This window comes from Diabrotica undecimpunctata, chromosome 3 (genome assembly GCF_040954645.1).
Source record: "Diabrotica undecimpunctata isolate CICGRU chromosome 3, icDiaUnde3, whole genome shotgun sequence".
In the NCBI taxonomy this organism is placed as follows: domain Eukaryota; kingdom Metazoa; phylum Arthropoda; class Insecta; order Coleoptera; family Chrysomelidae; genus Diabrotica; species Diabrotica undecimpunctata.
This window is the reverse complement of record NC_092805.1, coordinates 152,952,996-153,074,891: the sequence shown is the minus strand read 5'-3', so window position 1 is coordinate 153,074,891 and position 121,896 is coordinate 152,952,996. Positions and strand designations below refer to the sequence as shown.

Sequence of the window (121,896 nt, the reverse complement as noted above, 5' to 3'; positions counted from 1 at the left end):
AGGAGAATTAAAGAAATAAACTGCCACATTCCAAATCTATTTGACAGAACAAAGTCTGTCGGGTCCGCTAGTAATATATATAAGATGAAATTTGTTTCGAATATAATTCATACTACGTACACACTGATTTACTATTTTAATTTAATATTATGGATTGCTTTTATAAAACAGTCCAATCATCTCATATCCACGTATATTAAGCTCCACGTATTAGTAGACACCGCTTACTAAATGACTCAAACACGGGGAAAGCAAATCATGCGATATTATTGGTCAAGTCAAAGTTGTAAATTTTCTGATTGGTTCGAAAGAACCCATAGTGCAGAACGCGGATTCCGTATAAGAGTACCACCGCGGCTTTCACTGCACGTTGTGGTGAAATAGTCCTCGCACCGAGTGAACTAAGAAGTCGAAAGTGGTTTAGTGCATTACGTGCTTGGATTTATTATAACCTTTCTTCAATTGCCGATAATTGGTAAGTCTAAAAATATATTGAAATTTAATATTTAGTACTTTGTTTCAAATAATACAGATATTTTAATAATTTTGGGTAAATACTTTGTTCCTTATTGTACCTTAATTTATTCTTTAAATATAGACGAGGCTGCTAGTCGGACATTTGTAAAATTTGGAATTAACTAATTATATGATGATTGCAAATACTTTCATTCTATTACCATAGGTTAAAAAAAAATTAAAGTAGCAGCCACGACTAAAAACACGTTTGATTTTCTATCTGAGTCCTTTCTCCTTCATCTGCGGATAATATTCATCGCAGTTCTTTTATCATCTCTAGTTATTGCTAATACCTATGATTAGCGATTCATACATCAATAGAGTTTGATTTTAAAATAAGTTTATTGGTTTTCTCTTGTCATCATCTCCATACGAATATACACAGTTTTGAAAACATAATATTGATTCTGGGTGGGTTGTAATAACTAAAAGGGCTGTTAAGAAACTATTTTTATTGCTCAAGCTTTCAAATGTCATTACCCTCCTTTTCAGTAGCTACAAGAAGAAGTACCCGATAAAGTGTAAACAAAAATAATAACATTTTTTTTATCTTCACATTTATTTGTTATCTGCAATAATATTACAATAAGTAAATTTTGTAATTATTTTACAAGTAAGATGCAAGAAGTTGTCTCACGACAATTTCCTATTCATATTTTAATTTTAACAAAAATAACTTGTAAATTTGGAATCTACACAAAAAATATAAAAATAACTCAGTTTAGAAATCTTGTTGAAGGATCACTGGGAGTGTGTCGCTTTAGTTTTCGATTTGGTAGTTGCATCATATAGACATGAGAAATATGGGAATACGTGCTTGGCGGAGGAAGGCGATGGATAGCGAAGACTGGAGAAAAATTCTTGAAAAGGCTAGGGACCCACGTAGGATTGTAAAGCCAGAATGATGATGATGAGTGGCCTCATAAGGTTCGTTGAAAGATTATTCGGATAGTTTTCAAGCCTAATAGCATCTTTTTGGGAGCAATTTGTGATTTCTTTTTTACCAGTATTGACTTGAAGGTCATGTGTAATGAACTAATTAGGTACATACCATGATGCTTTTGTAACGACGCGTAGGACTTTCGATTGAAACGCTTCTATGACTATTTTATACACTAATACCTTGTTACGTAAAGAAGAAGTGATCTTTTACCTAGGAACCAGTAAAGTCTGCTAAGCTTCAGGCGATTCAGTTAATTGCTTTTACAAATATATGCTTTTTCCATGTTAGCCACCTGCCGAGATGCATACGCAGGTATTTGACATTATCTTTTTGTCGTAACTCTTGGTTATTTAAAGACACTAGCGAGCATGTGATTTTTCTATTAGTGAATTTATATGGATGGACTTGCTTATGTTTACCTTTATTCTCCATTTTCTCAGCCAAATTTGTATTTTGTTGACATTGACCTGAAAAGCAACGTTGGGGTTTGGGTGTGAAGCTTTGTCGTTTGCGTATGCTGCTGTGATAATATTGTTGTTCGTAGGTAGATCAGCTAAAAATATCAGATAGACTCCCAAAACACTCCCTTCTGGAACAACTGCTTTGATTGGATATAGACTTGTATACTGATTGTAATGTCTTACTAGAAAATGTATGCCGGTCATGAAGGTAGGACTTGAGGATAAAGAAATAATTTAAAAAAGAACTCCAAGTTTGTAGAGTAGACCAGTTTGCCAAACTCTATCAAAGACTTAGGAAATATCCAATAAATCTGCTAAACCGTATTTTCTTTCTTCTAGAACTTTATGAATAAAATTACAGACTCTATTTGCCCAGTGGTGGCATGTTGTTTTTTGAATCCAAACTGGAGATTAGGTATTAGTTGGCATTCTGCAAGAATCGGTAGTAGGCAAATATATCTTTATGACTTATTGTCTTCTGTAGGTTAACCTGACTTCGGTATTGCAATAATTTGTGCCACTTTTCATGGAATAGGGTAGTAGCCCGTTTTTAGGATTGCATTGAATGCCTGTGTCAAGTAAAGAATCTCTTTTTTGAACAGTTCTTTGAGGATTTTGGCAATAATCAGGCCGTATTAAGGAGACTTTTGGGGTTCAAATCTGATTGTACCTTCTGGTGAACTTTTTTGGTAGTGAATTTTTTTAACGGTAGGTCAAGTTATTAACAGAGATTCTAAAAAGTTGGGTCTCGTGTGTTTTGTCAAGGTCTGGAGGGTTTGGCTGAAGCACATTCACCAGATAATCAACAAACACTTCGGCTTTTTTTTTGTTGCTCCTAGCCCATCTTCCATTACCTATTTAAATAGGAGGGTCGGTTAATTGAGGTCGATTTAATTTCCGTGTTACCTTCCAAAGTTGCATACTTGGTGGTTTTCGTTACTGACAAGTTGTTCAGTTAATACTCTTAATATTCTTATATCCTATTTAATTATTATGATTATTTATTATGAGAATTTTTAATTGAGCAGTACCTTGTTTCGATGAAGTTTCTGACGTGAAGACAGGTGTTGTTGTTTAGTTTCTAACGGTCTGGTTGATGTTGACTGCCAACCTACCCCTTGTATTATTTTAGTAAATTGTTTTACAACTTCAACTATATCGCCGTATTTCAGAATAATTAAAGTTACTCATTATTGTCATATTCTGCGGCAAATTTTGAAGTATTGATGAAATATATTTCTTTAGTTCTTTGTTCAGGGAATACTTAAAAATACCCAAAAATAACGTACTTATAGTCCAGTATATGACAGTTTTCTGCTCAGAATTCTTTTTATGTGCATCGATTTTTAAAAAAATTTTACAGTATATAGAAACAAGCTCAAAGATCAAAATCTACTCTATGTGCTCCTTCTCTGGGGGTGGTTACCACCCCAGAGAAAAAATTGGGTGGAAAAAGTTTATCAAAAAAAATCATGCCACCTAGTCGCTAGAATAGTAAGTTTCAAGACAAAAACGTTGTTTTTGTCTTAAAAACGTAATTTTTAAAAAGTAAATATTTTGGATTTATTCATTACTGAAAATTTATAGATTATACATCAAACAAGTATGTTTTTAAACGGTTTTCCGCGAATAACTCCAAAAATTTAGATTTTATTGGAAAAACTGTTTGCATAAAAAATTAAGCTTATATAACAAATACATTTATTATTACCGTAAACTTTATATTAACAGACGTTCATAAAACCTTTAAAATAACTTCTGGTGAAAGTATTTTGCATGAAAATTAAGTCTGCTTATATTTATTGTGACGCAGAAAGAAGCAAACTCACCCTTCTCAAAAACCACACTGGTTGAAAATATTAGTTGTTCGTTCAGAATTTACTTAATTTGTATTCAAACATTACATTTTGGAGGTTTAACTGATTTAAAAGGTTTAGTTTTGAAAAAATCTCAGTTCAAAATGAAGACATTATTGTCGAAATTGCACAAAAAATCCCCTTTTTTTCAAAATAACTCAATAACTGATGAAGATACAGAAAAACTGCTTTAATACAAAAAAGTTGTTGTTTGTTAAAGATCTTAACTTTTTTTTTATTTGTATAAACTAAAAATTGAATGAAATACAATTGTATAAAGGTTGTATTCGCATGCGTTTAGTGCCATCTTTAAGCCCTTTAAGCCATTTAATATACGCCATTTTGTAGTTTATTTTAAAAGCTACGAACGAAGCCGAAAAATCGAAAAATTACTGGGCGCTTTTTTTTTAACTGGAATATCTGGTGGATCTCGATAAAAAAGGCGTATTGTCTCGTGATTATCGAAACTTTTACTCCGTTACATATCATTTAGCAACATTTATCATTTGGCAGCATATCAATTAACCTAAAAAGAAAAGTATTTGACTAATGCGTATTACCGGTCATGACCTATGGGGCGGAAACTATGACTCTAACTAAGACTACGGCTTCGAAATTAATGGCGGCACAGAGACGAATGGAACCGTCTATGCCTGGAGTGACGTTGCGGAAGCAAATAAGAAACGAAGATCAGCGAAGAAGAATGAGTATTGCTGATGTTGTGGAACGCATAGCCGAACTGAAATGAAACTGGGCAGACCATGTAGCGAGAATGCACGATTTATGATGAACGAGTAAAATTAAAAATTTGAGGCCAAGAGCAGACAAACATAGTAGAGGAAGACCACCTACACGTTAGGCTGACGACATCATGCGTATCACCAAAAACTGGTAACAAAGAGCGCAAAATCGTAAAGAATATAGGAGTTTAAGAAAGGCCTATATCCAGGTGTGGACGTGATAAATGAAGGCTGGATGATGATGAAGTTATTTTCAAATGGCTGTACAGGTGCTTGGCCAATACCTAGAATGTGTTTTTTAGTCTGATTATGTTTTTAAGGTCTCAAGTTTTCATGTTTTCCAAAAACTATAATAATTTTTATTTGTTTACTCACAAATAATTGAAACATAATGAAGTACTATTACCATTATATTTGCAATATCCGTAACTTATGCCGCTCAGTATATTATTCGGGGTTCACGCGGATGAATATGATAAATATATTCATTTATGATTATTTTTAGTCCCTCGTTTTGGTACATAAATTTTAATATGTATTAATAACCTCTTAATACATTCTCTTGTAAAAAATATTTCTGAAACTGGTTTTGTTTTTTAGTCAATTAAGATTAAGGCAAAAACCCGAAATATTGACGTTAGAATGAATCATGACATGGGTATATCACCGAAAATTAACATCCATTTTTGAAGGTCTTCTATCCTTTTACCTCTTTTTTGTACCGTGTTTACTGAAAAATTGGTCTGTTCGTAGTTGTCTTTGTTTGTTACAGGTGAACGAACTGCAACCTGTATATCACCATTTATTTATAGGATCTGTTTATTCACCACAAGATTTCCCTTCTTTGATTTCTATCTTCTATAAAATCATGTAGGTCAACTTAACTTAATTAACAGCTGGCCTGTACATTGAGGCAAACCATATGAAGTGACAATCTGTCACACAAACTAATCTGAGAAAATTTATAAAAACGATGTAGACATAAAAATCCAAAATTTTAAAATATTTATTTCTACAGGTACATAGTTGTTGTACTCTTAGTATAAGAAAGAAAATCAGATTAATATAATGGAAATTGACAACTTTGATATGATCCGTTAGAGATTGTTTATTTTGTTGTGATATCATTTGGAGATTGTTGACTTTACAGCAGATAATTTAAAATAATCGTTTAGGACTGAAGATGCGGAATAATAATTAGCATTAAACTTAAATTATGATTTATTCTTGTTAAAACTAGACAAGTTATTTATGAAATAGTCTCCCTTTCTAGATTGTCTCAAATCGTTGTCGTTAAGTGGATATTTTTCACAGTTCTTTCATTCTAAAACATGTTAAAATAGCTTAGAAATACTCTTTCAGTTTAAGTCATAATGATTTTCTATCAAATTTTCTTACATCAACTGCATTTTCTTGTTTTACTTGTAAACTCAATTTTGGTATGTATTATACTTTTTGTGCCTATCTTCCGTCCATGTACAACAAAACGTGTTGTTTTTGTCAAGTTTGTCTTGCAAGCATCCGACAGTGACTGTAAAATTATAAAGATAGAGTTTTTATCTATAATAACAACTTTTATTCGGATTTTTTGGAAGAGGTCAATGATTTTCGTAATCAAAATAAAATATTATTGGATCTTTTCATTTTTCTTTCTCCAAATCCAAAAAGGCTTTTGCCCTGAGTTTGTGAACTTGTGTTTGGCCGTGAGTGTAGACCTTTTTCACTTTTTTAACTGAATACACGTAGAGCAAGTATCTGTGGTAGCATGACCAAATCTCAGTATCAATTTGATGCTGAAAATATTCCAAAAAAAATATACGTCTGCCTTTTTCGTGGTCTTAAGCCTGATTATTTTACATTCTAAAAAGTATGTTTATGCTTAATTCAGAACTAAGGTACTGTCGGGAAGACGAATTTCTACGGTAATGTGAAGCGTTACATTTAAATCTTTGAGTGGTTCATACACAACTAATATTGTTATATTCCTAAGTACTTTGGATACTTACGGACATTGACTGTAGAAACGTACCTACATTATTTTTTAATTAAGTAAATCAGTTATTCAATTACGTAGCTGTTGTTCTATTATTTTTAATTTAAAGCTCACGATTCTTTCTTAGTTTGTTCAACCATACAATTTGTTCGGTAATAACAGAAGCGAGATTATGCAAGATGGAGGATTTTTATTAGTGATTCCATAAAACTACAATCTTGAAAGTTTTGCTAACTAGAGCATTAGATACATATTTATACGTATATTAACGTTTTTTTATAATCCGATAATTAATGAAAGTTAGTGCTAAACTGAAACAATCAAATTTTGTACTAATTGTGTACAATGCAGAACACCAGGCAAAGTTATTTGTATGATAAAAAATTTCGTAAATTTCGTATGTTTTTATTGTTATTTATTATTTCAATATGCTGTAGACTCCTTATTTAATAGTTTCGTTTATTTTTTACTATCCTGTACAAGATTTCGTATAAGACTATGCAAGACTTATATAAATTTCAAGTCTGCTTTGTACATGTCATCATCATCATCATCAATGATTTTTTTTTTGCCGCGATTACTATTGCCTTCCATGTTTGTCGGTCCTGCGCCAGTAATTCCCATTGTCGCACTCCCATTTTCTCTAGATCTTCTTTGACTGCATCTTTCCACCTTTTTCTAGGCCGCCCTACAGACCTTCTTCCCTCTGGCCTTTCCCAGAACACATTGTTTATAAGGTGATTGTCGTTACTGCGTATCACATGCCCTGCCCATCTGAGTCTATTGGCCTTTATATATCTGACTAGATTTTCTTTTCCGAATAGAGACTCTAGCTCGTTATTGTATCTGTCCCTCCATTCGTTTGTCACGGTGTCTCTGCAAGGGCCATATACCATTCGAAGAATTTTACGTTCCCACACCAGCAATTTATTTATTTCTCTTTTTGTTAGCGTCCATGTTTCGCTTCCATACGCGACTGCTGGTCGTAACATGTGTACATGTCCCATCCAATTTTTCATGCATGTCCTTTTATCTTTTTATGCCATCTTTATCTTTAACGAATTCTTCTTATGAATACCAGCCATGACTTATGTACCTCAATCTTTATACGTATGCAAGTTTGTTATTTTTGATTATTTATACGATTGCATTACTTTCTTTGCTTTTTTTTTCAATCATACCAAACTTTTTGTTTAACCTTTTATCTAATGTTTGATTTTGCTTCCATGTATCTAATTTTAGCTCAGTATTCTTAATAATACTACTACTCGCTTTAACCATGGATCAGAAAACGCCAGTGTATTTTTTTCAGCTCTACATGGTTATTGGACTTCCATCAATATAGAGTTTTTATCTCCCCTTATTCCAACAAGCTCTCTAATTTCATTGTCTGCTTTTTAATAATACCTTAAGGTCTTCCTCTCAGTAAAACTTTATTTCCTTCTAGAAATTAAAAGATTGTAGTACTCTATAAATGCAACATGTTTCTATTGCATCAATTACCAATTTTTTTTATTTAAAGTCCAGCTTAATATTTGCCTAATTCATTCTTAACTTAAATCGTATTTCTATTGTAACTTCATGCAATAACCCTTTTGCCATCTTCCTTAGGCTTCGTATACAAACTTCCTTCCTCCAATTCTTTTTGTGTCTTGCCATAGTATTCGCTTGCACTTTAGTGGCCTCTTGTCTAGGACGGCGGTAATTTTATCGTCCCAGATCTTCATGGGCATGCCCCTCTTTATTGGTTGGACATGAAGATGTTCTCTTGTTACCTCATTTCGTATCTTGTCTATTCTGGTCACATGTAGTACTCTCCTTAGATACTCAATTGCAATTTCTTTTTGTGTCTTTTAGTGAGCGTCCATCTAAAACATCCAAATATTAAGATAGGTACTAAATTGTATTATAAATGGTTTTCTTGACTTTTTAAGATTTTTCTTTCTTCGGTAGGAATGTACTATTAATTGCATGGTATATTTGGGCTGTGTTTGCTATTTTAGTGTTCATACAGTTTCTTGTATACTCCTACTCTCTAGTTGAACTCCCATGGGGAATTGGCATTAGTACACCTTCTACTCGTAAGCCATTATTGGCTCTAAACTCTTCGGATTCCACATCATCTTTTCTTACTTTGTTTCTTGTGTTTTTTTATAGGCTCATAATAGCTGTTGTGAGTTTGATGTTCACTCCTCTGTTCATTACGGTTTTGTCGATTTTTATCCGCGGGGTTCTGTCATATGCTTTTTCCAGGTCTATAAAGGCTTGACAAAATTTCGTGCTTGTATTTTGTGCATTTTGTATTAGCTACTTGAATGTAAATATGGTCATGGACGCTTCTTTCGTTCCTGAATCCGCTCTGTGACTGCTTCAGTTTATGCACTTCTTGTATTAGTTTTCTGTTCAGTACTCGTTCATATACTTTGTAACGGAACCTCATGAGGGTTAAACGTCTATAGTGACTGCAGTCTCTTCTGTCTCCTTTTTGTATATGGGTAAAATATTTTTCACTTCCCAGTATTTTGGAACCTTGCTTTCATTCCATGCTTTATTGCAAACTTTTCTCATTTTATTTCCATTTTCTCCCATATTTTTTTAGCATTTTCGCGGTTATCTTATCATAGTTAGCTGCCTTTCCTCTTTTAATCTTGCATATTATTTCTCTTATTTCATATATTGCTATTTGGTTTTGATTTTGATCCTTATCTGCATTTTCTTTAGTCTTGTCTAATTGATTATTGAAGTCTTCTTGGGTCAAGAGATTTTCGAAATATTCTCTCTATCTGTTCATAATATTTTGGTTCTCACAGAGGATGCGATCATCTTTATTTTTAATGTGCAATAAAAAAAATTTTGGTTGGTGTGTGATTTTGGTAATCTTTCTCCATTGTATTACCAAAATCCTTCTAGCTTTTCTTTTTTGCTTTCATCGCCATGTTTTTTATTTTTCCCCTGCTACTTATTTTTTTGATAGCTTTCTGCACTCTGTTTCCCTAGGTACTTCTGCCACGTATTTTAACTCTAACAGAAAATAAGTTTTTGTTAATCTCTAAGGCCTTGGTTTATGTGATATGTTTCATTAAAGAGACCACCGTATTTAGTAAAATCATGACCGATCTGTTTAAAATAATTAGTCATTCTGATGACAATATTTTGAAGATAATTCTTAATGAATTTGAGAGACTAACGTTTCTTTATAATTAATAAAAGATCTCGCAACCAGATCGATTTGGATATTTTTACAAGCCAATATTTCATAGGAAGATACAGTTGCAACCCATAAAAGATAATATTTACCGAAAAAAAAAAACTTAAGGCTTACTTTTAAACAAATATTTATTAATTTTTTTTGTTAAAATTTGAACTTTTAAACATTCAACTAGTGCATTTTCAATTTCTTAATGTTTATTAACAAAGCCACGGTGAATTTAAAAAAAAAAGGTAAACACTGACTCTAAAGGTCCTATAGAGCGTTTCACGTTAAGAAAATAACATTGCGGAGATAGGGCCATGTATTTCTTATGGACGATAGAAGCGCAGCGATGCCACGATGAACACAAGCACTATTCAGGGTTGTATAATTTGTATTTTCGTTTTCACAGACATGAATTAAATTAATGTTTTTTAACGTAATTGACCAAAAATGCCCAATCCAAACAAGAGATGAAAAGTGGGGAAAATGATTTTAATTAAATAAATAGTATTTACAAAAACTAACTTTATTTTATCTTATTTTAATTATAGTAACGACAGTTTATTTGTTTTTCGGTAAGAATATTATATACCATGAATCATAGAAATCAGTAAGAAATATTGCTTAGTTAAATCATGCACTTTGCCGGCTATTAAAGTTTTAAAAGCAAATAAACGGACCGCTTGGAATGCATATATCTAATTACTAATTGCAACTTAAAATAATACGGTGTACGTATGTCAGCGATTTTATGTCGTTCTCTGAGACTATATAATGATAATAAGGCTTTGTGGTTCTTCAGTTGTTATTCTGACTTTACAGTTAAATGTTAATTGTAAATGGAAATTCGAAAAATATATCGACAATCTAGTAAACCGCATGCCTGAGAGTTTTGGCAACACCGATCTCCATAAGGCCTAATGTTATTTTCTTAACGTGGAACGCTGTATAGGACATTTTATTATTTTTTAAATTCGTAAAGTAATGCCATCATTTTGAATTAAAATAAATTAACTTCATACATGTTGATTTAGGAAGTAGTCTGAGTTATATTTATTTGCTTAAAATTAGAGTAATGTTGTAAAGCTACTTTACGATATTAAGCATAAACTTTTTAATCGTTAAAATATTTAGTGATAATTTAAGCATTTCTCTTCGATTTGGTGTTTTTAGGAATCATATGGTTTATATCATCATATATATTGTTTATAAATTGTTTGTAAGTAAAAAATTACGTTTAATCTTTTGAATCTCTTGTTTATTACATATTGCTATCATCAAATTTATCAAAAGCAGATGATAGATACCTGTATCAGGGAGTGTCTTGGGAAAATCGTTACTTCAATGGTTTATCAATAAAAGCCGACCATACAATACGACCTTGCTTTTCATAGTTTTAAAAACGAACAGATCCTATGAGAGCAAAGCTCAAACAATTTCTCACTAAATTTAGCAAACAAAAGAAAACACGTTATGGAACTAATTTAAAAGTAATAAAATACTATTGGTAATCATTATAAAACGCTTCATTCTTAGATTTTATTATATTTCCTGAACTTTTAACAATATTAATTATACAAATATCATTAGTTTTTATTGATAATTATGTGGCAGACCTTGATGCGTAGAAAATTATATTGATGGTAATTCTTTAAATATTGATCAATAAATATATTCATCACTGTATAATGGTATGAAAGTGACGCATCTATTCTTATATTTGCTTTAGGTTTAAGGTTAAGTTTTCGGTTTTGGGAAATTCTACACCTGTACATAGTTTATATACTTTTACGGACATTCAAAACAAATATATTCTTCTTTCTCTTGAATTAAGTGATTATGGTTATTTCCCTCCATTTTTTCCAGTCCCTTGCTTTTTCTCTCCAATATCTCACTCTTATTCTGACAAGTCTTGCTTTACTCTTTCCAAATAATTCTTCTTTGGACGTCATCTTATTTTGCTATTTATTCTTCCTTTAGTATTGTTTTTACATTTCAGTTCTCCAGCATTCATATAATTTGAGCCATCTAGCTATTTGGGCTCACATGTTTGCGGTAACTATTGGTTTTCTATATATCCCTATTATTTATTTATTTGTTTTTCTTCTCTAAATATTCTCTGCAATCTGTCTTCCCCTCAAGATTTTTTTAAGCACCTCTCTTTACTAGATATATACTTACTTTTCTTCCTGCTGGTTTATAATCTACGTTTTATATCACCGTTGGTCTTATTATTGTCTCGTGAACCCCTAGTTTAGATGTTCTTGTCACATTTGTTGCTTTCAGTATTAAATTAAGTGACCCTACGCCTCTGCTTCCCTTCATTAATCTTTTGTTTATCTCTTTTCCATCTTTTCCTGTGTTCGCTGTGGTTACTACAAGTAACAACTTAGTTACTACTGTAAGTATTCAAATTCTGACACTTTTTCAAAACTATAGACAGCCTCTGCTCCTTTCATTTTGATATATTTGTTATTATTTGCTATATCTCCTCTCAATTTCTTATATTCCGTTTTTGTTTGGTTTATTGTTAGTTCTAGTAAGCGTAGTTTTGAAAATATTTAAGACATTTAAGTTGTATTCATTTTAATAAATAGTAACTGACAAACAAACAAAAATTTGAAAAAGTAATAGAATACGTTCAGAAACATTCAGCACAAAACAGTCTTAAAGCAGAACTGTTGATGAGTTTCCTACTTTAATTATATTAATGGATACACTGGCAATGATAAAAAAACCACTTAAAACACCCATGTGGAAAGTTTTAATTAAAGTTTATATTTATTATATTTGAGAATAATAAAAGCAAATAAATTATTATTTTAAATTAATATAAAGGCAAATATATGCCATTTAAATAAGATAAAAGAAGATCTTAAATCAATCAGTAAAATAATAATGAAGGACAGGAGTGAGAGTATGAGAAATATGGGGAGAGTATAAAAACATTAAAATTTAGTTACTTGACAATTGCATTATTCTCTTGTAGTTTTTAAGAATAAAGAAGCCACTCTAGTTGCGGATTCTGTTCTTACCGCAAATGGGGCGCAATGATTTTAATCAGGCTCAGGGCATAATATGGTAGATTGGGAAGTTCATTGCTTTGGGAAGGCAAGCTTCAGTTGAAGCTTCATTTTCTTAATATACTTGAGCCAAATACAAGTTTTCAAAAAGTCATGAAACATCTTCAACAGTGATAAGAGGGCTAATAAATAAAAAAGGTTACAAGAAAAGTTCCTGGGGCAAAATATATAACAGTTCCTGAAGTATCTTCCAATGCAAGTTACTGTTACCTAATCAACATCACAAATACATATTCAGATACAGGCTCTTCCCATACCGATCAAAAGACAACCATGTAATAATGAGAAAAAAAGAAAAAGACAATTAAGATTTGATTTCACGTACAGTGCGTCTGTGTATCCGCTTATACGTATTTCGCCCTAAAAGGGCTCTTTAGGACGGATATTCACAGTCGCTCTGAACGTGAAAATAAATATTTTCTGTCTTAGGAAGCAACTCTAACATGGCTCGTATGGACGCAAATAGCGACATCTGATATTAAAATCCGTAAACTAATTTCGTCAACAAAGATAGAGAACTGCTAAAGACGTTAAACATCGAAAAATTTCTATCTGGGACATATAGTAAGGGGAAGTCGATATAAAATAGTACAACTGATCCTTAAAGGTAAAATAGAGGGCCATAGAGGTGTAGGAAAAAAGAAGTTTCTTGGTAAAAAAACATTCGTGAATGGACACAGGATAACAAATGCAGGACAATTATTCCATCTTGCAGAAGATCGAGAAGCATTCGCAATGGTGATCGCCAACGTCGGATAATTCTGGTATGACACTCGAAGAAGAAGAAGAAACTAATTTTCAAAACCAAACGTTGATAAAGATGTTATTAGAGACATGGGGGAATCTAAAAATTACATAATATTGATTTACAACTAGGACAGCATGTTTACGTAAAACTACAGGCTGATAAGCTTAATTGCAATGCAGAAATCAGAAAAATAGCATAAAGAGTCATTTAAAACAGACTCTATTCCGAAACACATAGATAAAATATTCCTTGAAGCACATTTTAGCTTTAGAGCACAACACTCCAGCGAAGAACAAGTACTTAGACTAAGTTTGTAACAGCGGAATTCAATGAGAAACCATTCAGAGAAGCTGCCTTTCTAGATGTAAGCAAAGTCTTTCACAAAGTTTAGTATAATAAATTGACATGCAGAATGAAGGACAAACGATACGGAAATAGCAACAAAATACAGAAACGTGGATGTAGCTGTAAGAAACTTAGAGACGGTAGTGAATATAATACACGACTGATGTACCCGATGGAACATAGCCATAAATCCAAAGAAACAGGAAGTCAACTCATCGAAAAGAAAAGAGATAACCCAAAAGAGCAACTAACTGTGAGATAAAATCCATTCAATTGAAAAATGACGCTAAATACCTAAAACCAAGAATTACAGCACATGTAAACTCAACAGTTTAGACGACAAAAGTAGCCAGAGCGGCAATTCAAGACTTGAGGTAAGTGCGAGTACTGGAGATAAGGTTATGATGTTTTTCAATACTGAAAGCACAGAAGCCCAAAAACCAAAACATTAAATTGTATTATACCAAGTAAATAATAACGAACTTCCAAGCCAAAAAGTTTCGATCGCTAGAAGAAAACACTGTCATCAATTCCCGATATACAATGATGTTTTTCTTCTAAGACCCCCTTCTCCAAAAAAGTATGAAAAACAAAAAAAAACGACTTCGGCCATCAAAAAAATAAAAAAACGTTGACAAAATATCACAAACCAACCAAAAGAAAATTCTACTAACAGAAAACATAAAAAGTGTCAGATGAGTCCATCTTCTCGAGTCCGAGTATATGGGCCGAGTCGTTGAACTAGGTAAAGCCCAGAACATGTCTGTACTCGCCGCCCGAGCAAACAAAGCACTAGCAAGAATAAAGCGTCGCACGCTGTCCTGCTTAATTCAGCAAATAAATCATAAGAGAATTCTTTTTACTGGTACTTTTATATGACATAATTATGATAGTAATCTTCCACAGCACATTAGCGTGCTACATAGGGGGTGGAAAGAGTGGAGAAAAGGTAGTACTGGGAAGTATTATAGCTCGGAGAGCTGTCCCTTTCTTTACTCAGACCAATCTTCCTTAGCACAATGAATTGTTTGTCCGAAAGGCCATGTGGGTATGCAGGTATCTTCAGGCTAGGAGTACTACCTTTGCTTGCTTGCTTGCTTGCGGATCAGGGCGTAATAAGATAGATTTGGAAGTTCCTTAATAAGTTTGTAATAAGTTCCTTGGCGTAGGAAGGTTTTAGGTTGCCTAAATACTTTGCCAAGAGCAATTTAACAAGTCAAACATACAAAATCCTGTTATTCGAACTGATTAGTGCCTTAATACTAGTGCTTTCCAAGTTCTTACAATTGTTACAAAAAGTTTATTTATTTATTTTTTTGTAACCTCAACTTTACCTACTTTAAAAAACACTCATTGTATTTCAAAATATTTTAAAAATAAAAAGGAGGTGAGGTATTAAAGGTAATAGTATAAACCATGTGATAATATTCTAAAAAAGCTAATAAAAGTTATTTATCTACCAAGTCGGTAAAGTAACTCTTTATCGAACGAGTCTGATATTACGAGCATAGCGAGCAAGGCGAGTAACAGACCAGTTCAATCAAGAGTGTTTACTGACGTGATGCATACAAACATACAAATTACAAAAATACAAAAAAATACAAAAACAATAAAACACATTACCAAATAGTCCTATTTTGTGTAATCTTTTTATTGCACGAAAATACAAAAAATATATAATAATGAACAATTTGCATTTTATTAAAATTAATTGTGCTTAAACTGAAAATGTTTTATAAACATCATCATCATTATACAGCCTTCTATAGTAGACCCCAGACATCCCCAGACACCCCAGATCCCAGACATCTCAAAAGAGCACCAGTGACTGAGATCTAGAAATCCTCCAATACGATCTGCCCGATAAATTGGTAATTCCTATGATATACATAGGCAATGGACAACAAGATGGATGCCAACAGTAGAATCGGACTATATTAAGATATCCACCCAAACTCAGGGATTCATCGGATCAAATCTGCCCCGGTCCACTTGGGCAAGGCTTAATCGTATACGTACCGGATATGGTAAATGTGCTGATTCGCTGTTCAGGTGGGGTCGTGCAGAAAGTCCACAGTGCGATTGCGGACAATCTAGACAGACTATAAGCCATTGTGTTTCAGACTGCTTGAATCGTGCCTACCGTGGAAACCTCCAGGACTTTGCGGAATGTTCCCCAGAAGCAATTGAATGGCTATGTAAATTGGACATTAATATTTAGTGTCATTCATTCTATCTTTAGTGTTTAAATAATATATTTAATATATATGTATATATTATTGTCCATACGCTAAAAAAAAAGACCTTCTATAGACCTCCCCCTAATTTCTTTCAGTTCTGTCGGTCTTGAGCTTCATGCAGCCAATTCTCAGCGATTCTTTTGACGTCGTCTGACCATCGTGTAAGTGGTCTACTTCTGCTTCTTCTGTCAGTTCGTGATCTTGAAACTGTTATTTTTAGGGGTCCACTGGTTGTTATTTATTCGGGCCTTATGGCCCGCCACTTCAGCCATTTTATACGCACTATGGCATCTTTGACGCCTATCCTTCTTTTTATTTCTTCGTTTCTGAGACTTAGTCCAAGTAGCGAGCGTTATATTCATCTTTGGGCTATTCTGGTTTTAATACTTAAAGAAATTTTAATTTTGGACAAAATTAAAATTTCATATGAGAGTGGTGACAGATGACTTTTATATGATGACCGCTTTCGATTCTTAATAGTTAGTTATCAATATTGAATAATGACTAAATCGATAAATTAAATTTTAGTTTTCTGTTATTTTATAAAATATAATTACAAAGAACTCTTGTACATATTTTATTTTGTTTAAATTTATTTAACAATTATGCATTTTTCCATACATAAATAACCTTTTTCAGAAAATTAACATCCAATCGTGAACAAATACGAACAAAAACTTGTCTTATATAAAAACACGCCGAGAAAACCTACGCTTGATTTAAAACATCAAAACGATTACGTCCAGTAATTTTTTTAAAACTCAGTATTTTTGTTGTTTATTTTAAATGTTGTCATAATTTTTTACATCTTCAATCGCCATTAGTTCTTTGTAATCGTAGTAGTTCTGCAGAAATTATGAAAAAATATGACCACGGTCTACTTAGTCGGCTCGATGTGGGTCAACGAAAGTCTTCTGTTTCTAAACTGATAATGTTATATAACGGACTAACAACATCGTAGCTATCCGGTGCTAGCACGCTCGACCAAACGGTGTCGAAATAACATTCATATTAAGAAAATAATACCGAAATTTTGGTATGAGTATAATGTAACTGGTATATTAGCAAAAATATTGTTAATGATATGGTTACTAATCGAAAATTTGTGACATACTTTGCAAATCATGATAAAATGTATATTTAATGGTTTTAATTGACTATTGCTTGATTAAGTGTTTATAAAGGAAAAATCAATATTTCATGAATAAACAGATATAATTTATTATTAACTAAATCAATAAGAAAATGTTTTACTAATCTTTCTATATAGAAAACTAATTCTAATAACAAATTAAACTTGGCAAGTAATTTTTAGAAATTGAAGAGTCCTTCTTCTTCTTCTGCTTCTTCTTCTTTAGTACTGGCGGACTAATACCTCTATGAAAAGTTGTCACTTTATCTTTTGCGCGGTCGTCTCATACTTCTTCTACCGATTGGTGACCTATCTCTTGCTATTTTGACGACACGAGTCTCCTCCATTCTGCTTATGTGGTTATTGCGATATATTTTTCTAGTTTCTGTCCATTTATTTATACACTGTACGTTACATTTTCTTCTAATGTTTTCACTTTTCTTTCGATCTCTCAGCGTATTTTCTGTAATTCTTCTCAGTACTCTCATTTCAGCCGTTTCCAGTAGCCTTTGCGTTGTGGCTGTGTCGGGTCTTGTTTTTGAGGCATATGTCATTATTGGTCTTACACTGGCTTTATAAATTCTTGAATCCATCTCAAAGTTAATTTGTCTGTTTCATCATATAGTGTTATTAAGGCATCCTGCCAGTCTATTTGCTTTTTGTACTTAATCTCTCACTTCTTTGTCCAAGTCTCCATAGCTGGACAGTATAAACCCAAGGTATTTTATTTCCATCACTTGTTCAATACTGATGCTATCAATTTTTATTTTACATCTGGTTGGTACTTTGCTGATTACTATTAAAGCCATATCTGCGAAATTAGAGAGGAATCAAAAATCATCCTAAACGTTCATTATTTAATCTAGTCGTCAGAGATTTGACCACTAAAAATCATACGATAATCTGAATTTTACTGAGAATGTAAATTTTGGGACCTTAAAAAAACACAGAAAAGTTTGATGTTGCCAACCCCAGGATTCGCTCTGAAACCCTCTTTGTAAATGGGGAAAACGGAAAATATGGGATTTAGCAAGAATCTGTTCGTTTCTGTAGAAAACAATATTTCAAACAAGAAATGTAACTGAGGTACTTTTAAATAAAAATGTTTATTAGCTCTTTTTTTGTAGAATGAACTGTTCTCCCAGAAACAACGCATAACGCCACCTACGATTTTCTCAGTTACACGTGTAAAATCAATTTTTGGATTTTGCAATTTTTGCATTTTTCCGCAAATATAGTTTGTTTCTTTCTCATTGGATCTGTAACATTTTTTTTTTAATTAATATATTCAATTATTTCTAATCCCTTTACCCCTGTGGATGATACGCCGATGGTCGTATTCTCAAATGGGTTGTTAAAAGTTATTGGGAGACTACCTCAAAATACAGAATAACCGACTTATTAAAAACGACTGTTTAGGTAATCCTCGGTTAATTCCTTCCGGCTCTAAGGCCGGGTTCCTTTATGATAAATTTGTTAAATATCGTCGGAGCACGTAGAAATGTTTTTCTATAATAACCTAATGCAAAGGATTTCATATTTCATCACGTTCCTTGCTAGAAGGGTACCGTTAGTTTCGATGTCGTTGGAATCTTTTTGTCTTCTTACAAATAGATACAGGCTGACTGTGATTTTTACCACCCTTTTCTTGGGTAGTTTGGTAAAATTTTAGAGGAACGAACTTACTTCTCGGTGGGCACTCGTTGAGAAAAGAACTACTTCCCGGTGGGCATTCGTCGAGTAAAGGCGCTTTGCTCTTTATCGTCTGTGTGTCACTTTATCTGTGCATTTTCTTTCTAAGTGTGTATACACTTGTATATTTGAGTTTTTTGATCTAATATCATATTAGATTAAATATTGGTATAGAGTAGGTACCTTTAATTTTAATAACCTTCAGTGCTTGATACAAGTAAAGTATTATAGTAAATTTAATTAACTTAAGTGAAATAGTGCAGCAGTTATCAGGAATTACTGTAAGTTACCATAATCTTAGTATATCCACTTATCTAGGCGAATAATGTGGTATTCTATCATATTTTCTTTCAATCATCTGGGAGAATCTAAGTTCATCCATGTCTTCACCTGTAGTTGAGAGTAACTACTGATTTTTACTCTTGTTTACAAGAGAAGCGTCGGTCGACCACCTACAAGATGGACTGACGATTTAAGAAGACTAGATAAAAACTGGATGAGAGCGGCGCAAGATAGACGGGGTTGGAAACATGAGGAAGAGGCCTATGTTCAGCAGTGGACTCTTGAGGCTGGATGATGATGATGATGATGACTGATTTTTACATTCAATATTTTCTTACCAACTTTCCATCAGCTACGAGGAAATTTCAATAAACATAATTACGAACATTTAGTTCTCTATCATTGAATAACAGTGCGAGATAGATAATTAACTTAACCAAGTGCGGTTTGGTTAAATTTTTATTTCGGTAACCTTTTTGTATTCTTGTAAATTTATATTTGAATAATTTTTGTTATTTGCTATAATTGTTATACATTGTTCACCCAGTGTCTCGAGATATGCCATTAAACAGCAAAGAGAGACCTTTAATCAACATTGGTTGAATTTTTTCTTACTCACTATCAGGCTCTCTTCGCTGATAATTGAACCTGTGCATTATTAGATTGTTGTATTTGTAAAGGTACTATTATTCATTTTACTGCTTATTTTTATGTGTACACCACCATTTCATAGTTGATGGTGTATTTTTATTACTTGTATGTACTTTTTTACCTTTAAATATTACTGTACCTTTGACCAGTAGAAAGATCAGGCCGATTAAGTTTCGTAGGTAAGTAGATGGACGGAGTCCACCTAATATATTTATTATTTGTTTATGTAGAGTGTTGACCAAATTTATTGAATAGTTAACTGTTGAGATCTTTCCTTATATTTGGTTTTAGAAACAAAATATCTTTCTTTATTTCTTTTCTTTTCTAAGGTTTCTTAATTTTCTCCTTAAACCCCAAAAAATTAAGTGGCGCCATGTTCCCTATCTTATCTTATCTTTGGTAATTTTACCCATCTATCTTTTTGTTTATTTCTGTATCTTTTCCAATATCTCTTATATTATCTTTACTTATTTGGTCCGTTGGACCCATTCCCGGTTCCAAAAGCTAGTTTCGAACCCACGACTCGCTCTCCACCAACCATCTGGCTGCCGTCCGCAGTGTCTCCATTGGTGACCTTTCTAGCATCGTCCAAAATAGGTTTCCGAGGTTACAGATCAATAAAATTTATTACTTCCATTGACCGGCGCTGTAGAAATTACATTTATATAGCCTAGTATGAGGCAAACAAATATGAGGCATTTAAAATATGCCTTAAAAACGCTAAATATAAACTTTCACATTACAAATGATCTTCCAGTACGGGAAATGCTTTTCCGAAGACGGCAATGCGGGAATTTGTAGCTAAAATTGTGTAGTTTCGAAAAGCGTTTTTTGCAATCGAAAAGCAAGAGTTTTAAACGTTTAAGATCGTTTGTAATGTGAAAGTTTAAATTCAGCGTTTTTTAGGCATATTTTAAATGCCTCATATTTGTTGCCAAACCAAAATCTCATGCGATAGGTTCTAAAGATTAGGCTTTAATAGAAATTCCATAGGGACCGTCCAATGAAAGTGATGAATGACAATATCGCCTGTCGCGGCAAGCGTTGTTTCTGAGAGAACGGTTCATTCCATAGAAACTGTCAAATTTTTTTGCATATTTTTGAAGTCCAAAAATTGATATTCTCAGGAACATTCAGCTTGTTGGTATGATCGTTGAGGGTCAGTGGCATTTTTGTCTCTGACGTCTGGAGAAATTATATACTTATCTATCATCTAACGATATATATATTTATTTTTATGTCTATTATTTTTATTTAAAACTAACCTTAATTTTTGTTTGTTAATACTCTGTAAATATTTTACTCAGACGTACCATCCAATAGGCAATGCAGCGGTAATAACAAGGCGAATGGGCTAAGTATATTTTCAGTACCTATTAAGCTTACTATATAGAACTCTTTTAGTTTCGGACTTAGTTTAATATTTTTTAGTGTATCTTGAAATTAGTTTTCTCTTTATCGACAGTAATTAACGGTTTGATGTATTTGATGTATACTCACGGTAAATTCTTGGTCCTGCAAGTTTATTATTTTTCTTTTATTTTTTTTTATATAAGGTTAGGTAAGATTAGTATCCATAGACATATAATACAAATTGACTGACTGTTGCAATACAGGCCTGCTCCCTCAGTGTGACAGAGAAAACTGACGCAAAGCAGTCCCTGCAACTCTTTCTAATGGACCGGGTTTATCGACCAGTAACTCTCCCATTGTTCATTTAGATAACATGGAAAAACGCGCCTGTATTGCAACAGTCAGTCTATTTGTATTAAATGATTTAATAATAGAGATATAATACAAATAGATTAAGCGCTAGACATATAATACAGAATAATTAGGGAATAAGGGTGAAATATTTGCCATTGAGTTTCCTAGGACCCGCCGGTATACACAACTTTTTTTTGTTCTTCTTTTATGAGGAGGGGGCTGGTAATCCAAATTTTCGAAATATACCTCGGTCCTAGAAGGTGAGAAGAACTGCCTTCCAGCCTCGGTTATGCAGGATCCTCCTTCCTCCAGCGAGGCCACGATGATATCCGAGACCGCACGCCGAGGTTGTTCGGACACCTTCGCCTCAATGCCAGAGCTAAAAACAACGTCCTGAGCTGTGAATTACTGGTCGGATCTCCCTGATTGGGACGCAACATTGACATGGCATTTACCGGATCTCTCATTCACGCAATATTCTCACCTATTCACGCACAATTCTCATACATTCTAGCACTATCTTTCGACGACTGAATTCTTCTCTCCCTCTGATCCTCCCTGTTCATGTTCAATCCCGCTCCTTCTTATTCTGCCTTATCTTCTTGCATGCTCTTGGGCACCCTGCCTTCCTTTTGGTCGCCTTTCTTATTGTTACTTTCTCTCCATCGTTCTCTTCGCATATCTCTGAACTGCTCTCCATCGATCTGACGATATAAGCATCTCCTCCACCAGTTCCGTTGACTGATTGCACCCTACTTCCTAGCTCCCTCTCAAGCAGGCTCCTCTTATCTATCCATGTATCGCGTACCAATAGAGTGTGTAATACAGTGTCCGATATTTCACAATAGAGACATTTGTCATTTTTTGCGTTTAAAAATCTATAAAGATATGCTCTAAAGCAACATGTCCTGTGAGCATCTGCGTCAGGAAATAATCCAAACTGCGATGCCCGCAGTCCATCCATCTTCTTAGATTAGAAACCAGCGACTTCGTCCACCGCGCCATCCTTCTTATCTTATCCCATTCCTCTTGCTACACCATTATGGACCTCTTCCTTCTTTCTTTTTTTTTTTAACGTTCTGTTGCTATGTCCTTATTTCTTTTCTAGTATGTTCTTTCTCTTGCCTTCACTAGCACGTGCATCGAAATACACCCGGTGATAACCCCCAGGGCCTCGGCAGAGACTGTTCTGTATGCACATGCCACCCGTAATAAGCTCTTTCTATCTGCTCAGGTGAGTTGCTTTCTGTATGCCTTTGTTAAAACAGTACTCCAGACAGGCGCAGCGTAGATGACGATCGATTGCACAACAAAATAAAGGGACCTCCTCGTCTCAGTTTTGGACCCCCGATGTTGGGCATGATCGCCTCTAACACGGTGGATTTCACCGCAGGTATTTCAGTCACCGTCTTTACATTCTCCACCCACCTTCCGTTTAACTCAGAGTCACCCCTACATACCTTACGCATTGCTTTGGATCCACTTTGTTTACTGCACGTTCGAATGTTATCCCGACCCTTTTCCTTCGTTACTTGAGAATTATAGCCTCGGTTTTATCTGCAGCCAGTTCTAGCTCATGCATTTTCATCTATTCCTCGATTTGGTCGCATGTACGCTGTGCACCAAAGATAAGGTGGAAGAGGTACCCCCTTTCCGTATTGTCAATTCATAACCCCGTCATATTATGCCAAGTTCCACAGTGTGGGTCCTAGGTCCACCTGCGGTACTCCAGCTGTCACGTCAACCACCACTCCTTTTTTTACCACAATTTTCCACTCTGACAAATAGTCGGAGACCAAATTTATCAAGTACCTCGTACATGACTTATGGTCATTTATTGTATTTTAATTAATTTCTTAGAGCAACTATAAACTATTATTTTTTCTTCTATCAATACTGTAGACCTATTTTTTTAACCTATACGCATATTTATTGGAAAAAACTTTTTCTAAGCTTACAAAATATATTACTTATTACTTTAAAAAAGGTTCAAAGTCACGCCTAAGAAAATTTACCCCAAATTAGCCTTATTCTAACGATTGCTTTTAGATGTTTGACGTGTTCTTCGTATCATCCTTTTATCATCATTTTCACCTTCAATTCGAGCAAGTCTGTCGATTTTATATTAATAATAAACAACAGTAATTACACCTAAATAGAGCAAAGATGTTTAAGGTCGCACACTCATTACTTATTTATAATAAGGTAATTTTTCTGACGTCAATTATTGTTAGACTTTGCAGCCTAGATGTAATGATATTTTGGACGGAATATTTGGTTCGCAGAAGTTTTATGACAAATTTCATAAAAACTAGACTAAAGAATAAATTATACTAATAATTATGACGCAGTTTAATGATATTTTTTATATTATCTCTTAATAATATGGAAAAACAAACGCTTATAAATAAAATTTGTTTTATTACTAGTTTTGAAAAAAATCATTAATAAAGAAAACTAATGAACTATGTAGATATTATTATGTGAAATGGATGGACATTCTATATTACAAAATGCTTAATAGACCAGAGAAATTAGCAAATAGAAAGACATTCTTTTGATATTTTTTTTGAAAAATGGCTTTGGCAGAGCCAATTAGCCAGACTTGTGATAAAAATATGTAATAAACAAAATATGCAAAGCATTAAACGTGATTTTTTACTTATAAACAATATACAAACAATGTAGGATCTCTACAGAGTGTTTCAAAAAAAGGTAACCCCATCTCTAGGGTAGGTAAAAAACTGAAAAATAATTGGAGTTTGCTTAGTAAAAAATTTTTGTAACGCCATCCGTTTTCAAGATACAGGGCGTTGAAGAAAAAAAAATGCGCATTTTTTACGATTTTGCCGAAACTACTGGCAACATTGTAATGAAACTTTATACGAATATGTTTTGGAAGCTGATACATCCCATGAATTTGTTTTTATATCTAATTCTCATAGAGGGTGCTAGTTACACGGATCGTACTAAGTATTAGTCAATATAACTTTTTTAAGAGTATAATTATTAATCAAAATGTCAAGTAAACTTAAACATCATTCAATTTTACACGAAAAAGGTACTCCTGGTAAAACTCGATACTGTGTACCGTTTTCAGAATATTTTGATTTGAAAATTCTGAAGTAATAATTGATGCTGGTATAAAATAGTTAGCAATTAAACAAAACTCACAAGAAGAAAATTAAATTAATGACTAAGAACATAAAATAAAATTCAATTACAGTAAGTGTTCAAAATGTCCTCCGTTTTCGCGAATACACAAGTCTATTCTTTTTTCTAAAGATTCCATTAACCTTCTAAACGGTAGGGGATCAGCTATGATGTCATTAAATTGACGTTGAATTCTTTCTTCCACTTCTTGGCGTGAATTTACCTCTGTAGCATAGACTTTTTCCTTAATATTCGTCCAAACTGCGTAGTCCAAAGGGTTAAAATCGCATGACCGAGGAGGCCAATGAATCGGAGCTTCTGCACCTCTACCAATCCATCGATTCGGAAAATGATTACTCAACCAATTACGACACCTTCTATCAAAGTGTGGTGTAGGTCCATCGTGCATCAAAAATAAAGATCTTCGCTCGTTTAGCGTTAAATATTCTAATATCTCGAATAAGGAATTGTTTAAAAAATCAAGATACATATCACCATTTAAATTTCCAGGTAGAATATGATAACCTATTTATTTGTTACCTAAAGTTGCTGCCCAAACATTAACTTTAAATGAGTGTTGGTAATAAGATACCCTTTTGACTCATGGATTCTCATCACACCAGTAGTGTGCATTATGGGAGTTAAACATACCTTGTCGCGTAAAGGTTGCCTTGTCCGTAAAAAGAATGCATTTTAAAAAAATTGGATTGTGGGCTGTCCTTTGTTGCAATGTTTCACAAAAATCCACTCTAACCGGTAGATCATCTGCCAAGAGCTCTTGGACTCGTCTGTAATGATAAGGATGTAATTGCTGTTCTTTCAGTATCCGCCAAGTACTTGAAGAAGAAGTATTTGTTTGTCTTGCTATATTCCTTACGCTAACTGTTGGATCTTGATCAAGTAAATTTAAAATATTATTTTATTTATTAATTGTTCTTGTTGTTCTTGGTCTACCAGAATTTATTTTATTTGGTCTCACATTCGCAGTTTCTCGACAACGTCGCTCAACGGCTCTAAATGTTTTTTTACTTGGAAAGTTTCTTCTAGGAAGCTGTTCTGCATAACGTGTCACAGCTGCACTAGAACATCCTAAACATTCGCCTAAGGTTAATAACATGTCAGTGTATTCAACATTTGAGTACATTTTGATTTGATTTTACAAATAACAAGGTTTCAAAACTCTAATTATTGTTGATTTATCGTCATAACAATTAATAAATGTCAGATTTCCATGGCACACTTATAGAGGTATACCTATTAGAACTTTATCATTACTACCAGCATCAATTATTACTTCATAATTTTCAAATCAAAATATTCCGAAAACGGTACACAGTATCGAGTTTTACCAAGATTACCTTTTTCGTGTAAAATTGAATGATGTTTAAGTTTACTTGAAATTTTGATTAATAATTATACTCTTAAAAAAGTTATATTGACTAATACTTAGTACGATCCGTGTAACTAGCGCCCTCTATGAGAATCAGATATAAAAACAAATTCATGGGATGTATCAACTTCCAAAACATATTCGTATAAAATTTCATTACAATGTTGCCAGTAGTTTCGGCAAAATTCGACGCTCTGTATCTTGAAAACGGATGGCGTTACAAAAATTTTTTACTAAGCAAACCCCAATTATTTTTCAGTTTTTTACCTACCCTAGAGACAGGGTTACCTTTTTTTGAAACACTCTGTATTTGATGTTAAATACTAAAGTATATATAGTATAATTATAATAATATAAGTACCTATAAGACTAAATTATATAAAAACGTGACAAAATTTTACTCAAAAAACATAGAAAATCTTTTAAAATGACAGTTTGTAAAATTATTTTTGTTAATTTGTTGCTTAACCGTGTACTTCCCAATTTTTTTATTTGAAAAAAAAATTCTACTTTTGTATACTTCCATGATAGGATTTAATTAAAACATTTTTGAAGGTTTTTTTTTAATTCTTTAAATTTCCTTATTTCCTTTGTTTTAATAGGGTTTGTGACTCTCAAGTTACAATGGGAAAAAAAGTTAAATTTTATAAAAGTCCACAAAGCAATTAGAATTGGGCGTAAATCACAAATCTACATTACGTTTTTCACATATTACTTTTGGCACGCATAGGCATCCTGATTTCTTGCAACGACCGCGCTTGTAAACTCCGGTTATGCAACGGTCTGTTGTCGTACGATTTGACTGCTCTAAGAACTTTGAAAGTTCTTAGAAACTTGTCCTACCTTTCTTTTTCATACCATTGTCGGTAGAGAAATTACATCCTTTCAATCTGTTTGGACGCACCATACCTACAAAGGGGAATACCCAACTTTCCAGTTAAATTTGCAATTGCATACTGTAAACCAGTTATCAAAATATATCGTATGGTAAGCATTTTTTGGAATTATTCTGGCCAATCGAAGAACCACATTTCCGCTGACTCCAAAAGTTGGTAAATATTCTGGATGCTCTCCTTTATCAGAATACAGTTTAAAATTATATATAATTCCGTTGGTATCGCATAGGAGAAACGCTTTATAGCCCCAATTTTTGGTTTGTTTTCTATATATGTACATTTTTAGACTATGTTTGGCTTTGAAAGGAATAACTTGTGCATCCACTGATAGTTTTTCTGTCATTGGAATTTTCCGAAAATTTGCCTTAACTGATTCTAAAACTTATCTCCGGGAATTATTTGACTATTGTCATTGAAGTGGTTATTGTTTTTTATTTGTTCCCAGCGATTTAGACTCATAGTTTCTGCAACAACTGAAATTTGAGTAGACGCTTTCCAGTACATTATATTTGAGGGTAAACTATACACTGACATGAACAAACGTACACCGAAAAACTATTCTATTTCGTTCTTGTCCACATTTAAAGATTTTAGGTGTTCTTTTGGGTAGAATACAAATTTGTTTGATAAACGATATTGTCCAAAATATTGTAATCTATCAGTGTTATAAAATATTTGATTGGAGTATACGAGCTTTCAAGTCCTGGTGGTAAACTACCTTTCCAAGTTTAAATTGGCTTTACAGAATGACTACTAATTCGTTTGCATGTGATATTCTGATGATTGGACACATCATTTTCGTCGTCGTCATCCTTCTTTTCATTATCATCTTCCTGGTTCTCATTATTGTCTTCCATATCTCCCACGCTCAATTCTTTCGAACAAACATTTTCTGAAATATGTACCACTTTATCATCGTCACTGTCGAATTCTAGAATGGAATCTTCAGAGTCATATCCACAAATATCTATAATTTGATTATTATTTAGTTCTTTTTTACAGCTATTAGTGTAACAAATTTAAAAACCTATTTGTGTAAAATCATAAAATTATTTTACACAAATAGGTTCCATTTTTGTTAGGTACCACCTGCACAAATAAATTATGGTATACATTACGGTCCATTGTAACTTTAAAGTTACACAACACTTTTTACTGAGATAATACTTAATATTTTATTATCAGATCAGACCTATATTTACTACAATAAGAGTCAAAATGTATTTACTTTTAGTTTTTTTTTATTTCGTCAGCTAGTATAGAAAGTACTTGAAATTGTGATCAAAGTCTCTATTACAACGCCGCAACACTACTAACGACAACGACAACACACGACAACTGTTAGAACCCATGGTACAATGAATACACATGTGTATTCATTGTACCATGGTTAGAACCCATGTATAAAATATGACCTTGTGTATGATTGGAATGTTTTGTGGAAGACAGCTGTCTGTAACCCTATAGAACCAATGGACGTTTACGGAAATATCAGGTTTAAAAAGTATTTTACGACTCTTATTCCATATATAACTTAAGAGTTACAAAGTGCAATACAGGGTAAATAATTGCAAAAATAGCTTCGAAAGCAAATTTTTTTAAAATTAAAAACTTTTCTAAAATTGCACAAAAACTTTTATTTTGCATGATAATAAGGACAATATGACATGTATTCAGGTACAAAAACTTCAAGAAGTTTCATTTAACAGTTATTGCAAAATTGAAATTTTGTATCCCACAAAACTACAACGTTATACTATTAGGCGTTGTACAACGCTATTATGCGTAAACTATTAGGTCTACATAAATTCTAAAAGCAAAAGAAATGACGAGAAAGGTGTATTTATTTATATTAAAGAATTTCTATTGCTTTTCCTTTAGTTATTTTTGTATATTTCTGGTAAAGTTTTATTTATATTATTCTTCAGCATTATCCATCGAAATATTTTTGTTCAAATAACCAAACTATAAACACCAACGAGACATTTATTATAATTAACAAATTAGAATCAACTAACGTCTTGTGTATCCTTAAATTAAGTTCAAATTTCTCAAAACAAAACCAACCAGTTAAAAAATTATTATAAAATCTATGTCAATGTCACCAATTTAAGGTGATGAAAGAACTACATTATTAAACATCCGATATTATAAATATCTGCGTATACTCACGTATTTTTGTGGAATGAATTAAAATTTGTTATGCAAACAATCAGCCTTTATTTGTGTTGTGTCATAACTTAAATCTAGCAATAGTTTGGTTTGACTTAGAGCATAAATTATTAGTTCTCTTTGAATAGCAAGATTCAGAAGAAATAAGTTCACATTATTTTAAATTATGTAAGTGCTTAATCTACAGATATAAATAATATAATATTTTATATTAACCGCGCTTACTACTAAGGTTTTTACCGAAATGATCAATATTTGTGTTGAGTAAATGTTTCCTTACTAACTATAGTCGAATTCATTGTTTTTACAACATACACATCTATCCTAATTCTAACTCTTAGTAAGTTTATCCTCTTACCTGTGTACCACTGACTATAGAGCGTTCCAAATTAAGAAAATAACATTAGGCTTATAGAGATCAGTGTTGCCAAAACTCTCAGGCATGCGATTTACTAGATTGTCGATATATTTTTCGAATTTCCATTTTCAATTAACATTTAACTGTAAAGTTAGAATAACAACTGAAGAACCACAAAGCACAAAGCCATATTATCATTATGTAATCTCAGAGAATGACATAAAATCGCTGACATACGCACACCGTATTATTTTAAGTTGAAATTAGTAATTAGATATATGCATTCCAAGCGGTCCGTTTATTTGCTTTTAAATCTTTAATAGCCGGCAAAGTTCATGATTTAACTAAGCAATATTTTCTACTGATTTCTATGATTCATGGTATATGATATTCTTACCGAAAAACAAATAAACTGTCGTTACTATAATTAAAATAAGATAAAATAAAATTATCTTTTGTAAATAGGTACTATTTATTTAATTAAAATCATTTTCCGTACTTTTCATCTCTTGTTTCGAATGGACATTTTTGGTGAATTAGGTTAAAAAACATTAATTTAATTCATGTCTGTGAAAACTAAAATACAAATAAATTATACAACCCTGAATCGTGCTTGCGTTCATCGTGGCATCGCTGCGCTTCTGCCGTCCATAAGAAATACATGGCCCTATCTCCGCAATGTTATTTTCTTAACGTGGAACGCTGTATAGTATATGTAAAACACTACCTTTTTTCATTTGATCTATCTGCAAATTACATAATGTAATGCAAGTATGTGGTCAAAGAAGGTGTTTAGCTTAGGACCATATCCATTAGCCACAGATCATAAATGGTACACCACTGACTCAAAATTAAATGTATTGTAATCTTACCTACTTTCAAGAGTAAGCACTTGTTTGTATCAATTTTCTTCGTTCAGCATTATGTTAAACAATAGAGCTGTTTGGGCGTCTTCTTGTCTTGCAACGTTATGGATCTCAAAGTTGTGTCTTCATTTTTTTATTATTACAGCTGCTTTGGTATCAATGAGAGTACGTTGTACCAATTGGACTAGTTTTTTATTATTATCATAAGCACCAGACTTTTATATAGTTTTTTTCTGTTTCTAGGTTCCGTTTCTATTCTAGTTTTATATCAATTTTATATTCGTGGCTCTTTCCTGAACGTGTATGTGATCATTAGTAGATCAGTTTGGCAGAAATCGGCCCTGGTATATTTGTAGCATTCTCGCTGATTGCTTTTCTTGTGAATGGGATGTATAAGGCCCTATTTTGATTCTGCATAAGCATCTCAAACTGTGAACTTCATCTGCATTCCGTTGCTGTTTATTTGTTTAAGTTCTTTTTTATATTTTCCCATCAGTTTTTCCAATCAATTTAAACATTTTTCTTTTCTTGTGTATTAAGTTTGTGTTCATTGCTAATTTCCCCTATTTTCTACGTTCTTAAATTCATAATCCATTCTTATTGCCGAGTTCGTTTACCATTTATACCGAGGTTTGGATTAGACTTATTAGTACTACTAGTTTTGCTGAGTGGTAGCTGTTTCTGTTTCATCACCTCAATATCATCATCATTCTATCTTTACAACCCTGCGTCCTAGTCTCTTCAAGAATTTCCCCCCAGTCGTCCCTATTCGTGTCTTCCTCCACCAAGTACGGATTCCCATATTTTTCATGTCTTCATCGGTGTTATTAAGGAACCTTGTTCTGGGTATTCCTCTTTTTCTTTGACCAATCGTTCTATCAAGGAGCGTTTTTCTAGCTGGGGTATTTTGTTTCATCCGCATTACATGCCCTATCTACCTCAAACGTCCTATCTTAATATGTTTTGGTATATTCTATAAAGTTCAAAGTTGTATCGTCTCCTTCATACTCCATTGTCATTCACTGCTTCATAGATTCGCCTTAGTACTTTTCATTCGAAACATTGTAACATATTTTCATTACTTTTTGTTTTATGACATACGTATTACTTTTTGCAGAGTCAAATTGAAAAGTATACAGGAGAGAGGGTCTCCTTTGCGCAGCCTGTTATTTGTTTTAAAATGTTCAGACAATTCCCCCTAAATTCGTGCTTTACATTTAACTTTTTCAGGAGTTAGTTTTGTTAAATTTACCACTTGATTTGGTATGCCTAGCTCTTTTCTTGCTTTGAATATTACTCTTCTCTCTTCTTCCAACAGAGTCGTAGGCTGCTTTTTAGTCTATAAATATGTATTGAGTACCAATGCCATAATCCAGTGTTTTTTCTAAATTTTGTTTCAGGGTTGCAATCTGATGAATTGTCGATTTACTACCTCCGAAACCAGCCTGATATTTTCCTACTATCCGTTTTGCATATCGTGCCATGCGGTGACATAGTACATTGGAAAATATTTTATACGCTGCATTTAGAAGCGTAATTCCTCTGTGGTTAGAGCATTCAAAGATATCTCAATTTTTGTGAATGGTGCAAAGTATTCCAATATTCCAATCATTGGAAAGGAATTTTTGTGTCCATATTTCTTTTATAAGCTGCTGTAATGCCATTATGGTATCGCGGCCACCTTCTTTATATAATTCCGCTGGGAGATTATCTCTTCCAGGTGATTTTGTTCAGGCTAGTTTTTTAACTGCATCTTTAACTTCAAGAGTTTGAAGGTTCCTCTTCCCTCTTGTCTGTTCCCTTTACCTCTTATATTTCGTCTTTCAGATTTTCTTTTTCTTCCTCTATATTAAGTGCCTGGTTAAAGTATTCCACCCATCTATTCAATACATCTTTCCTTGTTGTTAACAGGTTGTCATTCTGACTTATGCATTGTCTTGTGGTTGCCTTGAAGTCTTTTCTGTTGATATTAATTCCCTTATAGAATGCATTGAATTTCTTTTCTCTGTTGAGATTTTCTATATATTTAAGTTCCTTCATCACCTCAATATGCAGATGAAAATCCACGTGATTTTTCCTTATGATTTTCTTTCGCTAGAATAAAAAACAATTATATTTGCATGATTAGTTTAAACAAGTATGTTATAAATATTGCTTTGAGTACCTAGATGATCAATGTTCATTATAAGTCATAAATACAATATTTTTTAATAGTAATGATATAATTAATATGCGTCTACTTGGAAATCAAATAATTTCAATACCAAGTTACAAAAACTGTTATAAATGGAGTAATTATTTATAATGAAAACTAGCTTCTTTATGTTCATTAACGAAAATATTAAATGATTTATGAAAATACGTAATAATGATTCACCATAAAAAAGGCAATAATTAACGAGAATACAATTTTTTTTAATTTTAATTCTTTATAAAAATAAAATTACATATTGAATAATTTTTTAGAAATTATTCTTTCCATCGTTTTTTCGTAAAAATTCTTTCGTTACGGTTTATACATGCAATGTATTAAAACCAATTTTCTTTAATAAGAAACAAAATTAATAATAATCTTTAATCCATTACTGCCAACAAAAAATGGGTGCATGTTTACAAATGCAAATATCTTTGTGTTGGTTTTTTATAAAATAAGAATGACTTCTTAATAAAACTAAGAACAATTATTGAAATTAAAAAATTATCTTCTTCTTCTTCTACTGTATAAAAAATTCTGATTGTTAATTGTCGGACTGATACTTCTATGGAAGATTGTCATTCTATCTTCTTCATTACTTTTTCTACCGATTGGTGATTTGTCTATTTCCATTTTGACCACACGAGTTCTCCTTCATTAGGCTTATGTTGCTATTCCATTTTTTTCTATTTAGACTACACTTGTTTATATACTGTACATTACATTTTCTTCTAATGTCTATGCTCCTCTTTCGATTCCTTAGCGTAAATATTCTCAGTAATGTCATCTCCGTCATTTCCAGTATGCTAGAATTACTTAGTAATTATAACTTTTTTCCTCCCAAAGAACAAGTCTATAATAGACTATATTTTGTCAAACAGAGAGTTCTACTCTTTTTATTTGGATGTAAGTTGAGGATACTTTGTAGTGTAATATGATCAAGAAGACCAATGAGCAGTTCTATTACATTTATCAACAATTGAAGTGGATATTATGAAAATGTGTATTTTATTTTTTGTTTATAAGGTCAAATAGAAAAATGGAGTGATATAAATAAAGATTTATTTTTACTTCGTATTGTCATACAGATAAACCGAAAGAAAGAAATTCTTTACAAAAAAAAATAAATAAACAAAAATTGTAAAATTAACAACCTAAAATTTCTATTCCTGCTCAATGTCTAATATCCCGAAAAGAAAAATTAATAGTGTGTGGATCCACCTTTGTGTCGCCTTAGTGCTCTAACTCTATTTGGAAGTTCTGCGGTATACGTTTCCAAATTGCGCGTAATGTATTGGCCAACTGATCTAAGGTTTGGGGCGGTTGAAGGAGCCTATTTTGTTCCCTAGACATTTCGGCCCAAACATGTTCAATGCAATTCATATCAGGTGAACACGGTGGCCACTCCATTCTTGTAATTCCATGAGCTTCTATACACTCGTTGACAATTCTCGCACGGTGAGAGCGAGCATTATCATCAATCAGAACAAATTGTTCGCCAATTGCACCAAAAAATGGAACAACTGTTGGTACTATGACTGTCTCGATAACGTGTAGCAGTCATTGTCTCATTAATTAAGACGACTATATCCGTGCGACCGTCAAAACATATGCTTCCCCAAAAGCAAACGGATCCACCTCAAAAAAGAGTGGTTGTAAAATTTTCATTGTAACGTTTCAGCTTTTCATTGTAACGCTGTCCTCTTTTCCTTCACACCAATATTCAGCCATCATTCGTATACAAACGAAATCTGGGCTCGTCAGTTTAGAGACAATTCCTCCAATTTTCGAAATTTCACTGATAGTCATTGCCAGCGATATCTGCATGCACGCTGCTCCCTAGTTAGTCGTGGATAGGTAGCGCGCCGTCTAGCCTTAAATTGGATGCATGTAACCGTCTTCTGACAGTTTGACTGAAAATCGCTCGTCCAGTAGCATGCCTGAAGATACTGTTAATTCTGGAAGCCGTGAATGTTGGGTTTCTTCTTACCGTCAGAACTACAAAACGGTCTTGCCGATGAGTTGTAGATCGTTCTCTTCCTCCTCCATGCCTATATGTTGCAGATCGAGTTGCTACATACCGATTTCATGCACGACTTATCACACTTTGCGACACATTTAGCCTCATAGCAACCTCTTGTTGAGTTATGCCTTGTTGGATCCAGCGAACTAATTGCTCGAGCTGCACTAGTTCTAAACGTCTTTGCGGCATAATGTTTTTGTGATAAATAGATTTCTTGACTTATTGATAACTGGTAAAGCCAATACAAGCACTGTTACACGAATGATATATTCATGTTTGGAACAACATGTCTCTCTTTGTACGAGATAAGGGCCGATAGGAATAGGAAGAAAAAAACCCAAATGGTAACAGTTGTCATTACAAGAACTATAGTTTCATTCAGTAATGTTGTTACTAGATTGCTACTAGGCACTAGCTTTCCTACAGTAATATTTACACTTAACATAGGTATATTAAGCTCGAAAAATTCTCTATTGTTATACTATTTTCACTTTAGTAACTCAAAGGATCCTTTTAAGACTCCCTTTTGTATATGTGTTGTCGAGGATTTGGATGACCTTGATATTCACATGCTGAAGTAGACGTTGTTCGTGTTTGCCGGCACATTTGGCAACTATTAGTTCTACCTGTCTCCATATTCAGATTTCGGTGGAGGCAGCTATATATTACGTACCATTTGTCATCATCACTGGTCTTTAGTACCGTATTTTAAAACGTCTGTATTAGTTCAATGTTATTTTTACTGCCGGATCCCTAGAGCTACGCGGCATATCTATACTGACCTTTACATTTGTTTGTATATTCCCAACTACATGGATAGTTTAGAATGTCTTCCATGTCATCCAGTTCATCTTCCTAAATTTTATGTTGATTTCTTCTCTCTTGGTTTTGACGTGAACATTCCAACGCAAATGTAACCCCAGGTATTTTGCAAAATTTGCAACAGAAACCTGAATTTTATCTATTCTCATAGGTTAATATCTCTCTATTTTATGGGTGAATTTGACATGCACTGATTTTTTAACATTAATTTTAATGCTTAATTTTTTTGTCATATAATTGATTTTATTCACAGAGATCTACAGTTTTCTTGCAGCTTCTTCATGATCTTTTCCAACTGATAGGATAGTTTCATCGTCAGCGAAAGTGCCCATCATATCTTTTACAAAGTCTGGAATAATATTAGTGTATAATAGGAATAGAGTAACGGTTACAATATACTACATTGCTATGAAACTACTGCAATAAAGATTTTACTATGTTTTTAACTACGGTTTATTATTGCATTATTCTTAAAAACAAAAGATATCCACAGCATCTTAAGACCAAAGTATACAATCAATGCGTACTCCCTGTTCTCACTTATGGTTCCCAAACGTCGACATTTACAAAAGCAAACATGGACAAAATCATAAAAACCCAAAGAGCAATGAAAAGACAAATGTTGCACATAAGATTAATGGATAAAAAGAGAAACGAGTGCATAAGAGAGAAAACAAAAGTGAGTGATGTTAGACAAGAGGTTGCAAAATTGAAATGGAGATTTGCAGGACACAATATAAGACAAAAAGAAGACCGATGGAACAAAATTCTTATAAGTTGGAGACCGCGGGAATATAAACGAAGCAGAGAAAGGCCCCAAATGAGATAGGCAGATGATATCAAGAAGCACGTGGGCTCTAGGTGGATGACTGTAGCGACAGACAGAGAAGAATGGAAAAGGATTGGGGAGGCCTATGTCCAAAGATGGACCGAAGAAGGCTAATTAGATAGATATATTAGTATTGCATTACTACAATCTTATCGAAGTGTTACAAATTGTCGGAGATAATCATTAGAATATTTACAAATCTATATGTTTCTGTGCTAACCTATGACATTTAAGTTTTCCTTTTTGTTTTGGTAATATTGCGTGTAACAAAGAAATAAAGTAGCACAATGCTTATCCTTAAATCTATTAAATTTTGAAATAGTTAGAAAGTAAGTTATCATTAAAATATATTTTTATTATACTACTAATTGACCTTCGATGTTAAATAGTTTACTGTTTACGCTATTGTTTAACTCTTAAATTATTAAACTTTCATTTATTTAAGTGTCTATTAATAGACAAGTAACGTTAAAAATCATTACAAGTATAAGAACATAAATTTACTTCTAGAATAAAAATTTTTGTTTAGTAACGACTGTATATTATTTAAAATAATTTTCTTGGGTATATGTCAGGTTCTATCGGTCTGGAATTAAAACAATTCTATTTTCTAGTCACTTAATATTTCGCCAACTGATTGTTGGCTTCATCAGAAGTGCTCTACAAATTTAATAAAACAAAGAGATAAGCAACATTACGATAAAATTACATAAATATTTACTTACAGAGGTAGAACTATACACAAAAAAAGACATAACAAACATTTGTTTGACACTGTCACAATTAGACTGACAATTATTTTCAAAATAAGTTATTATACACATAAAACAACAAAAAGTGTATAGTAGACTGGATGAGTTTCTTTAAATTTCTATATATAAAAAATAAGGTAGCAGGTATATCGTAAATTAATATTGACTTAAATGAATTGTAGAATATTGCTGTAGATGCTGCTTAGCTGGCTCGTATCTGCTTTGTAATTTATTAAATTTTTTGTTTTAGTAATATAACGCATTTCCAGAAATCGCCTGTTTTTATAATTAGTTGCTATTTGTAGGATTTCAACATCGGTATAGTCAAATTTGTGACCTGTATTGATGGAGTGTTCGACAACAGCGCATATGTTTTTACCTTTATGGTAGTCACTTTTGTGCTGGGTAATACGTTATTTTAACCATTGGCTTGTCTGTCCAATATAGCAACCTCGCAGCCTAAACAATATAACGATCAGGTCGACACCATCTTAAACACGTTTACCTCTTTTAATAACAAAATTCAATTTACTGTTGAAAGAGAAACTAACAATAGTGTACCGTTCTTGGGCACTAAAGTAATCTGCACGAAAGATAATCATATAATACTAGACTGGTACCAAAAACCTACTGCATCAGGCAGATTTCTAAACTCTTTTTCTAGCCACCCAAACAACCAGAAATATAATACAGTTCTTGCTATGACAACTAGAATACTCAATATATGCGACGACCAGTTTCTAAATAATAGTTAGAGCAAATTACTTGAGATATTTATTATCAACGGTTATCCAAAGGCACTCCTTAAACAATTAATTTACAACTCACACTATTATGATGGACCATTGGATAAATATACTCCACAAAACTTTACATAGAAAAGATTACCCTTCGTTAATAATCTAACAAATAAGATTACAGTCCTCTTGAAATCGTACAATAACATCAGAATTGGTAGATACAGCGGTATTAGTAACAAAAGTATATTTATATACTACCAATATAATCTATAAAACACCGTGTTTAGCCTTCGAAGGTTGCTATATTGGACAGACAAGCCAATGGTTAAGATAACGTATTACCCAGCACAAAAGTGACTGCCATACAGGTAAAAACACATGCGTTGTTGTCGAACACCCCATCAATACAGGTCACAAATTTGAGTATACCAATGTTGAAATCCTACAAACAGCAACTAATTACAAAAACAGGCTGTTTCTGGAAATGTGTTATATTACCTACTAAAACAAAAAATGTAATAAATTACAAAGCAAATACGAATCAGCTAAGCAGCATCTACAGCAATATTCTACAATTCATTTATTTAAGTCAATATTAATTTACGATATACCTGCTACCGTATTTTTTATATATAGAAATTTAAAGAAACTCATCTAGTCCACTATACACTTTTTGTTGTTTTATATGTAAATTAACTTATTTTGAAAATTGTCAGTCTAATTGTGAAAGTTTCAAACAAATGTTTGTCATGTCTTTTTTTGTGAATAGTTCTACCTCTATTTATGTAATTTTATCGTAATGTTGCTTATCTCTTTGTTTTAATAAATTTGTAGAGCACTTGACTAAAGTGCTCAGAGCAAGTGACTAAAAAATAGAATTGTTTTAATTCCAGACCGATAGAACCTGACATATACCCAAGAAAATTATTATGTGGGTATATATATATATATATATATATATAAATGTAAATGTTTTCTTTTTAGTGACCATTTTTTTTGTTTTAGTAAATCAAAATGACTCTTGTTCAACCGAGTCCTGAACTTCAAATCCATATCAGACACGAACTCAACGAGGACGTTAATACACGAGAATCAGATTTAGAGCATATCAAAGAATGGTTAAAGAAGCAACCGCATTTGCCAGATACTTGGGGTAAGTATTTAATTTATATTTCCTACAGACATATTTATTGCTAATAAATAATTTAACATCCTGTATACGCACTGATTTTCTGATATTTCGGTTTCTGTGTAAATGCACTGGTCCAAAGGTACCACGGAGACCAGGAAGGCGAAGAATTTCCTGTCTGAAAAATCTACGTACGTGGTTCAATACAACAACCACAAATCTTTTCAGAGCAGCAGTTTGCAAAATACAGGTTGCCATGATGGTCGCCAATATCCGAAACGGATAGGCACTACAAGAAGACGCACCAATAATTATCAATTACTCTTACCATTGAGATTATAAAGTAACAAGTATCGCTGTGACAATTACGTTTTAAAAAACGTTTTTAAAAGAAAAAAAAATTAACAGATATGACTGACTTTAACCTGCTCTGGAAAGACTAAGTCAGATGTTAGATCTTCTTCTTCTAAATGTGCGTATCTTCTAGAGATGTTGGCGACCACATTCGCCCATCTTATTCTATTTACAGCAGCTTGAAATAGATCAGTTGACGTTAGACCAGTCCACTTTCTAAGATTGGCTAGCCAGGATATATATCTACGTCCATCGTCTCTCTTACCCTCAATCTTGCCTTGTAAAATCAACTGTAGTAGTCGGTATTTTTTATTATACACAATGTTCTCAAAGTAATCCAATTTTCTGTTCTTTACGATGTTAATAATGTTTTTTTTAGCCTCTGGAGAAAAGGTATGTTACTTGTACGGTATATATATGAGACCCTCAACATACGTCGGTAGCACCATATTTTAAAGGCCTCTAATCGTCTTATGGCATCTTCTGTAGAATCTTCCTAAGGCTGGTAAAAGAGCTTCTAGTTTTTTCAATACAAGTTTTTATTTCGTAGCTGTGATCTCAAGTATCTTTAATATTGCAGCCCAAATAACATATTTTTTACACTCTTTCTAACGGTGTATCGCCTATTGTAATTTGGGCGTTTATGTTGGTGTTCTAACTAATTATTATAATTTTTGTCTCCTTGCAATTTAGTTTTAAGCCACATTTGTTACATGCTTTTACAACGTTATCAATCATCCTTTAATTTATCTTCAATGGTAGTCAAAATCTGGCCTTCAATGTCTACAACTATGCCTGTATTGCGTTGTTTTCTAGTGTTCTGTATCTCTTTAATTTTTTTGTGCATATAGAAATCGTCATGTTTGCGTTGTAGTGTTTCAATTTCCGTACATTTCTCCATCAGCCATTCTTCTTTTGCTCCTTTTATCTTCTTTAGTATAGTCTTATGAAACTTTTTGTATTCGTTGTCATTTCTACCTTTTAATTTTCTTCGTTCTTCCATGATCTGCAATATTTATCTGTCATCCATTCTTGCTTCTTTTTTTTTTATTTTAGATATTCATGTGAAATTGTGGAAATAGATGTCTTCATTTCGTTCCACTGTTCTTCTATGCCTCTAGTAGTATCTTCAACTATTTTCGCAAAATTCTGATTAATCTCTGTTTTTACTTTTTTTCTGAATGACATTTTCTTTTAGAAGTCTTATGTCTATCTAGGGCCTCATTTTCTTATGAATAATTTTAAATCGTATGTTGATATTCGCAACCAATAGTCTATGATCTGAGAAGACATCTGCGCCTGAATATGTTTTTGTTATGGTGATAGAAATTCTAAATAGTATCAAAAAATCTAAAAGTATTCGTTACAACTATATCCGTCTCTTGGCACATTGGATCAGTCTTTCTCCTCTTTCGTTTCTTATGCCAAGACCATATGACCCCACGACATTCACGACTGTACCTTGTCCTATTTTGACATTGAAATCGCCCATGATAATAGTAAGTTTATGTTTTTTAATCAGTTTTAGAGAGTCTTCTGGAGTCTGATAGAAAACTGCCATTTCTTCTTCAGTGGATTCTGATGTCGGTGCGTGGATCTGAATGATGTTTATATTAGAGAGACTTAATTTTCAATAGCACAACTCTGTCTGATATGGACGCAAATCCTATTACTGCTTTAGCTATTTCTTTTGCTATTATTATCGCTAGGCTATTTCTGTTATTTGTTATATCGTATTATGGTGTTTATCTTTAATTTTTATTCCAGAATTTGGCATCCTAAAATATATGTATGTTCAGTCGAGTCACTTCTTAAATACTGTTTACTGCTTTGCCTGCTTGGTACATGCTTTCTTTCTTCTTTTAACAATTCTTTTAACTTTTTGGACATTATTGACTGACCGGGGCATTCTTAGCGGGGCATTCTCTCCACTTAAGGGGTGCCTGGGACTAAGCCGTTTGTTTTGGATTTTCAGCTATTGTGGTGTCCTGGGGATATCCTTAGCCTTATTATCACCTGTCCCAAATATCTGTAGGATGTTCCCTATTAGCCATTGGGACGCACCCTGTTGAGGTTGAGAACTACTACCCTCCGGATGTGTTTTTCAAGAAGTACTAAACCTACTCAATTCAGAACCTCTGCTTCTTGGAAACTACACCGGTGCGGTTAGATCTACATCCAAATATAACAAATGAGATCAGCATTTACCAAGATGAGAAATCTGCTATATAGTCAGTCACTCATCTTAAATTTACGCTTACGTTTCATTCTGTAGTATAATCTTTAATTCTTGTTTTAACTTTTTTAATTATTTGCTTAGAATAATAAACAATTTTTAATTGTTTAGTATTCCTAATACTAACATACGAATGCTAAACTTTGATACTAAGAGAATCGGAAAAGAGAAAGACAGACGCCACGAAAATGCTCTATTGGAGAAGAATGTTCGTAAAATACCATACCATAAAACTAATAATTTGATTTCAAGAGAACTAAAGACAAGAACTAAAGAGATCAAAAAAAAGAAAATATGGAGAAATTTATAATTCAAGGAACGATACAAGAATATCAGGAAGGTTCGCAACCAGATGAATTAACCAAATCAACGAAATCTGTACAAGACCAATGAACAAATTAAAAGTAATGACAACAAATAGAGATCTATGGAATAGACGACATCATGACTACCACAACACTCTTTACGTGGGCCCAATACAGAAGAAATATTTTCAATACTATTTTACTGTAATGTTGTTATTCGTTAAAGCTTTGTTAGTAATAATTTATTTTATTGTCTTTTAGATGAGAACCGTTTATTGACGTTTTTACGTGGTTGCAAGTTTTCATTAGAAAAATGCAAAAGTAAATTAGATATGTATTTCACAATGAGGACCGCCTGCCCGGAATTATTTTCCAACAGGGACATAACGAACCCAGAACTGAAGCTCATACGTGAATTGGGGTACGTATATTATTTATATCTATGTACTTATTCAATAGCGATTAATATTTTATATTTAAACAATAATGTTCCTGAATTTCCCCTTGATGTGATAAATAGCATCGATCTTAGTAAAACGTTTTGATTAAGCGCCCTTGACTTTCTAAATAATTATGGATTTCATTCTGGTGCATTTGCTCTATATTCTCTATTTTATGACTACCTCTATGCAATCAAGAATTATAATGACATATTTCATTTTATTTAAAAAATTTTCTGCTTCTCTAGCTCTATATGAGTTTATTATAGAAATTCCTTCATTTATTCAAGTTTTTACACACTATTAGTAGTACGGTAGTATGAAAATCTTGATAATCAGCAAGAAAAGGATAACCGAAGATAAACTCAACGTCAACCAATCCTCTGTAGAAAGAGGCACTACAACTACCTCGGCACCATAATAAATGAAGAATGGACCAACAATCAGGAGATTAGAGCACGTATCGGAAAAGCTAGATCCACCTTCAATCGGATGGGGGGCCTTCTCCAAGAGTCTTCTTCTCAACCCCTCTCTTAATATAAAAGAAAGAATACTTCGACGGTACGTCTTCTCTGTCTTTTTTATGGTGTTGAATGGTGGACCTCGAAGAAGATATGTGCAGAAAACTGGAAGCATTTGAGATGTGGCTATATCGGAGAATACTTAAGATCCCGTGGACTAACCGAGTCACAAATGAGGAGGTCCTCAGAAGAATTAATAGGAACCGAAAGGTACTAACCACCATCAAATCTCGAAAGTTACAATTCTTCGTACATATTTTGCAAAATGAATCCAGATATGCTCTTCTTCAAGCCATCCTGCAAGGAAAAATATTTGAAAAACGAGGTCCAGGAAGAAGAAGAATATCTTGGTTGAAGAACCTCAGAATCTGGTTCAATACAACATCTGTACAGCTTTTTCGCTCTGTTGCAGATAAAATAAAGATTGCCATGATGAGCGCCAACATTCGTAACGAATAGGCACATCAAGAAGAAGAAGAGTATTACGAAAAAAAACTTAAACCCTTTTTGATAAATTTATACTCATGCTACAAAATAACCTGGTGTTGGTTGTGTCATGTAAACGGTACATTACATGTCAAAGGCTATATTTCTTTAATCACCTATATACTAACCGATTCATAGTAGATGTCCTTACAAATCTTAAATCTTCCATTTATATCTCTAAACGGTAAAAGTTTTTTTTTTAGAGAAAAAAATACGTTTTTTTTTTCCATAGAAAAAAAAACTTGCATTTACTTAATATAGTTATAGTGAATAAAAATATCTATGAATGTGACTGTATATCTAATACTCTGGTGGTAGCTAATGTCTGTAAGGAGGTAAAAAATAAATTACACAACTGGTTAAAACATAAATGTAGATAATACATTGTTAATATTATTTAAAAAATAATATAAATCACATAATTATTAATTATGTTTGTAATTAATCACGATTTAACTTATGGTCGTGACCTAGACACTATTGATTTATTTGAAGCCATCTTAAAATAAAAATGACTCAGCTAGAGAACGTTGTTTCCCTGCTCTAGTTAAGTAGCTGGAATCCTATTATTATTAAAATGCACTAAACCAAAACTCTAAGCTAGTTTTTTTAGATATTTATACACACTTAGGTATTTTACTTTAGGTATATTAACTGTTTTGTTTGTCTTTTAAAAAAGTCATTGTGGCTAAATTTTCACTGCCGAACGTAAGCCTACATCATCATTTGGGTGGCCTGATTGTAAATGTCTCGGACGTCATTACATTCTCTTTCTTTTCTACCAACATCACCGACCCAGTTCCATTTAAGATGTAAAATAACCTTTACACCGTCTCGCACCCCCTTTTACTTTTCATCACTTGATTTACTGGTCCAAATCAAGTGTACAAAAAGCATTTTAAGTGATGAGGCATCAAAACAGCTTCTTATGTCTATATTGATATAACTAAAAAATAAGTAACAAGTACAGGATAAGAAAGAAGATTCGGGTTTGAATTCGGGTTTAATATTAACAAAAGACTGAATATTATTACTCAGTGGCTTTAAACAAGGTAAAAATAGCTTATATGATAAATAGATAAGGCTCTAGGTAATCATGTAAATCCAAAAGATCAAGAAATTATAATTTCACTAGACAAAATTATGCCAACCAGTGCTGAATATTGACAAGCATAATGAACATTTACATACAAATATATACCAGAACAACAAAAGATACCAAATGATGGAAAAATAACTTAAATAATCTGCTCAGACGATGCAATACTTATCGTTTAAAGTAAAGATGATTTACAACGTATTTGCGTATTTACAACGTATCCAATTTAGTCCAACCTGCAGAAAATTTAACATGATAATTTCACCAAAAAAGACAAAATTCATGGCTATAAATGATAGAGTTTAAAAATTTAAGCAAATAGAGCAAACAGAATCGCAGGATGCCTGAATAAAACAATATGGAAGAACAGAAATATCAGGAAATAGGTAAAAGGCAGAATTTTTCGAAAAAGTTAATAGACCAATAATGACATATAAAGCAGAACCACGACCCGACATTGGAGAAATTAAAATATTGCTAGTATCAGCGGATAAAGAGATAAAAACCCTCAATTGATGGAAGAATAAAAAAAGAGTGATTTTGGAGCAGGCCAATCTTGTATAGACAATTTATTTGGTGAATTCTGGAATTAAAAACAATAGTCAAATAAATTCACATCCCCTTAGCTGATATTAAAAAAGCTTAGCTGACTTCAACATCCGGAACGGATAGGCACTTTAAGAAGAAGAAGAGCTGACTTCAAATATATGGCCCGTAACTGAAATTAGGAATTCGAAAATTCTTGGTTTGAAATTAAAGTAGAGAAAACACAGTACTTGTATTTAGAGGCAATTTAAGGATGTCTAATACTAACCAAATTTTAGAAATTTGTTTAAATGTTTAAAAAATATATAACCAAGCCCAAGTGTGCTAGTTCTCGATGTAATACTTACCAATTTGTTTTTTTATGAGCTTCCATTCTTTAAGAATTTTATTTGCGGCTCGACTAAATAAAATGTTGAGAACAAATTATACATAATATTACAGTACATCTAATAATTTTACAATAGTGTAATAAATTTCTTAAAAACGTTTATTTCCTATATTATTATTTTTAATAATAAGTAAATTACACGGACTAAAAACATAGAAAGTAATACCTTCAAGGACAATACGATCGCTATGATACAAATATAGCAATATCAATGAAATTAAAATTACTTTTCAATTATACCGAACCTAATGATCGTTAGAAAATTATATTGATTGACTTTTTTTCTTCATCGACTGAAGGCTTGCAAGGACAATAGTAATGTACTTTTTAATATCTTCTTTTTTTAACCACTCGCTGCAAATTTAATTGTATAAACTATCTTTAGTTTTCTTAAGAAAATTACTTTTAGACAAGGCGAAAACCTCAGGTACGTTCGGAAAATTATTCCCATGAGATTTTTTTGCACATTCACTTTCATTAGGTACCACAAAATAAGGTACAAGAGGTCTTATCTATCTGGTTTCTGGTATATTCTATAAAGTTAGAAGTTCTATCGTCTTCTCCACAGTCCATTGTCATTCATTTCTATACCTTTACGGTATTCTATTTTGCTTTTAAGAATCAGTTGTAGTATGCTATATCAGTTTTTTCTCACTATATGTCCCAGAAAATTTTACCGTGTTTAACAGTCTTAAGGAATTATCTATCTCTATTGACTTTCCATATTACTTCCTCATTAGTTCTTCCTACTATCTAAGGTATTTTCAGTATCCGTCTACAAGTCCACCTTTTCAAAGCTTCTTTCCAAAGCTTCTGTTCATGCTTGAAACTTCTAGTGTCCACACTTCTGTATCATATAAAAGTACAAACCAAATATAGCACATAACCATTCTTTGTTTTAGTTCTAAACTTAGTTCTAAACATTGCTATTTAGAGTTTTATTTCGATGTCTGCATCTAGTTGGACCGTTATGACAGTTCTCAAATATGTAATTTTGTGAACATTTTCAACTTGGATATTATTTAATTGAAGCTCTGCATTAGGTGCATTCAAGTAGAATTTGGAGATCTTCAATATTTTCTGGAAGAATTAGTGTATCGTATTAATATTTTCTTGAGGAAAAAAGAAAAGGAAAGAAAGTCCAACTGGACAAGCTTCAGTCCTAAGCGACACATTATTTTTAGTGGTAATAAACAATATTAAAAACAATATTACTACACTTCTAAAAGCTTAAATTTTTGCAGATAACCTTGTTGTGTTTATAAAAGGAAACGACACCACATTATTAGTAAATACTTAGTTTTTTTCTGAACTAATTAGACCAAGGGCCTTTGAATACCGGATTCAAATTTGCGGTAGCTAAAACATCAGGAATATTTTTCTTTAGAAAAATTTCGTTAATGCCTGCCACCTTAAAATTATACATCACTCCCTCATTTAAACCAATCGCAAAGTTCCTGTGGATGTGGTTTGTTTAGCAACTAAAGTAGCAGGAACATAATATAAATCAAACAGCTTTAACATATGTCACAAAAGACTGAATCTAGTGAAAACCTTGGCAAACTCTACCTAAATTCTAGATGATGAAACTCTATCGAGCATTTATAAAACATTAACTATATGTAAATTAGAATATAAATCAATATCGTACGCATTTGCTTTAAAAACGCTAGTAAACACACTTGACAGTATAAATTATGCTAGTATTGCACTTACAGTCTTCTGGATCACTCCCACTGAAATCATATTGAGTGAAGCAGGCGAACCATCTCTACACTAACGAAGAATATACTAGCTCTAGCACAAGCTACATCAATATATAGCTTTAAACATAAATAAACCTACCTTCGAAAATACTTTTAACAAGTATATTATTAATAACGATAATAAGCCCTGAGCCCCCAAACCTTAGTACGAGAGAATCTAACGAATCTATATTCTTCTAGTCTAAATATTTGGTTCCCGATACTATTCTAAATTAATTCCAATCACTGTGTATCTTGGACTACCCAACATACCAAAGCCACTACATGCGTACATTCGCGTACATACTTAAGTAAATACAATAAACATAAAACTAATTCCATTACTTTTAAAACCAAATGTAATTCAATCCTAGACCAGCAACACAATGACTGAATTAATATAAAATATACAGATATATATATTCTACATATGACAATTTTAAATATAAACTTCCGTTTATGCGTTTATACTGCCAAACTATATAGTTTGTTTAAAGTAATCAAATCCATACTAATACTTAAAGCTAAAAGAATAAAAAAACAAAAGCACAAGAAAACTCCAGAAGAATCAACCTTCTATGGATACCATCTCATACAGGCATCGAAAGGAATGAACAAGCAGATACTAGTGAGCCTAACACTATCAGCAATGATGCATCAGAAACCGATTTTCGCAGTGTTGCTAGTGATTTAAAAGTTTTATTTTTAAATTTTATTTAAATTTTTAATTTAATTAAAATTACCATTTAATGGTAAACACAAACTAAACGAAGTATATGAAAATAAGCACGCAACCACAAATCCTACGACAACTTGTTATAGAAAACTAAGTCATCGAAGCAGTGAACGAATTTGTATGGGAGCGCTCCTTAAAACTGAAAGTAATACTACCGCAGAGATAAACCACAGAATTTACACGGCCAACAGATGCTATTTTGGGCTCAATCTTCTCTTAAATCTTCTTATAAAAATAAAACTCTACAAAACCATAATACGCCCTAACATATGGTTCAGAGACCTGGACAAAAAATAATAAAAACATGTTAGGATGTTTCGAAAGAAAGTCGAATTTATAAAGCAGTGAATGACAATGGAGTGTGAAAAAACATATTAAGATACGACGTCTGAGGTAGATAAGCATGTAATGCGGATGAAACAAAATGACCCAGCTAAAAAAAGCTCATTAATAGACCCGTTGGTCAGAGAAGAAGAGGAAGACCTAAGACAATGTTCCTTGATAACATCGATGAGGACATGAGAAATAGGGAAATACGTGCTTGGCCGAGAAAGACGATGGATAGGGATGACTGGAGAGAAATTCTTGACGAGTCTAGGACCAACGTAGGGTTGAAAAGCCAGAATGATGAATGATAATGAAGATCGTGGAATTGGAAGTAGATTTTTGAACTTGTTCTAGAGTTTTTCCACCTGTGAAGTTTTCACTAAGTTTTTTCATCCGTAGGTATTGACTAACAAGTCAAGGATTATTCATGCAGATATTAGTTATGTTAGAGAAGTTTGAATTTTTTTTAATCCGGTCTGGGGTTATTTATTTAATATATTCAGTGCTAACCTTTACATGCAACTTGCATTTCTGTCAGTAGCCTGCAGTTCGGCCTTACTCAGTAGTCTTGGATATTTCGTTCCTACTTATTATATGCTTCCTTTTCTTTCTTATCCTTTAGAACTTAATTAGGTAAAACTTTAGTTTATCAGTCCTTTTGAATGATTATGATGTGAAAAAAGAAATATTAATAAATATTAATGGTAAAGTTAAAAACTAACATCAAGTCATGATAATTACAAAACATTGTAATACAGGTTCATCGACGAGTATTTCAGAAACCTATTTTTTATGCTAGTGTCGAAGAAGTTGACGTGTACTGTTATATTTTACACGTATATATTCAAAATCTGACATAGACAAAGTAACTATATAGATTTTTGTTAACATTTTGGGCGGTAATTATTACTTAGATTTGACCGTCGTCTCCCACGACTCTATATTTATTTTTATATACATTTTGCTAGTAATCATACCTCTCCAGATTGAAATAGTTTACACGTCAAATCTTTAATAATAAATTATCATAAACGACCATTTTTTAAAAGTCGTATTAAATACGTGGCTACACCAATCGATGTTGATTTAAACAGTTATTAAGTATTCTGTACTTGGTACACATGACTGAAAAGTATTGAAAGATTTAGTTACTATAAAACAAACAAAAATTAATTGTGGTTACCATTTATTTAAATATAGTCCAACTCATCACAATGTATATTTTTGTTAGTTAAGAAAAGCAATTCGAAGTTAAGTCCACTAGTCCGGCAGCTGGAAACCTTTGTGTATACGTGGAAGGGTGAAAAGTTGAAAACTATTTTATCTTTTTATATGGTGCATATTTGTCTAGTAGCTGCAAATAAATAGAAAGTTTGGACCAGTTTTGACAATTTACTATTGAAAAAAAAATGGAATAAATTTTCTTTTTTGTTGAGTTAACCAGTAGCTTTTGGACCTTGCAGAATCAACAGGCACACGGCGGGCTAGTACGAATTGACACTACGCCTGAAATTGTCAATTACGCCAATTAATTGTCAAAATAAGTTTAAACTTTCTATTTGTGTGCAGCTGTTAAAAGAAATATGGACTATTTAAAAAAATATGAAGACTGAAAGTTAGGCTAAGTCTTCGATTTCTTAGATTTTCAAACTTTTTATATATAACATTATAGCATTTTTAATGTATTTTTAGTCGTACTTTACTATGAAACTATAAATATTTAAATTTAAAAATTTATTTATAAAAAATTTATAAAAAACAGGAAATAGCAGTAAAACAAATTCTGGTGATAGGAGCTTTAACATCGCCAAATATGGTAATTGTTAGGAAATAGGTCGTAATAATCAATTTCACTACTGTTGACTATTTCTCCAGAGTTGAAGCAGAAGATGGAAAACCTCTAGTAGGCATGAAAATTGGATACGAAAAAGCTCAAATCTAATTAGTAGAGAAGAATTTAACATTATGAAGAGTAATATAAAATTTAAATAGAATGTAACGAACAAATTTTTTTATCAAATATAATCTTACAATAAAACAATAATAACCCTGAGTGGTTGATAAATAAAAAAAAACAATTTGACAATGTTTACAAAAAATTAGATAAAAGTAAATAAAACGTCCTTTCAGAACAATTTAAACATAATTTGGAGCATATGACAGTGTACCGATCTACCAATTATGGATAGAAATGGTTAACTTGAAAATAAACTCAATTCTTATTAACGCCACTCAAAAATACTACGAACAAAACTTTGCAAAAATTAAAATGGGACAAGAAATCACCTCTCCTTTTCAAACAACAAAGGACTAAGACAAGGCTGCTGTCTGTCACCCACCTTATTTAAAATCTATTTGGACAGATCCTTAGTGAAATGACTAAAAAAATGTAGAAACATGGGAATAACGGTGGAAGAAAACACGTTATATACACTTTTCTTTGTGGATGACCAGGTAGTAATTGCCGAAGACAGCTACGATCTTAGCTATATGGTAAGAAAACTGCAAGAAGAATATGGGGTGGCAGGTCTAAACATGAATATGACAAAATGTGAATATCTCTCACTGGGAACAGATGAAATATGTGACCTAGTCTTGGAAGACGACAAAATCAAAGGCGATCAATCCTGCAAATATTTGGGGGTCATTTTAATCAAGAAGGGAAATAGCGCAGATAAAGTCAGGGAAAGAATAAACAAGGGCAGAGCAGTGATCCGTGCCTTAAACTCTCTTCTCTGGCAAAAAACAATTCGTCGAGAAAACAAAAAACACATTTACGGTAGTATGGTCCAAAGTATTACACTTTACGGTTTGGAAGTATGGGACGTCACCAAAGCTAATAGAAACAAACTTATGACGACAGAAATAGATTATCTGAGACGAAGCTGCGGTAGATAGAAACTGGAGAGAGTTAGAAATTAACAAATAAGAAACGAAATGAAAATGTAGCGAAATATCAATGATGACAAGAAAACAATTAATCTGATTCGGACATGTTAAAAAAATGCCAGAGTACAGATGGCCTAGTAGAGTACTGGAATGGATTCCTCCTGAAAGAAGAAAGAGAGGACGACCACGGAGAAGTTGGCGCAACGATATTGAAGCAATGGCGGCAAGAGGCTTACAAGAGGCAACTGCATATGACAGAAAAAGATGGAAATTGGGGGTGGAGAAGCGGCGACAGCCGTAATCAATCCGTTATTATATTATATATAAAAACATAAATTATACGAGATTAGACGAAAGAAATTCTGTGATGAAATTGTTCCGATTGTAACTGATTAAATAAACTGCTCTGTGTGTAGCTGAAAGTTTCCAGAAAAGATTTCTAAGATAGTTCATGTTTATAAAAAAGGACGAATAGACGGTTTCTCTAACTACACACATCGAAAAAGTCTAGGGAAATTTTTGAAAAGAGACGTAATTTCTTCTTTAATTGTTTTATAAATAATAATCGATTTGTAGTGATCAGTAGAATTTAATTTACAACAAAATTTGTTGAAATGACAAACATAATGAGAATGCCTTTAAGTACAATTAAAAAAAAATAAGGTCATCACAAAATATGGTCGTCATAAAAAAAACAAAATTAATACAAAGTATGTCGTCCGCCTTAGTTTATTGCGGTTCTACATCTGTCATTCATAGACAAAATGAGATTGTTAATATACTGTTGAGGTACATTTGCCCATTTTTCTATCAGACGCTCTCGAAAACGAAACAGCTCGTTATGTTACCCATATGTGGAGTAGTACATCATTAAAATATGTCCCATACATGCTCGATGTTATTCAGGTCAAGAGATTGTGCTGGCCAAGGCAACATATTATCAATACCTTCGTTGGCAAGCCAGTCTGTTACATGTGGACGAGCATTATCATGCATGACGTGGAAGTTTTAATAAACAGGACCAGCAAACTGACAAATAATGGGTTGAATAATAGTGTCGAGGTACTGTTGAGCTCTAAAGAAGCGGTCTGCAAAAACGAGGTCTATTCTGCCACCGATTATTATTCCACCCATACCATTATTCTACCACCTCTGTATGTATTGACTTTCTGGACACGTCTTAAGCATTCTAAATTTTCAGATCGCCTCCACACTATTACTTCACGAGAATCAGGGTGAAATCCAAATCTAGATTCATTGGAGAATAAAACTGTAGCCCAATTATTCACATCCCAGTTTTAATATTCTTAACATCACTCTAATCTTGCAGCGCGATTGCCTCTGGAGATAGGTGAACATCTTAATGGCTTTTAACTGTGGATATTGGCTTCATGGAGACGATTTCTTACAGTATAACGACCTATGGTTACCAGGTGCGCCCACTGCAAATCGCTTTCCAATTCAGCTTTTAATTTTTGGTTTTCTTCAAGCATTTAACACTAAAAATCGGTGTTAAGCTGTCTTTTAGTGTCACAAACTCACCGCCACAATCGACTTATAATACGTTGGGAGACTTCCATGCACCCAGCTACATTAGTTTCCTCTATGTCACCTAGAAGAAGGCCTACAGACTATTTACTTCATCCAAAGTTAAATGACGTAGTTTCGTAATAAAAACCTATGTAGATTTTTATTACATTTAAAACCAGACTATGCATAAGCCGCAGAGATATATATAAACCGACTATTTTATTTTTATTTTTAAACAAAATTTGTTTGTAAATTCAAGAGATAAGAGAAAGTGGTCTGAAAGATGGAATGTGGGGAAACAGAGAGCAATTAAGATTATTAATCGCAAAAGAATTACTAGGTCCGTAACTTTTTTTTATACGTGAGAGACTTGCCAGAGTGTTTTATATACTGGGTAAATTAGACAGTAGACCTTATTCAAGCAAAACTTAAGTCACAGGCACGTACGTTCTTCCAAATTGGTAAAAATAGATTATGTTGACACTTTTCTAAAACTGGAAGACTTGGATAACCCTGTTCCAAAAATTTTATAAATCCTCACAGGACAAGTATGTCGAAGCGACATAATTTCCAGGAAGTTTATCCATATAAAAATTGTATATATCAAGATTGTCCAAATCGCTTCCTAACTTCAAAAAAAACATAGATCCTTAAGAAACAAAATTTTGTTTGAATTTAGTTGGCTGTATCAATACTTTACTAGTTAACATTTAAGTTAATTAAATATATTCTCTTTTCTGATTTATATTGAAATATTGCTACCTTCTATATCCGTCAGGGTTTACTAAAAGAAGATGGAGGTAAATATAATGATAATGTTATGGTGGATGTTGGGTAAGACAGGAAGGGACAAGATCAGGAACGACGTGATTATGAAAAGAGCCGGTTGGGGTGACTATAGTCTGAAAAAAGGTTTAAAAGGAAAGACTGTAATGGTTTGGTCAAGACAGACGTAGAAATAAGAACTATGTGGGATAAAGGATAAAGCTGTAGGAAGTTAAGGAAAAGAGAGGTAGAGGCAAAACGAGGAGAAGATGGAAGGATTGTGTGGTGAAAGACTTGAGATAGAAAGATTTAAATGAAGAAGCCACCATGGAGTAAAGGACATCGACTCCTAAAAAGACAAAGGTTAAACAAGAAGAGGAATTGCTACCAACTATATCCAGTACTGCTGAGTTGTTGTTTCAATTTTTATTTATTTTTATTTATATAGCTTTTGCTCTCAGGTTGGATTCTTGGTTTTGTTTTGTTAGTTCTGATTAACATTTTTATTTAGTATAAATACTGATGTCATATTAACTAACGATTTTAATAAATCTCTTTTCTATGTTTTAGACACATTCCTCCTCTACCAGGCTTGACTCCAAATGGTCGCCGAGTAGTAGTCCTTAGATCCAAAAAGGTAGACGTTGACACCTACGATATAGCTGATATTATGAAAGTTGTTCTTATGATTGGTGACGTAAGACTAGCTGCCGAAGAAGTGGGTGTAGCTGGAGATGTTTACATATTAGATGCAACAGTAGCCACAGCCGCTCACTTTTCCAGAATCAATCCCGCAATGATACGTAAATTTTTGGTTATTGTTCAAGTAAGTAGTTTTTATAAAAATGATTTATTGGAAGTTCCCGTATATCCTTTATCTACAGAAACCATCTATCTATCTTTTAGCTTTAAAATGTCCAATATTGGACATAGACATCCCCTTCAATCTTTTTCTATCTGTGCATACACCTCGAATCAGCATGGTGTTTGTGATTTTCGTCCTTTTTGGTGTTAAGTGTCCCGGGCCAAACTGTAATAATTTTAGTTCATCTTTTATCTTTTTGTCTACCGACGAATTTTCATTTTTGTTTTTTTTTATTTGGCTGGTAGTATCTTTAACTTTTGTGATTTTCTGTTCAGGTACTTTTCATTCTATCTTATAGTCTTATTCTGATTATTTGTATATTTGTCTTTTGGATGTTATTTTAAGTATTTTTTATTATTAATAATACATAAATATACATTAGACTGATATTGATTGATTGGTTTTTATTGTTTTCAGGAAGCCTACCCAGTTAAGCTAAAAGAAGTCCATGTAGTTAACGTTTCACCGCTGGTAGATAAAATTATAACTTGGGTAAAACCTTTCTTAAAAGAAAAGATTCGAGAACGAATTCATGTTCATTCCAACTTCGAATCTCTACATAAATTTATACCAAAAGATGTACTTCCTGAAGAGTTTGATGGGACTGCTGGTCCACTACAAGTATTCCATGGTAAAAAATTTGTTAATAATATATGAATATATCAGAAAAATTAGGTTTTTTTTTAAATCCATTGTGATAACTTGATCTCTTCTGCTATTTTATTAACTTTAATATCTTTAGAAGATTTTGTTGACAATTTTGATATTTTTGAAACAAATGACGAAGGTGGAAGATCAAAGCGTTTTATATCATTTGTTTCAGCGTACCGCCTAATAACCATTGTTTATGGTAAAACAGTATTCAAGTAATATTTATCAAAGAGGTTCTGATACAGTTTTCTTGTCACATTCAGAAGGAAGTAATACAGCGGTAGAACTAAAACTAAACTATATTCAGGCGATTTACAAAAAAAAATTAACGGTCTTTATTTATATTGAAAAGATATGAAGCAAGAAATGCACAGTGCAGCATTGCATTTAGAGCAAATTTTACCTCCCAAACTAGTATAGCCATTTCCGAAAAAAAAAAGTTGTGTCATTTTCTTTTTTTCCCGTTATTTTTTTCATGAAATCATCATTTCTATTATATCGAAGGTTATTATTCCACAGCTTCCCTCTAAAAGTCTGTATACATGATAATTTCCGTCTTGTTTTGTAACTTTTTAAGTAATATTGAGCTACTTCTCTACGAAAATTTACCTGAGATTTCCCACATTCATGTACCACTAATCATTCTTCTTTTGCCATTTATTTATTTTTCTCACTCCCTATCAAGCCAATCTTTCTAAATGTACCTATTTAACTTATTCATTCTAATACTCTTCATTCATTCATTCATAATTCATTTATTCAATTCTTTCTTATTCAACTCTAATCCTTGCACAATGTTCTTCAGCCAATACTCCATAAGCAGATTCAGAACAGATAATTCTATTCCCCCCTTACAAACTATTTATAACCATACAAAATATTAAGCCCTTACTTAATATATATATATATATATATATATATATATATATATATATATATATATATATATAAAAGAAAAGAAATTTAATCTTTGCAGATAAGTTAAATAGTAAACTCTTAAATATTGGGGAAATCTGCAAGAAAGACTCTCATGAGTATCAATTGTTTCGCCGAACGTTTTCGCCAAAGAGAATTAATTTGGCTTCTTCAGGGCTGAAAGAGAATAAATTATAATTAGCTACCATATATTATATATTAAAAACATTATTGATCTTACCGTAACTTAGAATTGTACAGTTAGAATATTAAAAAACTTTGCTAGTAACATAGTGGTGTTTTTTGTTACTATGTGCAAAAATATATACTGTTACTATATATATATATATATATATATATATATATATATATATATATATATATATATATATACCCTTCACTCACACACCTACAAAATTCCATGGTCCATCTAAAGACAAGCCACACATCAGAATCTATATTTATTATTTACAATACTACAGTAACGTAACATAATTTTTAACATAATTACTGTAACTAGAATCATCATCATTCCCCTCGCAATAACAATGTAACATCACAAATTGTAACACCTTATATTGCTCAGATACCAAATGTTGTTTTTTAACATGTAGGGCCTTAGTTTTTATTTAAGTTATGGTTAAAGTAATATACCAGCAGTATATAACACCAATTATTCTGTTTACTTTCAATATTAAATACACACTCACATACATCAATTAACATCTTACTCTGTAATAATAAAGAATCCAACATCCTGCAGATTTCTGCTTTTTATATTCCAGGTACCAAATGTTGAAAAAGCATATAGGCCTTTTAAAAAAATTTTTAGCTCTCCTCCATTGAATCAGATATCTGTATAGTTGGTTGTCTATCTAGAACAATAATATTTATTAATCACTTCAATCCACTCTCAATAATACCGTATTTACATTTTGTTACAACAAATGTTCAGGATAAATCACACCCTAAATTTCAATATATTGTTGGTTGCTATTGTTAGAATAAATCAAATTTTAACATATTTAATTATACATAATGTTGGGTATTGTCACATTTAGACACACCTCCAGTCACATTGACTGATTTGTTCAGACATACGTTCTAATTATGTCATTTTATTAAGTTGCTATCAACATGTCCTCGCAGACACTTTGTTTAAGGACTAGCAACTCCAGTGGAGTCCTTCGTTACCAAGTGATCAATTTCGTTTATAACTTAAAAATCATAGTTTTTTAATACAAAAGATGTAATTCAAAGTTAACCTAATTACATTTAATGGATTTTTACCTACATATCATCCAATCAATTTAAATGAATCTAGTAAGTATTAAATCACTTTTTGTAATAACGTTGGTCAAAATTCAACTGTCATTTTTGCTTTAATTAAAGTGGTAATACTTATTTTAGAATAGCACTGACGATGGAATAGTTATTCCGAAAACGTTCTGTGATGTAACCCGATAGGGGTTTTACATTAATATACCCTTTATAAAGGAATTTTTTTAAATAAATTTTTTTTATAATACATGGTAGGTATACAGCCAAATACAGGAATTTAGTTTTTTGTAGACATTACGTATACTTATCTAGCAGAGTCCTGGCCAGAACCATTTTTTATTACGCCTATTTATCCTATATCTTTGAACTTAAAGTAATCTGAAGACGGAAACATCTCTAATGACTTTTAAAATTTCCTTTTATCCAAGTACGAGTCTTCCAGATCTGTTCAAAACTTTCAATATCTATCTTTCAATCCATAAATTTAACTTCATCATATACCATAAGTTGTATATAATTCAGGTTATATGCGGTTTCTCCTTAGTGCTTGTCCCTGGAATCCTCGTCTGTCAAGACAGCAGGTTTAGAAGGAGCAATAAAAATATCCTCAATATCAGTAACATCGTTTAAAAAATCTGATTTTGCTTCACTGAAAACCGGGAGCAAGTATTGCTGCAAATGCCCGAAGTATATTATTAAGTGACGTAACTTTACACAAGTACCGATAAATACCCAGCATTACCATATGGTAACATAAACATTAAAGTAATATTTTTGTTTCAAATTTTTAAAAAAGTTTAAATGTATCGTAATACATATAATACAAAAAAATGAGAATTTACAAAATACAGAATAAATATAAATAATATACACTATTCCCCAACGTCCATTCCTGATTCTGAATTTCTAAAACTTCCACTCAGATTATTAGTAACAATGCGCCTCACTGGTAAAATAAACAATAACTGCTTCGATTGGCCAGTTGGCACAACGTGAAAGGCAGTGTAACTGCGGAATATTAAGGGATGAGTGGTGGTGGACACGGATCCACAACTTTGTCAGGGAGCTTCTCTATTCAGAAGAACGGGAGGAAAGCCGTTTAAAACTCGTAACAGAATTTTAAAACAAGCGTGTAGCACCTCGATGGGGTTCAGACTGTCGCAGGCCAAAATAGGAGCTAATGAGAGACAGACGAGGCGAGAGAGATGGTAGCCTTGCTATCTGTCGATGAATGTGTATGATAGCAGGGCATCAGTAGAGATGTTTTTCCTTAACCAGCCCTTCCATCCTAATTTCTGGAATGCCAGAGGAGAGGTTTTTAGCTGGACGCTGACCGTCTCGAAGTGGTGACGGGACGAATTGTCAAAGGTCTAACTATAGTCCTGCCCTCTCGTCCTGGCACAACTTTGTTAGGATATTAGGAACCCGACACTACCTATGTGAGTCACAGGTGTCTTTATGCAGATTTTCCTTCTTTTTTCTCTTTAAAGACATAAAAAAAGTACCATAGTGTATAACATTAACTCAAGATCAAAACTGCGAAGAAGAATATTATTTACTAGATCCAAAAATAGTTATAACCAAAAAGTAATGAATTCGAATTTGCTGAGATCATAATATACACAGCTGCGGCTTAAGAGAAATATGCCAACTCTCCCAATTATCGTCAATTAAGTTTTATATCTTCAACTAATTTTTTTATCGTAATTGATGCATTACAGATTATAAATCAAGAGGGGCAAATATGAAAACAGTATCTAACAATGTAATTGAACATATCTCGACTAATTAAATATTTCAACAAGTAATAAAATACTGAAAACTTTAGTTTTCAACACTTCCACAAATTTTTATTATGAATGATTATCACTATAGCTGTTTCGGCAGAGTGCCTTTCTCAACAAGAACACAATTCGGATTTCGTGATGCTCTGGGAACACGGGAGGCCCTTTTTGCTGTACAGGTGCTATTTCAGAGATGCAGAGATGTGAACTGTGACATATACGTATGCTTTATAGATTACCAGAAGGCATTTGACAGAGTAAAACATGACAAATTAATGACTCTAATGCAAGAAATTGGAATTGACAACAAAGATCTTAGAATTATCAGAAACATTTACTACAATCAAACGGCCAAAATCAAAATAGAAGACCAGTTACCTGATAAAATTGCAATAGAACGTGGAGTACGACAGGGCTGTATTTTGTCTCCATTGTTGTTCAACATTTATTCTGAATGGGTATTTAAGTAAGCTTTAGACGGTTGTGCGAAAGGAATACTAATAAACGGTGAATAGTTGAATAACATTAGATATGCAGATGACACTATAGTTTTTGCCGATAATCTGAATCACTTACACATATTAACAAATCGCATAACAGAAGTCAGCAACAGATACGGACTAGCTCTTAACATAAAGAAAACCAAATTTATGACAATTAGTAAAAAACCAATACTAAACGCTCAACTTACAATCAACCAACAGAATATCGAAAGAGTCGAGCAATATACATATCTAGGCACCAATTTAAATAGCCAATGTAACCACTCAACAGAAATTAAACAGAGAATAATAAAAGCAAAAGCAGCATTCGTTAGAATAAGAACCATTTTCAACAGTCAAGACATATCATTAAAAACAAAATGCCGTCTATTGAACTGCTACATATTCACGGTTCTGCTCTACGGAATGGAAGCATGGACACTGACTGTTGCATCTATGAATCGGCTCGAAGCTTTCGAAATGTGGTGTTATAGGCGCATCTTACGTATATCCTGGGTTGACAGAGTTACTAATGTGGAGGTCCTGCGTAGAATGGGGAAAGAATGTGAAATTCTCATGACCGTGACCGTCAAAACTAAAAAGTTGGAATATCTAGGACATGTAATGAGAAATCAAGAACGTTACGGCCTTCTCCAGCTGATTCTCCAAGGGAAAGTAAATGGTAAGAGAGGACCGGGAAGAAGACGCATTTCCTGGCTTCAAAATTTACGAAAGTGGTATAACACGACTACCACTGAACTGTTCCGCGCTGCAATAAATAAAGCAAAGATAGCCGTGATGATCGCCAACATCCGGAACGGATGGGCACTTTAAGAAGAAGAAGAAGCCTTTCTCAAGTAAGCTATTTTTGTTATGCGTCCAACACTATTATAACTAAATAAGTTGAGGAGGGGAGTGCTGTTTGTCTTAATTTGGTCATTCAGGATTATATCTGCATTTATTAATTTGAATTTAAAGAATTTGAAATTGGTTATTAAAAGAATGATTATGATCTAGAAGACAAAGTGTGTAAGTAGAATCTGCTTTTCTATTATTGAAACCCCGTTTGTGTTCTGCCATCCATTTGTTAAATTTTCTACCAGTTTGACCGATGTAAGTTTTTGAGCTGCCGCCACATGTAAGTTTCTATACCCTAATGTGTGATTCGATCCAGTAACGGTCACATACATTATATAATTTATTTACTATATTGACAGATTTTACCACATTTATAAGCTTACTGTTTGTAGCGATTGCATTCGCAGTAAAGAAATATCTAATTTTATAAGCAGATTTGTAGAAATAAATATTAGATTTACTCACACTATATTTTTTTTAACTTAGTACTACCGGTTTCAACCACTACAATTTTCTGGTCATCTTCAAGTCTTCTGGACAAGTTAAACTACAATAATACTGATAAAAGGCTTGTTGTTAAAAAGGAGTAAAGATGACCAGAAGATTGCAGTGGTCAAAATTTCTACAAACCTGTTTAAACCTGTGTTTCGAAACTATTTTACGGATTTAATATCAGATGTCGCTATTTCCTCCGTTTCGAAGCCATTTTATCGTTGCTTCGCAAAGACAGAAAAGATCTATTTTTCACGTTGAGAACGCCTATGAATAACTGTTCTGATGAGCTTTATTAAAGCGAAATACGTATAAACAGATAAATATTCGATTTGTACGTGAAATGGAATCTTTACTGTCTTTTTCATTTTATTCGGATCTACTCGGTATGAGTACAAGAAACCAATTCGCTAACGATTTCTGCTTAGTTGAGGAGACATGTCGTGGAATGCAAATTTTAGATTCCCCATGTCTCTATTAACACCTTTATCAACGTCTGTTATACCTTGCATTTATAGAAGGTTCAGATTAAAGCAGAAATCTGAATTGTGTTTCGAAACTATTTTACGGATTTAATTCAATATTAATTTATCTAATTTTATTTTTAGACCAATGGATGGAAAAGTTAAAGGAATACACACCCTGGTTCAAGGAACAAGAAAACATCAAAGCTGACGAGTCAAAGCGACTAGGTAAACCAACCAACTATGACGATCTCTTTGGAGTAGATGGAAGTTTTAAGCAATTAACTATTGACTAACTCCAATCGATATACGTTGCTGCAAAGTTTTAATAAGTATAGGAAATGTTATTGGTTATTGTAATTATCTTTTTATCTGGGTCATTGGATACGCTTATTCAAAACATTAAAATTTAAAAGATGCAGGAAAGAGTTTTGTACGGATATTGACGAAAACAAATTAAATAGACTATAGTTTACGGTAAAAATAATGACAAACAATGTTCAATATCAAATTATAGTTAAAATAGCCAAATAATAATAGTTAAAAATAGATTTTAGATTTTATAATTTACCAACAAAATGATTCAATACTATTAAAATAAGAAGAAATAGTAGTATTGACTTGTTTGTATATAAAACAGATTTATAATTACATAGAAAGTATTGCTAAAGAAAAATACCTTGATAAATATCGCCTAGAAAAGTATAATGTCAATTATTCTTGACTATTATTATATATTTAATAGCTGGCTGCAGATAATTTTGTCAAATATAATTTAGTAGTAATAATATTTTATAACGTTCGTTAGATTTTTTAGTAGGCAGCACAGATCTTCTCAGTATTCTCTGTTACGCCGTCTATCCACTTAACTTTGGCCTGCCCCGTCTTCTATTCCCACCGGCTGCGCTGCTAAAATCTTTTATTTTTTTCCAGTTGATTCTATGATCTGGGCTACATGTCATGCCTACCGCAGATGGTTTACCTTGATAATAGTGGTAAAGTTTTTCCACCAAACTTATACTTAAGGATATTATTATAGTTCCAATTTATATCTACCCATCTGACTCACAATGTGAAAACAAGGACTATCAGTGTTCTATACAGTCTTATACGAGTTTTGTGCGACATATTTATGTTAGCTGTATACTTTGATAGGTATTAATTTGCCATAATTATAACTATGATTTGCCTTTCTATTTCTCCTGCTGTGTTCTTATTGGGGTTAATCGATGTCCCTTAATTTTTAACCGCTAAACTTTTTAACCGTTTCGAAGTTTTGGTTTCTTGGTTTCTTTGTTTATTTTTACTTTGTGTAAAAAAACCCAACCCAAACCAGAAACCAAAAAATGTATTGAGGAGAAGAAAATTCTATGTATGAAAAGTATGAGCACCCAATCCCCAGAAGATGCACAGAAGTACAAAGAGAAAAACAAAGAAGTAAAACGAAGAACGGCAAAAGAAAAGAATGAAGAATGGGAAGAAACATGTGTACAAATTGAACAATACATAGGAGGAACAAGGAATTCGGAATCCTGGAAAATACTGAAATCTTTAAGGAAGAATAACAACGAAAAGTTCCAAATACAATACATATCAGAAAAAGAGTGGGAAGACTACTTTAAAGAACTACTCACAGAAAACCGTCCAGATTTCATAGAAAGAGACACATAACAGAAACAACAACAAAATCAGAACGAAGAACAGATTAAGATAACATTAATCCAAGTAAAGAATGCCATAAAGACTTTAAAGAACAAAAAATCAGGGGGACCAGGAGGAATCGTTAATGAACTAATTAAGTACGGAACGGACAAACTACACAGAATTATACACGAAATGTTCAGTAACGCTATAAAACTGAACGAAATATCAGAAGAATGGTCCAAAGCATATATAACCTCGATACATAAAAAGGAAGATAAGAAGAAATGCGGAACTACAGAAGCATCAGTGTGATAGCATGTATGGGTAGGTTATATGGAAAAATACTGAAAAAAAAAAACTGGAAAAATCTATCTCAAATAAAATCGAAGAAGATCAGTCGGGGTTCACGGTACGAAGATCTTGCATAGACCACATTTATACACTCCAACAATTAATTGAAAAAAAAAATGGCAAAAAATAGACCAGTACACATGGCATTCATAGATTTACATACGACACGGTCCCCAGAAAACAACTATGGAACACGATGAAGGAAATCGGAATAACTCAGAGGTTAATAGAAGCCGTAAAAAACCTTTACAACAACAACAAGGTAAGAGTTAAAATCGGCAATAAATACTTCAACGAATTTAAGACCACAAAAGGCTTATTGCAGGGATACTCTACATCTCCAACACTGTTCAAGATATTCCTCGAACAAATATTAAAACTATGGAAAAGGAAATGTAAAGGGATGGGAATACCAATCCGGGACAACTTCTTGTACACATTAAGCTTTGCAGATGACCAAGTGGTAACGGCTCAAGATGAAGAAGATCTGTGCTATATACTCCGAAAATTAGAAAAGGAATACACAAAAAATGGACTGGAAATAAATCTAGAAAAGACCGAATATTTAACAACAGAGCAAGAACCAGTGAGAAACTTGGAAATGGACGGTAATAGGGAAATTAACGGCACTGACAAATTCAAATATTTAGGATTCATACTCTCAAAAAATGGAACCATCGAGCAAGAGATAACTAGCAGATTAGCACAGACAAGAACATGTATTAAACAAATGAACGGGGTACTGTGGGATAGACAGATTACCAGAAATACAAAGAAGATAATTTATAACACCTTGGTACGCAGTATAATGACCTAAGGAGCAGAGAATTGGGTAATAAATAGACAAAACAGATCCAAAATCACAGCAACTGAAACGGAGTTCATGAGAAGAAGCTGTAGAGTGACAAAAATGGATCGCATCAGAAATGAGGAGATAAAACGAATAATGGCAGTAGAACAAGACATACTCAGCTACATCGAAGAAAAACGTTTAATTTGGTATGGACATGTGAGAAGAACAGATCATGCAAGGTGGATAGCTAAGATTTCGGATTGGAGCCCAATAGGAAGGAGGAAAAGAGGTAGACCCCGAAGATCATGAAGGGATGAAGTGGACGAGGCCATGGAAAGACGAGACCTTAGAGATGGAGAATGGCAGAACAGAAAGGACTGGAGACGTTGGCTGAAAGAAGGAAGGCGGCGACAGCTGTAAAAATCCTTAGTAATAATGAAGATCTGCTTCATTATCAGCTCTCTAAATTTGATTTTATTTTCATCTACATAATATTTTCGCAAACTGTAAAAGTGAGGTTAATCACCTACTTATTATTTTCAATACTAACATAGGAATGTGAATCTTGGGCCCTACGACAAGCGGAAAGAAAGACTCCACTAAAATGTTCATATTGTTCAAATGTTTATAATGTTAACGTCGTCAGCATTTGCCACTGATCTATTAAGTGTAGTTCCCAAATAACTGTCTAAATTAGCGTCCCAAACTACTTTTTCTAAGGTTATGTTAAAAAGCTGACTTATCCTTTTCCTAACTCTCTATGAGTCGTTTTGAATTTTTCCTGCTGACGGCATCTTAGCCATTGTCACATATCGTGCAAAATCAGTTTTTTTTTGAATTCTCAACTCATTAAAGGTTACATACTTAATTGTAAAACTATGTTCATAAACCAGAATACAGATTGTACAGGTTTTAACAAAAAAAGAGCGGAAAGGTGCCTTCAAAGTCAGAATAAATGGAGAGGAGTTTCGAAGGGTCTTAGCAAGCAAGGGCTTAAATCAAATCCTTCACATATTCAAAACCAAATAAACGACAATAACAAAAACGTAAATAAAACCGTCTCGAATCAGGATTACTGGTTGCAAAGAAAACAACAACTAAAAACCACAAAACTAATGAAGGAAAGTCCCATGCACTCTTTAGAGCCAGAAAAGACCGAGAGGAGTATGCCAGAATTGTCGCCAACATCCACTAATTGGATAGGGCACCATAAGAAAAAGAAAAATGAAGGAAAGAAGATAACTACTATCGGAAAAGAAATAAAAAGAACCAAACCGTGACCTAAAAAAAAATAAAACGAGAACTCGACAGAGCAAGTCATTAAAAACCGATATGTCACAAACTGCAAGTAACGCAACATCAGCGCTAAAAAATTAAAAAAAACACACACAATGTAAAATGAAGAGCTCAATGCTTGGAATAAGCGTAAGAAATAGACTAAAAAACGAGGAAGTTCGTTGACGAACCACACTGGAGAACATTATCGAACGTATTTTAAGGCAAAAATAGTATTTAAGTGGGATATGTTGCAATAATGAAAGATGACAGGTATACAAAAAATGGCTCGAGTGGAGACTTCGGGGAAGACCACCGAGAGACCGACGACTTCAAAAGAATTTTGACCAATTGGATAGCAGGAGCGCAGAACAGAAATATATGGAAATATCTAAAGAAGGTCCCTATTTAATAATGGACAAATCAGGGTTAATTAATGATGATGAGAATTGTGAAGAAAATGGTAAAATAAAAACCAATGGCTAATAACAAGAAAGACCAAGATAGACAAATGATCAAAAGAGGATAACAGAAAACTTTAACTGCACAAGATAGAGAAAATTGGAAATATTTAGAGGAGACCTAGTTAGGCTAGACCTAAATAGTTTTTTTTTAGACTAAAAAACGAGGAAGTTCGTTGACGAACCACACTGGAGAACATTATCGAACATATTTTAAGGCACAAATAGTATTTAAGTGGGATATGTTGCAATAATGAAAGATGACAGGTATACAAAAAATGGCTCGAGTGGAGACTACGGCAGAAAAGCAAATTCGGGGAAGACCACCGAGAGACCAACGACTTCAAAAGAATTTTGACCAATTGGATAGCAGGAGCGCAAAACAGAAATATATGGAAATATCTAAAGAAGGTCCCTATTTAATAATGGACAAATCAGGGTTAATTAATGATGATGGGAACAGTGAAGAAAATGGTAAAATAAAAACCAATGGCTAATAACAAGAAGGACCAAGATAGACAAATGATCAAAAGAGGATAACAGAAAACTTTAACTGCACAAGATAGAGAAAATTTGAAATATTTAGAGGAGACCTATGTCCTTTAGCGGACATAAATAGTTTTTTTAATAATGTTTAGTATTAAACTGGGAGACGCCACAATAATAACAACAAGACTTTAATGCAGAAGTAATATTATTGGGCCAAATACATAAACATGAGATACAGTACATAAAAAAGGGATAAAGTACACAAAAATTAAAATTATTGTCTTTATTTGGCATGAAATAGCATACAACACAGGGCGTATAGACGTAAAACACTAAATGTGTACATAGCTACATATATCTAGAACTCTAGTTTTGTCTACATCTAGATGTAGAATAATAATTACCAACAATACAACTCACATTTGTAATATGGCTTTAAAGAAAATGATTACGAATCAGCAGCTAGACTAGTAAAATGACCATTGGATAATTCCTTAAAAAATTAACACTCACATTAACAATGAATTTCTTGGTAAATACAATACAGCATATTTCAGATACATTGTCAATATGCGCTACTCAAAATGTTAACAGCTAAAATGTATACTAGGAGGCAAGATGTATATCTTGAGGGCAAACGAAGCTTAGGTCGTAAAAATAAGATGGCTACAAAAGACGATGAAGATACTCAAACAATCTCGTATAACTCATCCATTGAATGCAACTACAGCCGTAAGTCATGCCTTAGCCTCCTTCAGTACTGTAAAGATCTTTTCCATGAATGTGACTTTAAAAAGTTTTTTTTTATTTGGTCTCCATATCTCTTTTTGGTATTTTAACTCAGTATTGTGGTATTGTTGATTTTCTGTGTTGTTTGTATATTTCTTTATTATATCTAATTCGTTAGTTGATATTTTCACTGATTGGGACCAGTATACTCAGTAGTATGTTCGAAAATATTCTGTACCCAAATATACTCAAAACGGAGACACATTTTTTAAGATATAGTCACTAACAAAAATTACACGTTTAAGTTGATTCATTTAATTTTTATTAGTATAAAATCTGCCATTTGCAATCAATCGTAACATCAATCTGCAGCTCCAACAGCTTCAATTTGTATGGTAAAATGTTACATATGGACTATATATCGACTTCATAAATCTATAGAAAAATAGTTACTATACTTCGACCAGATGCTCTAAAGATATGGATTTACAGAAGAATGATACTGATACCACAGGTGGAAAAACAGTCAAACAAAGAAATCCTGTAAATTGTTCTCAAAATATTTTAACTCTCTACACCGGCTTAATATCAAAACATTGTCTTTCTTGGTCATATTATTCGAGATAACCATTATCGTATCTCATCATCATCATATAACGGGGGTCCTACGGCGATTGCCGCTTCCCGCATTTCAGCCTCCATCTTTTCCTATCTCTCCAATCCCCCTCTTCTAAGCCTCTAGATTGCATTGTTTTTGTAATTTCTCTTCTCCAGGAATTTGGTGGTCTTCCCCTTTTCCTTCTTTCTGGCGGAACATACATTAAGGCTTTCTTTGGCCACCGCTCCTCCTCCATTCTCATCACGTGACCATACCATTGTAATTGCCTTCCTTGTATTCTATCTGAAAGAGTATCTCTAATTCCTGTACGGTTTCGTATTTCCTCATTCCTGATTCTTTCCATTCTCGATATTCGACATGACCTTCTAAGATAATCCATTTCCACAACGTCTACTTTATCTCGTTCATTCTTTGTCATCGTCCAACATTCGGCACCATATGTGGTAATTGGTTCTACAATTGCTCTGTATACGCGAAGTTTGGTATGCATCTTTATTTTATTAGACCACAGTAATGAATTCAGTATTCGGATGCATTTTTTCCCTTGGGTTATTCGGTTTTGTACATCTATCTTAACTCTGCCATCTGCTGATATGATGCTTCCTAGATATTTATACTGGTTGCAGCCTTTTATGACTGCGTTTTCAAGCCTCAGATCTGTGGTATTTCCTCCAATTTTTTAATATTCGTATCTTAAAACTAATAATAAAAGTCAAGATAGAAGAAGGAAGAATAGTTGGTAGAAAACAAGTAACCTTAGATACTGGACAGGTATCCGCGGTGACCAACTCAAATAATTTACGCAAGAATAAGAAGTTCACAAGTTCTATCAACTTTAGGAATACCAGGAAAGTTACACAAAGAAGAAGAAAGTGGATATATATAAAGGATATATAAAAATACTAGTAAAAAGCATATAAGTACATGATTCTAGAAATGATGTACTAATATAAAATGATAAAGGTAATGCTAATCAGTCTAAATAGATCTAGTCTTGTTTTGCTTACTGCTTTATTTTAGTACTAAATAACTATCTTCGTCAGCAAGCTAATAAAGAACGGTATAAGATGTGTCTCTATTTTTTGTTTAACACAAATCTAATGCCCCTGACTATTTTTGTTGTTAATATTAATAATACTTTAAAAGCATTAATTGATTAACGTTGACAAATTATTTTAATCTACTTCTAACTAACGTGTTTTTAAATTATGTTAATTAAAATACAGCAAATTTAAGATACGAAAAAGATGCAGCTATAGATTTAGAAATTTTAAACCAATCTGTAAAAGTTAATACATCGAAATCCTTGAGAATTATTGTTAATAAACTGCGATAAAACTTTTCTGGCCATATTTACAATATCCACATAATATTTGAAATATTCATTATAAAACCCAAAGAATATAAAATGCCTAGATAAATTCTTATAATCTAAACAAAAATTGTTTAAAAAAAATAATAATGTATTGTATAATTATAATCTATAATTATAATTATAATTATAATATAATAAGTATTACACTATTTTTGTATTCATCGGATTAGTTTTTTTGTATAAAATGAAAATAAAGTAATATCTAGAATTTGTTTTCTCTCATTTCATTTCTACAGAACCATAGAGGTTTAGGAACCGGGATTTCCTGTTAAAGTAACAGAAGATTAAGATCCGAATTCTACCAGTCAATTAAAGTTTTGAATTAAAATGAGTAAGATGGCGAATGAACATATATTTTGAAGCCAATAATGTCGAAATATTAATAACAACATTTTAAAATCCGGGCGAGTAGGGCTATGGATAGGTACAAAATCTCACACCAACACTTTTGTCTGTCCTACGGATTCTGGGCGCGGAGGTCTACTATCTACTATCTGAGAAATAAAAATCCTCGGCAATCAAAACAACTTCAACTTAAAATTGCTACAATAATGTCCAAACATTATCATCAGAAAACAAACTGCTAAATCTAAAAAAAAAATTGGAAAAACTAATTGGGAAATTTATATTCAAAGAGAAGAAAGCTGGCACATACTTTAATGCGATCATGATTTTACCATGTGGATAAAGAAGATGAATCTATTAGTGGAATCAGTTGAAAACAACAAACACAAACAACATATCAACCACAAATAGTATATCTACACGTGTCACTTATCTAACACTAAAACTAAAATCCCATAACATTCAGTACTTACTCCAACGAAGAAATTAATGGATATTTTATTGCGAAAATAGGAGTCAAATCAGACGAAGCACAAACATCTTGAGGCAGCTTAGGGACTGGCACTAGAAATTATTGGAAGAAACTCTGTTAAACTTCCTGATAAAAAACGGCTTATTCTTAAACAGCTTCTATAAAAACCCTTAATCACAATATTGGCCTACCTCCTCGTGTAGTTCCCTCAGCTTTGGCCAATAAAATTCGTCGTTTGCAGAATAGCTTTCATTTACTCTGGCTAGATGTGTTGACCACACAGGAGTCTAGTTTTTATAATTTTGTCGACCACGCCAGGCTTTAATTTCATTTATTGGACCTTGCTTTTTCCTCAGGACTTTGTTCTCGAATATAAATGACCTTTTTTCATTTGTGTTAGAAAGCAACAATATCTCACAACCATACACTAGAACTATTAAAGTTCTATGTATCATGATCTTTGTCTTCGTTGTTTGGCAGTGTTAAAGTGTCTGATTACCCCATAGTAACTTCTATTTTCCGTATACTTATACATCTGGATAAGTCCTGATTGAATACATTGTAGCGATGGTTCATGAAAAATAAAAATGAATTATGAGCTGGATAAATTAATGCAGAGCGCAGATATCGTTAGATTTGTCGTAAAGACTAAAATGGCTTGACTACTTGGAACGAATGCCAGATAGTCAAGCTGTCAAAGTAATTCAGAGATAAATGCTCCAAGCAATTAGGAGAAGAAGAAAGCTCCCCTCCCCAGGTAAACGGTGGATAGATAATGTAGAAGAAGATCTTAAAACCATGAACATCAGGTAGTGGCGAAGGAAAAGTATTCGACAGAGCAGAATAGAAGAACGTTGCTTAAGTCGGCTAAGGCTTACCCCAAAGGGTTGTAGCGCCATTAAAAAGAGAGAAAGTAGAAGTATCTGACCTTCTGAAGAAGAAAACATGATGGCAAAATATTGAAATCAATTTATCCCAATAGATAAAAATTACTCGCACAGGATATGACGGCAATCCGTGCTTTTCCACTGAGGATGTTTACCACCCCAAATCTGTTTTGTGGAAAAAGTTGATAAAAAAAACCACGACAGTTGCTAGAATGGTAAATTTTTGGAGTTATTCGTGACTGAAAATTCACACATTACACGTCAAAAAAGCGTGTTTTTAAACGGTTTTTCACCAATAACTACAAAACTTTTATCGGGAAAACTATTTGGATATACAATAAAGCTTATAAACAAAGATATTTGTTTTTTATTATCGTCGTAAATCTAATATTAACAAAGTTATGGCTGTTCAAAAGTAGATTTTTATTTATTGAATTCAAAAATACAACCATAATATGATGTTGAATAAGCGAAAAATGGTAAGTTTGTTATGGAAAACTTAAAAAAATCTAAAAAAAAAACTTTAAAATGACGATAAAATTAAGGTAAGACAACTTGAACATGAACTGTCGTACGAGCATCACCGCCGGTAGCAGGACGACGAGGAACATCGAATTGTTAAACAGGGAGACCTCCTATTACACTACCTTTTTAATATGGTAGTCAACAAGCTGATATGCAAGCTCGAGGAAAACAGACTTGTCTTTCCGATTGCAGATGGCAGGAAGATCTCAGTATTGGGTTACGCTGACGATTTAATCCTGCTATCCGAATCTGCCAAAGATGGTACCAGACAGCATCGGACAGCCGCCGAATTCTTCGAGAAGAGAGGAATATGGATAAACGCTGGTAAAAGATTAGCTATTACGGTTATTGTTAACCATGGTAATAAGCACTCTCACTGATTAACGTGTTGTTTTTTTTTCTGTCAGCAACTACAGGATTCGGCAGTTGCAACCGAGTAAAGTTGCAATAAGTAACAGGGTAATCGTATACCTAGGTCAAATGTATAATGCACTCGGACAGACCAAGGTAGTCTTCACCGAGATGCAGACCCAGCTTGATTAAATTCAACGAGCGAGACTGAAACCAGCACAAAAACTGCTTATTCTAAAGACTTACTACCGAGATATGTTGCCAAGCTCCAAAGTCCTACCATCACTATAAAAACGCTGAAGTACGTTGACAGGTCTGTGTGCATACCTGTCCGGAACAATCTGTTTCTCCATCGAACGTGCACCGATGCCTATATACATGATCCCTCTAAGGAGGGTGATCTGGGCGTCATGGTCATGGCCATGCACGTCCCGGCTATCATCAGAAGGAGACCGAAAAATTTGATTAGCTTAGCAAATGCACTTACCTTCTCACTACCATATATGTCACGTCTCTGGGAAAAAACCTTAAAATGGACCCATTCTACTTTAGGCAGTTCAGCATCAATTGCACATGAGTTGAGCTAGAAACTTAAGGATGGTTCTATAGCTCTATTTACCTCTATAAGTAACTGTCTTCGTCAGGGCTCTTTACACTCCGAAAGCTCTGCCTGGATAAGCCGTCCACCGTCTTACTGGTCAGGGAGAGACTACATTAGGGCGTTTCAGCTAAGAGGAAATCTTCTGCCAAATAAAATCCCTTCAAATCCACCACACGGGGGTAGGTGCCGAAAACGATGCAAACGTAACGAAAGTTTGAGTCACGTTTTTCAAAATAGGCCCGCAGTCCACTTGTAGCGCATTGATATACATGACCAGCTCGTTACGTATCTTCAAAAAGCGACTAAAAAGAAAGGGTGGATATGCAAGACAGAGCCGCAAGTAAGATGTCAGGATGGTTCTCTTAAAATTCCTGACCTTATTTGCGCAGCAGGTGATCGTGTACTTGTCGTAGATGTTGCGATCAGCTGGGAAGGTCCTGAATCTTTAAGTATAGCCGCCGCCAATAAAACGGCGCTGTACACTGAGCCTCAATTTCTTCAGACCATGCAAACTTGATATCCTGGGAAAACTATTTTCATGGCACCTCTTATCGTTGGTTCTTGCGGAACATGATGTCAGTCGAATTATCGTATCCTGAGAATTGTTAACCTATCACGGTTTGACGTTCACAATTTTATTACCAAGGCTATTCATAATGTTCTGAAGCTGTTTTCTTGTGGCATTTTAAAGTAATTAATATTTAAATGGGTATAAGCCACAATATTAAAGGTTAAAAAGTAAATTGACTAATCAATTTACTAATGTTTGTGTTTTGAGAACGATTTTCGAAGTGGAAATTGAAACGTCAATAAACGTACTTTAACCTTTAATTGTGGCTTATTCCCATTTAAATATTAAAATCAAGGCTATTCAAAATAGAATTCATATTCATAGTCATTTTATGAGATCTTAGCATAAGTCACATGGCATTTTTACTTCGAGTGCAAGTACCGGCTTCTTCCTATCACGGGATCTAAGTTTATCTAGTTAGAATTTTATCCAATAATTTAGATATAGTAGATGATTTAAAAAATAACATTTTCTTTAGCACGACATTTGGTATGACAAGTTAGTAATAGCAGAGGGAATAGAGGAATTCTCAAGCGATTTTGTCTGGTGATCCATCGCACAATAAAGAGCCGTACGCTGCTGGTTTGTTACTTTCTAGATCGAAACGGAGAGGAAGTCCAGAGGGAGACCAGCAGGATCAGGCCGGATCAAATAAGGAGCGTTTGGTTACATGATGAACGTAGCCACCCAACTGGCATTGCCCGGTCTGCAAACTAAAAGAGGATAAGGCTCCACACTGTAAGCCAATATACTCAACTAATGAACAACTGAACAAGAACTTATCAAATTAACACAAAAATGCTAAAGCTCTTGAGGGGAAACCTGACCGAAGACAAAAAAATATTAACGCTTGAGAACAGGGAGCAAAGGAACAAATCATCGAGAAGAAATTTATACAGAGCCATACCGAAATAGATATAAATTTTAAGGAGAAACCAAAGAGATCAGGCAATAAACGAGAATAATTAATTAAGGATCGGAAGGACTTCACAAGATCAGCAAAGACGAAAATTTGCAGTCGAAGATAAAATAGACAAATTATTACACAACAAATAATTACTTCATGCCTATATAATGCGTCCTTAATATAAAGTTGGAGAGAAAAAGGGTACATAGATCTGTCTTTATTTTCAGGAACTTGATGGATAATATTAATTAATTTGGTTATTGGATTTTTGCATTGACGAAAACTTTAGTAAAATATGAAGAGAGCAGAGGCTGAAGTCACGTCGTTTGAAAAGGGGGGTTAAAAAGATTCAATGCATGTGCCCCTAGCGGGACTAGATCTAAACTGCATCTAGACATATACGTAAAGAGGTCGTTTGTATTGAATTTAGAGATTTAAGATAAGTATTGCAGGCAGTCATATAAAGTGTGTTTTTATAATTTAATCTAGAGCGAATAAAAACTCTATTGATTCTCAATTAGACTTTTACTTCAGCTTCCCATTGGTGATGGGCTTTTGAAACGTTGATTTAATTAAAACAGTTACTTTTAGTGTTTTCAATGTAATCTCCACGCAATTCGTCTGTCAAAAGTAATTCTAAAAAATTGTGTTGCTCAGTGAGTGTGAATCAAATATATGAGATGGCACATTAAGCAGATGAAAGAAAACTATGCATATTTAAGATAACGTAGAAATGTATTTCTGTAACTTTAAATACAACGCAAATATTTCTTTTAAATGTCTATTGGTACATTTGTACCATGTCGCTCACGTAAGTGTTATGTATATTACAAATTTTGTGTCATAGGTAGGTAAAAAAATATAGTTTATTTATTTAAAACTTATGTTAGTCTATGTAGTAAGGAGTTTAATTTCATCAGCTAAAAGTTGCCGTAGTTCTGTAATTATATAGGAAGAATCAACTAAAGCGTTTTTTGGATTATATTAATTTTCCTTCGCGCCGCGACGCTATGTGGAGGCCGCTGAGGCGAGGATTGTTTGCTGGCAACTTTCTCTTAGGTAACTGAGATACGAGGATTTTATAAAAAACCACACGTGCCCCTTCCATACAGTTTTTTGTATTAATTTTAATAAATATTACTCTATTATAAATAACAAATGGTTTATGATACAAGTGACACTTACTTGTTTTACATTACCGATACTGAAATAAAAATACTATTAGATTCAATAAATAAAAAAAAATAATTTGAGTACTATCAAGATTTTTTAAACGAACTTGTGTGTATATAGTTACTTTAAGTTAGTTAAAAATTAAGTGATTTTGGATATTAGAAGGTAAGTTTATCTTCCTACTTAACATTAATTTAAACTTCTCAAAAAGTTAGCTGATACTTCTGATCTAAAGTTCTGGAGCTAGTTTCTTGTGGAATTTCATTTTATCAAATACTAAGGAGTAAAAGTAAACCATAATTATGAAATATAAACTGCTTTATATAATATTTGAGCCTTCAAGTCAAAAACGTTTACTAAGTTTTGACTCTTGTTATCTTGAAAATAACTTCTATTTTAAAAATACTAAATTTACTGGATATATATACAATATAAAACAGCTCTTTAGATTTAGAGGCCAGTGGATTGTATTTTCTCCACTATTTTTCACTCATTTGTCCGGTTTTCTTAGTTTTTTTACATCGGTTTTAATCTTTTTTAACCATTTCATTTTTACTTCTTCCTTTTCTGTATTTTCCACCCACTACTTCTGTTAATCCTTTGTTGCAACTCTATTTGTGTGCATCCTATAAACGTGTCCAATTCAACGTTCCCTTTGTAATTTTACTTTTTCGTTTTATACTTGGTTGAGTGTGGAGCACCATTACTTTTTTATTTGTACTTCTTTTTCAGACCCAATCACTGTTTTTTGTCCCTCCATATATCCTACGTTATATCTTTCTTTTCCATCGTTCCAATTTCTGTGTATTTATCTGACTTAACACCAGTTGGGTTGCCATCGAAGGTTCTTACACAATCGTTTTGATAAATTTTGATTTTTGTTTTCCTGCATATTAACTTGATTTGATAATTTTGTTTATTGCTCTTGCAGATTTACTTCCTCTAGTGATTCTTTTTTCTATTACAATATCTTTTTTGACTCTATTTGTAATTGTCATTCTGAGGTACTTGAATTGATCCACTTTTTCAAAACAATATTCTCTACTTCCCCTACTTATTCTTAGATTATCTTCGGGCTCAAATTCTTTTCCTCTCATTTTAAAGTATTTTGTTTTATTTTTGTTTATGGATAGTCCGAATTTTAAGATTGTTTTCATTTTTTTTTTAATATAATTTTATTAGTTCTGATTTTCATCTCTCAATTAATGATATATCGTTTTGCAAAAGTAAGAACTTATAGTATATTATACAACCTGCCTCTACACCACTTTGTTGTAAAATAGCTTCTAGTTTAAGGTTAAATAAGTTGTGAATAGTGGATCTTCTTGTCTAAGTGTCTTCCTTACCGTAAAAGTCTGACAAACTTCCTTTCAGTATCACTTTATTTAATGTTTCTTTTTAGCTTATTTCCACTAAGTTAATAATTGGGGTAGGCATTTTTATTGGATCCCTCGCTTTGTATAGTTTTTCTTTGTTAATTGATTCGTTTGCCTGCTTAAAGTTTATAAACCTGTATGAAAAACTAAATTTTTTTGGTAGCTGTTGTTCATCATCGTAATCATCGTAAAAATCTAATCAACTGCAGATCTGCCTCTTCTGAAGATTCCCTGATCTTCACCTATTATTTCAGGTTCATACTCTGTTTTGTCGGTTTTTTATTATTAAAACCAATATTTTATATGCTACATCTAATAGAGCAATTCCTCTATCATTTTGGCATAGGCTTTTATCTCCCTTTTTGTGTACCAGGAAAATCGATGCAATTTTCGAGAACTCCATGCATCGAATGATGGCAATTTCTTATTTTTCCAAATTCGTTTTATTGGGTTGGTTAATTATTTGGGTAGGTAATAGTTCTCCACCTTCCTTGAATATTTTTACTGTAATGCGGTTTTCTTTTGGATTCTTGTTAGTCCTCAGCTGCTTTATTATTTCCTCTATCTTCTGATCTGATGGTTCGTTTATTTCGTTCTCATTGTTGTTTTGCTCCGGTTTAGTTTATGATTGCATTTTATTGGTACTTCCCCTAGACTAAACAAATCCTAGTATTCTGCCCACCTCTCGAGTTTTCTTAGTAAGTCAGCTATTAGCGTGCTTTCTTCACTTCTGTAGAAGCATGTGATTCCATGACCTGTAGCTTTATTTATGTAGTACATCATAATTAGATGTAATTTGATATTGTAAAGAATGTTTTTCCATTACAGCAAGTTCTGATGAAGCCCAAAATTATGTGGCGAAAGCTTGACTCTTAATAAAAGACACTCACTTAGAAGCACCCGTTTTTTATTGCTTCCTTAGTATTGGGTCGTTCCCGGTTATCCTCAACTGTCTGTTGTTTACCAGTAACCCGTTACTGTCTTTGACTTTCTTATATAGATATATATATATATATATATATATATATATATATATATATATATATATATATGCTTATATTATCAACTTTAAAATTTCTAAAACATTTTTGTGTAAAAATAAAAATCCAAAGAATATTAAGCCGGACTTAGAGCAGCTTAAAATAATCACGAGTTATAAACTGAGTAAAGTGCACTGATAAGGCTTGGGTATTACGATTAATTAAGGAACTGGAAGGACTTATTCTTATAAAAGATTAAGAAACTTAAATACGTAATCTTATGCAATTATTTGTTTTACGAATAAAAAAAATATAGCGCGATAGAAAAGAATTTTAATTGAGACGCATAAATAAAAAAAAATTGTATTTGAGAAGGTTATATGAATATTATTCTCAAGGCCTGTATTTCTATCGGATACTGTATCAGTAATGATGCTATTTGCATACACTGCAAAATATTTTAAAGAATTACTTGTATTAAAGCTTTTACAATACAATTCAACCCTTTTTAGTTTTTACTTGTTTTATTATTTTATAAATAATAAGGTTGAACAATAGAGGTCTCAGGAAAATTCTCTGTCTTATCCCATAGTAAGCTTCAATAGAATCAGTTAGTTCTTCTATTTTTACTTTTATTGTGTTGTTTTGTCATATATTTTCGATAGTTTTGATTATTCCTAGTGTATCTCTTTTGCGTAAAGATCCTTTAATTTGACTTGGTTAAACGCCTTCTTAAAATCCACGAAATAATGATATGTCGGTTTGTTATACTCTAATAATTTCTCTTGCATATGCCTCATTATAAATATATTGTCGGTGCATGATTTTCCATACCTAAAACCTTGTTGTTCCTCTGTTGGTGTTATAATTTCATTCAGTTTATTTGTTATCAGTGTTATCACTTTGGTTGCTGATTAGTGTTGTGTTAATAAATTAATTCTTTTGTAATTTTCCGAGGCCGATTTGTCTCCCATTATGAAGAGAGGTATTAGGATGCTTGATGTCCATTCTTGAGGAAAAAAGGCAGGTTCTATAAAACTGTTTAATTAATAAACATTGTGCGATCTTTGTCACTTTTATCTTTTATCTAATTCTTAGGATTAGAAATTAAAATTAAAATTAGAAACTCTTAAAATTCTAGGTTACTGGACGAAAAATCACATTTAATATAAAATAAAACATAAAAATACAACAGTGTTCTTTATTTACAAAGGATATCATTAACTTGGCATAATTCGCTGTAACATTTACTGTCTTGGAAGAGATATTTAAATTGTGTAAAAAAGTACTTTTTAATTATAAAGTAATAATTATTACTATCTTAATTTGTTGTGCTTTGCCGTGTTATTCGTTGGTCTAGATTATTTTCTTATTTGTTTCCATTATCTAAAAAGCGAAACATAAAATAAGGAAATTTTTGATAAGATAAAGACAAATCTAATAAAAAAATTAAATAAAATTTAAAAAATTTTAATATACTTTTGTTAAGCACTTTAAATATTCTAATTATTTATTTTATTGAGAGAAAATTAACTTAAAATAATCTGCTATGCAGACGATGAAATACTACTCTCTGAAAGTAAAGATCATTCACAACGTATGCTGCACCAATTTACTATAACCGTCAGAATATTTAAGATGTTAATTTACCCAAAAAAAAATTAATGGATATAACAGCAAAACATGTAAATTGGTGTTTAAATGAATGAAAGAGCAATTGTAGCACCAGGTTGACTGAATAGAACAATATGAAGAAATAAAAATATCGGGAAAGAAATGAAAGGGAGAATTTACAAAACAGTCATCAAACCAATACTGACATACGCGGCAGAAACATGACTTAACACAGAGAGGACAAAAAGTATGTTAGAAATAGCAGAGATGGAAACACTTAAAAAAATTGATAGTAAAACACTATCGGACAGAGCTAGCAGTACACATATACGACGTAGATGCAAGATGGAGAACATCAAGCGCTGGGTAAGAAATAAGAACAGTTAACTAAAACGATTATATTTGACAACAAATAGAGTCGTAAAGATGGCACGAGACGATTCCCCTATAGAAAGACGATCAGTAGGAAGACCACGAAAATGATAGAACAACAACTTACTGGGGCAGCGTGACAGTCTGGCAAATGTGCCGTTCTTTGCATTAAAAAAAGAAAATCCACCTGCAAATAGCTACATGGAAGGTACAGTCTCGAAACTATTGGACTTTTTAAAAAGGGTCAGGAGAGATTGTTATCTAGGACTAGAAGACCACAATAGATCTGAAAAGGTCGCTCTGTAAATCTATCTATCCACCTACTGGGGAAAATTAAAAAACAAACATAAGAAAAGAAGGAGAAGATTTTATTCTTTACAAAATACACAAACTGCATACTAAAGCTGCACTTTCAGCTTTAACCCACATATTACTGAAACTATTTTTTTTTTAATTTTATATTTACTTAAAAGAAATATAAGGAAACATGTCTTATTTATCGACAAAAAATACTAAAATAATAATTTTTGCATTAGCTGTTAAAAGATATGTTTTTTTTAAAAGAGCAGCAGTAAGAAGCAGTATATAACAGAAAGTAAAACTTTATTAATACAAAAATAATTACAAAGTATGGAAATCCTTAAAATATTGTTTAGGGTGTAATGGTATTTTACATTTTTCGCACAAAAAATGAACCTTTTTCTTGCAAAGTCCGCAACGAGATTATTTTTCTTGATAAACAATTAAATGGTTCATACTATCATATCTTGAATGTAAGACCGTGTTGGGATTACGTCTTGTTGAGCAGCGTTTGGTATCTTTTTTGTAGATTTCCAGAAAGTTGCAAGCTATTTGCCTTCTAAATTCAAGCTGATCAAGGTTTCCTCCGTCTTTTCGGTCTAATTGCTACGCGTTTTAAATAGCCATGTCAATTTCATGTACTATTATCGGAGAGTACCTCTTGTAGAGATCCGATAAAGACTAATGTTTTGGTCACAGCGGTCTACTCCACCCATAAAATAATTGTATTGCTTTATCATATTTGGTTGAGAAACAAAAATGTGCCCCTTCTCCTTATGGGAAAACCGTTTGACTAGGTGATGTGTTTTTACTAAGCAAAAGTTAGATGCAATTGTAACGACATAATTGTTGTGCCAGCGACAAACCACAATTTCTGTGTTTTTATCTAATCTGTAATCGTAAGTTCCCCTTTCCTTTTTTTTTAAGCTGTTATATTCTGGCTGACCATATATGAATGTAGTCATTAATCTGTTCATTTCCTTGGCCTTTCTTTTTGGTTTCAGAGAGCAATATGATGTCCATTTTTTGCTTCGTCATTTTAGTTAAAATTTCCGTTGTCTTGTGAGTCATGCCTTGAGTGTTCCAAGTACCAATTTTTAAAGTCCTTTTTTGCCAGGTGTCGTCGTCGTAAGTTTTCTTCCATATTCCGAGGCTCGTCGTTAGAATTTTTAGTCAAAAGGGTTTTTTCCAAATGAGGGATTGGCCCATCGCTCCAACCCCCAAGCTTGAAAGACCTGGATTTTCGGTTAGGGTTTCTTCCCTTAGTCGATATGTTCTAGTTTTAAATCGTCAGAAACTCGCCTTTCACCCTCTTTCAACTGCTATATAACGCACATCCATTGTACGCCATAAGACATATATGTCGTGAGAGTAGGATTTACTGGCCGAGCCAGTACAAGCCAGTACGCCCCCACAAGGAGGCGTTTTAGAGAGAAGCCGGGAGATCAAAGTGGTAAACTTTTTTGTATCTTGTTTAGGGTCCAAACATTGTCATTATCAGCAAAATTCAACTTGTTCGTATAATTTTTAAAGGTTCAGTGATATTTTGTCTCTGATGACTGAAGTAAATACAAACAAAGCTAATAAACATTATCACATTGTTTAAAATTATCACTTCTTTTCTTGTTTAAAACATATATTTTTATGGCGTACAGATTCAATCGATTTGATCCATTTCTCCCTCTACGAAGTTGGGTTTTAGGGGGAAGCTGGAGGGTAGGAGTGGCAAAATTTTTTGCATCTCTTTTGGGGGTCCAAAAATTGACATTTTTAGTAAAATTGAGGTTCGTCTCGTTTTAAGAGATCAAAATCTGACAACTGGACTATTTTAATGTGTACATTTAAATGTCATTATTATGTAGTGGCATATTTACGATTCACATTTATTATCAACCAGTCATCGATAAAAGTGCATACTTTCTAAGTCAACTAGGACTATAAATATTATATATGATATATAATATTCAATATTAACATTTTATAATTATTTTAAATCCAAGCAAGTGATTAAATTCATCGAACTTTGCCGTTAGTTTGGTAGTTGACATTTTATTAAGTAACGTATAAAGAATATTGATAAATGTAATTGGACGACATTTTTCAAGCCTAATCTATCACGTTGTTTATAGAAAATTATAGCTTTCGATTAATTCCGGTTTTTTCTTTTCTATTAGAGTGAAATGTAGTTACAATGATTCCTCAATATTTTATCACTCTCAGACATAATTAAATTTCTCTAAAATTTTTCGCACATATTCACAAAGTCAAAAAACGTTCACAAATATTTCACAAAGGCAAAATTTTATTATTATATTTATTTATTTAATGCTTTCATTAATTTAAATTATACTTAGCTTCTTCATTTTATTTAATATCATTTAATCTGTTAACATCAATTATCCGTCCGTGTTTTCGGTGGCACTCGCTTGGTTATATTTCTAGTTGTCTTTCTCTTCAGAAACTTCTCTTCTTTGCGGCATCTTCGGAAGATGTATCTTTCTTCTTCCTATGCCGTCCCCATTAACGGAGGTTGGCGACCACATTTTTAAAAGCTTCTCTGTCTTTTGCAACGTGGAATAATTCGTCTACAGTCATGTTTGTCCAGTCTCGAATATTTCGCAGCCATGACTTCCTCTGTCTACCTATTCCCTTTTTGCCATCGACTCTACCCTGCATGATGACCTGCAGAAGACTATATTTATTATTTCTTAGTATGTGTCCAAGGTATGCAGTCTTGCGTACTTTTATCGTTCTCAACAATTTTTTGTCTCGACCCATCCTTCTCAGCACTTCCTCATTGGTGACCCTGGCAGTCCATGGGATTCTCAACATTCTCCGGTATATCCAAAGTTCAAAGGCTTCAATCTTTTTAACTATTTGCGCTTTTAGTGTCCATGTTTCTACCCCGTACAATAGTTGCGACCAGACGTAACATTCAACAAACCTCAGTCTCAGCGCAGTATTCAGATTTTTGTCACAGAACAATTGTTTGAATTTTAAGAACGCTGCCCTTGCCATTTATATTCGTACCCGGATCTCTTGGTCTGGATCTAATTCTGTATTGATGTAAGCTCCCAGATATTTATATTTTGTCACTCCCTCTATTTGCTGTCCACCAAGAGTTAGTTGTTCATTATTTATTGGACTCCTTGATACTATCATAAATTTGGTCTTATCTGTGTTGATGTCAAGTCCCATTTGAATGCATTCACTATTTATTGCATCTAGTAAAGTTTGTAGTTCTTCTATACTCTAAGCAATAATTACCGCGTCATCTGCAAATCTCATGGTGTTTATGATTTCTCCACCAATTCTTATTTCCTCTTTTCTTTCCCATAAAGCTTTTCTGAATATGACCTGTGAGTACACGTTGAAAAGCGTCGGAGACAAGACGCATCCTTGCCTAACCCCTCTCGCAATCGGTATATTATTTGTTTCTATATCGTTCACCCTTACTACTGCTTTTTGGTTGGAGTATATAGCCTTAATAAACTAAATGTCTTTTTGTCTAAATTGATGTTTTTTAATTCATCTATTAACTTCATATGCTGCACTCGGTCAAAGGCCTTCCTAAAGTCTATGAAGCATACATATGCACTCTTGTTATATTCCCGACATTTCTGCAAGAGTACCGTCAACGCAAATAATGCCTCTCTTGTACCCATGCATCCTCTGAAGCCAAACTGAGTTTCATCTATCTGCTCCTCACATTTCTTATAAATTCGGTTTTGAACAATTTTCAAGAGAATCTTTAAAGGGTGGCACATTAGGCTTATCAATCTATAGATTGATAAGCCTAATGTGCCTAATGGAAGATGTATGGGGGCTACAAAATCCATATGAACTTATAGATCGACGAGTTACTTAACACGTCGATATAGCAATGTTTGTTTAATCTCATCGTTGGCTTTACCACTTGCTTCAAAGACTTTTTTCTACTCAAATAATGTCAAAGGTAGTGTTCTTTAAGGGTAAACTGCAGATGGATTGTCGGAATAAAATGTTGTTCTTAAAATCATCCAATAGCTTCTAGTAAGCTTGGATTTGCTTCATAGAGAGGTCACTACTGATGTACTTAGTTAAAATAGTTGTGCTCCTGATGAGAGTTGAATACTTCTAAACACGTGTAAAGCAATAGTGGAGTATAAATTGAAAATAAATACCTACAATCGTTTACTTTCATTTCATCGTCTTTTCTCTACGTAAAAATTGCAAAAGATAGTGTTATTCAAGGATAAACTGTAGATGGTTTGTATTTCGAAATAAAATTCAATAGATTTCAGTAAGCATGGATTTGCAGTTCATCTAACCCGCTATCAAAGAGAAGTTTGTGTCCTGACTTCCTGTTTCTGTAAATATATATATATATATATATATATATATATATATATATATATATATATATATATATATATATATAAATTATTCTTTATAAAAAGTTCTGCATGTTCTAACGTCTAAAATAGCGCTTCTTCGCTCAGGAGTAAGCCTTTATAGCGTTTATATTTCACAATATCGAAAATATTTATAAAGAAAAGTTGATCAAAACTAAAAACTACGTTTAAATCTACAATTATATATATTTACATTAAAAAACTAAGTTCTGTTATTTTTTACTTTTATTTTTATTTTGGCTGAACATTTTTATGCTGAACTGAACTTATCGTTTCTAATGTTTTCTAACAATTCAAACACGTAATTAATGCATGTGCTTTTATTTTGCAAATAGGAACATACATAACTAGTGTTGTAACTAACATAACATCAGAATATCTTTAAATAACTTTTCCATGGCACATATGTTTAAGATATTTCCTAACATTCAATGTACTCTGGCATGTGGCACCGTCTTGTCGGAATTAAATACAATAACGTTCTTGTTAGGGTTTAAATAAGTTTGTCAAAATTGCAAGTAACGTTCGGCGTTTACAGCTTGGTGGAAAAAAAGGCCTTATTAACCTGATATTGTGAGTGCCACACCACACGTTCTTCTTAAATGAGTCTTGGTCATCAGACCTAATACTAAAACTTGGATTTTCATATGACCACCAGCAAAAATTTTATGACGAGACCGTCCTACTTGATAAAAATGTTGCTTCATCGGAAAAAAGTATTTGCCTCGTCAAAAAAAGGGTCCTCTTCTAACTGCCCTTAAACGAAACAGAAAAAATCAAAGCGCCTATCAAAATCACTTGTTTTTTTTTAATATGTGAATGATTTTTAGTCTAAATGGCCTGTATGTATTTAGTTTCAAAATGCTTGCTATAGTGCTTGCTTTCCATTAAAATGTGTTTTCCATTAAAATTATTAGACATTTTTAATATCTTTAATATGTTACATGTTACTCATGCACATTTAAGTTTTTATTTAATTATAAAGTTTTAAACTATTCTAATTTTATTTTTACAGAAAAAATGTGTACGATAAATCATTGAACTCTTCAACAGATTCTCTATAAAGATGAGCCGGAAATCAGTCTATAATGAAGATAATAAACCAGAAGTAGAAGAAGTAGCGTATCTTGCTGACGAAACTGAATGTGAACATGAACATGAGGCTAAGAAAACTAGCACATTATTCTTATATTGCACAATAATACTGTGTGAGTATATTTTAAAAATAACATAGCTCAGTGTATTAAATGCTTTTTATTTACTAATGCAGAGGTAAAATTTTTTTTCTTCGATTGGAAGTTATAAAAACGTCCGTTATATCGAAAACCTCGATATAAGGAACCTCTATTTAACGGACTTCGGATATTACAGACAAAAAATCCAAAGAATTTAGAAATTTAGCATAAGAGGACACATTTTTAATAGTAATATATATATATATATATATATATATATATATATATATATATATATATATATATATATATATATATATATATATTGATATGATATGGGAGAAATAAAAATGATTAAAGAAAATAATTTATAAGTTATATACTAGATAATTTTAGATATAACAAGTATTTGGTTATTTTAAGAAGTTATATACTAGAGAATTTAATAAAAATTATTTATGTGAGGGCATTTTTAAGAAATTAGCATATAATAATTGTAAAAAGTTGTATTTTAGTAATTATAATGTGGTAGATATATTTAAGTGAGCCATGTGACTAGGCAACCAAAAATACTCTTTAAATTGACAGACAGGAATTAATAAATTACGAATATAAAGTGGGGTTATAATAATAATGTTAGTTTAAAATGTTTAATTTATATATATTTAATGATTTAAGTGTATATTCTGATCTGAAAAGCCTAAATGTCAACAAAATTATCAATAGAACATTAACGAATTCTCCAGAATGCAGAATTTGACCTTTGTTTATGTTGGAACATTCTGGAATAATGATTATGTCGGTGGATCGAACAGATACTTTTTTCGAGAACATCCATATAGAAGAAATAGAACTAAATCGAACATGATTTCTTACCAGATGGTTCTGGAAGATTGAAAAGATATAAATCCCGTGTTTTTCCCGTGATAAAAACCCGTGATTTGGATTCAAGATGACCAGTTTATTATGAAAGTTAGTAGAAGATAGACTCATTTAGTTAGTGAAGTCAATTGTTCAGAATTTTCAAGACAGTCAATCAGTTACAAATAGTCCAATTGTTTAATATAGTGAGTTAAATGAAGATTAAAAATTATGCACATTTATAATTATACACAAATAATTATTGAAGATTAAAAAAGTATATTAGAAGAATATTGGAAGAAATTAAAATTATATTATGATTGGAGATTAGTATAAATCAACTTATAATAATTGGATATTGGTATATTGAAAAGAAGAATAAATATAAATGCTGTTTTGCTGGTTTGCTTGGTGGTTTATAAATGCTGGTGAAGAAAAATATATCTTAAATTGGTAGAAGCTGATAATTGGAAAAAGTAATTTCACAAAAACAAGGATAACCGAAGTACGAAGACATTCAGTGGTGATTAGAATTTATATAGTGGAAAACAGTTCATTTAGGCATTCAGTGAAAGAAAGGTACAAAATTTTGTTAATATAATTTAGTTAGTGTCATAACAGTTTCAATTTTGAAGATAGTTTGTTTAAATTTTACATTGTCTATAGAATTTAATTAGTTTTATAAGAATATCAATTTAAAGATAGTTTATTTTAAATTTACATTGGCTAGGTTAGATATATATATATATATATATATATATATATATATATATATATATATATATATATGTGTGTTTCATAATAGTTATAATAAAGATAATTTAAAAAAGTACTTACAAACTAATTCTTTGAGAACCGCGATAAAAACCGTATATTATTAAAAATACTCATTGCTCATCATTCAAACAAACAATACATCATAACAATATATATATATATATATATATATATATATATATATATATAATTATACTTATATAAATATTTTTTTTCAGTACAAATTCCGGTGTTTACGGCTGGTTCACACGTAGTATGGAATTCACCAGTTGTACCCATGTTAATGTCAAACGACAGTCAAATAAATCCTCTAGGAAGACCAGCTACCACAGCAGATATATCAATGATAGCAGGAATGCCAGCTCTATCAGGGCTTTTTGGATCGCTCATATTACCAAAGTTCTCCGATTTTTTGGGACGAAAACTATTTTTACAAATAACGGTTTCTATGACACTAGTGGGATTGATGATGTTGACTTTTAGTACATCCGTAACAATGATGGTAATCTCGAAATTTATAGCAGGCATGTTTACTTCGGGTGCACCGTCAATTATACCAATTTATGTTACAGAACTTTGTGAGGACCATAACCGGGCCAAATTTGGTTGTTTAATAGGACTCTTTCTTCAACTTGGACATTTTTATACTTTTATTGTAGGTCCTCTATTTAGCTATAGATTGTTAAATTTTGTTATTTCATTTCCACTCATTCTATTTTTATTATTATTTGTATTTTTTCCTGAAAGCCCTGTTTACTTATTTTCTAAAGGAAGAAGGACCCAATGCGAAATAGCTTTAAGAAAACTTCGAAGTCATAAAAACAACAACGAAATAAAAAAAGATATGGAAAAGTTAGAGGATGTTTTAAAATCCAAACAGTATATTAAAAGAAATTTTAATATCGTAACCCTATTTAAAACTAAAGAGAGCCGATTGGGTCTATTTTTAGCTTTACTACCAGTCGCAGTGCAGCACCTTTCCGGAGTTTCAGTAATTTTATCCTTTATGGCTCCGTTCTTTGATTCAGCAGGTACTAGTTTCTCCGGTAATAAAGTAGCTATGATTGTATCTGCAGTTAAAATAACTTGCATAAGTTTTACTTCCACTGTAGTTGAACGAGTGGGACGAAAGAGGATGCTACTTATTTCTGCACTGGGATCAGGAATTCCTCTGTTTGGATTAGGATGGTTCTTTTATTTAAAACATATAAATTCTCCAATAATTTATCAACTGCAGTGGTTGCCTCTTCTATTAGTGCTTTTAAATGTTGGATTTTATTCTCTTGGATTGGGTCCAATTCCAACAGCTATTATGCACGAAATGTTTACTCCTGAGAAGAGAGCTGCCGCGGGAAGTTTTATCAACACATTTACTTGTATACTTATTTCTAGTTTAACTTCCACTTACCCCATTATAGCAGCTACTATTGGAACTCATTGGGCAGTGTGGCTATATAGTTTTTGTTGTTTGGTAGGTGCAGCTCTGATTTATAAATTTTTGCCACAGACTACGGGTAAGAGCTTGAGTGAAATTCAAGAGCTTTTAAAACAATATTAATTGTTTAGACTTTTATTAAATAAAATATTAGTAAATCATATTGTTTTTATTATACTCAAAAATAGAAGAAAGAAAAAGGTAAAAAGTTATCAACTGGAATACTTAATAAGGATTTTCTACAAAACCTGTAGTGTTTGTTTTCTTTACAGGACAAAGATTGTACAAAAGCTACAATTCCTTTAAAAAGATTCCATTATCGAACGACCATAAAAGTGATTGTAAATTCCTTTCTTCCTTGAATATCACCCTCTATTATTAAACGAATATTTTTTTTTTCTCTCTTAGATTGGACAATTGTCATTCAGAAAGTTTCAATCAATATAAGTTTTATTAAAGAATTTAAATATGTCAATTAGTGAAACATAAATTAGTAAAGCTCGGATTATGTGCAAAATGCCTTTTTTGCCTATTTTGCCTCTTATAATTGTTTTTTGCACTTTTTGCCTTTTTTCGTAAATTCCGCCTATTTGTGCCTTTTTTAAAATTCCATGGTACTACCCATGATATTATTCTATTACTAAACCATTCTATAATAAAATTTTGGGTCAATAATAAAATATCAATGGTTTGTTTATATAACAGATTTCTAGGAAAATGTACCTGATCGAAACTTGAGGGTTAACTATTTGGAAATCGCTAAGCTTTATTAGTTTATTATTAGTTGTACAGTTGGTTACTGTATCAGAGTTTAGTCACAAATTGCTATATCCTAGTTTAGTTTTGTTGCGTATACCGAAAAGCAAAGAACACGTTTTAGACATTTGTGTGAAAATATGACATCTAAATTAAGGCTATGGATCGCACCTTATTCAGAACTTTGTCTAGAAGGAGCATTTTGTAAACCATTCGGCAAATCGGTAAGTTTTATTTTTTCTCGTCCCACAACATAACTAAATTCTAAAGCGGTTTTAGAATTCTAATTATTTTTTTTTAAATTCTCAGATTTCAAGTAGAAAAAAGTACTTTATTGACCAGCATTGTGGAACCCTACTTCATAAACGTAATTTGGAAAAATTAAATTCCTCTAAGTTAGCCCAAATATCTATGCGTGATAGTTTAAGCAGTTCAAAAAAAAAGGAGGAAGACGCATTTAAATTTGATTTATGCCAGATGATGATTGCATCCAACATTCCTCTATATAAAGTTAATAACCCTAGTTTTAATGCTTTTTTGAAAAATATCTTAATACATCCTTACCGGACGAGAGTACATTGAGAAAACATACTGTAGAAAAATGTTATGTTGAATGTATTTCAAAAATTAAGCGGGGGTTAGAGGGCAATTTTTTTTATATTATCGTGGATGAAACGACAGATGTATGCGGCAGGTATATAGCTAATGTAATGATTGGAATTTTGAACGAAAACTTTGCGAGAAAACCTTATTTAGTTGCCGTTAAAGAATTGAAAAAAAACAAACAATTTAGCAATAAGTCGATTTATACAAGATAGTTTAACAAACCTCTTTTTACCCAACGCTATACCAGTGAATAAAATAGTTTTAATGCTTTCAGATGCTGCGGCATATATGTTAAAAGCTGCTGTTAATTTAAAGATTTTTTATCCTAGTTTAATTCATTGCACTTATGTAGCCCACGGGGTAAATAAAATTGCTGAAGAAATAAGAAATCTGTTTCCGTTGGTAAATAATTTTATAAATTTTATGAAAAAAGTTTTTGTAAAGGCTCCGTTGAGGGTGCAAATATATAAAGAAAGATTTCCCGGTGTCCCTTCGCCACCTAAACCACTAATTACATGGTGGGGAACCTGGCTCGAAGCAGTTTTTTTTACTTTGAACACTGCAATGAAATATAATTAGTTATGTCAGAATTTGATGATGATATTTCCGAAGCCATTTGAGAAGCAAAATAAAAATTATAAAATCCCAAATTGAAACAGAAACTCGCTTATATCAATGACAATTATAAATTAATAGTTACCACAATTACCTTATTATAAAAACAAGAGATAAATTTATGTGAGTCAGTAAAATTAATAGATAATTTAAAGACGAAAATTAAATCGGCACCTGGAAGTAACGGTCAATTAATTTAAAAAAAAAATGAAATATGTTTTCGACAAGAATAAAGGTTTTTCGTTTTTATCTAATGTTGCTAAAGTTTTGAATGGGACATTTTCCGAGGAATTTCAAATTATGCCAGATTTATTATCCGCTCTAAAATATGCTCCAATTACATCTGTCGATGTCGAACGTTCGTTTTCAATGTACAAATTAATTTCAAGTGATCGAAGACATAGTTTTAAGACCGAAAATATTGAAAAACATTTAGTTGTTTTTATTAATGATAAAATTTTAAGTGGTTACAATGTTTAATTATTAATTTACAGTTATTTAGTTACTAGTTTATTTATACTAATGTTATGATTATGATGTGTAAATATATCTGCCTTAAGTTAACATTACGTTAATTCATCTTGTACAATAACTAATAAGTTATATTCCTTTATTGCCTATATTTTGCCTAAATGTTAATATTCCTGCCTTTTTTAATAAAAATCTTTGCCTATATAGGCGCCTTTTTCTTCAATTTTTGTTGCCTATAAATCCGAGCTTTAATAATTAGTATAATAATAATAATATAATTATTACGTACTTAGCTGATGTACATACTATGTTACTAGATACTATATTATACCTTTATTATAATTCAGTTATTGACAGACGTCATGTGAAATACATGTATACATCTTACAAATAAAAATATCTGCCCACTATGTTAATAAATACAACTTTAAACAAATATAGCCTTATTTGTGTTATGTTGGACATTTTTTGAGTCTGATTTCAATTTTCCAACCAGGGAAGTACTGTCAGATCTAGCACCAGAAGCAGGAATGGGCTTGCCCCTTATAGATACTTACTTTTGACGTTAATGTGGGTAGTAAAATAGGGTAAGCTAATGTAAATTACCTAAAAAAAGAAAATGAATAAGCATTAAATTAAGGGAGTGAATCCACGAACAAAATAATGAAAATTTAGTTAAATCTATGGTGCTACTAGGTTAGAGAAACATAATAGTAAAGACAGATGCAGACTAAAAAAGAAATAGTTATTGTTTTATGTTTGGTTTTGTTAATATCTTGTTTACTTACTGTGCTTAGTTGCAAATATAGACAGCATGTAGACTGCCATTAAACATGTTAAAAACGTTTGTTATTGATATTACTAACCATTTAGTAACCTATTTTAATATAACACCAGTCTATCTGCGAAAATATCATTGATTTCACGTTAAAATCTTATACATAATATTTGAAGGTTCTAAGGTTCTAAAAGGTATAGGAGTGGTAGATAATAAAAAATTCGTAAAAACGTACAGCTGATTTTGCTTTATTTTGTTTTAAACAATCTTTACCCTGCGTTTTCTTAACATTTTTCACAATTTTACTCACATTGGCAACTGCGCTCATGTAATCCTTCCTACTACTATTGTGTATAGAATGTTTTACGCAGAATTGTGATCGAGCAACCGTCAGTCTATTCCAAGTATTGATTAAACACAGATGTCGAGAAATGAGCGATTAGCTCACCCGCGACTAACGACGTGACGATTTTCGAAAGCTACAGAGCAATTTTTGTTGGGTTTTTTAATTGACTTTGTGTTTTAAATCATATAACCTAATCTAAATGGCTAAGAAGCCAGACTGTTAAAAATATATGAAGAATTGGAGCAAGAGGATTTGTTACTTGAACAGACGCAAGAGCAAAATTTGGACGATGAAGAAAGCGACATAGATTCAGTAGAAGTCAGTTCTAATCATGAGACAGACTCAGAGTTTTCGGCCGATGATACGACAAATACTATTTCAACGTTTTGGTCTGAAGATGGTCCCAAATATATCGGCAGAGACAAAAAAACCATTTGGAAAGTTTACCGTGAGCGAAAAACTAGCCGTATTCGACAGCACAATATTATTAGCAAACTACCGGAAGTGAAACATGCGGCAAAGGTTGCTAAAACTCCATATGAAAGTTGGAACCTGCTCATAACAGATGATATCATTGAAGAAATTGTGACCTGCACAAATTTGTACCTAGAGAAAATTAGAGGCAACTGTACACGCAAACGAGATGTTTTAGATACTGATTGTGACGAAATAAAAGCAGTGTTTGGATTGTTGTACATGGCAGGAGTTTTGAAATCCCGACACACCAACCAAATTACCTATGGAGCAACGATTCTACAGCACCAGAGTTATTCAAAATGGTAACGCCCTGGTGAGAACTGTACTATTGACGAAATGCTGGAGGGTTTCCGTGGAAGGTGTAGCTTCAGGCAATATATCCCGAGTAAACCAAACAAATACGGGATAAAAATATTTGCCTTGCCTAGAGTGTATTTTATACTGTGAAAATGGAGATTTACACAGGAAAGCAGCCTGATGGTCCATTTTGTATTGACAACAGTCCAGCCAGTGTGGTGAAACGATTGTGTGAACCCATTATGAATTCAGGACGAAATTTAACCTGTGATAACTGGTTCACAAAGAAATGCCAATTTGTAGCAGTTTATTTGCTTTTGGTCGTGAATGTTTATTAGTTTCAACCCTCCATGAATATGACGAAATTGACAAGGAAAGTGGTGAAGCTTGCAAACCAGCAGTAGTTACTTTTTACAATCAAACAAAGTCGGGAGTAGATTCAGTGGACCAAATGAAGAGTCTTTATTCAGTGGCAAGAATCACATGTAGGTCTCCATTGACTGTTTTTTTTACTATGGTAAACATCGCTGAAATAAATGGAAACATTATATTTAGGACAAATGTATTAGATTCCTGCCAACCAGGACGTGAGTATCTGAAAATTTTAGCCAGACAACTCATTACCCCACATATGCAAAAAAGAGCGGCCCAAAACTTGCCATTTATGCTAACTTTGCAAATTAAAAAATATCTGAATCTTCCTTTGACACAGAAACGAGATGTTCCTGAGGAAAATCAAGCAGGTGCAAGGCCAAAATTCAAGGGCTATTGCCCCAAGAAAAAAAATCGAAAAACAGCGTCAAAATGAGCCAAGTGTTTCAGAGCCATTTGTAAAGAACATACAATCACCATTTGCACAGAGTGTGAACGCAACGAAGTTCCTGAATATGAGTAATTTTTTTTATTATTCTAGTTGCTGTTTCAGAATTATGCTTATTTATGTAGATGTACCAAACTTTATATTTTATGTTTTATTCCTTTTTGTATTTTGTTATAAATATTGCCTTTTTTAGCTTTGATAAATAAATCATTACATTTATGCCTTTTGTTTTTTTGACTCATAAAAAGTCAAAATAAGTCATATACATGACAAGTGAGCTTCACGCTCACCTGCGACTAATGGTGGTTCATTTAACCATGCGACCAACGCAGGGTTAAAAAGTGAAAAAGTAATTTTTTAGCCCATAAAACGTTTTTTATGCAGTTTAGCGAAAAATAATTCAAATAAAAATTATAGATCTTAAAATGATCTTTAATTTGCGACTTTCTAAATTAAAATACTTGAAGAATTTATAAATGTTAATAACTTAATTTTTTTCATAATGGCGTTTAAAATAGCTACTTAAAATTAAGGGAAGACAAGAGAATCATCGGTCGACGACCAACACAATGGGCTGACGATTTAAGAAGCAAAAATAAAAACTGAATGAGAGTGGCTTAAGATAGATGGGGTTAGAAACACTAGAAAGAGGCCAATGTTAAGCAGTGGACTTTTGAGGCTAGATGATGATAAATAATATATTGTAAAACCAGAAGTTGTTTAAATACGAAATTGATGAAACATATTTTCTGCTGACTCTATAGGATCGCACAAGAGGTTTCATAAATGTTTACTCACTTTTGTTTATATTTGACATTGAATTGAATGAAGCAATGTTTGGCTATTACAATAAATTACCTAATCTGTATCTTACTAATTAAATTAAATGCCCTATATATTAAAAAAAAACGTGTGGGATACTCCACATCTTCCAGTAAGAGTAAAAGATAAAAGAAAATGCTAATAATCTGTTTCTATCGTCTTTCGTCTGATTATCATTAAATTATCATCTTAGCATATAATATTTAGAAGAATATTTACTTATATTATCTTAAAAAAGAAAAAAAACTGACAACGGCTTATTGATTAATCCAGGGCCGAGAACCATAGGGTTTCAAGCGACAAAATTCAGTTTTTTGCAGAAATCTGTTGTAAAGTGGCCCATCAACTGCGTTACTGCTTGATAGTATGTTCTTACATTACTGACGCAAAACGGAAGTGTGTGCCTTGAAAACTGTCGTTTTTGTTGACGTGCAAAAATTATGGAATAATCAGTTTCAGCTTGATTATGTCTGTCGAACTTGTTCGATAAGCACCTCAATTCGAGCAAATATGAAGTGTGTGGATACAAAAATTTTAAAAACCGACTATTTATCCATATAAGAGGTACATTCATTTATTCAAAGTAGACATTTCTCAATGAATTGTTTCAAGGTGTTCGCCAGATGAATAAAACATTTTTACTAAAATTTATAGAATTATATCGTAGTTTTTCGTGTGCGTGGAAGAATAAAAGTTGCAAGTAAAGCTTTTTTAGCAGAAAATAGTTGACTTCAATAAGTGCAGTCGTAAATATTATTAAATTTATCGACTTGGCCCATTGTTAAGACCGGTCCGGAGCAATAATAGTTCTGTTTCGCTATCGCTATCCTCATCTAAATGAATTATGATCGGTTCAATTATATTATGATCTACATGGACATATGAATTTTCTTTGCTTATTACGTGTCGGACTGACTTTCTCCAACTACTTGGAAGAATATCATTGACACATTTTCTTAACACACATAACTCTACAACAGTACTACTTAACGTTGGAGAAATATTTTGTGACCTCACGTTAGACTTTAATTTGTGCCACATATGTTCTATGGGATTAAACATACAATAATAAGGTAGAAGCCGCAGAACTGTATATCCCATTTCCTCTGTCAATGTATCACAAACATATACTTTTTTTTTATAGAAAATTCCTTTAAAACTTCTAAGAGCTCTTGTTTGGTGTAACATTCTTCAAAATACATATAATTCGTCTCCATGTAATTTTAAATTTCCAATTGAGTATTATTCGAGTTTGGAGCCTTACTTAGTTAGCCACTGTGATAGCTTGCATTGTCCATTACTATCACGCTATTCTAAGTAATGTTTGGCATAAAGTTATTTTTGAACGATTCTTCAAAAAGTTCTGCCATTTTATCTTCATGGTAGTCGACGCAGGAGTCTTTAATATTCTTTGCAGAAAGTCACAGGGCATTTGGAACCCAACCATATTCTGATCCAGCATGTAAAATCGTTATTGTTTTCCCTTTATTTGACGGAACTTTTGTCTTAAATTTACCGGAGGAATCGGCAAATTCTTTAGCGTTGAATGCGTCTCAAAGCATATCTCGTCGCGGTAAATTATCGGACGATTTTCAGAACGACATATCCTTATCGAAGTTATATACTCTTAACGCCATTTTTTTAATCTATGAGATTCCATCAAATTACTTGTCTTTTGTCAATTATACAATATCGAAAGCCCATACTTTTCAAAATTTTCCATAAGCTGGTGAGGCTACAGCTTATTTGGGTTTCGTCAACATCGAGCCGTTGCTTCAGAGCTCTTAATGTAGGTATGCGTTGCTCTTCGTACATGGTATAGACTTTTAGACGTATCAAGTCCTTATCGGCTTCGTTCATACATTTGGTGGAACTGGAATCTTTACGTTTTTTTCTTGTTGCTATGGGATGTGATGTAATTCTTTTTATTGTGGTCAGAGGTATTTTCGTCAAATCGCATATTTCACTGGTAGCGGAAGTTGTGTCAAGTTCTCTTTTAAGTAAGGTACTGTATATAGTTTTTACAATTTGCTTTGCATCTACGGATAAATGTTTCTTCTTTACCGGAACACTAGAAGAAGCCCCATTATTATTATCCCACGGACGCCACATAATAATAGAAAACGTACTGAAGAAAATTAGTAATACTACTTAACACTTCCCATAATACATAAAGACAAACAAATTTTATCAAGAACTCGTATTTAAATACTGGTTGGTGTTCAGTTCATAAACTTATTATATACATTATATTATAAAATCCTCTTATCAGTACAGTTTCGTCAATATAAGCCTTATTTGTATTAAGAAATTATAATAAGTTTGGATTGTACGCAATTAAATCAACATTAAAAAATGAAGATTGACAAATTTTACCAGAAAACATATTTAAATTTTACCTTAAACCGCGCCTTTTATACTATATACTATTATCGGTTAACCCAGGATGTTTATAGTCGGTACTAATTGAAGTCAACCATTTACTGCTAAACAAACTTTACAGTGATCGAGTTAAGAAAGACAGAACGTATAAAACTCTATTGGAAAAGTAAAGGGAAGTGGATGCTGATGCAACAAAAGGATCAGTAAAAAAAGATTGATTCATTAGGAGCAGGCTACAGAAGGGAGTTCTGTAAATCTGTGGTATTATGATGAACTGTCATTTTTAAAGGTCAATGAAACCACACGTTCCACTGTATCAAATTTAGAGAATTACGATGATTCTTATTATGGCAATGACAATAATACTTTGTATACCTCTTCCTATAGTTAATAAGGTGTTTACAAACTTTAGGCTTTTATTTCTTTTACTTTATTTTATTGAAAATTGTAAGTGGACAAATACACTTATTCAAGAAATTACCGCATCATCTTAAAAATTGGTCATTTTTGATGGCTCGAATTTTCTAAACGTGTTGTCCGATTTAAGTGCTTTTTTTTAATATCTTATAGCCTTATTCTTTAAGAATATCGCTCTAATAATATTGGTGCTAGACAGATAAATTGCCATTGTATACTGGGTGTACCAATCAGACTGTGATTTATCAGCCTCATGTTTTATTAACATTTTGTTTTTTGATTCATCAAAATGAGAAATACGCCTTTTTACTTAGCATGACAAGGAAAACGTTGGTAAAAGAAAGAGAAGTTCCGAAACAAAGTATAAAGCATTTTCTTGTAAATTCTTTAAATGATTATTAAATTCTTTAAAAATAAGAATCAAAAGTGGTGCATGTGCTATAGTCAAAAACCCGGGTATGGAAACACCTTAAAAAACTGACTGAGGTACACTACAGGAAGATAAGAGGGGAATGCTACCAAAGATCGAGTAACAAGAGAGAACAAAGATGTCATTTGGCAGCGTATAGAGAACTTTCCATAAGTGGAAGCACACTATTGTAAAAAGGACTCTATAAAAACTATCTTGAGACACATCTTAATATTCAGAAAATGCAGTGCAGTGAAAAGCAAATTGATTCCCAAAAATTATGTCTGTACAAAAAAATTTTTAACTTTCAGTACAATTTGGAATTTCTTTTGCCAAAAACGGATAAATGTAATATATGTGAAGAATACAGACTTGCTAAAAAAGAAGATAGATTGGATGAAAATGGCATATAATTCTCACATTTCTAAAAAAAACCCTCATGTGACAAGAATGAGATGATAATAAGATGGAAAAACCAAATTGTGCTTCAATTTGCTTTGATTTGGAAAACGTTAATAATCTACCCAAATCTGATGTTTTATAAACAAAGAATGTTTGTCTCTTTTACCATCAATCAAATTAAGGATGCCTTCATCAAAAAATTTTTAAAATATGTTAACAAGACTTACTAAATTTCATTTGCATCTAAAATATTTTTTTGTAAACAGAAATTTCTAATAAAATTCCTTTCACTGTCTGCCTAAAGCTTGAACTTCATTGAAGAATAGGTTGTGTGGTGATGATGATTGACGTAATTTAATGCTTTCTTCGGAAGATAACGACGAACTTGTTGATAAAAAATATCTCGAAGATTCAGACAGCGGATACTTATCAGTTGAATTACTAAAATTTTCTGGATTATGGCTACTATTATGTCACTTGAATTACTACTTTCTTCTATAGACACGTAGGTCCTTTTCTCACTGCTACGGCTATAAAAATGTGGGGGATTAATTTTTATAAGCCATAGTTATAATTAAAGCTCGGATTTATAGGCAACAAAAATTGAAGAAAAAGGCGCCTATATAGGCAAAGACTTTTATTAAAAAATAGGAATATTAACATTTAGGCAAAATATAGGCAATAAAGGAATATAACTTATTATTTATTGTACAAAGTGAATTAACGTAATATTAACTTAAGGCAGGTATATTTACACATCATAATCATAACATTAGTATAAATAAACTAGTAACTAAATAAATGTAAATTAATAATTAAACGTTATAACCACTTAAAATTTTATCATTATTAGAAACAACTAAATGTTTTTCAATATTTTCGGTCTTAAAACTATGTCTTCGATTACCTATAATTAATTTGTAAATTGAAAACGAACGTTCGACATCGACAGATGTAATTGGAGCATATTTCAGAGCGGATAATAAATCTGGCATAATTTGAAATTCCTCGGAAAATGTCCCATTCAAAACTTAAGCAACATTAGATAAAAACAAAAAACCTTCATTCTTGTCGAAAACATATTTCATTTTTTTCAAATTAATTGACCGTTACTTCCAGGTGCCGATTCAATTTTCGTCTTTATATTATCTATTTATTTTACTGTCTCACATAAATTTATCTCTTGTTTTTCTAATAAGGTAATTGTGGTAACTATTAATTTATAACTGTCATTGATATAAGCGAGTTCCTGTTTCAATTTGGGATTTTTTAATATTTTTTTTTGCTTCTCGAATGGCTTCGGAACTTTCGGTTTAGGTGGCAAAGGGACACCGGGAAGTCTTTCTTTATATATTTGCACCCTCAACGGAGCCTTTACAAAAAATTTTTTCATAAAATTTATAAAATTATTTACCAATGGAAACAGATTTATTATTTCTTCAGCAATTCTATTTACCCCGTGGGCTACACAAGTGCAATGAATTAAATTAGGATAAAAAATCTTTAAATTAACAGCAGCTTTTAACATATATGCCGCAGCATCTGAAAGTATTAAAACTATTATATTCACTGGTATAGCGTTGGGTAAAAAGAGGTTTGTTAAACTATCTTGTATAAATCGACTTATTGTTAAATTGTTTGTTTTTTCCAATTCTTTAACGGCAACTAAATAAGGTTTTCTCGCAAAGTTTTCGTTCAAAATTTCAATCAGTAAATTAGCTATATACCTGCCGCATACATCTGTCGTTTCATCCACGATAATATACAAAAAATTGCCCTCTAACTCCCGCTTAATTTTTGAAATATATTCCACAGTATGTTTTCTCAATGTACTCTCGTCCGGTAAGGATTTATTAAGATATTTTTCGAAAATGCATTTAAAACTAGGGTTATTAACTTTATCGTCCTTTTTCTTCATCGTCCAAATTTTGCTCTTGCGTCTGTTTAAGTAACAAATCCTCTTGCTCCAATTCTTCAGATATTTTTAACAGTCTGGCCTCTTCTTTAGGATCCATTACACAATAATATTTTAAAGTTATATGATTTAAAACACAAAGTCAATAAAAAAACCCAACAAAAATTTGTCCAATATCGTCCAATATCGGCTTTCCAAAATCGTCACGTCGTTAATCGCGGGTGAGCTAATCGCTCATTTCTCGACATCTGCGTTTAATCAATACTTGGAATAAACTAACGGTTGCTCGATCACAATTCTGCGTAAAACATTCTATACACAATAGTAGTAGGAAGGATTACATGAGCTCAGTTGCCAATGTGAGTAAAATTGTGAAAAATGTCAAGAAAAAAGTAAAATGGTGAGCGTTGCGCTCACCATGCGACCAACGCAGGGTTAAGATTGTTTAAAACAAAATAAAGCAAAATCAGCTGTACGTTTTCACGGATTTTTTATTATCTACCACTCCTATACCTTTTAGAACCTTAGAACCTTTAAATATTATGTATAAGATTTTAACGTGAAATCAATGATATTTTCGCAGATAGACTGGTGTTATATTAAAATAGGTTACTAAATGGTTAGTAATATCAATAACAAACGTTTTTAACATGTTTAATGGCAGTCTAAATGCTGTCTATATTTGCAACTAAGCACAGTAAGTAAACAAGATATTAACAAAAACAAACATAAAACAATAACTATTTCTTTTTTATTCTGCATCTGTCCTTACTATTATGTTTCTCTAACCTAGTAGCATCATAGATTTAACTAAATTTTCAATATTTTGTTCGTGAATTCACTCCCTTAATTTAACGTTTATTTATTTTCTTTTTTTAGGTAATTTACATCAGCCTTACCCTATTTTACTACCCACCTTAACGTCAAAAGTAGGTATCTATAAGGGGCAAGTCCATTCCTGCTGCTGGTGCTAGATCTGACTGTACTTCCGTGGTTGGAAAATTGAAATCAGAGTCAAAAAATGTCCAACATAATACAAATAAGGCTATATTTGTTTTAAGTTGTATTTATTAACATAGTGAAATTTTAAAAAAGGCACAAATAGGCGGAATTTACGAAAAAAGGCAAAAAGTGCAAAAAAACAATTATAATAGGCAAAATAGGCAAAAAAGGCATTTTGCCTATAATCCGAGCTTTAGTTATAATATATTAATAGTATATTATATTAATATATATATATTACTAGTAATAAAAAACTTTTTTAAGTACAATAATATAATCAAGAATATTTATTTAAAAATAAAAGACGAATATTTTTTATTAGTGCTTATTATGTAATATCTTAATACCGCTTACTATAGGAAGAGCTCTGCCGCAGGAAGGGCTCTTGTGTATTTTTTTAGAAGTTAGATATTTTTCCCTAACCGTTTGACAATTATATTTGCTTTGTGGTTGTAGGCACTGCTGTTCTGGTTTCTATACTTATTTAAATTTCGATAAACATACATGTATATACTACTATAAACATAGAATAATATACAATTTCCATAAACATACATTTATATACTGAGTCATGAATATCAAATAGCAAACTTATAACGTGGTAATTGGCTTGTTACCTATTCGAATTTAATTACAGCCTTCTCTGCATAGCCAATTTGTATTTATGCAGTTTTTCAGATTATTTTAACTGGAGTACAGTAATTATTTCATTTTAATGCCATTAGGTGCATAATTGTATACTTTTTAACGGTTATTTAAATTTATATATTATTATATTTATATATAATTTTATATTATTATGTTAGATAATGCAATATACATATAAATGTGTTAGTATTTTATTCGAGATTATTCGAAATATACATAACGAAAAAATATATATATGCAAGCAAGCAGACACACCAACCAGCCTGTGAGACATGCACACGCCTTAAATAGGTGTTACAATTAATTGTGCGGGAGACTAATCCGAGTAGATCAGGAATCACTTTAGTTCGTCCGATGCTCCATTGATGCCGGTTTTTTGTTTGTCTTTCACATTTTTTTAAAGTAGGTGTCTATATCTATTTATCTTTCTGATTACTGACTCTGGTTACGAGGTGGTGGAACCACACGTTATGGAGTAAGTTTTTTTTTGACGGAAAGGCTTATTAATAAATTATTAATAACATAGAAATGTTAATAAAATGATAGATCAATTTAAACTGATATGAATAGAGTAATCACGAACCCGGTCGACTTCGGAGCGCTGTAAAGCCCAGAAAAATTAAATATATTATTCAATTTTGTACTGCAAATTAATAAATATTGCCTTGATATCATTTTATTTTAAAATGGCAAACGATTTGTAAAATACTTTTTTTTTTGTTTATAACCTTCTACAGAGTCGGTAAAGCGAACAAACGATGTCCCCGAATGACAAAGGTAGTAATGGGTTCGTAATACCACGTTAAATATATTCTGAGAAATAAAGCAAAATTTCTGGAGAACAAAGACACGGAAAAATTCTCAATAATTGACGACAAGACGCCCATCCAACAAGTAGGTTTAAAAGAACTCCGAAGTGAGCTATCATCAATGGCACTCCCAGAATCACGAAATTTCGTTTATTATTTTTCTACCGACAAATTGAATGACTGGCTATTTCTATATACTAATTTAGATTCACTTTCCGCTAAGTTTGACGAATTTGTATGCAAAGTGCAACTTATTAAACCGGACAATATTTGTATTGCCGAATCCTGGCTTAATCCATCAATTCCTGACTCCTCTGTTAATATAAATGGATATATAATATATGGTAAAGACAGAGAAAATCGTGTTGGTGGCGGTGTATGCATTTATTTATCTAATATTATTACCACAACTTTCAAAATTAACATTAAGCTAATAGATATTACTGGAATAGATGCAATTCACTTATCTGTTACTAAAAATTATTTTTGCCTTAATTTAGTATGTATATTTCGTCCACCTCTTACACTACTTGCACACGATAATGTTTTCTTCACAAAACTTGAAGAACTATCATCTATTGATAATCTCATCATTACTGGAGATTTTAATTTCCCAGAGATCACCTGGCCTATAACTTTGAAAACGCTCATAATTTATTTAAAAGCTTTGTAGTAAATTCGAACCTGATACAACTCATTACAGAACCTACTAGATTTAGAAATAATAACCAACCTTCTACTTTAGATCTAGTGCTTATTAATGACGAATAGCTGATTTCATCTCTCGAAGTCATTTCTCTTATAGGAAAGTTATATCATGCAGTTATAACGGCTTACATCCAATTCAATCAAATACTACCCCGCAAAAATGATATTGTAACATATGCAACTAATTTCTGATTCATGCACTGAAAGAGTATAATATTCCAACTCAACTCATTGATATCATAAAAGAAACACTTAAAGTACAAAGCAAAATTCGAATTCAAAACGAACTAACAGATACAATTCATGTGAGAACGGGCCTACGACAGGGAGATGCCCTATCCTGTATTCTATTCAACATCACATTAGAGAAAATAATTAGGGAGTCAAAAGTCAACACCAGAGGAACAATAATAACAAAAAGTGTACAAATATTGGCATTTGCAGATGATGTTGATATCATAGCCAGAAGCGAAAGAGAGATGATAGAAGCATTTAATGCGATAGAAAGAGCGGCACAAAACAGTGGCCTAAACATTAATGAAATAAAAACCAAATACATGAAGTCCCGTAAATCGACAGGCCAAAGAAACCTACAGAATCTGACAATAGGAGACTATAACATCGAAAGCCTAAAAAATTTTACATACCTAGGTTCACTAGTTACCGCAGATAACAATGTCAGTGAAGAAGTTAAGAGAAGAATACATATCGCTATTAAAACATATAATGGACTAATTAAACATCTAAGATCTAACAACATCACAAGAAAACCCAAATGCAAAATATACAAGACCCTGATAAAACTGGTCCTTGTATATGGATCAGAGACATGGACACCATCGAAAAGCGATGAAAACCTATTAGGCACATTTGAACGAAAAATCCTTAGACACATATATAAGGGGGTAAAGGAAAATGACATATGGCGCAGAAGATATAACTTTGAACTGTACACAGCATACAATGAACCCGAGATCATAACATCCATAAAGATCGGACGTCTGCGCTGGATGGGCCATGTTGAACGAATGTTGGAGACTGAAACACCAAAACATATTATGAGGCAAACACCAGAAGGAAGAAGGTCAAAGGGAAGACCCAAACTTAGATACATGGAACAAGTGGAACAAGATCTGAAAACACTTAAGATTACCAACTGGAAAAACAAAGCAAGGAACAGAACAGAATGGCGGAAAATCCTAGAACAAGCCAGGACCCCGAAAAGGGTTGTCGAGCTACTGATGATGATGATGAACATATGCAACTACCAACTTTTCTGAAGTTGACACTGAACTCTCTTAAATCGACTGGCATTTATTTTTTGCAGACTTAAACGACCCCTCATTAATGTGGACTACATTTCTCGATAAAGTTCACAATATAACTTCTACAAACACCATCTTCCGTAAGACTTATAAAAACAACCTTAAACCCTGGATAAACCGAACAGCAATTAAACAAATTAATCACAAACGACATCTATGGCGGAAATTTGAACACACCGGGCTTCTTAGTGATTTCCAAAGCCACCGCAGATTTTCAAATAACTTAAAAGCATCAATAAAAACTCTAAGACAAAATTTTGAATAAAATGTTATTGAAAGTGGTAACATTAAAAAAGTCTACAAATACATACGTTCCTCCATGACGTCTAAAGTTTCTATTCCTCTATTTCAAAAACCCAACCAGACTTTATGCTCTTCTGACAAAGAATCTTCCGAAACTCTCTGTTTAGCATTCTCACAGGTTTTTACTAAAGAATCGAAGGATGGCTATCTACCTGCTATTAACTGTAATCGTGTCGGCGCATCCTTACAGCAAGTTGAATTCGCAGTGGATCATGTCACTTAATTACACTTCGCACAGCCGCTTCACCTGGTTTAGATGGTTTAACACCAAAACTGTTAAAAAGGTGCACAGACACGCTTGCAATACCCTTAACGTTAATTATGCAAAATTCTTTCATCTAGAACTCCTTACCCCCTAGTTGAAAATTAGCTTCCGTCATCTCTATTTTTAAAAAAGCAACAAACTCGACCCTAACAATTATTGTCCCATTTGCTTGCTGCCAGTAGTTGCCAAAGTTATGGAAGTCATTATTTCCGAGGAGATGACCAAATTCCTTCTCCAGGAACATGTTATTCAAACACAATAACATGGATTTGTCTCTGGTCGCTCTACTCTAACCAATCTCCTACATTGTGTTAACGACTAAACGTCATCCCTTAACAGTTCGCAGCCAGTCGACGATGTTTATCTAGATTTCTCTAAAGCCTTTGACCGTGTACCTAAGCGCAGACTGCTACATGAGCTAGAACATTTCGGAGTTCGCGGTACTTTACTTAGTTGGATAGATGATTTCCTGACAGATCGATATTACAAAGTTATAGTTGGCGAATCTTTCTCACAGGACAGGTTAGTACAAAGTAAAGTGCCTCAGGGTTCTGTCCTTGGACCTTTGCTTTTTACATTTTATACCAGCGATGTTCCTTATTATGTCTCAAGTAAAATATCGTTCTACGCTGATGACACAAAAATATACGCCAATCCAATCACAACCCAGCTAACCTTCCAAATGGACTTAGACTCTTAACTTGGTGTTCCCAGTGTTTACTACCCTTAAATGCGGAAAAATGTGTAGTGCTTCGAATTGGTAAAAATAACCCACTTGTGCCGTACTTTGTTAATGGGCAGCCGTTAGATTCTGTGTTTTCGTGTAACGACCTTGGTGTTATCGTAAGCAGCAGCCTAACTTGGTCCGACCATATTACCTCTATTTGTAAACGTGCGAATTCCAGACTGTATCTTATTCGGAGGTGTTTTTGGAGAGTTTCAATGCAATCATTCTGTTAACTTTACACTCTCTACGTAAGATCTATACTTGACTACGCTGGACCAACGTGGTATCCTGATTTGGTTCGAGACAAGACTTTGTTGGAAAACGTTCAAAGAAAAGCCACTCGAATTCCTTTGGGACCGAGGAGACCTTATTATGCAGAAAGACTTAGTATGGCTAACCTAACTTCCTTTGAACTTTACCGACAACATGGAGACTTATTACAACATTTAAAATACTAAAATTAAATTTTGGAAATCTCGATGAAATGTTTACCATAAATTAAGATGAACGACTTAGAGGTCATCAGTTTAAAATAAAGAAAAACATTTTTCTACAAGATCAAGACAGAACTTTCTACCAAATAGAGTTTTTGAGTGCTGGAATAACCTTAATGATAACCATTGTCTCTGTTCCCTCTACCAACTCGTTCAAAAATAGGCTTGACAGTTTTATATTATAGTTAAAATGTTGTTTTTCTTTAAAACCAAAAATTGTAATTTTATTTCTTTTTTTTTGTAATTTTGTTATTTACTAGTAGGTTATTAATGAAATTTCTTTGTTTTTGGGCATAATAGGGACTTGTTCCTGTGTTCTCGCTTATGTATAATAATAATAATAATAATAACTTTTTTATTTTTCATAAGTAAAGAAAAGTATTGCAAATAAAGTTGTAGATAATTTAATTTGCTACAAATAATATCTGATAAAATTTCCTGCAGAGTTGCTAGTTTACGAGATACAGTGCGAAAACGTTTGCATCCTTTTTCTAATATGTTGGCCGGGGGAAAAGAGTGCCGACCTCACGAACTGGAACTTAATCTTTTACCTAGCCTTAAATAATAAAATTGCGTCCTATAAGAAATGAATTTAATGCACTAATTAGCTTTTAGATGATGTGCTACTTGCTATCTAATCCAATGTAAACATATTCCTACAAAATGACGGCCTTGTACCATTTTAAATATCATAGAAACTGTATTTTTAATTCACCAAATTAAATTTGATTCAACATCAGTTTTATCGTTTAAAACTATCTTTGGACGAGATCTTAGACCCGCACTGTATATAAATACTATTGAACGAAGAAATATGTCGTAGTCGAAACAACATTGTCTCTGTTTATTTAGATTAAAATGTCTTGTAAGAGCTTTAATTGATGTATAGTATTATCTTATCATGTTGAATCTATGTATGGAAACAATGAGTTGAAAAGTTTAATTTAAAACAGTGAAATCCACATACGAAAACAAAGATTCTTCTATATTTACCTAAATATCAGAAACATGTGGAAATATTTAGAAAATTTAAACTAACCGTATATTACACTTTCCTTCTCAGACCTATGACGAATTATTTTTTTATATACAAGGCTATAGGAATTATGTATAAATCAGAGTACTTCACTTTAACATTATAAACGTCAAATTATTTACGCTATTTTTATTTAAATAATTATTTTATTCTAATTTCTCTTGATTTTATTCAATAAAATAAATAGAAGGTTATTAACCTTTTATTTTATTTTACTATTTTTATTATAAAATAGTTGGAGCTCAACTCTTCTATGATCTAAATATCCTATATAATCTTTTTTTAATTTTAATTTTACTTGTTTCGATTCTATACTTTCTACTTCTATGCAATAGACCTATATAAAATGTCTATGATGTCTATGCTCTACTCCAAACTTTCATTGGGATAAGTTATTTTTTTTATATTAATTATTTCACCAATATTCAGTGATTTTTTTTTTGATAATTTCTTATATTATTTTTTTTGACATAACCTAAGCTACAAACTACGTTGTATTTTTAATCTGATATGCATGTAAAATCTTATGATCAAGTTAACTAATTTAATAAATAATAATTGTGTTTATTTAGTCCTTGCCAATTTGCTATTTGCTATCTAGTATTTTTTTTTAATTGTAGTTACAATCTTGGTTAAACATGGCAAGAACTGTTTTCAATCTATGCAGACGCTAAAACAACTCGTTTTAGTTTTTTGGGCTGATTTATATTTTTTTCCCTTGTTCGTAAACGATCTTCCCTAAACCACATGGTCGACCATAGAGATGAATATACTGTAGTAGCATGGCCGCTTTTATGAAAAACTCGACATCTGCCTGAAGTTACAATCCATTATACCGCACCCTCAGTGCAAGACTGCAGTAAGTCAGAATAAGTAAGTTTCGAGATAAAGACGGTTTTGTTTATTTTCGTGCTAATATCGGTGAAATAAGACACAAGTTTTAAGAAAAATTAACATTTAATTATGATTTTGCATGCTTTTCATACTATATTACATTAACCAAAAATAGAAATTTAAATAAAATAATACTAATGCTAAAAAATTAGGAATTTCAAAGTTACAACACTTTTGCACGGAGAAAATTGTTAATCACTACACATTTAGTATTAGAATTTTAAAGTTACAACACTTTTGCACAGAGAAAATTGTAAAAAGTGTAGACACATTTTCTGTTAGTTGTTGTCCTCTTCTCGTATATCATCTTGGGCCAAAATATTTTTATAAAAACTATGGTGGGCTTCTGGTATCATACCCGAATGGCTGATAAGTATACCAAATCTTTCTTTTTGGCAATTTAGTAATTCCCGGGGTTTGGTATATGCGTTTAATAAATTCAAATAAATCATCGAGTTAGTAAAGAAAAAATAATCCCCATAAACAGCAATCGGGGTTTCGTATGGTATTAAACTTTACATTTGATAGATTCCAAGAAATCAGATAGCTACCTAGAATAAATAGGTACCTAATAAAACGGCTTCTGATAGCCACAATTCCTTCGCTTTGTAATGACAATGTCATAACAATGCTAGAAAAATTATCTGTAAAACTTTCAATATTTTTATTTAAATTCACAACAAAAGGACTATAATAAAAATATGCAAATTAGGCTACTTTGATTACAGTGATTAACAAAAGGATTGAAATTGACTACCTTAGTAAAAGTTGGAATTACGGGGGGACAATATGATAAGACAATCGCCCCGGAAGGTAACATGAAGATTTAATACAATTTGGAATTTAGTTTTTATAAAACAAGTTTTCTGAGACTAGATAGTTTTAACCTGTCAGTATTGTTAATACACAAGTTTTAAGAGAAATGTTTTTCCTTTCAAAAGAAAAAATACTTTTTGGCTGTAAATAATTAGTCTTAATTTATGTGTTTTTTTATCCAATCTAATAAATAAATGGTCAAACGACATCGCACACATTTTATGGAAAATATAATGTCACACAAAGGACATAAAACTTGCATGAATAGATTGGTCTCGTAAATCTTTATTTATTGTCTCGGCCGTTAACGGATTACGTAGACACGCTGTATATTAAAATTAAACACCACAGATATAGATATTCAAATAACAAATATCTTACTTTTTTCGTGCCTTTCATTGCTTGTTATCGAAACCATTGCAATGTTCCGTGCAAAACTGTTGTAACTCTGTTACATTAGATTTACAACAGTTTTGCACGGAATTTATGTACAAAAACGCAAAATAGTTAAACTGTTGTTGTTGTTATATTTAGCCGGTTAAGCATTTGAAAGTTACTAAAGTTTTACAGGGGATAGATATGCATGCAATAAAAAGACGCATAGCAATAGCAAACAGAACTGTTCACGGCCTCCAGAGACATTTAAAAAATAAAAATATAAAACGTGCACTAAAGCTTAATATATACAGGACCTTAATAAGACCAGTTTTGATATATGGGGCTGAAACGTGGATCTTATCTCAAAATGATAAAAGACTTCTTGGTATTTTTGAGAGAAAAATTTTTAGAAAGATTTTTGGGGCCGTAAATGAAAATGGGCTATGGCGTCGAAGATACAACTTTGAACTGTATCAGTTATACACCGATCCAGATATTGTGAAATTCGTTAAAGTGCAGAGACTTAGATGGGCTAGACATATTTCTAGGATGTCAGATCACGAATACACGAAGAGATTAACATTTTCAAAACCAGAGGGCACAAGAAGCAGAGGACGACCACGAATGAGATGGATTGATGATGTGGAAGAAGACCTACAGATTCTAGGGGTTAGAAGATGGAGGGAAGTTGCCAGGAATCGACAGGAGTGGCGACTTCTTTGTAAGCAGGCCAAGATCCACAACGGATTGTCGAGCCACTTATGATGATGAGATATGCATGTTTACAATCGAATTCCATGATTACTTCATTTTCATAAAATTTTGAGTTACTGCAGTCTTGCACTGAGGGTGCGATACATTCAGCCACATACCAACCAATATCTGAAGTCAACTACATTCAATAAGCTTGTAGCACAACAAACGTTGGATAGTTTAAGGCACACAAAAGGAACAAGCCGCATTCCTCAGAACCGGAAGAGATGTTGGCGTGGTTCTTTAGATCATTCTTACTAAAAAAAATATGGAGAAAAGAAGAAAAAATATGGAGATAATAGCTACTAGAGCTAAACCAGAAATATGGGATGAACTATGGAAAGAAAACAAGTAATTAACAAATTTGGCAAAAGGACAAAAAATATATAAGAGATTTGTCAAAAAGGAGGGCACCACTTTGTCTTTTTTAGCGAGTAACAAAGAAACCTCAAAACACCTATATAAACAAATACAAATAACAATAAACAATATATGTATATATATATATATATATATATATATATATATATATATATACGATGGGCTGACGATTTAAGAAGATAAAATAAAAACTGTATGAGAGTGGTGCAAGACAGACGGGGTTAAAAACACGAGGAAGAGAAGAGGACTATGTCCAGCAGGGGACTTTTGAGGCTAAATGATGGAAATGATTAGGATGGATATAATTTTTTCTTAAGATCTTCCTAATATTTGTCAAAATGCAGTAAAGCCAATGACCAACAAATGCCAGCTAACTATAACATAGTTATGGTAACGTACGAAGAAACATTCCTTATATCGGCGTTATTGAATTTACCATACCGGAGCCCTGAGGATGCATAGTAAATTTTAGTATGCGAAACCGGTCGTCTGTGGTAGAATAAATTGATTGCGAGTAGGTCTTTTTATTTATTTCTTTTCTCCTAAATTGAAATGGAGTTTCATATGCAACACATTTTAAATATCCTTAGCTTTATATCCTTAGTTATATTATTGCCTGTATTAAAATATCTTTATATGATCAGACGGCTGTTGTAACCCTATAATCAAATGTGTGTCTAACGGTTTTAATCTCTGAACAAGTTCTAATTTTATATTAAAATAAGGCTTGCGTTAATTGTATATATTCTCACTCAAATCTTTGGATTAAACGACAGATTAATATATAATTACTTGACAGTTGTTTACGTTCTTTGTTTTAACGTTATAAATTCCAACTAAGAATTCTACCCATTTTCACACAGTTTTTCGCACCTGTTTTTAAAACGTAAGATGATGCAATATGGTTGGTTACGGTCGCAATATAAATTGCAAAGAAAAAGTATGTCACCGATATTGTATAACTCAAATTACAGTGAACTCCCTCTTACATGGACACCAGTCGTGGAGTATAAACGAACAAAACTTTTATACATGTAAATCTGGTTAGCAAAGTAAAGTATTTTCGGGTAATATTAGACTAGTAGCTCATATGAAATCAGTAGATAGAACAAATAATCAAAAGAGCGGAAACTAGGTTAATAATGACCAAACGCTTAATTGTTCAAGTCTTCTAGTTCAGAGAAATAAGCAAAAAAACGTTCTCTGTTTATAACACAGGCTCCTCTAGGCAAAAGAGAGTTGTTTTAAATAGTATGGACCTTTATAACAAGAACCTATGTTACTTGCATTCTCTTTTTTTCAACTTAATTAACTATTAACGAATTAACCTCAAAAATGGTATATTTGTGCTTTTTTTGTCTATTAGCAAAAATTAAAGCATTTTAATCAAATTTGAAAGTATCCTATTAAAAAACATAAAAACCTTCAAAATAGCGTTTGTTTAAATGTTTTGTCATGTGCAAAATACGGTCTGTCAGAAATTTCGGTTTTTGTATAAAATATTTATAAAAACTGGAACTTATAAGCTTCATAGTATATATAATGTTGAGACTTTTGGTGCTCAAAATATGTTTAAAATTTTAAAACGATCGGTCAAATACATAGTTTAAAAAGTATTATATTTGCCAAATATGTTAATTTGGCAGCAGAAGAAAATAACATCCAACGAGAAATCAATCAATTCGAAGAAATAATTGAGAAAACTAAACAAGATCTGCTAAAACCAAACAAAGAAACAAAGAAGAAATCTTGGATGACTCCAGAAATCCTTCACTTAATGGAACGCAGAAGGTTAATTAAAGGAAATAAAGATGAATACAAAAAAATGCAGGCTTACATCAGAAGAAAAATAAGAGAAGCTAAAGAAAAAGAAGCTGTAGAGAAATGTAAAGAAATAGAAAGACTACAAGCCAAGCATGACAATTTTCATGTACACAAAAAGGTAAAAGAAATAACGGGTACTTTTAAAAAGAGAACACAAATGAAACTCATAGACACCAATGGAAAATTACTCATTGACACCCAAGAGATGAAGGACAAATGGAGAATATATTTGGATACACTTTTTCAAGATCAAAGAACGGATTATGGGCATCCATTTTCAGAAAGAATGACGGGCCCGGACATACTTAAATCCGAGGTAGAAGAAGCAATAAAACGGATGAAAAGCAGAAAAGCTATAGGGCCTGATAATATCGAAGCTGAATTTTTAAAACTCTTGGAGGATGAAGAAATAAATTGGATCACGGCTGTCTTCAATAAAATATACAATACAGGAATCATCCCTGATAAATGGCTAGAATCAGAATTCATAGCGATACCTAAAAAACAGGGGGCTAAAAAGTGCGAAGAATATCGAACAATCAGCCTAATGAGCCACATGTTGAAACTGTTTCTTAGAGTCATCCATGGAAGAATTTATAAGAAGTGCGAGGAACAAATATCACACAGACAGTTCGGCTTCATTAACGCAGTGGGTACCAGAGAGGCACTTTTCGGAGTACAGGTACTGATTCAAAGATGCAGGGACGTTAACTGCGACGTATACGCGTGCTTGATCGACTATGAAAAGGCATTTGACAGAGTTCAACATCAAAAGATGATAAACATTTTAAAAGAAGCAGACCTGGATGACAAAGACCTCAGAATAATTTCAGAACTATACTGGAATCAGACCGCATACATGAAAATTAACGGAGAAGAAACAGATCACATAAAAATACTACGCGGAGTTAGACAGGGATGTATTCTATCGCCGTTGATATTTAATATGTACTCAGAAAAAATTTTTAACGAGGCTCTTTACGGAATAGACGAAGGCATCCTTCTAAATGGTGAAAGAGTAAACAATGTTAGATATGCCGACGACACCATGGTGATAGCAGATAGTTTAGAGGGACTTCAGAGGCTAATGGACAGAATAAACGAGTACAGTCAACAGTACGGACTAAACATTAATACCCACAAAACCAAACAAATGATTGTCAGCAAGGAGAATATAAATGGGGCTCATCTATACATTAATGGGACGCAGATAGAGCGAGTAAAACAGTATTGCTACCTGGGAACTATTATAAACGAACAGTGGAGCAATGTACAGGAAATAAAGTGCCGCATAGGAAAGTCAAGAACGGTCTTTAACAAAATGAGCGCCATCTTCAAAAGTCACAACATATCCCTAGATACAAAAATGAGACATTTGAGATGCTATGTTTTCTCTGTGTTGTTGTACGGGGCGGAAGCATGGACGCTTACAGACACCACTATTAAAAAACTTAAAGCATTTGAGATGTGGCTTTATAGAAGAATGCTGAGAATATCATGGACAGCAAGGATCACGAACAAGGAAGTTCTAGAAAAAATGAAGAAGGAACCAGAGATTTTGTTTACGATCAAACGCATAAAATTGCAATATCTGGGACACGTTATGAGAAATCAGCACCGTTACTCCCTGCTGCAGTCTATATTGCAAGGTAAAGTCAAAGGTAAGCGAGGACCCGGTAGAAGGAGAATATCATGGCTGCGGAATTTAAGAACATGGTTTAAGAAAACCTCAACGGAGCTGTTTCGAGCCGCAGCGAGCAAGGTCATGATTGCCAATATGATTTCCAACATCCGAAACGGATAGGAACCAGAAGAAGAAGAATGTTAATTTGTTTATTAGTTAATTTACAAGTAAGAACATAATAAAGATAAAGTTATACTACGGATAGCATATGAAAGAATAAGATATATTCTGTCAATAAATTAAGAAAAGTAAAGAAAATTAATTTTAAATATTTCAAAATTATGTAAAAACCTGTCGATTTTTTGCCTATAAACAATTAGAATAAGTTTTTTACAATTGCCTGCAATAAAATTCTTTTTCCATGTATTTAAAAAGCTCGCATTGTTTCACAAACTTATCACAGATTTAGGAGAGTTATTATTGTCACAGAGTTAGTTGTCACACTCCTTTAAAACGGCTAATTTTTATGAAATTTTGAAATGAAAAGTAACCGTGTGCTGTCATCTCTTTTATTGACACAATTTGGCATTTTCTTTTTAAATTTAATGGCTTCTCGTCTAATTCTTAGTTTATAAAAGTGAATAAGGACTATGATTCTGGAGTTTTCAAAATCAATTTTGTGTCCTGTATGAAGATGGTGTTGACCTAGAGCTGAAATTGAGTCGGAATTGAAATGAAATGTTCATAAATCCTATTTTGGATTCTACGATTTGTTTGGCCTATATAGAATAGGGGGCAGTCTGTACAAGGAATTTTATAAACTTCTGGTTGTTCATTTGGAATGTTGTCTTTGATTATTGTCTAGGATTTGCGAACATTCCATTTCCGTTCGCAATTCCAACATAACACCGTCTTCACACAGGTCACAAAATTGATTTTAAAAACCTAAGAACCATAGCCGTTATCCGCTGCTATAAACCAAGAATTATTTGAGAAGATATAGAAATTGAAAAAAAAGGCCACATTGTCTTAATAAGAGAGATGAAGGCAAACGGTTTGCGGCAAACGACTTGGAAACCTCTCATAAATAAAATATCGTCCGTACCACACGTCAATCTAAATCATACTGTCAGAAAAGTTAACAACAAACCCAGCGCCAATCCCCGCGCTAATCCTCACGCTAACCTCCACGCCAACCTCTACCTTAACCACCTAACCATCTAGAGTATAAATGAACAGTCTGTTTAGACTTTATTTTGTTGTAAATTGGCAACCGTGTCAACGATGTCAGCTTGTCTAGGTGCCATTGAAAGACAGAGTGTTTAAAAGGATCTCAGCGTGGACGCATATACATAGTTGTGCGTTTATTGCAATTTTCAAGTAAAATAGTCCAACCATTGTTTTTCTTTTAAACCATTGAACCAGCGAAAAGTACACACAACTTTTTTGGTCATTCAAGCCGGATTTTTACTAGTTTTCAAGAAACAGCGATTTATTCAAGTATAATTGCCGATACAAGCAGACAAACGGCTCGATTATCAAGTAAGCCATATTCCAGAATTCCAGTAGACCAATTTAGCGCGAAATACGATCAGGCAGCAGAGGCAATAAGTACAAGTCACGACTACTACATATATCAAGGTTCGACCCATTTATATTTCCTAGTAAACCAATCATTATTGATAATTTCATTTGGTTATTTGACAATTTTCTATTTTATTCTATTATTCTTTTATAAATTTAGTTAAATATTACCTTTAATTTGTAATATTTGCGTAAGTTTATTAATTATAATTGTTTGTAGCAAGATGGCAAATTCAAATAATGAAATTGACGATTTAAAAGATTTCAATCGTAATCGGTTAGAAAGATTCATTACCAGAATAAAAGAAAGTGATTTTAGTAGTATTGATATTCAAGTTAGATGATAATAAGAAAAACTTATTAAGCGGTTTTAACATCATTCAAACCGAACTTGAAAGAAGGTGTTTTGAAGGTCAGCTAGAAGACCATTATTTAGAAAGAGAGGATTTTGAAAATCGATTTTATGGGTGCAAGCATATTTTCAAGCTGTTTTAAAACTAGATCCTCTTCAAAATGTTTTATTGCCGAAAATTAAATTACCCGTGTTTTCTGGAGAATTACAACATTGGATAGCTTTTAAGAATCATTTTAATGCGACCATTACTAATAATACTTTACTTAGCGATGGACAAACGTTTCATTTTTAAAATGTTTTTTAGAAGATTATGCAGCCAGTTGTGTTGAAGTGTTATATGGCGCTGATAAACCATTTCTAAGAGCGTGGGAGTTATTGTGTGATAGGTTCGATAAAAAACAATTTCTAATTGATAGTCATTTTAAATCTCTATTAAATTTATCAGTGATGCACAAAGATAATTATGCAAGTTTTCAAAAAATGTTGGATGAAATATCTAAACATATAACTTCCTTGGAAGGTGTAGACATACCAAAAGAAAAGTTGTATGATTCATTTATGATCCATACCTTAGTAAATAAATTTAAGAAAAATGCTATACGCGAGTAGAAAGAAACTAAATTTGCTAATGATTTACTCTCTTTAGAACAATTTATTAATTTGTTAAACTGATATATTACAAAGTTTAGATGAATCTCAAGCTTTCAAACCACATTCTTCAAACAAGTTTCATAACAAACAAAAAAAGGAACACTCAATTTATAAATTTTCCACATTTAAAGCGTTATCAGTCAAACACAGATTTCAAGAAGTTAGAAAACTTAAATTATGTGAAAATTGTCTGTTAAGTGGCCATAATAAGAGTCACTGTAAATTTGGCCCTTGTTCTATTTCCTATTTGTAAAAGGCATAAACATAATAATTTGCTTTGTAAAGATTATGCACAAGTTCCAACTTGTGACACCAGTCATCAAGTAAATTAACCTAGTATTTCCGAGAATAGAAGTGATTATTTAAGGCCGCCAGTAAGTATTAATTTTGCAAAAAATGAGAGTCAAGTTTTATTAGCGACAGTTATGTGTATGATTAAAGATCAAACGGGAAATTTTCGTAAGTGCTGAGCCTTATTAGATTGTGGTGTACAAATGAATTTAATCACCGAACATTTTTGTAATAGATTAAAGCTTCAATTAACCGATAAAAATTGTTTAACTACTGGTATTTGCCTACGTTCTTCTAATGTTAGTAAAAAATACAATTTAAAAATCTTCTCACCATTTTCAGATTTCAATTCTAATATATCATGTTTTGTAGTGCCAGTTATATCAAGTAGATTATCTGCTTATCCTATTGATATGAATATTATTCAATTACCTCAAAATATACAGTTAGCAGATCCAGAATTCAATTGTCCCAAAGAAATTGATTTGTTACTAGGTGCTCACATTTTTTGGGATCTTATGTTGCAAGATAAAATCTCATTAGTAAAATCTTCCAGTATTAGTCAATACTCCTCTGGGTTGGTTTGTAACAGGTACAGTTTTAATTAATTCCAATAAATTAATGTGCAATTTCCTTAAAGTACGCATCCCCGAAAGTAATCAGCTAAAAAAGTTTTGTAACTGTAAGATGTTCAACCTAAGAAGGAATTTCTGTCCCAAAATGATTTTATTTGCGAATCCTTCAAACAGGACACATCTGTCGCTGTCAGCTCTCTCATACTTCGCGAATTAATAATGCTACTAGAGTGTCTTGCGTCAATGGGGACATGATCTATTTGATTTTGTGTTCTTCCATCATTTAAAGTACATGTGACCTTGGAAATGTTCTTTTTCTCAAATTGGGTGGACTTAATGATCATGTTATTAGATATTGCAAATTTTGTTAGGCGGTGTCCATTATCATTTGTTGTGTCGTGCAAGCTATGTTTATCAATTACTTCTCTTAAATAATCTTCTGTACCTAGTTTAGCGTTGCAATCTCCCATCACTATTTTGACGTCGTGTTTTAGAGAAGCTTTATATTGTTGGTCTAATAATTCATAAAATTCATCCTTGCTATCTTCTTCGGCATCTTCTGTTGGGGCATATATTGAGAATATTGTGATATTGAACCACATACCATTGAGTCTAATATAGCAGATTCATTTGTTTATTGGCTTGAAATCTATTACTGCTGATTTTAGTCTTTCTGCAATGACAAAGTCACATCCGTATTCATGTCTATTCTCATTACCAGACCAAAAGAATATAGTATCTTCCATTTCCAGAATTCCTGTTGCTGTTCATCTTATTTCCTGTATAGCTGTTATACCCATGTTATATTTTTGTAGTTGTCTAATGGCTCTCGTCGTTATCCCAGGTCTGTGCCAACTTAACACATTAAAGGTTCCTATACAAATGTCCTTATTTCGTTGCGAGTGTCGTCTATATTTCCTATCCTTCCTGTTACGAGGCAATAGCTTCTGTTTTGTGGCTCCAAATTTTTACATGTACAAAACGCCAGCCCATAGCACAACCCCCTTTTCAGAGGACCATTTCACCAGCTCTCGTCAGTTACCGACCCAACTTTCCACCCGGGTTGGATACCGGATCTCTAATTGGGTTGCTCGGTTTAACAGAACGAACCATTGCGAAGGTGAGAGTCGGATTTGAGTAAAAGAGGCTGTGGGGTAAACTGGAAGCAACTCATGTTTTCGCTTTCTACTTTGTCAGCTCTATGTACCTGCTCAATTGTTTTATGTTCTTGCCTGAATGCAAACTGATAATCCGGTATTAACTTTTGTCTGTCTATTATAACATTCATTCTCTGAAGGAGTATCCTTCCAAATATCTTAGAGATAATGGGAAGCAAACTGATTGTACGATAGGATTATAGTTCGTGTGTATCTTTAATTTGTTTCGGTATTAGAATAATTCGAACCATTTTACATTGAAACAGAAACTAGCCTAACTTTAGTATAGCGTTAAAGATGTACATAACCAACCAAAATCCTTTTTCAGGTAAATTTTTGCAGATTTTTCCCGATATTAAATTATACACTGGAGCTTTTTTAGTAATAAAATGTTTAAATAATCTTTTATTTCGTTAATTTTGATATTTTCTATAGAAAGTGACATCTGGTAGGTCTTGTGAATGAATTCGTCTTCTTTCACTAAGATAGTTCTGGAGTGAGGTTGAAAAATGTGGCTGAGATGATAAGCGAATGCTTGTGCTTTATCTTCATCGGCCTTGTTCCCATCACCATCTTTATTTCTAATGGGACCACCACTTACTTGTGGTGACTAACAAAAAACTTACATCGGTCAAACTGGTAGAAGCTTTAACAAACATATAGCAGAACACATAATTCAATAATAAAAAAACTGTTATCAAGTAGTGGTCGAAATCATCAGAAACTACATTGTTTACACTGATTTCAAAATTATAATGCGAATTCATTTCTTTTTTTTTTTTCATTTTTATTTTGTTAATTTTACTAGAATTAACTATTTCCATATGGCTACTACTACTATGGTGAGTACTACTTATGGCCACAATTTTACTTTTACTTTATTTTATGCCAAAAAACGTTAAATAATTGATGTATAGTTTGACGTTTCGATTTCTAAATAATTACTTAACTCAAACATATAGAATTCTACTTTAAAATATATAATATATATTGAATATAAATTGTCAACATGAAAGAGTGAGATAAAATAAAATGTTTAAAGGAATTTTTTTACTAAATAACAAAAACAAAATTTAATATATGAATCTTTTATATGTTACGATCGAAAAATTTGAAGTGGAACTTGAAATGTAAATAAACTTATTTTAAACTTCAATTGTGGCTTATTCCCATTAAAAGTAGTAATTGTTTTAAGATGTCACCAGAAAATAGCTTCAGAACAATGTAAATTTTACCTTATGGTTTATCAAAACCTCGTTGTTAATCATTGTTAAATAATATAGATAAAAATAAGCCTGGATATCATTAATTTTTTATATAAAAATGTAAAAAAAATCCCTATAATGCGTGTGAATGTTTGTCTTATTAACAGTTTTTTTATTTATATAAAAAATCGTCATCTTGATGTATGTGAAATTATTTAATGCAAAATTAGTTGTGATAAAAAAGGTGAATAGTTTTGACAAAAATGAGTAAAACTGTAGAAAACGTTGAAAAAAATGGAGCAGAATTGCAAGAAGTTACATATGTGGGTCTTGAAACTGAGCGTGCACATTCGTTAAAAGTTGACTACGCAGTTCCAAGAACAAATACCCCCTTTTTATATTTAACTGTTTTTATGAGTAAGCATATTTAAAAATAATAATATTATTGTTTACTTGTTTTTTATCTTTAGATTGATATTATTTTTACCCGTAACCCTAAATAGTTCGTTTATTATTATTTTTTTATTTAAATTAATGTGTCTCGGTTGCAATGACCATTGACACAAACAATATTGTGTACAATAATTACAATAAGCACATGTTTCACTAATTGTTACAGTTAATCTATAAGCTTAGAACCTATGACGAACTAATTATTTGCAATATTTTTTTATTTCATTACCGCTCATTATTTTTTTACGCCTTTCTTCAATCATTTGCTTTATACTTATATTAAATATACTTTTTCTTCTTCTACATTTATTTTTCAAATTTTCTGTTTTTTTTTCGAATTTTCGATATTATTATTGCATCTTTTCCGTGGAATACCTATGCTTCTTCTTTCAATTGACGACTTATCTCAGGGTATTCTAACTACTTTGTTCTCTGCCATTCTGATAAATCCTTTTTTCTTTTTTTTTTGCATTTATTCATTAATGTTGTTTATTCTTCATAAGTCTCTATTATCATTATTCTTTGTTCTGTCTACTTTTTTCGTTTATTTCACTTAGTATTCTCATTTGGTTTATCTCCAAATACCTTCTTGTAGTATTGCAGAAGAATTCTATAAGATTTTAATACACTATTGCTTTTCGATTTTTATTGCCATATTTGTAAGGTCTTTTCCACGTAGTTCTAACAACCCAACTATATCTCATTTGGTATGCTTTAGCTCGTTTTCGTCCTACACTGTTCTGGTCATAGTCTTTTTGGTTGTCGTTTGTGATGGTAGCTTGGTCATTCCCGTTGATTCTTAGCAGAGTCTGTCCCTCTACCTCTGAGATCGCTACCGTAGCTTGGTTTCAAAGGACTGAAGGATACTAAGAACCTTACATTTTTTTATTCATATTTTACAGGAATTCCTGACCGTTTCTCTACCAGGCTGGCCTGTGTGGGTTGGTAGAAGGTTGCTAAGATGAAGTGGAAGTTTGGCGACTTCGGTAAGGTTGCTAGGTTGGGACGTGGTAGGCTCTAGGTTAAAGAATGTTAGATTGACGACTTGCTTTGGTAGTGTGGCGACCCTAAAAAAGACCTAACTTCACCGATATCGTAAATTAAATGTCTACTCGCTACCTAATCTGGGTATCTTTAACGATAACTTAATCTTCTTTTAAATGCCCCTATCTTCTAGAGATATTGGCGACTACATTGACCCATCTTAATCTATTCACAGTAGCTCGAAATAGATCAGTTGGCGTTAGACCAGTCCACTTCTTAAGATTGGCTAGACAGGATATACGTCTACGTCCGGGGCCCCTCTTACTCTTAATTTTGCCTTGTAGAATCAACTGTAGAAGCCGATATTTATTATTACGTATGATGTGGCCGAAGTAAACCAATTTTCTGTTCTTTAAGGTGTTAACAATTTCTTTGTCTTTTCTTAGCCTCTTGATAATAGTTATGTTACTTATGTGGTGTATATATGAGACTCTCAACCTTACATCGGTAGCACCATATTTCAAATGCCTCCAATCGTTTTATGGTATCTTCTGTAAGGCTCCAGCTTTCTACTCCATAGAGGATACTAAAGACATAACATTTAAGAATTCTTATGCGTATATTGATACTTAAAGATACGTTGCAAATAATCTTCCAAGGCTGTTGAAAGAGCTTCTGGCTTTTTCAATACGAGTTTTTTTTCGTAGCTGTGATTCCAAGTATCCTTAATATTGCTGCCCAAATAGCATATTTTTTCCACTTTTTCTAACGGTGTATCGCCTATTGTAATTGGGGCGTTTATGTTGATGTTCTGTTATACATCATTATTTGGAGCACTATCTGCCAGCAACAGATAACTTAATATAATTATATAACGATAACTTAATATGTTTTATTATTAAAGAAATGGTTATTATTTATTTATTTTTTTTATCCAAAGAAAATTTAATAAGACTACGGTTAAATATATCTTAGTGGAGCAATGTATATTGGTGTAAAAGATTAATAACGATTATATGCAAGTTATTTATAATAAACTGTAATACAGCTATATAGGCGAGCGGTTTACCCCTCAAAAGACGCTTAAAAACAGAATATACCGACTAAAATTCTTTTTGCATTTCTAATGCACCAAACCTTTTTTATTCGATTCTATATATTTTTCCAAGATGAAATGTATTTTTTTTAAATTTTTACAAGTGGGCCGGCAATTGTTATTAACAA

The 121,896-nt window shown here is 32.5% G+C and overlaps 3 protein-coding genes across 7 annotated transcripts in view; all 3 read left to right on the top strand.

Annotated features, from left to right (window-relative positions):
• The first annotated feature begins 345 nt into the window (after window positions 1-345).
• On the top strand, window positions 346-62,469 carry LOC140437603 (alpha-tocopherol transfer protein-like). 3 transcript variants are annotated; one of them, XM_072527211.1, is made up of 6 exons: window positions 346-475; window positions 38,783-38,930; window positions 42,063-42,222; window positions 53,844-54,099; window positions 54,556-54,769; window positions 61,210-62,469. In XM_072527211.1, exons 2-6 carry the CDS (start codon window positions 38,792-38,794, stop codon window positions 61,359-61,361), a joined length of 921 nt encoding a protein of 306 aa, XP_072383312.1. In that variant the 5' UTR covers window positions 346-475; window positions 38,783-38,791; the 3' UTR covers window positions 61,362-62,469. The 3 variants fall into 3 exon arrangements, with proteins under 3 accessions (XP_072383312.1, XP_072383313.1, XP_072383314.1); XM_072527212.1 differs by lacking the exon at window positions 346-475 and adding an exon at window positions 29,253-29,361; XM_072527213.1 differs by lacking the exon at window positions 346-475 and adding an exon at window positions 38,661-38,708.
• Window positions 62,470-74,399: 11,930 nt separating this feature from the next.
• Window positions 74,400-88,076, top strand: LOC140436243 (facilitated trehalose transporter Tret1-like). Of its 3 annotated transcripts, none has more exons than XM_072524943.1 (3): window positions 74,400-74,519; window positions 84,685-84,877; window positions 86,701-88,076. In XM_072524943.1, exons 2-3 carry the CDS (start codon window positions 84,736-84,738, stop codon window positions 88,038-88,040), a joined length of 1,482 nt encoding a protein of 493 aa, XP_072381044.1. In that variant the 5' UTR covers window positions 74,400-74,519; window positions 84,685-84,735; the 3' UTR covers window positions 88,041-88,076. The 3 variants fall into 3 exon arrangements, with proteins under 3 accessions (XP_072381044.1, XP_072381045.1, XP_072381043.1); XM_072524944.1 differs by lacking the exon at window positions 74,400-74,519 and adding an exon at window positions 74,610-74,798 and having other exon boundaries at window positions 84,723-84,877; XM_072524942.1 differs by lacking the exon at window positions 74,400-74,519 and adding an exon at window positions 74,611-74,798.
• A 31,307-nt stretch (window positions 88,077-119,383) lies between these two features.
• The window catches only part of LOC140437602 (facilitated trehalose transporter Tret1-like), a 7,103-nt gene continuing 4,590 nt past the window's right edge, over window positions 119,384-121,896 (top strand). Inside the window, exon 1 of the mRNA XM_072527210.1 lies at window positions 119,384-119,652. Coding sequence (XP_072383311.1) covers window positions 119,499-119,652 — 154 coding nt within the window. The 5' untranslated portion in view covers window positions 119,384-119,498. The remainder of the gene's footprint in view (window positions 119,653-121,896) is intronic.

Excerpts from the sequence above, each read along its gene's own strand:
- LOC140437603 (XM_072527211.1), top strand. The coding sequence starts at position 38,792 with ATGACTCTTGTTCAACCGAGTCCTGAACTTCAAATCCATATCAGACAC. Across the intron at positions 54,100-54,555 it reads AATTTTTGGTTATTGTTCAA|GAAGCCTACCCAGTTAAGCT; the intron begins GTAAGTAGTTTT and ends TATTGTTTTCAG. Across the intron at positions 54,770-61,209 it reads TCCACTACAAGTATTCCATG|ACCAATGGATGGAAAAGTTA; the intron begins GTAAAAAATTTG and ends TTTTATTTTTAG.
- LOC140436243 (XM_072524943.1), top strand. The coding sequence starts at position 84,736 with ATGAGCCGGAAATCAGTCTATAATGAAGATAATAAACCAGAAGTAGAA. Across the intron at positions 84,878-86,700 it reads ATATTGCACAATAATACTGT|TACAAATTCCGGTGTTTACG; the intron begins GTGAGTATATTT and ends ATTTTTTTTCAG.